The sequence below is a fragment of the Ranitomeya variabilis genome, chromosome 5 (assembly GCF_051348905.1).
Source record: "Ranitomeya variabilis isolate aRanVar5 chromosome 5, aRanVar5.hap1, whole genome shotgun sequence".
Taxonomy (NCBI): domain Eukaryota; kingdom Metazoa; phylum Chordata; class Amphibia; order Anura; family Dendrobatidae; genus Ranitomeya; species Ranitomeya variabilis.
The window spans coordinates 600,511,729-600,655,907 of record NC_135236.1 but is presented as its reverse complement, the minus strand read 5'-3'; the positions used below and the strand labels follow the sequence as shown (position 1 = coordinate 600,655,907).

Genomic DNA, 144,179 nt, shown 5'->3' with positions numbered 1-144,179 from the left:
CTCTAGTCCCGCTACAAGCCATGGCGGGGAGCCACAGAATCACGCCAAGTCCACTACAGCTATTTTCTGCTCATGCTCAGAAGTATGTAGGGAGAATCAAAGTGCTAAATGCTGTGCCAGGATATGCCTAATCAGAGTTTATCCAGAAGGGCAACCAGAGAAGGCAGTAAAAATGTATGCCATCATTGATGATCAGAGCAATCGATCCCTAGCTGGACCTAAGTTCTTCGAAGCCTTTAGAATAAAGGGACCAGCAACGCCCTACACTCTGAATACTTGATCGGGGCGCATAGAGACTAGCGGCAGAAGAGCACAAGGTTTCATTGCTTCTCCTGTCAATGGAGACATAGAAATACCCCTACCTATGCTAATTGAATGCGATCAAATACCAGACCAAGGGGATGAGATCCCTACCCCGGACGCTGCTTTCCACCAACCACACTTAAGGCACCTAGCCAGCGTTATCCCACCTTTGGACACAGATGCTGAAATCTTACTTCTGCTCGGCAGAGATAATTTAAGGATACTTAAGGTCCGCCAACAGTGTAATGGTCCTGACTACGCCCCCTACGCCCAGAGACTTGAATTGGGGTGGGTAGTCATAGGAAATGTATGCTTGGACCGAACAGGAGTCCATTCCTTTAAGACCTACGTACGCCGAGATGGGCGCACTACTTTCTGCAAGCCATGTCCTCATCACTATGAGGTGAAGGAAAAGCTTCCAGATCCTGTACAGCTGCCTGATGTTATCCCTTCTCCCCATGCAGACGACTTGGGAAGATCGGTGTTTTGTACCACTAAGGATGACAACAAAGTAGCCCCGTCTATGGAAGACAAGGAATTCGTCAGGATAATGGACAATGAGTTCCTTAAGGACGAGACCAATCACTGGGTTTTTCCCTTACCCTTCCAAGCTACCAGGGTAAGGCTCCCGAACAATCGTGAACAAGCCTTGTCCAGATTCAGCTCTCTCCAGCGCACACTAAGCAATAAACCGGAGATGAATGAACACATCATCACCTTTATGGGCAACATATTGCATAACAACCATGTGGAGCCAGCGCCTCCCTTAAAGGAAAACGAGGAGTGCTGGTAGCTACCCTCATTTAGAGTATATCACCCGCGGAAACCTAAGCAAATTAGAGTTGTCTTTGATTCAAGCGCCAAACACCAAGGCATATCTCTCAATGATGTCCTCCTCACAGGTCCTAATCTGACAAACAACCTAGTAGGAGTGTTGATGAGGTTCAGGAAAGAGCCCATTGCCATCACCGCCGACATTGAACAGATGTTCCACTGTTTCATAGTCAGAGAGGACCACAGGAATTTCCTCAGGTTCCTGTGGTACAAGGACAATGACCCTACCAAAGAGATGGTGGGTATCGCATGCGGGTGCACGTATTCGGGAACAGCCCTTCACCCGCAGTGGCAACATATGGCCTGCGGAGAACCGCACTAGAAGGAGAGTCAGAGTATGGAACAGACGCCAGAGACTTTGTAGAGAAAGACTTCTACGTAGATGATGGACTAAAATCTCTACCCACAGAAGAAGCGGCAATTGACCTACTTAAAAGGACCCAACGTATGCTGTACCAAGCTAAGCTTAGACTGCACAAAATTGCTTCAAACAGCCTGGCTGTCATGAGAGCCTTTGAGTCAAGTGACCATGCACCTGGATTCAAGGACATAGACCTGGGACCAGACCATCCGCCTGTGCAGAGAAGCTTAGGCCTGAGGTGGAACCTGTCAGCTGACACCTTCGGTTTCCAAATCAACTGCGCAGACAAACCATTCACTAAACGTGGTGTCCTGTCAGTGGTAAATAGCCTATATGACCCACTGGGATTCGTAGCACCAATTACCATACAAGGTAAATCCCTTCTGAGACAGCTTTCCGAAACCGTCAAGGACTGGGATGCCCCACTAGCTCCTGATAAGGAATCGAAATGGGAAACCTGAAAGCAGTCTTTGTGTGCTTTGGATGAAATCCACATACCGAGATGCTACGCCGGAATCTTACTTGCTGCTAGCACTAGAACGGAACTCCATGTGTTCTCGGATGCATCCACGGAGGCCATTGCAGCTGTTGCCTACCTGAAGGTGATGGGATCCGACAATCATGATCATGTTGGTTTCGTTTTCGGCAAGGCTAAGTTGGCTCCCAAGCCTGACCACACTATTCCCAGGCTCGAACTCTGTGGGGCTGTGCTTGCAGTAGAACTTGCAGACTTTATTCCAGCATGAGCTGGACACTCACATAGATGACATACAATACTACAGTGACAGCAAAGTTGTCTTAGGTTACATCTACAACCAAACAAGACGCTTCTTCGTGTATGTCAGTAACCGCATTGAGAGAATAAGGTCTTCCAAACCTGAACAGTGGCACTATATCCCATCTGAACTTAATCCAGCTGACCATGCCACTAGACCTATATCTATAAATTCTTTCACTAACTCTTCTTGGCTTTCAGGTCCAAAGTTTCTGCTGGAACAGAAGGGAAGTGAATTTTTCCAGGAAGTCTTCAGCATCCAGGATCCGGAAGATGATCCAGAAGTCCGCTCCGAGGTCAGTGCTCTGGCCACGAACGCTAAACCAACCTCCACCCTTGGTTGCCAGCGCTTTGAACGCTTCTACAGTTGGATGAAACTCGTTAAGACTATGGCAAGGTGAGTCCACATTGTGAGATCTCATCACAATTCACATGGAGACAAAGACTGTCATGGTTGGCACGTTTGCCAAAATCCACTCTCTACTGAGGACATTCCGGTAGCATAAACTATGAACAGAACTCTGCTAGTACTTTGCCCATTGGATTACAGTAGGGTCAGAGATAGTTTAGCCTAGTGCGGCTTCTCTGATCCGAATATGGGTTTTCCTTTGGATTATCTCAGGAACTGACTTAAATTAATGTCTTATCTTGTTAAAAGTTGTTATTATTGCATTACATGCATGTTTGGTTTCATTTTCTAGGTTGTTGGACTTTATTTCAAGGACATTAATATAGTAAAATCCCTTACGGAATTTCAGACGGGGAGTGTGCTGTTCCATGAATATTGTTATATTTTACTCTGCTGCCACCCAATGGCCTTTTTCCGTATGGCAGCTTGTTATTCATTAATTCTTGTGGGAATGTCTTTCACTTCCGGTGTAACAGGCCAGATTAACCCCCCCGCCCAGAATGTACCCGGGGTTAAAGTAGCCTAGGCCAGATTATATCCCGGGTATATTCTGGCCTAGCCCAAACTATACCCCGGGGTATAAATTGGGCTAGTCCAGTTCATACCCCTCTGGGCCAGATTATACCCCGGGTATATTCTGGCCTAGCCCAAACTATACCCCGGGGTACAAATTGGACTTGTCCAGATTATACCCTTCCAGGTCAGAATATACCCCAGCTGCTGTAGATCAGATTTTTCAGCCTTTTGAGAACCACTGAGTGATATAATAAAAAACGGAGGCCGGGGCAGCAAACAGGGCCCCAGGCAGCGCACAGGGCCCAAGGCAGTGCACAAGGTCCCAGGCAGCACACAGGACCCCAGGCAGCGCACAGGGCAACACGCAGCACAGAGGGGCCCCAGGAAGAGCACAGGGGCCACAGAAAGTGCACGGGGCCCCAAACAGCGTACGGGGCCCCAGGCAGCGCACAGGACCCCAGGCAGCACAGAGGGACCCCAGGCAGCAGAGGGGCCCCAGGCAGCACAGAGGGGCCCCAGGAAGAGCACAGGGGCAACAGGAAGTGCATGGGCCCCAAACAGCGTACGGGGCCCCAGGCAGCGCACAGGGCCCCAGGCAGCACACAGGGGCCAAAGGCAGCGCACGGAGCCCCAAACAGCACGGTGCCCCAGGCAGTGCACAGGACCCCAGGCAGCTCACAGGGGCCCCAGGCAGCTCACAGGGCCCCAGGCAGCACAAAGGGGCCCCAGGCAGCACAAAGGGGCCCCAGGAAGAGCACAGGGCCCACAGGTAGTGCACGGGGCCCCAAACAGCGTACGGGGCCCCAGGCAGTGCACAGGGCCTCAGGCAGCACACGAGGTCTCAAGCAGCGCACGAGCACCCAGGCAGCACACGGAGCTACAGGCAGCACATGGGGCCCCAGGAAGAGCACAGGGGTCCCAGGCAGCGCACAGGGCAACAGGCAGCACAGAGGGGCCCCAGGCAGCGCACAAGGGCCACAGGCAGCACACGGGGCCCCTGGCAGAACACAGGGCCCCAGGCAGCCCAACGGACACCAGGCAGCCCACAGGGGGTCCCAGATAGCGCACAGGGGGGCAGAGACAGTGAGCAAGGGGGTAAGAGATAGAGCGCAAGGGGGGGAAATAGACAGAGCATGTCCCCTGTGCGCTGTCTGGGACCCCCTGTGCGCTATCTGGGACCCACTGTATGCTGTCAGGGACCCCCTTTGCGATGTCTGGGGCCCTGCTCTTGAGTATATCACTTAATCCTGTAAGGCTAGTTTCACATTTGTGTACAGCCGTGCGCATGCGTACGCTCTCAGTGAAGCCTTGACCACTGCTGCGCCCCGCCGGTTAAGCTCCGCCCACGTTCTTTTGACGGTGCTGCAACCAACGGCGAAGGCAACAAGTTGGATTTTCTTGCGTTCACCGAATCGTCTAAACAACGCATGCGGACGCAAACGCAGACATCCGCAGGGCCTACGTACCCAATGATAAAGATAGGGTACGCAGGCCGCAGGCGTACCTGGGCAGAGCTTAACTGGGGCCCCTGTGCGATGTCTGGGGCCTCGTTCTTGAGTACATCACTCAATGGTTCTCATAAACGTGAAAAATCTGATCTGTAATATGCTTTAATCTTTAATATACTCAAGAACGGGGCCAAAGACATCACACAGGTGATCCGAAAAAGCGCACATGGGATCCTAGACAACACACAGGGGGCAGAGACAGCGCAATGTCTCTTCCCCCTCCCTTGTGCACTGTCTCTGCCCCCCTGTGCGCTGCCTGGGTCCCCGTTCATTGTCTATTCCCCCCTTGCATGCTGTCTCTTCCCCCAACCTTGTGCACTGTCTCTGCCACTCCGTGTGCTGCCTGGGGCCTCGTGTGCTGCCAGGGACCCCTGTGTGCTGCCTGGTGCCCTGTGTGCTGCCTGGGGCCCCATTTGCTGTCTCTGCCCCATGTGCTGCCTGGGGCCCCTGTGCGCTCCCTGGAGCCCATGTGCAGCCTGGGGCCCTGTGCTCTGCCTTGCTGCCTGGGGCCCCGTGTGTTGCCTGGGGCCCCGTGTGCTGCCTGGGGCCCTGTGCGCTGCCTGGGACCTCGTGTGCTGCATGGGTCCCTGTGTGCTGCCGGGGCCTGTGTGCTGCCTGTGCCCTGCATGGGGCCCTGTGTTCTGTCTGGGGCCCTGTGCGCTGCCTGGGGCCTCTGTGCACTGTCTGGGCCCTCGTGCTGTCTGGGCCCCTGTGCTCTGCCTGGAGCCCCGTGCGCTGCCTGGGACCTTGTGTGTTGCCCGGGGCCCCGTGTGCTACCTGGGGCCCCGTGTGCTGCCTGGGGCCCCTGTGCGCTACCTGGGGCCCCTGTGCGCTGCCTGGGGCCCCGTCCTCTGTCTGGGCCCCCGTGCTCTGCCTGGGGCCCCGTGTGCTGCCTTGGGCCCCGTGCGCTGCCTGGGGCCCCTGTGCGCTGCCTGGGCCCCCGTGCTCTGCCTGGGGCCCCGTGTGCTGCCTGGGACCTCGTGTGCTGCATGGGTTCCTGTGCGCTGCCTGGGTCCCTGTGTGCTGCCTGGGTCCCTGTGCGCTGCCTGGGTCCCTGTGTTCTGTCTGGGGCCCTGTACATTGCCTGGGGCCCTTGTGTGCTGCCTTGGGCCCCTTTGCACTGGCTGGAGCCCTGTGCGCTGCCTGGGGTGTCATGATCTCCATGGCTAGAGAACATAGCATAAGCCTATATAGGAACAAGCTCTTGGAAGATGGGAACTGTACTGACCATGAACTAAACCTACCGCACAACTAGAAGTAGCCAGGTAGCATGTCCTACTTTTTATCCCTATATGCCCAGCGCCGGCCGGAGAACTAAATAATGCTAGCAGAGGGAAATATAAGACCTGGCTCACCTCTAGAGAAATGCCCAAAAAGGAGACAGAGGCCCCCCACATATATTGGCGGTGATTTTAGATGAAATAACAAACACAGCAGGAAAATAGTTTTAGCAAATTTGAGGTCCGCTTTCTAGATAGCAGAAGACAGAAAGAACACTTTCATGGTCAGCAGAAAACCCTAACAAAACACCATCCAGAAATTACTTTAGGACTCTGGCATTAACTCATAATACCAGAGTGGCAATTCCTGATCAACAAGAGCTTTCCAGACACAGTAACGAAACTGCAGCTGTGAACTGGAACCAAAAAGCAAAAACAAACATGGACGAAAGTCCAACTTATCTAGTAGATGTCTGGGAGCAGGAACAAGCACAGAGAGGCTTCTGATAACATTGTTGACCGGCAAGCAACTAACAGAGAAGCCAGGTTATATAGCGACACCCAGATCTGATGAGAACAGGTGAACAGGAAAGATGATGACACAAGTTCAATTCCACCAGTGGCCACCGGGGGAGCCCAAAATCCAAATTCACAACAGTACCCCCCCCTCAAGGAGGGGGCACCGAACCCTCACCAGAACCACCAGGGCGATCAGGATGGGCCCTATGAAAGGCACGAACCAGATCGGAGGCATGAACATCAGATGCAGTGACCCAAGAATTATCCTCCTGGCCGTATCCCTTCCACTTGACCAGATACTGGAGTCTCCGTCTGGAAACACGGGAGTCTAGGATTTTCTCCACAACGTACTCCAACTCACCCTCAACCAACACCGGAGCAGGAGGCTCAACGGAAGGCACAACAGGTACCTCATACCTGCGCAATAACGACCGATGAAAAACGTTATGAATGGAAAAGGATGCAGGGAGGTCTAAACGGAAGGAAACAGGGTTAAGAATCTCCAATATTTTATACGGACCGATGAACCGAGGCTTAAACTTAGGAGAAGAGACCCTCATAGGGACAAAACGAGAAGACAACCACACCAAATCTCCAACACAAAGCCGAGGACCAACACGACGGTAACGGTTGGCAAAAAGCTGAGTCTTCTCCTGGGACAACTTCAAATTGTCCATCACCTGCCCCCAAATATGATGCAATCTCTCCACCACCGCATCCACTCCAGGACAATCCGAGGACTCCACCTGACCGGAGGAAAATCGAGGATGGAACCCCGAATTACAGAAAAACGGGGACACCAAGGTGGCAGAGCTGGCCCGATTATTGAGGGCGAACTCCGCCAATGGCAAAAAAGCAACCCAATCATCCTGGTCAGCAGACACAAAACACCTCAGATATGTCTCCAGGGTCTGATTAGTCCGCTCGGTCTGGCCATTAGTCTGAGGGTGAAAAGCAGACGAAAAAGACAAATCTATGCCCATCCTAGCACAGAATGCCCGCCAAAATCTAGACACAAATTGGGTTCCTCTGTCAGAAATGATATTCTCAGGAATACCATGCAAACGAACAACATTTTGAAAAAACAGGGGAACCAACTCGGAAGAAGAAGGCAATTTGGGCAGGGGAACCAAATGGACCATCTTAGAAAAACGGTCACACACCACCCAGATGACAGACATTTTCTGGGAAACAGGCAGATCTGAAATAAAATCCATCGAGATGTGCGTCCAAGGCCTCTTAGGAATAGGCAAGGGCAACAATAATCCACTAGCCCGAGAACAACAAGGCTTGGCCCGAGCACAAACGTCACAAGACTGCACAAAGCCTCGCACATCTCGTGACAGGGAAGGCCACCAGAAGGATCTTGCCACCAAATCCCTGGTACCGAAAATTCCAGGATGACCTGCCAATGCAGAAGAATGCACCTCAGAGATGACTCTACTGGTCCAATCATCAGGAACAAACAGCCTATCAGGCGGACAACGATCCGGTCTATCCGCCTGAAACTCCTGCAAGGCCCGCTGCAGGTCTGGAGAAACGGCTGACAAAATAACTCCATCCTTAAGGATACCTGTGGGCTCAGAGTTGCCGGGTGAATCAGGCTCAAAACTCCTAGAAAGGGCATCCGCCTTAACATTCTTAGAACCCGGTAGGTATGACACCACAAAATTAAACCGAGAAAAAAATAATGACCAGCGCGCCTGTCTAGGATTCAGGCGCCTGGCGGTCTCAAGATAAATCAAATTTTTGTGGTCAGTCAATACCACCACCTGATGTCTGGACCCCTCAAGCCAATGGCGCCACTCCTCAAACGCCCACTTCATGGCCAAAAGCTCCCGATTCCCAACATCATAATTCCGCTCAGCGGGCGAAAACTTACGGGAAAAGAAGGCACAAGGCCTCATCATGGAGCAGTCAGAACTTTTCTGCGACAACACTGCCCCAGCTCCGATCTCAGAAGCGTCGACCTCAACCTGAAAAGGAAGAGCAACATCAGGCTGACGCAACACAGGGGCAGAGGAAAAACGGCGCTTAAGCTCCTGAAAAGCCTCCACAGCATCAGGGGACCAATTAGCAACATCAGCACCCTGTCTAGTCAAATCGGTCAATGGCTTAACGACATCCGAAAAACCAGCAATAAATCGACGATAAAAGTTGGCAAAGCCCAAAAATTTCTGAAGACTTTTAAGAGAAGAGGGCTGCGTCCAATCACAAATCGCTTGAACCTTGACAGGATCCATCTCAATGGAAGAAGGAGAAAAAATATATCCCAAAAAGGAAATTCTCTGAACCCCAAAAACGCACTTAGAACCCTTGACACACAGAGAATTAGACCGCAAAACCTGAAAAACCCTCTTGACTTGCTGGACATGAGAGTCCCAGTCATCCGAAAAAATCAGAATATCATCCAGATACACTATCATAAATTTATCCAAAAAATCTCGGAAAATATCATGCATAAAGGACTGGAAGACTGAAGGGGCATTAGAAAGACCAAAAGGCATCACCAAATACTCAAAGTGGCCCTCGGGCGTATTAAATGCGGTTTTCCACTCATCCCCCTGCCTGATCCGCACCAAATTATACGCCCCACGGAGATCAATCTTAGAGAACCACTTGGCCCCCTTTATGCGAGCAAACAAATCAGTCAGCAACGGCAATGGGTATTGATATTTAACCGTGATTTTATTCAAAAGCCGATAATCAATACATGGTCTCAAAGAGCCGTCTTTCTTTGACACAAAGAAAAAGCCGGCTCCTAAGGGAGATGACGATGGACGAATATGTCCCTTTTCCAAGGACTCCTTTATATATTCTCGCATAGCAGCATGTTCAGGCACAGACAGATTAAATAAACGACCCTTTGGGTATTTACTACCCGGAATTAAATCTATAGCACAATCGCACTCACGGTGCGGAGGTAGTGAACCCAGCTTGGGTTCTTCAAAGACGTCACGATAATCAGACAGGAACTCAGGGATTTCAGAGGGAATAGATGATGAAATGGAAACCAAAGGTACGTCCCCTTACATCCCCAGCTCAACACAGACATAGCTCTCCAGTCAAGGACTGGGTTGTGAGACTGCAGCCATGGCAATCCTAGCACCAAATCATCATGTAGATTATACAGCACCAGAAAACGAATAATCTCCTGGTGATCCGGATTAATACGCATAGTTACTTGTGTCCAGTATTGTGGTTTATTATTAGCCAATGGGGTGGAGTCAATCCCCTTCAGAGGAATAAGAGTCTCCAAAGGCTCTAAATCATACCCACAACGATTGGCAAAGGACCAATCCATAAGACTCAAAGCGGCGCCAGAGTCGATATAGGCGTCCGTGGTAATAGATGACAAAGAGCAAATCAGGGTCACAGACAAAATAAACTTAGACTGTAAAGTGCCAATGGAAACAGACTTATCAAGCTTTTTAGTACGCTTAGAGCATGCTGATATAACATGAGTAGAATCCCCACAATAGAAACACAACCCATTTTTCCGTCTAAAATTCTGCCGCTCGCTTCTGGACAGAATTCTATCACACTGCATACTTTCTGGCGTCTTCTCAGTGGACACCGCCAGATGGTGCACTGGTTTGCGCTCCCGCAGACGCCTATCGATCTGAATAGCCATTGTCATGGACTCATTCAGACCCGCAGGCACAGGGAACCCCACCATAACATCCTTAATGGCATCAGAGAGACCCTCTCTGAAAGTAGCCGCCAAGGCACACTCATTCCACTGAGTAAGCACAGACCATTTACGGAATCTCTGGCAGTAAATTTCAGCTTCATCTTGCCCCTGAGATAGGGACATCAAAGTTTTTTCTGCCTGAAGTTCCAAATGAGGTTCGTCATAAAGCAACCCCAAGGCCAGAAAAAACGCATCTACATTGCGCAACGCAGGATCCCCTGGTGCCAATGAAAAAGCCCAGTCTTGAGGGTCGCCACGGAGCAGAGAAATCACAATCCGAACCTGCTGTGCAGGGTCCCCGGCAGAACGAGATTTCAGGGACAAAAATAACTTGCAATTATTTCTAAAATTCTGAAAACCAGATCTATTCCCCGAGAAAAATTCCGGCAGAGGAATTCTCGGTTCAGATACCGGAGCATGAACAACAAAATCTTGCAAATTTTGTACTTTCGTGGTGAGATTATTCAAACCTGCAGTTACACTCTGAAGATCCATAATAAACAGGTGAACACAGAGCCATTCAAAGATTAGAAGGAGAGAGAAAAAAAAGAAAGACTGCAGCATAGACAGACTAGCAAATGATCCAATTAAGAGCACAAAAAAAAAAAAAAAAAAAAAAAAACTCTCAGCAGACTTCTTATTTCACTCCTTTCTCAGCCAAGGAATTAACCCTTTAGTAGGCCGGTCAAACTGTCATGATCTCCATGGCTAGAGAACATAGCATAAGCCTATATAGGAACAAGCTCTTGGAAGATGGGAACTGTACTGACCATGAACTAAACCTACCGCACAACTAGAAGTAGCCAGGTAGCATGTCCTACTTTTTATCCCTATATGCCCAGCGCCGGCCGGAGAACTAAATAATGCTAGCAGAGGGAAATATAAGACCTGGCTCACCTCTAGAGAAATGCCCAAAAAGGAGACAGAGGCCCCCCACATATATTGGCGGTGATTTTAGATGAAATAACAAACACAGCAGGAAAATAGTTTTAGCAAATTTGAGGTCCGCTTTCTAGATAGCAGAAGACAGAAAGAACACTTTCATGGTCAGCAGAAAACCCTAACAAAACACCATCCAGAAATTACTTTAGGACTCTGGCATTAACTCATAATACCAGAGTGGCAATTCCTGATCAACAAGAGCTTTCCAGACACAGTAACGAAACTGCAGCTGTGAACTGGAACCAAAAAGCAAAAACAAACATGGACGAAAGTCCAACTTATCTAGTAGATGTCTGGGAGCAGGAACAAGCACAGAGAGGCTTCTGATAACATTGTTGACCGGCAAGCAACTAACAGAGAAGCCAGGTTATATAGCGACACCCAGATCTGATGAGAACAGGTGAACAGGAAAGATGATGACACAAGTTCAATTCCACCAGTGGCCACCGGGGGAGCCCAAAATCCAAATTCACAACACTGGGGCCCCTGTTTGCTGCCTGGGGCCCCGTGCGCTGTCTGGAGCCTTGTGGGCTTCCTGGGGCCCCTGTGTGCTGCCTGGGGCCCCTGTGTGCTGCCTGGGGCCCTGGGTGCTGCCTGGGGCCCCGTTATTAAGAATGTCACTCAATGGTTCTCAAAAGCCTGAAAAATCTGATCTACAGTAGCTGGGGTATATTCTGACCTGGAGGGGTATAAACTGGACTAGTCCAATTTGTACCCCGGGGTATAGTTTGGGCTAGGCCAGAATATACCCGGGGTATAATCTGGCTCAGAGGGGTATAAACTGGACTAGTCCAATTTATACCCCGGGGTATAGTTTGGGCTAGGCTAGAGTATACCCGGGGTATAATCTGGCCTAGGCTACTTTAACCCAGGGTATATTCTGGGGGGGGGGGGTTAATCTGGCCTGTTACACCAGTTCAGGGGTCAAGTCTTCTCTTCCTCTGGCAGCCATTTCAGTTTCATGCTGTTGTGAGAGGACACGCTTTAACCAGGCTTAGGAAAGCATCAGTCTTTCGACCTCTTGCTGCTCACAGTTGCAGTCATACTTGTTGCTACATCTTACTGTACCTGGTCTACACCTGCATTTCTGGAGAAAGTACTGTATTACCAGTTATCGGCTGTATGTCCAGATTTCCAAATAAACAAGTCTGGATTGCACAATCCCAGGTGTGCATCATCTCTTCGGACGCTGAGCAGCATCGGTCCTGTCTGCCCTATAGCGAGGAAATACGGAAGGTACGATTCTCTCTCTCACAACGCTTATTAATCAACCACACCTCCATTCGCCTCATGTGGGGACAGAACAGTTGGGGTAGCTGTATATATTTTTAGATTTGTATGTCTAATTTTAAAATATCATAATGGGGGGGGGGGTGTGGCCTGGCTCTGGACATGTGAGGGTGCAGGAGCTGTGAGCTCTCCTAGAAATCCCCATTCAAAAGCGGCAAAAAGCATTTTATTGAGGCAATTCCGAACTCTCTACAAATGCTAGCAACAGCCTTTATCATAGGCTTTATTTTGACACCACAATCAGGCTTCTAACAGAAGCATAGCCTGAGTTCTCAGAGAGAGCCTTCCTGACACAGGAGAAGAAGCGCCGGATCCGCCATCTTGGATCCATCTCCCCCCCCCCCTGCACCGGGAGGATTTAATGCGAGGCCACCTGCGGCCCTCTCCCATCGACACAGGACCCAAGGGGACCGGAGCTGAGAGAAGAGGTGCCGCACCATCCCAGGCCCCAAGCGGAGACGAGGAGCTGGCACGGGGTTCCCCTCCACAGCACAGCGATATCCACCAGAGTGCGGTGCTGGGACTTCCGGCCGGAGAGGCTTCCCCGCGGCGGCACCGCTGAAGATAGGGAGAGCTACGGAGCCGACGGAGGGGCTGCTCATATTACGCAGGGCTGAGAGGATACTGAGTCACAAGCAGAGGACGGGGTGAGTCGGACGGCTCCAGGACCGCCGCTCGGAATGGAGCGGCACCCCCGGCGCCTCCTCCACTGGCGGGAGCCGCCATCTTGCTTGCGCAACGACAGCTTCCGGGACACACAAGCGGCTGCTGAGGACGCGACTGCACTGCTGACACCGCCGACTACCCGGTCTACAGCAACTGCTCCGGAGCTCCCACAAGCAGCGGAGAATCCAGCACAGCCTGGGAGCGCACGGAGGTCAGGCACAAAGAGGTGCAAGCACCTGAAGATTGCGGTCTGAAGAAGAGGATCTGATCGGAGGGGGAGCCGAGTTGCCTGCAGCGGCAGCGCAGGTACCGCCGAACAGGAGGGAAGGAGCAGCTCCGGGGCCTTCTGGACTGCGGCTGAGAAACCGCTCCTGACCGCCGCCGGAACAAAGAAAACAGCCGCTGAGGTGACACTGCGGAGGTAAAGACACAGCGGCGCCAGTGCCTTCCCTGCACGCAGATTCCGGAGGTAAGCCCTGCACAGAGAGAATACCCTCTGACAATAACGAGCGGTGGTTGGAGCTGCGGGCACTGGGGAAACGATCCCCTCTATAAAGCTGACATTGCAGACCCGATTAAAGGGGCATAAAGCAGAGGCCGCCATTCGGTGAAAGTAGTGTATCCCCTGGGAGCGTTCTCCTTCATACCTCTGTCCCCCTGCTGGATTAAGCCGGAGCCGCTGTGGACATTGGAAGGAGTCACTTAAAGCACTGTGGGATCGACTCCTTTTACCTGTGGTTTATCCTCCGGCATGATCAGGGAATCCCCATAAGAAAACGAGCAATTAGTGACAACATTAAGAGGTTTTGACATATCTTGGGGGGAAACAACTGAGGAGAGTCAACACCCTTCATACATAAACTTATAGCCCCCTAATGCTCAAAAACATACAAAAGAGGTACAATATTTAAAGTGACAGCACCTACTTTGCCAATGGGTTCTACTTAAAGTTACAGCAGCTGGCTAATCTCTGAGTCTTACTTAAAGTGACAGCATCTACTTTGTCACTGGGTCCTATTTAAGTGACAGTACTCTACTTAAAGGGACGGTACCATCTACTCCACCAGTCTCTAATTAAAGCAACACGACTATCATACATAACTAACACCTGGGATTAATCTAAAGTGTTAATTCCTATTTAATCGCTAGGCTCTTTTTAAAAGTGAAAGTATTCAATCAACATTTGGATTAAATACTCCACTTAAAGGGATAGTACTTATTCCTCATCAAGTTATTCCAATGAGTTCATTCAGGAAATCATCCTTATGCAGACATCCCTAATCTACTAAGTCCTGGCAAGTTCACGTCTCCTCAAAAAGGGAACGTACCTAAAACAAACAAAACAACAATACCCAGCAGAATAATCCAGCACAACGTACTGGTGGTAAAACGAATCCAGACAACAAAAGTAAAGACACCTCCCCTTTTTCCAAAAAAGAATTATCGGAGGATTTAACAATGTATTCCTCGGTTTCCGGTAAAAGGAGTGCTCCAGAGGAAAAATCAGTCACAGAATTTGACCCCAAATACAAAAGGGAGCGCTCTGACCTAGAACAGATAATTATAAAAAAGAGCCCTGAAGAGGTGGTTTTTCAAAAAGTCATCTCTTTGATTGATAGCAAACTAGAAGAGGGGTTTGCAAAACAAAACACATACAAAACACATACTTTGAGGAGTTGTGCACAGGAATAGTTCAAAAAATGGAATTAAATGAAAAAAAAGGTTGCAGAATTAACACAAAAAACTGACGCTTTGGCTTCCCAGAACATTTCCCTTAAACAGGAAATAAATGATCTCAAGTCTAAAGTAGCAGATCTGGAGGATAGAAGCCGTCGCAACAACCTAAAAATTAGAGGCATCCCAGAGGAGGTCAAACAGGAGGACTTATCCGAATTCGTCAAAACCATTTTCAAAAAAACATTACCAAACTCCACCAACCTGGAGTTGTGCATTGATAGGATACACAGACTCCCTAAACCTAAAGGAATCCACGCTGACAAGCCAAGGGACACGATTCTGCGTCTTCACTTCTTCAATACCAAAGAGAAGATCCAGAACTATATTAAAGATAAAGGCTCAAAACGGACCCTTATCATCACCTTAAAATATATACGGATCTATCCAAACATACTCTAGAATCGCGTAGATCTTTTAAGCCCATCACGGATATCCTGAAGGATAAACACATTCGGTACAAGTGGGGCTTTCCGACTAAACTAATGTTCTACTACAAGGACAAATTTATCGTGCTCAACTCAGTGGAGGAGGGAAGGTCATTCTTTGAATCTGATGTTTGAAATTTGCGGTCATTTTATGCATGTTGTTTTCACATTTCTGATTTTTCTTTCTCCTAATGGGTGACGGCTGTTGAATAAACTTTAGTTGCCTTACAACATCTGGGGATGATGGGAGAGCTGAAACTTACACGAACTTTCCCCAAAGGTCAAAAATCCTACTCGGATCAAGACCCGAAACTGAACATTTGCAATATTATATTGCAGTTTATTGTATTAATCTTGTTCATTTTTTTGTTCACTAATTTCTTTATTTGTTTCTTGGTGTTCCAATAGATTTAACAACTTCATAGTAATGCTGATCAAATTTTTATCCTACAACGTCAGAGGGCTTAATAGCCATTGGAAGAGATATACCCTGATGAAAGAACTAAAACAACTACAAGTGGATGTCGCCTGCATACAGGAGACGAAATTCCAGAATGGTAATTATCCAAATTTTTCACACAGGGATTTCCCACATTTATACAGTTCATCAACAACAAAGAAAAAGGCAGGGGTAATTACCTTAATAAAAAACACGGTCCCTTTTAAATTCGTTGAGGAATTCACTGACCCGGGGGGTAGATACCACATACTAATTTGCGAAATAAACTCAACCCTGAGTACGATTGTGAACATACACTGTGTTCCAAATGATTATGCAAATTGGATTTAAGTGTCATAAAGATATAATTGTTTTGTTTTTCAAATAAACTCTTGGATGGCATTGTGTCTCAGGGCTCAATGAATCACTGAAATCAATCTTAAACACATGTGATAATTCGTTTTCCAGGTGATTCTAATTAAAGGAAAACTACTTAAAAATCAGAACCTCCCACTCCCGTCTCCAAGACTTTACACGTGCTGCGCCGATTCTTTGGAATGCACTACCTAGGTTAATACGATTAATCCCCAATCCCCACAGTTTTAAGCGTGCCCTAAAAACGCAGTTGTTCAGACTGGCCTACCGCCTCAACGCATTAACCTAACCATCCCTGTGTGGCCTATTAAAAATAGAAAAAAAACAAAACACATAATCAGGTTCCTTGCATCGTGTTCTCATACACTTTATGCAGTTAATAGCACTCTGTGTCTGTACTGCTACATACTTAGGCAGTTAACTGGTTCATGCAGCTTTACATGAACACCCGAGCCTTACACTATGGCTGGTCCAAATAACTAAAGCAATTGTTACCATCCACCTCTCGTGTCTCCCCTTTTCCTCATAGTTTGTAAGCTTGCGAGCAGGGCCCTCATTCCTCCTGGTATCTGTTTTGAACTGTGATTTCTGTTATGCTGTATTGTCTGTACAAGTCCCCTCTATAAGTTGTAAAGCGCTGCGGAATATGTTGGCGCTATATAAATAAAAATTATTATTATTATTATTATTATTATTATTATTAAAAATGATGTTCCACATTATTAAGCAGGTCACAAGTTTCAAGCAATATGAGAAATAAAAAGGATCTCTCTGCTGCTGAAAAGCGTTAAATAGTGCAATGCCTTGGACAAGGTATGAAAAAATTTGATATTTCACGAAAACTTAAGAGTGATCATCATACTCTGTTGAGATTTGTGACTGAAACAGAGCACAGACAGAGTTCATGCAAATAAACGCATAATGAGGAAGGTTTCTGCCAGACAAATTCATTGGATTAAGAGAGCAGCTGCCAAAATACCATTACAAACCAGCAAACAGATATTTGAAGCTGCTGGTGAGTCTGGAGTCCCTCGAACCTCAAGGTGTAGGATCATTCAAAGGCTTGCTGTGGTGCATAAACCTACTATTTGGCCACTCCTAAACAGTGTTCACAAGCAGAAACAGTTGCAGTGGGCCCAAACATACATGAAGACTAATTTCCAAACAGTCTTGTTTACTGATGAGTGTCGAGCAACCCTGGGTGGTCCAGATGGATGGAGTAGTGGATGGTTGGTGGATGGCCACCATGTCCCAACAAGGCTGCGACGTCAGCAAGGAGGTGGAGGAGTCATGTTTTGGGCTGGAATCATGGGGAACCAGCTGGTAGGGCCCTTTAAGGTTCCTGAAGGTGTGAAATGACCTCAGCAAAGTAAATAGAGTTTCTGACTGACAACTTTCTTCCATGGTCTAAAAAGCAGAAACGTGCCTTCAGGAGCAAAATCATCTTCATGCATGACAATGAATACCTCTGAGTAATTGGCTGCTATGGGCATAAAAGGAGATAAACTCATGGTGTGGCCACCATCTTCCCCTGACCTCAACCCTATAGACAACCATTGGAGTATCATCAAGCAAAAGATCTATGAGGGTGGGAGGCAGTTCACATCAAAACAGCAGCTCTGAGAGGCTATTCTGACTTCATGCAAAGAAATACAAGCAGAAACTCTCCATAAACTCACAAGTTCAATGGATGCAAGAATTGTGAAGGTGATATCAAAGAAGGGTCCTATGTTAACATGTAACTTGGCATGTTAGGAGGTTTTGGAGTTAAATAGCTTTTTAGTTCAGTGAATGTGACCTCCTAATGCTGCAAATTCCACAAATGAGCATTTTCAGTTCTTTAAAACATATCAAATGTTTAGAAATTCTACTGTGCGTAATAATTTGGAACAGTGCATTTTGAGTTTTTATTCATTTTGGAGATTATACTGTTATCATTGGGAGGTTTCTTCAATAAAATACGATGTATACTCTAACGGGTGATGACTTTTATTAGACTGACTGTCATTTGCACTGACCATTTAGCAAAATCAGAGAAAAATGTAATTTGCATAATAATTTGGAACATAGTGTATATTGCCCCAATATTAAGCACATAAGCTTCCTTGATAAAATTTCCCAAAAAATTCAAACAAAAAAACCCTGAAATCTATACATCTTAGGAGACTTCAACATGGTACCCGATGGGATGCTAGACTCCTCATCTCTAACTAGACACCTCACAAAGGACCTTAGTAAATGGTTACTAAACAATGAGCTCTATGATAGTTTCAGATGTTTGGACTCATCATCTAGGGAATATACACACTTCTCCTCAGTTCATAAAACTTCATCAAGAATTGATTTATTCCCAACAGACATTTTTTCCCTTACCAAAATTAAAAATTCCTCCATTTTAGACAAATCGTTCTCGGATCACTCTCCTCTCTTAACTGAAGTGTTGACTGGACCTACACTCAAAAATAATGCTCTATGGAGATGCAACGGTTATTTGTTGAACACCTCAGAGTACAGGGAGGAGATCGAAACTTCCCTAAAACTATATTTCGAAGAAAATGAGACTGAGGGAATGAGCCCTTTTACAATATGGTGCGCTCACAACGCGGTGGTGAGAGGAAAGCTGATCCAACTGGCAGCAAAAAATAATTTAAAGAAAAGAGAAAAAATTAAAACCATTCAGACGCAGATTAGGGCAAAAGAAACTGTTATCAACAACAGAGACCCCAACTACCAACAAATACACATTGAAACCCTCAGACTAAGACAAGAACTAAATAGGGTTATTTTGGAGGATTTTGAAAAAATTACAAACAATTCAAAATTTAAAGCATATGCCGAAACAAACAAACCCACAAAATTTATGATGGCCAAAATGAAAGAAGAGAGAATAAAAAGTAGAGTGTCTAAAATTAGATCCCACACTGGAGATACAAAACATCACCCACAGGAAATTGTTGAGAAGTTTGTAAAATATTATAAGGACTTATATAATATAAGCTCAGAATCTCAAACAAGAGTACAAAAAATAACAGAATTCTTGAACAGATTAAAGCTACCACAGATTGACGCTGCTGATCGATCCACCCTAAACCTACCCATTAATGATCTAGAAATTTAAGAAACAATAAAATTACTAAAATCACAAAAATCTCCCGGTCCGGACGGTCTGATTAACGAATATTTTAAGAAATTCACAGAAATTCTCGTACCTTGTATGACAAGAGTTTTCTATCAAGCATCACAAGGGAAATGTTGGAGGCCACTCTCATAATGATCCCTAAATCTCAAAATGACAAGGAGGAGGTTAAAAACTTCAGACCTATTTCACTTATCAATACAGATATTAAGATCTTTTCAAAGATTCTGGCCACAAGATTGAGAGATTTCCTCCCTAAATTAATTAATAATGACCAAACGGGCTTTATTAAAGATAGAAAAACTTCCGACGGGTCAAGGAGACTTCTTAATATTGTCAACAGAATCAACTCCACACGCACCCCGTCGATTCTTATCGCGTTAGACGCTGAGAAGGCGTTTGACCGAATAAACTGGTCTTATTTAAAAAGTGTACTCTTAAAATTCGGATTCGACAGATCATGGATAAACTCAGTTTTCTCCCTTTACTCATGCCCAAGCATCAGAATCTACATTAATAACAATCTTTCCAAACCTTTTGGGATAAGAAATGGGACGAGACAAGGATGCCCTTTATCGCCCTTACTTTTTGCTTTGGCAATTGAACCTTTGGCTGAAGCGATATGAAAGAATGTAAATATCACAGGATTTGACGCCCCAAACAAACAAATCAAAGTTAGTCTGTTCACGGATGATATGCTGTTGACCCTTACGGATCCACTCAATTCCACTGTAGCACTTTTGGAGACATTGAAAGAATTTTCCCAAGTCTCAGATTTTAAAATAAATAATCATAAATCTAAGATACTGCAGTTCTACCTGCCAAAAGATACATTTAAATCTATACAGGAGATATCTGATTTCTATTGGGAAGAGGAAGACATTTTTTATCTGGGGGTCACATTCAGGAAGACTATATCAAATACAGTCAGAGCGAATTGTGATTCACTTCTGTCTAACATAACAAAAGATTTGCAGGCATGGGAGAATGTGGGTTTGTCATGGTTGGGAAGGGTCTTGGCAATCAAAACCATTATATTGCCAAAAATATTATATATCTTCAGGGCGCTCCCCGTAACTTTCCCGGCAGTCTTCTTTAAAGACTGCAATAAAAAGTTCTTTGAATACATTTGGAAGGGTAAAAGGGCCAGGGTTTCCAGAAACATTCTATACAAAAATAAGCTTAATGGGGGAATGGGAATCCCAAACATACGAGCTTACTATATGGCAAATTTGATTAAACAGAGCCAACATTTGCTAACGGAAGGCATAAAACCTGCATGGTGGGATCTTGAGACCCAGATTCAGGTTACTAAACCCCTGAAGGTGACTCTTCTTGAACACATACTCAATCTAAATAAAAATAAAGTAAAACACCCAATTCTTTCAACAATTGCATACGCTTGGGGATCACTAGCCACCCAAAGGGATAACGATACACAAAATCCAAGAGACAAACTTCCATTAACACTGATAGCTACAGCTTTTGGGACTACTTTTCCCGAAAATTGGTTAAAGAGTGGAATTGACAAGCTGGGCGATCTGGTCAGTAACAAAAAGATAAAATCCTTCTCAGAAATTAAAGAAAAATATAATATCCCGTCTGAGGAAAATATGCAATACTTCATCATAAAAGAATTAGTTAAAAAATTTATTGATAGAACACTAAAATCAGAAACCACGCTTCTCCTCCTAAAAAACACAAGTCATAAGATATTCTGGAGTACAGGGTTCATTTACAAGTCTTTCAACAAAGACAATGAGTTTAAGAAAAACCAATACATTCTCAAATGGGAGAGGGACATCCAATTTAGGGCCACTAAGAAAAATTGGGAAAAAGCCATAGGTTATTCATATTCAACAATTTCAATTCCTAAGCATGAATCATATTTCAAGCTCTTGACCAGATGGTATTTAACACCATCCAGAATTGCACATTTTAAAGTTGATGCGTCTCCGCTTTGTTGGAGAGGTTGCGGATGCAAAGGTGATATAGTGCATGTCTTTTGGACGTGCCCAAAACTTGGGAGCTTGTGGAACGAGATCTCTGAATATATTAGCAACCTTATCAGTAGAGACTTTGTTCTCTCACCGCAGAAGTTATTGTTCTCCTTGGATCTGGAAGATATCCACCCTTCCACTAGACATGTTATTATCCACCTCCTGCTGATAGTAAAGAATCTGATCGCTACATTCTGGAAAAAACTCGAACCCCCTAGGCTCTCTGATGTTTTGGACATGCTACAAACACATAATGCGCTTGATCTTAAATTTGCTATAATGAATGATTGTATGCATAAATACGACAGTAAGTGGAACACTTGGAACACCATTCATCAAAGTTCTAACTAGCAGACAACGTTGTCTGGAGTTATAGAATGCAGAGTACATTCTTTATGTATATAGTTTGCCTTTGAATATGGGAATATAGAGGTTAGTGACAATAGACAGAAATGGAGACAAAATTCTTCATAACTAATAACAGTGCTGTCTACATTATGGTTACTTATACCCCTTTCCTTCCCCTCCCTCCCTTGCTATCATTGTGAAAATAAATAAGTGGGGGCTAATATAGCATTTTTGAGGAAAAAATGTTGTTGTTTTTTTATTTTGATGGCTCAATATTATAAAATTCTGTGAAGCCCCTGGAGGTTCAAGGTGCTCACCAGACGTCTAGATAAATACCCCACATATAGGGTATCGGTGTGCTCAGGAGAAAATGCAGAACAAATTGTATGGAGCAATTTCCCCTTTACCCTTATGAACATGCAACATCCTAAAAAGATTTGGGAAAAATGTTATATTTTTTTTATTTCCACGGCTCCACGTTATAAACTTCTGGGAAGCACCTGTGGGTTCAAGGTGCTTAATACACAACTACATAAGTTCCCTAAGGGGTCTAGTTTCCAAAATGGTGTTACTTGTTGGGGGTTTCCACTGTTTAGGTACATCAGGGGCTCTCCAAATGCGACATGGCGGCCGCTAATTATTGCAGCATATCTTATATTCAAAAAGTCAAATGGCGCTCCTTCCCTTCCGAGCGCCCAACAGTAGTATTCACCCACATATGGGGTATCTGCGTGCTCAGGAGAAATTGCACAAGAAATTGTATGAAGCAATTTCGCCCATTACCCTTATGAAAATGCAAAATATGGAGCTAAAAGATTTATTTGGGAAGAATGTTATTATTTTTTTATTTCCACGGCTCTACGTTATAAACTTCTGTGAAGCACCTGTGGGTTCAAGGTGCTCAATACACAACTACATAAGTTCCGTAAGGGGTCTAGTTTCCAAAATGGTGTCACTTGTTGGGGGTTTCCACTGGCATGCTCAGGAGTAATTGAAAAACAAAATGTATAGTCCATTTTCTCCTGTTACTCTTGTGAAAGTAAAAAAAAATAGGTCAAAAGGAAAATTTATGTGAAAAAAAAGTAAATGTTTATTATTTCCTTCCACATTCTAGTCATCCCTGTGAAGCACCTGAAGGGTTAATAAACTTCTTAAATGTGTTTTTGCGCACCTTGAGGGGTGTAGTTTTTAGAATGGTGTCACTTTTAGGTATTTTCTTTCATATAGACCCCTCAAAGTGACTTCAAATGTGAGATGGTCCCTTAAAAAAATAGTTTGGTAAAATTTGTTGATAAAATGAAAAATCGTTGGTCAACTTTTAACCCTTATAACTTCCTAACAAAAAACCTTTCAGTTCCAAAATTGTGCTGATGCAAAGTAGACATGTAGGAAATGTTATTTATTAACTATTTTGTGCGATATGACTCTCTGATTTAAGGGCATAAAAACTAAAAGTATGAAAATTGCGAAATTTTAAAGATTTTTGACAGATCTTTTTTTTCTTCACAAATAAACGCAAGTCACATTGAAGAAATTTTACCACTATCCTAAAGTACAATATGTCATGCGAAAACCATCTCAGAATCACCAGGATCCATTGTAGCATTCCAGATTTATTACCTCATAAGGTGACAGTGGTCAGAATTGTAAAAATTGGCCCGGTCACGAAGGCAAAAACAGGCCCGAGCACGAAAGGGTTAAATAACGGTAATCTACAGCAATGTAAATAACTCATTTGTGCTGCCTAAAACATGGGCAGCAATCAGACATACATATGTTATTTTCCCACTTACAGAAGGGCAGCCTGATGACCAGTCATGAAGAGAAATTCTTCAAAGTGCAAATGACAATTTGTTTGGATTTTCATCTATCTTCTGAGAGTTACAGGAACTGTTGACGGAGAAAGAAAGATGTTTCAGTGAAATTCTCTCAGCTTTTCCAATCAAGTCTTTACAAGACTGGTAATTTCACACAGATATTATGTTTTATGAAGAGAATTAGGTTAGTCTAAAAAGATTTTCCCACCACACTGCTGAAAATGCTAATAACGCTTACAGGTTGCATGGACAGCTTGGTGAACAGCAAGAGACAGCTAAACTCAATGCAACATGGTAAGAAAGGATCCAGCACTTTTTATCATGTCTGATAAAGGAGAGGACTGGAGATTACATTTTTATAAAAAAAAGAATGAATTTGAAATGTAATTAATCAAACGATTTCAACCAGGACTTAAATGTAAAAATCAAGTTCTAAATCATTATTACGACAAGGACACAATGATTATTGATACTGAAAAAAATATTGTTTTTCCATTTTGCATATTACTATATTTAAAAAAAAGAATCAGAAATATTGCAATTTTCACACGTCGCTAAGCATAATACTGGATTTTCTGTTCTGTACAGATGACTTTCCAATGACACCCCCTTTATAAAAAGTCACCATTCACAACAGAGGATGATCACAGCTCACCTCCTCCCACTTCCTTCAAAGAGCTTTTCCCAGATCAGTGCATGCCCAACAATTACTTTTATAAAAAGTCAATGAATCAGTCAGTCTACTGCTGCCTATGTCCATGTGGCTCCTGAAAAATTCAGGAAGTGTAAGCCTGATATCAGTTCTAGTGCCAGCATGAAAATTGCCTAAGTTCTCCTTTTCTTATATAGTGATTTGGAAAATTTAAAAACAAAAACAAAAGAAAATCACATTATGAAATGTTTTTAAAAATGCATTTAATATAAAAACAATTAAAGGGGTTGTCCTATTAACAAAGTTCATTTTAATTAATAGATCTTGGAATATTAAAAATTTCCACACTTGGATGTTTAAAAAAATGTTCATGTGCTGAGAAACTCTTATAAATGTGTCCCTGCTATGTAACTGTGTAATGGCGTGTCTGACTGTACATGTTCTGATCATACCAAATCTTTTGGACAGGTGAGGAAGCAAAAAAATATACAGACATTACAGAAAGGGATCACAGCTGATTCTATTTTTGAGGCAAAACATTTTTTAAAAACAGGCAGTGAAATGTTGTAACTCATAAAAAGAATCAGCTGTGATTCCACACTGTCCTGTCAGTATACCGTATTTTTCGGACTATAAGTCGCACGGGACCATAAGACGCACCCCAAATTTGGGGTGAAAATTGCAGAAAAAAAAGATTTTTTTTATAAGATGGGGGTCCGTCTTATTGTCCGAATTTACAGTATCTTACCTGAGGGCTGGCGGTGGCAGAGCAGGGTCACAGGAGGCATGGTGTCGGCAGAGGTGGGGTGATGCGGTACGGCGTGCACCTGAGCAGGGTCCCTTCCTGCTTAGGTGGACGACGCCACGGCCTGGTGTCCATTGGAGGGTTGCAGCACTGGTTACCGGCAGAGGTGCGGCGGCAGAGGTGTGGGGATGAGGAGGCGCAGTGAGCGGGGTCCCTTTCACCGGTGAGATGATGCAGCAGCCCGGTAAGCAGCAGAGCCGGGTGAATCATGTTGTTATCGGTAGTGGCGGTCATCTTCCTGAGGCCGCGCGTGCGCAGATGGAGTGCTCTGCTTCCTGGGGCTTCAAGAAAATGTTCGCGGGAGGCCGCGCATGCGCAGATGGAGATCGCGGCGGCCATTTTCCTGAAGCAAAGATCTAAATCTGCGAACTCGGCTTCAGGTAAATGGCACCGCGATCTCCATCTGCGCACGCACGGACTCCCGCGGCCATTTTCCTGAAGCCCCGGGAAGCAGAGCACTCCATCTGCGCACGCGCGGCCTCAGGAAGATGGCCGACACCACCGATAACAACATGATTCACCCGGCTCTGCTGCTTACCTGGCTGCTGCATCTTCTCACCGGTGAAAGGGACCCCGCTCACTGCGCCTCCTCATCCCCGCACCTCTGCCGCCGCACCTCTGCCGCCGCCACCACACCACTGCGTGTAAGCCTGCATTATGACTATTAGACGCACCCCCTATTTTCCCTCCTTTTTTTGGGGGGAAAAAGTGCGTCTTGTAGTCCGAAAAATACGGTACTCTCTTCTCCTTCCTCCCCTGCGCAGGAGCTGTGGTGTGATCAGACAATGTTCCGGCATGGTCAGACACAGCCAATACACAGTACACAGCAGGGGCACGTTTATAAGATTATCTCAGCACAGGATTTTTTTTTAAATCACATCTATACTTATTATTTCAATCTATTGAAAAAAACAACTTTGAAATTAACATTGTTCATGGAAATACTCCTTTAAATAATATGACATTATTTCATGATGAATTTCCAATAATTCATAAATTGCTTGATCGTCTCATGCAAGTCTGCAAATAGTAACATTTCAAAGTGCTTGTTTGTTGATTTTTACTAATGGAGAATATTATTGAACAGTTTCATAACAGGTCGTTGGATAAAAACTGAAGCAGGTTCAGCAGCAGAGTGTGCTTCATATGTACCAGATTACAGCTGTATTACATTGCCACTATCTGCCTGTAAATACAGCTATAAGAGTTCACTTCAATCTAGTTTAACCTCTTAAATGCCATTGTCAAAGCAATTACATGATGCCGCACCAGCTCCCATCGGACCACAACGACAATGGCAATTGATTTGATGCCTTTGCACCAGGAGACCTGCTGAAGACATTTATTACTCCCATGTTTTTCTTCCTTTGGCACTGAGACAATTTTGTCATGTACTGAAATAACATACTGCTCGAAAAAAATAAAGGGAATACTAAAATACAAAATCCTTGATATCAATGAATGAAATATTCCAGTTGCAAATATTTATTCATTACATAATAGAATGCGTTGAGCACAGTAAAACATATAAATGATCAATCTAAATCAAAATTAGTATCCCATGGACGTTTGGATTTGGAATGATACTCAAATTGAAATGATGCTCAGTAGAGTATGTGGCCTCCACGTTCCTGTATGACATCCCTACAACATCTGGGCATGCTCTTGAAGTGGTGGTGGATGTTCTCCTGAGGGATCTCCTCCCAGACCTGGACTAAAGCATCCACCAACTCCTGGACAGTCTGTGGTACAAGGTGGCATTGGTGAATGGAAAGAAATATGATGTTCTAGATGTGCTCGATTGGATTCAGGTCTGGAGAACGGGCATGTCAATCCATAGCATCAATGCCTTCATAATTGCTGACACACTTCAGCCACATGAGGCCTAGCATTGTTATGCATCAGAAGGAACCCAGGGCCCACTGCACTTGCATATATTCTCACAATGGGTCTGATGTTCTCATCCCATTACCTAATGGCAGTCAGGATACCTCTGGCTATCACAAAGAGGGCTGTGGGGCCCTCCAAAGAAATGCCTCCCCACACCATTACTGACCCACTGCCAAACTGGTTATACCGGAGAATGTGAACATGCTCTCATCTGTGAAGAGCACAGGGCGCCTTTGTCTAATCTGCCAATCTTGGTGTTTTCAGTTTGAGCAGACACATGGATGTTATCAGCCTACTGAAGGTCATTTTACAAGGCTCTGGGACTGCTCCTCTTTGCACAAAGGAGGAGGTAGCAGTCGTGCAGCTGGGTTGTTGCCCTCCTATGTCCCCTTCACGTCTCCTGGCGTACTGGCCTTTCTCTTGCTATCTGTTCCATGCGCTGATCATTGCACTGACAGACACAGCTACCTTTCTTGCAACATCTCACATGGATGTGCCATCCTAAATGAGCTGCACTACCTGAGCAACTACTGTCAGTTTTAGACACAGTCTCGTGCTACTGTACAGTAACTCTAGGGGTGAGAGCAATGACAAAATGCAAAAGTGAGCAATGTTCTGTTACTCCCTGCAGAAGCACTTCTTTATAAGGGTTGTCTTGCTAATTGCCTGTCATTTCTACCAGTTGTCTGTACCATTTGCACAACAAAACGAGATATTAATTCACAACGAGTGTTGCTTCACAACCAGACAGGTTGATTTCACAAAAATGTGATTGACTTGGAGTTACTTTCTGTTGTTTAAGTGCTGCTTTTATTTTTTTGAGAAGTGTATGTTACTGCAGTATATAGCATAAGCGATCGAATGATTGAATGTTTAGGACTTTTAAAGGGAACTTGTCACCAGAAATAACTATATTAACTTACAGATGTATGTTTAATCTGCAGGTCAATAGTGTTATTATGCTGCCCAAAGCCTATGCGTAGCCGAATGCAGCGGGGAGAAAATTAACTTTATTCTTCCCACCAGCATTTAGCTTCAGTCATGGGCGTGGCGCTTGTTCAGTTATCCGCTCTGAGTATAGAGAGTGGTGGCTGCAACTGCACCCCCGGCATTGAATGACAGCCAGCCCCAATGCTGTCCCAGTGTCAGTCAGGGCTGGGGGAGAAGTGATAGCTACCGCTCTGTATATTCAGTGTGGGTGACTGAACCAGCGACAACCCACTCCCATGACTGAAACCGAATGCTGGCAGGGAGAATAAAGTTAATTTTCTCTCTGTTGCATTCAGCTATGTGCAAGAAGCGAGCAGTAAAATAACGCTATTGTAGCAGTATAATAACGCTATTGTCCTGCCGATTAACTGCATATATACAGGTTAATAGTATTATTTCTGGTGACAAGTTCTCTTAACTACAAAATTAAAGTAAAAATAAAATCTAAGTTTTGAAAACATAAAAAATAAAACTATACAAAAGTTTACTATCATGTTTTGGTAATGGTGGGAGACTAAGAAAGTCTTCTACTGATGTCCAGTCTGGGATTTGAAGTTGAGGAAGGTCTAGTTTATTAAGAACCTTTGTCTCGGCTGAAGATCAATAATAAACTCTTTTATAGTTTGGGATAAAAAATGGGACGAGACAGGGTTGCCCTCTCTCTCCCCTCTTGTTTGTTCTTGTTATGGAAACTTTCCTCTAAAAAATAAGACAAAATCCCATAATCCAAGGTATAAAATGTAGCAAAAAAGAACATAAAACAGCTGCATTTGCAGATGATGTCCTCTTCTACCTCACAGACCCATGGGATTCTATTAAACTGTTAATCAAAAAAAAATGTGCGCCTTTCGTCTTTTATCAAATTGTAAAATAAACTCCTCCAAGTCTGAGTTGCTAAATATTAATGAAAAGCCGGAAAACTTGACACTCTCATCCAAAATCTCTTCATTTAAAAAAAAAAAAAAATAGTTCTCATGTAGAGATAAATGAATATTTCAATGTCCGGTTCGTATTACGATCACTGAATTTGCAATATTCGGCGAATATTCACCGAGCATAACAGAACGCCAATCAAGTAAATGGGAGGCAAAAACAAACGCATGCACAACACCTTATAACTACCCCATAAGCTGCCAAAACACATCAAATGAGGGCGAGACACCAGAAAAGTGGCCTCAATTCACCCACAGTACAAATTGTAGCATGGCACTGCAGCAATCAGTCAGGCATGAGGTATCGGGGTCAGGGACAGCATTTACAGCTTTCAATTGAACGTCACAGTAAAACGAGGCGGGTGAAGGATCAGTGTAGGCCTTCAGTGCTGGGACCTCTGATACCACATGCAACAGCTCAGCCTGCTTTAAAGCTCAGCCACACTCAGGTGGCACACATATCTTATAAATTTCATAGACTACTATTGTCAGAAAAACCTAAGGATAGCAACACGGGTAGCTGACTCCAAGGAAGTGGAGAACTTACAGTCTCGGAGGCGTACTGCAAGCGGCAACACGCATGAAGGAAACCCAACCAGGGGTCTACACATTTACAAAAATTAGTGGCAGGCACCAAAGTGGCATCAATTGCAATATAGTAGAACTAGTAGAGCGGGGACGAACACCTCTTTCACTACAGCCAACACAGCAGATGGAGACTATAATGGGCAAGGAGGTGGAACCACTGACCCGTATCCTTCTGAAAGTCTGGAGGGGCGAAACTAGGTGGCCTACCAAATCCCAACTCGGATAAGTGGCAGCAGACAAAAACTGAGACCCAAGGAAGGACAAGGAAGCGGTGTAAGGAGGTGGTGGAGACCCTCAATGCTGCCCCTCTCCTTTATGCTTGTCTCGTGCACTTTATGCAGAATCCGGATGGTGTACCTATGTGATAATACCTTATTGTAAAATGTCTCTGTATTGTCATGTGTTTTATGCTGTTGTGTAAAGTTATGTACCACTTATACCTTAATGTTACCCCCTTGTGTTTTACACTGTTAAATGTGCTGTGTCTGTCATGAACAACTGTTGTGCTGTGTTTGTAATCCACATGCTAGAGGCAGGAAAAAAAATGGTAAACTGAGGGAGCTGGACTTGCAGCCTCAAGGGAGCAGGAGGCTCCTGCTTCCTGGTCAGAACCTGGCCAGGCTGAGGCTTGGCTGTGGCAGGATGTGCTCCCCTGTTGGGAGCATGCCATACCCCAGGAGGGGGACAGAAACTGCTGCCCCGGACCCATAGGCAGTGAAACGGGCACCAGGACTATGTAGGTGCCCCCCCAAAGGGACTTTAAGCGTTCAGATTCTGGCATGTGGACTTTGCTGCTGCAGCCATTGCTGTGATTAGGGACAGAACAAGAATTATACGTCTCTTGTTTATTTCTTCTTCCTCATCATTAAAATACAAGTTGCCAATGTTGGGCCCTATACAGTGTGAAGTGTGGTTCATCTGGAAGACGCTGTCCTGACATGACATGAAAAACTGTGACCAGGGGCTGGGAGTAGAACTGTCATTTCATGTGCAAGGGGCCAGGGTGCTCACTGACTGTGACCTAGTGGACTCGGCAATGACTACCACCCTGTGCCACCTTGTTACAGTGGTACCAGGTGCTACTCCATGGCTGACCTACAGAAGGTGACAACTGACCCCCCCTACAGTGGATAAGCTGCTACGGCCCGAAGGAGGGATGAAGAATGCAGGCAGGCACTGTAGGGACACTGGAATCACGGGTGCAGATTAAACCGGCTGAGGAACAGAAAAGCACTGTGAGGTGCGGGCTAGTCTGTTGAACTGGCAGGTGTGATCTGGACCAGCTGATGGACAGAAGAGCACAAACAGGTGAGAGCAGACAGGCACAGACAGGTAAGAGCAGACGGGTACAGGGTAGACAAGCAGACGGGCGGACCTGGGAAACCTGACAACTAGCAAGCATGCGAGGCAAACTAACAATGTAGCTCAGGCACCTTCATATTGGAGAAGCCTTAAATGGAAGGTGTCGCCCTGCTATAGGCTGGGAATACTTATGGTTGATGTGAGCGGTCAATTTAAAAGGGAGGGAGAGCATTAATGTCCTAAGCATAGTGACCGGTCCTATAATTGAACCTTGGTGAACAACAACACATAGGGGCGAGATGAGGTGGTATGTGAGAGGGAAACACTGAATGTCCTGTTAGGTACAAGGAGATCCAACAAAGGGCCAAGTCTGTAATGTCAACAGAAAGTCAATAGTAAGAAGGAATAGTCCACTGTGTCAAAGGCAGATGCCAGGTCCAGGAGAAGGACAAACTTGCATCGCTTTCATTTGGCGGTTAGTAGGTTGGTGACTTTAGTTAGGGCAGTTTCAGTGGAATGGTGTGGTCTGAAGCCAGATTGTAAGCGGTCAAAGAGGGAGCAAGAGGAAAGGACAGTTCAAAATGGATGTGTTATTCAAGTAGATTGGAGGCATAGGGGAGATATGATATGGGGCGATAGCTAGACACAGAGGATGGGTCAAGGGTGAGCTTTTTGAGGATGGGGTGATCGAGGTATGTTTCAATCAGGAGGGAAGACACCAGTTGTTAGTGACAGGTTGAAGAGATGGGTTAGGTTTGTGATGAAGACTGAGGTAAAGTTTGGAATGAAGTGGGACGTTATTGTGTCAAGTTCACAGGTAGTGAGGCAAAGTTTTCAGCTGAGATAAGAGGAGAGGGAGCTGGTGGACACAGAAGAGAATTAAAAGTACTGAATAGTGATTTAGGGTTGTGAGACAGGTATGATATGAGGGATGAGAAGTCGGCTTGTTTTGCTGCGGTGAGCAATTGTGCAGCATTTTTACAACTTCTGTTAGTGGACGGGCTACTCCACTCCCTTCCTCTGGCAGCTGTACAGCGGAACGCTTTGTAGATGAGGGCCAGAAAGAACATGTGCTCCAGTAGATGGCAAGCGCTGCATCAAGTGGCCACTGCTCCTCTTCCTCCACCTTAACATCACACACAGTACAGTCCTCAGTGGTGGCACCCCAATTACCCTTGTTATCACTCACATAACAACTCTCCAACCACCCAACTGACTGTTGGGAACCACAGATGGCTGAGTCTGCAGATCTCTTCACACATTGTATGCCATGGGCATCGGAAGTGTACTTTAAAGATTCAGAGTCAAGAGGAGGAAATCATCTGCACTGATGGCCAATTTTTTCTCAGTTTGATCTATGGCCGAAGTTGGGTCCGAGCATAATCCAATCCCTCATCAACAGACGTTAGCCTCATTGGGTGAAGGTGATCCATTTGTGCTGAGACTCATACTTGAAGCGCCTGCGGACTGTACTGTGCTGTCAAAGCAGGAAGAGGAGGAGGGTGGCTCTCAGGGTGAGGAGTGGGAGAACAGAGAGGATGACGATGAGCTAGTAGATCACACTTGGTGTAAACCCAGAGGCATGCAGCTGAATAGCTCAGCAGAGAACAAGGAAGATAGGCATGTTACGTAGACACAGAGTTATGCAACCACGACAACCATTGCATCCTGAGGCCCAACTCTAGCAGTGGACAGCAGTGTTCACGGTTCTGCAGTTGACTATATACCGGAGTCAATAAGCTTACCCAGTTTTCCATCGCTAAATTAGGTGCCTCGGCTTATACTCGGATCAGCTTATACGCGAGTCTATTAGGTACATTCCGCATAGCTTTACAAGTCAGCAGTTCATATAAAACAGTCAAAAGTTACCAAGTTTAAGATAATCAATTAAAGCAAAAATAATGACGACCCTGCTCTTCAGACCTTACAACCTACAATGGGATGGGGGTGACACAAATTACAGGTGCTTATTTACAATGATGGTACAACCATCTTGAGGAAATGGGTGTAGATAAAGGCTGGATTTGCCTTTCGGGTATGGTTGAGTTTGATGGCGAATTATGATCAGAGATGTAGAGACTAAGCAATATACACTGCTCAAAAAATAAATGGAACACTTAAACAACAGAATATAACTCCAAGTAAATCAAACTTACACAATTGCACATGCTGTTGTGCAAATAGAATAGACAACAGATGGAAATTATTTGCAATTATCAAGACACTCAATAAAGGAGTGGTTCTGCAGGTGGGGACCACAGACCACATCTCAGTACCAATGCTTTCTGGCTGATGTTTTGGTCACTTTTGAATGTTGGTTGTGCTTTCACACTCGTAGCAGCATGAGACGGACTCTACAACCCACACAAATGGCTCAGGTAGTGCAGCTCATCCAGGATGGCACATCAATGCGAGCTGTGGCAAGAAGGTTTGCTGTGTCTGTCAGCGTAGTGTCCAGAGGCTGGAGGAGCTACCAGGAGACAGGCCAGTACACCAGGAGACGTGGAGGTCGTAGGAGGGCAACAACCCAGCAGCAGGACCGCTACTTCAGCCTTTATGCAAGGAGGAACAGGAGGAGCACTGCCAGAGCCCTGCAAAATGACCTCCAGCAGGCCACAAATGTGCATGTATCTGCAAAAACGGTTAGAAACAAACTCCATGAGGATGGTCCGAGTGCCAAACGTCCACAGATGGGGTTATGCTCCCAGCCCAACACCGTGCAGGACGCTTGGCATTTGCCACAGAACACCAGGATTGGTAAATTCGCCACTGGCGCCTTGTGCTCTTCACAGATGAAAGCAGGTTCACACTGAGCACATGTGACAGACGTGACAGAGTGAGGAGACGCCGTGGAGAGCGATCTGCCTGCAACATCCTTCAGCGTGACTAGTTTGGCAGTGGGTCAGTAATGGTGTGGGGTAGCATTTCTTTGGAGGGCCGCACAGCCCTCTATGTGCTCGCCATAGGTAGCCTGGCATTAGGTACCGAGATGAGATCCTCAGACCCCTTGTGAGACCATATGCTGATGCGGTTGGCCCTGGTTCCTGCTAATGCAGCACAATGCCAGACCTCATGTAGCTGAAGTGTGTCAGCAGTTCCCGCAAGATGAAGGCATTGACTGGCCCACCCATTCCCCAGACCTGAATCGAACTGAACACATCTGGGACATCATGTCTTACTCCATCCACCGACGTCATGTTGCACCACAGACTGTCCAGAAGTTGGCGGATGCTTTAGTCCAGGTCTTGGAGGAGATCCCTCAGGAGACCATCCGCCGCCTCATTAGGAGCATGCCCAGGCGTTGTAGGGAGGCCATACAGGCATGTGGAGGCCACACACACCACTGAGCATCATTTACTTGTCTTGAGGCATTTCCACTGAAGTTGGATCAGCCAGCAATTTGATTTTCCACTTTGATTTTGAGCATCATTCCAACTCCAGACCTACATGGGATATTAGTTGTGATTTACATTGATCATTTTTAGGTTTTACTGTTCGCATTCCAATATATAATGAATAAAGATTTACAACTGGAATATTTCATTCAGTGATATCTAGGATGTGGGATTTTAGTGTTCCCTTCATTTTTTTTGAGCAGCGTATATATAAAAAGGACTTTGATTAGGGACCCTGATAGGTCACCCTAAACAGATGTGTTTATAGAGAGCACCTAAAAATGTCTAAGTTGTGGCTATACTCCTAATTTCATGGGGGACAAAGGTGAGTTTTTGATTGCGTTTTATTCCACTTTTTGTTCGGCTGCATGATGATAAAGCATTGCTTTTTGCCTTGTTTTTTTTTTAAATTTTTATGGTGTTCACTAAAGGGGTTAACTAGTGGCACAATTTTATAGGTCGGGTAGTTGTGGACATAGCGATACCAAATGTGTACTTTAATTGTTTTTTTTTTTTTCAGATAAGCCCATGGACGTATTATTACGACAAATGTCATGAAGGAGTTAAGAATAACAGTATGTGAAGAATAAATGTATCAGTGTGGTTGCTCAGATGTAGGCAAGGGCTTAGAAATATCTTGAGCACTGAGTATCCAAGGAGGGAATTAAATGAATAGACAATGACTGCCCCTAAGAATAAACCTACTGTGTGTCCATGGAAATAGCTGGAAAAATGATAACGGTGATAATAGGCCAATATAGACTGTAGCGCATGAAGTAAATATAGCAATTGGGAACCTAAAGAGTATTGGAAGGATTTAAAGTAAAATATGAAAGTGCAAAAAATAATTTGAATAAAAGATAAAAAAAAAAACAACATTAATACATACATGATAATGTGTAAATTATATTTGTATCTGTTTTCTTAATATTTATTCAGTATTATCTTTTATTTATTATTGTTGCATGCAATTGACAAGTGTCCTGCATAAAAATCATTGTTTTTTTCAACAATGCAGTCTTTTTCCTGCACCACACCTTATAAAATCTGGCAGTAGGTTTGGTAGTTAACCTTTAGCTCATCTTTAATAAAACCAGGCCATAGCACTACCCCACCTCCACTTCACTGGCATACGAGTCGAAGTTGAGGTCTCTGCTCACTACTGATCCAGTCACGGACCATCTGTCTGATCTGCCAAGAGCCACTCTCATCTCATCAGTCTATAAAACCTTTAAAAAAACAGTCTTCAGATAATTCTTGTCCCAGTCTTGACGTTTCACCAAAAGTGTCTGTTCAGTGGTGCTAAGGCTTCTGTCGCTCTTGCCTTAACCATGTCCCTGAGGACTGAGTACTTCTGGACAATCCAGGGGGGTTGCAGCTCTGGAATTTGACAGCACTAGGTGATAATGAGTTCCTAGTTGCTTCACGTTTGAGTCTTCTGAAATTCTTGGCAGTTAATGTACATCTTTTTTTTCTTAACATGTCTTTTGCGACCCTGTTGACTATTTGCAACAAAACTTTGGTTCTGTGGTCACATCACAATATCTTAGCAATTTCAAAATTAATGCATTCCTCTTTAAAACATTTAACAATTCTTGACTTTTCACAATCAGGCAACCCATTCACGACATTTGTCTTAAGTTTGTCTCGTTTTGCGGGAACCACTTCCCGACTATGACGTAAACTTAAGTGGCGATCATACAAGCACAGAAGTGCCCGCAAAAGTCAAGTTCCGGCTGTCATGGCCAGGAACGGTGCATGCAACGCCCTGGACCATTTAACCCGATCGCAGAATTTAGACGGCTGTGAAAGGGAGGCGTCTCCTTCTTACTTTCGATCAGAGCCCCCATGACATCATTTCGAGGGACCAAGCATTGTCATGGCAACCCGAGGTCGTCATGATGAGCTTTGGGTCAGTCAGCTATTGAGGCCTATTTAGACCATACCAGGAGTATAGTGTAATAAGCTTATGTCAGTGCAGTACTAACTGGTATTGTCATGCTGGGTGAGGGAGCTGCTAGATACACAACAAGGGGAAAAGGGTGAGGAAAGGGAGGAGTTGAGAACCCTAGACAGATCTGATAGCACCCTGTCTCCCCTAACATCTCTAAATAGGTTCTGCATCTATCGCTAGCAGGAGCCTAATCTCTGACTGCCCTTAGAAATAGGCCTTGGATAGGGAGGGGACGGGCAAGCACTAGTAAACCCCTACAACTAGAGAAAATAAGATAAACAAACGAGGGAATAGACTTAGCTTGAGAAGACACCAAACAAATCACGCCAGCTATCCACCAAGAGAACTCCAAGAAGGAACTATTTGCCTACTAGTACTTCCAACCAAACATAGGGAAATAGAACTACCAGCGGCACCTTGATGAAGCAACTAAAGGTATTTAAACACCAGCAAGGGTGTGTTAATCAGCAGCTGATGGTGGAGATCACCACTAGGCTAGGTCCTATAGGGAGAAGGATATCACTCCACAGAGATGCAAGATCCAGAAGGTGCCTGCAGAGCGAAGCGCAATGACCTTCTACAGCCGGATCCAGAATGACTGTCTGTCACACCTGACACACCCGTGACAGGTGTAATGCATTGCAATGATTATACCAGCGATCAGATTAATACAAATTAAAATCCCATAGCGGTACTGAGAAAAGTTGTTACTAAAAGTACATTTTTTAAACATTTAAAAAAAAAATCACAAACGTAACAACCTAATCTATAAGACTATCAAATTATTTAAATCCTGACAAAAATAGATGCTTTTTTATTATACCACCAAAAAAGGGGGAATATAACGCGATCGAAAAGGAGAATCTATATATATATAATTGTCTAAGGGGTACTTCCGTCTTTCTGTCTGCAACTTCCGTCACGGAAATCCCGCGTCGCTGATTGGTCTCGCCAGCTGCCTGTCATGGCTGCCGCGACCAATCAGCGACGGGCACAGTCCGATTAGTCCCTCCCTACTCCCCTGCAGTCAGTGCCCGGCGCCCGCTCCATACTCCCTGCAGTCAGTGCCCGGCGCCCACTCCATACTCCCCGCAGTCAGTGACCGATGCCCACTCCATACTCCCCTCATCGCTCACACAGGGTTAATCCCAGCGGTAACGTACCACGCTATGCCGCGGGTAACGTTACCGCTGCTATTAACCCTGTGTGTCCCCAACTTTTTACTATTGATGCTGCCTATGCAGCATCAATAGTAAAAAAATCTAATGTTAAAAATAATAATAAAAAAATCTGCTATACTCACCCTCCGTAGTCCGACGATGCGCTCGCGCCTTCCGCCAGCTTCCGGTCCCAGAGATGCATTGCGAAATTACCCAGAAGACTTAGCGGTCTCGCGAGACCGCTAAGTCTTCTGGGTAATTTTGCAATGCATCCTGGGAACGGAAGATGGCGGCAGCCGCGCGCACATCGCCAGAGCGCCGTTGGATCCCAGGGGGTGAGTATGTAACTATTTTTTTATTTTAATTCTTTTTTTTAACAGGGATATGGTGCCCACACTGCTAAATACTGCGTGGGCTGCGTTATATACTACATGGCTGCTATATACTACGTGGGCACTATTATATACTACATGGCTGCTATATACTACGTGGGCAGTACTATATACTACATGGCTGCTATATACTACGTGGGCAGTGCTATATACTACATGGCTGCTATATACTACGTGGGCAGTACTATATACTACATGGCTGCTATATACTACGTGGGCAGTATTATATACTACATAGCTGCTATATACTACGTGGGCAGTACTATATACTGCATAGCTGCTATATACTACGTGGGCAGTACTATATACTACATGGCTGCTATATACTACGTGGGCAGTACTATATACTACATGGCTGCTATATACTACGTGGGCAGTACTATATACTACATGGCTGCTACTGTATATACTACGTGGGCAGTGTTAGATACTGCGTGGGCTGCGTTATATACTACATGGCTGCTATATACTACGTGGCCAGTGTTACATACTATGTGGCCTGTGTTTTGTACTGCGTGGGCTGTGCTATATATTGCATGGCCTGTGTTATGTACTACGTTGCCTGTGTTATATACTACGTGGCTGCTATATACTGCGTGGCCTGTGTTACATAGTACGTGGGCTGTGTTATACACTGTTTGGGCTGTGTTATATATTGTGTGGCCTGTATTAACGCATAGAGTATTCTACAATATGTATGTATATAGCAGCCACATACTATATAGCACAATAGCACAGGCCACGTACTATTTGTCTGCTATATACTACATGGCTCCTATATACTACGTGGCCTGTGCTATATACTATGTGGCTGATATATACATACATATACTAGAATACCCGATGCGTTAGAATCGGGCCACCATCTAGTATAAATAAAACAAGCTGCCATAAAGAGCCATTAACGGAGAAATAAAAAAGTTACAGCTCACAGCATAAAGTGATGCAAAAACAATTATTTTTCTATAAAATAGTTTTTATTGTGTAAAAGAGCCAAAATGTAAAGAAATTATGTAAATGTGGTATTTGTCACACATAGTGTGGGAAGACTAAGTGCAACATGAAGAGAAGAGGGGAAGGGAGCCCAACACTAGGGAAGGGGGGAGTTGAGAGGCCTAAGCAGAACTAAAGTCACCCTGTCTGCCTTAAATATCCCTATATAGGTTCTGCACCTATCGCCGAGCAGGAATCTGGCTGATCCTGGCAATAATGTCCTGCTTAGGGAAGGATAGGTTTAGCAATAGTCGATCCCCACTGCAACTAAAGACAGCTGGGATAGAACAAACAAGGGAACAATAATCTTGAGTAGGCTCAGAGAGGTAATCACAGCGATCAAAATGCACCAATAGGATAAATTTCCTCTTAATGCCAGGAGGCAGATCTCAGCAAGCGCACTGCGCATGCGCAACCCATTTTTTTCCCCGGAAGAAGACACCGACAGCTGGAGGACAGGATTGGGGGATGCAGGAGGGTCGGGGGGGGGGGGGTTAGGGCTTAGGGGACCCTATTTCTCTCTCCTCTGATGTGCTAGATCATATCAGAGGAGAGAAAAATTAAATGGGAAATCTGTTTTTCTTTGTGGTCGCCGTTATTTCGTGAATAACAGTGATCGCAACACTGGGGTCAGTAAAAACTGACCCGAATCATGTTCTCTGAGATCTCAGTTACCCCCAGTAGCCGAGACCCCGGAGAATCTCCAACGCTGGGGGGCGCTATAAACTTATATCTCAACGCCATTAAAAAGCGACCCTGAGGAATAAGTACCCCTAACTAGAGATGAGTGAATATCTCAATATTCGGTTCGGGTCACGTTCCCCGAATGTGCACTTAATCACCGATTAATTTGCCGAATATTCGCTGAACATAACCGAACGCCTTTATAGTCAATGGGAGGCAAAAACAAACGCATGCTCAACACCTTAGAATGGCCCAAAATGCTGCCAAAATACATCAAATGAGTCACAGACACAAGGAAAGTGGCCTCAATTCACCCACAGTACAAATTGCAGCATGGAACAGCAGCAATCAGCCAGGCATGAGGTATCGGGTCTGGGACAGCATTTACAGCTTTCAATGAATGTCACAGTAAGATGAGGTGGGTGAGGGATCGGTGTAGGGCCCCTTTGCTGGGAGCCCTGATACCACATGCAATACCTGTACCTGCTTTCATGCTGAGCCACATTCAGGTGGCACAAATATCAGTTTTGTAGACTACCATTGAGAGAAAACTTTAATGATAGTAACACAGGTAGCTGAGTTCAAGGAAGTGGAGGCCTGACGTTCTTGGCACCCTACTGCTACAGGCAAGAAGACCTAACCATGACTGTTTCCAAAAATTATTGGCAGACACCACAAACGTGGCATCAATTTCAACACAGTAGAAATAGTATAATAGGGACTGATAGGTCTTTCACTATACCCAATCCAGCAGATGGACAACCTACAAGGAGTATTCACATTTAAAGAAATGAGAGCCTTACACCACAGAAGTGGCATCAATTTCACAACAGTAGAAATAGTCTAATAGGGACCAACAGGAATTTCTCTACAGCCAATCCTGCAGATGGACACCCAACCAGGATTGTTACCATTTCCAAAAGTTATTGGCAGGCAACACCAAAATGGCATCAATTTCACCACAGTAGAAATAGTCAAATAGGGACCAACAGGTCTTTCTCTACACCCAATCCAGGAGAAGGACAACCAACCAGGAGTGTTCACGTTTCCAAAAATTATTCGCAGACACCACCAAAGTGGCATCAATTTCACCACAGAAGAAATAGTAGAATAGGGATCAACAGGTCTTACACAACACCCAGACCAGCAGATGGACACCCAACTTGGAATTTTCACATTTTTAAAAATGAGGACCTGACACCACCGAAGTGGAATAACTTTCACAATATAATTGGGACCGACGCGTCTTCCACTATAGATAACACAGCAGATGTTGACCAACCATGACTGTTCGCATTACAAGAAATTTGTGTTAAAATCAGAAGCAGTAGCAACCACAGAAATGACACTATAGATATCATAGAGTGCAGTTATGTGACATTAATGCATCACACAAAAAATGCAACATCACCCAGTCTGCACAGTCTGCAATTGGGGTGCAAAAGTCCTTGGAGATCCATGACTTCTTCATCCTAATGAAAGTTAGACGGTCAACATTTTCAGTGGACATCCGTTTGCACTTATCCATCAGGACACCACCAGCAGCGCTGAAGACACGTTCTAAGATAACGCTGTCTGCCGGGCACGATAAAAGCTCCAAGGCGTGTGAGGTGAGCTCAGGCCACTCATCCATTTTGGAACACCAAAATGTGAAAGGGTCCAAACCTTCCCGGATGGTATTGATATTTAGTTCTACATACTCCTGCACCATCCTCTCCATTCTTTCACCTCGTGTAAGACTTGGATTCTGTTGTGCTGGTTGGTCTAATAAAAGTGTCAAAAGACTTATAGAAATTGCTTCTTCCACTTCCACCACTGCTGCTAATATTTTGGCGTTGACGAATTGACGAGATGGAGGTTGGAAGTCTAAAGCTGCGATGCAAATTGTGTGCTTCACTGCTGTCTTGGGGAAAAGCTCTCTTAAGGTTGTATACAAGTGTGTTTTGATACTACAGCATTCGCGGTTCTCTTTCTAGGGTGGGAATCATCTGGCTAAATTGGATTTATAATGTGGTTTTAACAAATTGGCAACCCAGTAGTCAGCATTATTCCTAATCATAACTATATGGAAAGACAGCATTTCTATGGACAACAAATTTGAGATGGTGGAGATCAACCTCTTAGCTTTGTCATGCGTAGGAGGAAACAATCTTTTCCATGACCACAACAGCGGAACCGTGGGCTGGCTGCTGTGATGTGAGAGGGCAGAGTACGGTGGAACCAGACAAACTGCTGGACCGTGAGAGGTGCAAGCGGAGATGTTACTGTGGATTGAGAAACTTCTGGTGTGATCGTTCTCTAAGATTGGTAAAAAAAACAGGTATATCCGCGTCCGTTTCAGCTGAAGGTGACCGCTCAGTCAGCATGACACGACCTTGTAAAGAACGTGAGGTTCTGCAGTCAAATACCTGCATCTCAATAGTAGGCACAGTAACAGTGAAAGAGGAAGAAGCAGCAGTGGCGATTGATTGGGCGACATGTCTGCTGGTCCGCATTTTCGCGCAGTGGGATTCCAACACTAAAGCATGTTGATTGCGCATGTGAAGGTTCATACTGCAGTAGTCAAATTATTGCAGTTTTTACCTCAACTCAGTTTTTTTTTTTTGCAAAGTTGGCAGATTACGTGAGTTGGCTCATCCTTTGCAGTGTCAAAAATGGCCCATTTCAGCAACAGTAAATTCAAAGTTGCAATATGGCGTGCTGTATAGTGTTAATAAAGAAAACACCGTGTGCACTGCTATAATATGGTGCAGAGACTAGGTGCCCAAATCCTTATAGTGAACAATAGAAGAAGTCTCGCACTCAACTTAAGTATAGAATTTTTTCTCAGGTTTTATTGGTATTGAAGTAGCACTGGAGAAACGTTTCAGCCTATATTAGGCTTTCGTCAGTCACTACAACGTTCAAAATGAAAACAAAAATATAGTATAATACAGTGTACAGATAACACCCAATACGTATAACAAAACAAAGTATTTACAATTCATAAAGCAGAGCCATATTTCTGAACTATTACAAGATCCATAAGAGTATAACCGAACACAATATTCTCGCTGAGCATAAAGATCTGCCAACCAAATGTGAGAAAGACATAACGGGAGAAACACATACCGTACTGTATCTTATCAAAGTGTGTGGACGGTTCCAATTGTCTAGACACAGATGTTGCGTGTTGCCTGAAAAAGGCGTGATAAAGGAAAATAGTCATTCACAGCTGTGAGACGTGAGTGTATAGCTGATAGTACATGGTGGTACTCACAAAAAGTAGTCGCTTGTGGAAGCATATGTTGCTATATGGATGGGGACCTGTGATAAACTGTGGAACAAAGATGGTAATATAAAAGGAATGTGGATATGTCTACATAGTATAAGGCCATATTCATACTGGGGACGTCCTCCCTATTTTATATTTACCTCAGGTAACGATGCCCAGATGCAAGGTAATGGCTTCCCAGGGAGACCTATTAGTGGTTTGTGCCAGCTGGTAAAAGGACATAAGAGGGCTGGATGTTACATAAAGTAGGTTACCCGTTATACGGTCGTGGTGGTCAGAGGTACCTCATACCTGGAGGGGAGCCGCTGTGGGGAGATGCGTTCCTGGCAGACACGGTATCCACCGCTTGTCTGTAACCATGTGGGAGCGGTGCTGTTTTTATCCCTGGGTATGAGTCATATACATGCGTTCTGACCGGAAGTGACGCTGTATAGGACCGGCCAGACCGGAAAAACATGGCCCTGCGTGTCAGCCAGTGTGGATGCGTTCCACATTGACAGCGGTAATGTATCTAGCAGAATCGCTAGACATTACGCTGTGAGCAGTATGTAAGCTGCAAGTTGTGACGGCCGATGTGTGGGCATATGAACAATGGTATTATTATATGTATAAAGCTGGCACCTTGTTATAATAAGAATGGGATGGGCGGACCTGAAAGGAGGTGGAGATAAAAGGGTGGGGGCGTGCACCAGTATGTGTGGTAACTGTGCTTGAACCACAGGGGGGCACAGTGTGTACCAGAGTGGGTGTGATTATATAAATAGCCATATAATTAGTAGGGCGTAACATGCAGGCCATAAGAAACGCATGGTGTTACATAGAAGTGAAGATGAACATACATAACACAGTGTCAACGAACAGGATGGATCTCTAGGTGGTCCGTGGTGCATAGTGGCACAGTGACAAGTGATTGATCCGGTGCAGATTCATGCTGTGTCAGACATCGTTAATATAGACGATTCTAAAAGATAAAAATAAATGTCAATCAAACATGTCATGTTACATATGTAATAGAAACATTATGAAAACATACTAAGACACCACGATCAATAACGTCCTCAGACGAAAGCGGACAACTCGTATTCCCTGTTGAGTCCTTTTGGGGATAGTGTGTCTAAACAGTGGATCCAGTATGCTTCTCGTTTTTTAAGCATAAGTATCCTATTACCCCCCCTGCGTTGTGTGGGGACATGTTCTAAAACTTGAAATTTTAGCTGTGAGATACTGTGTCCCGATGTGTGGAAGTGGTGGGGTAATGGTAGTAGGAGATTATTGCAGCGTATAGTGGATTTATGTTTGGACACACGATCTCTAATGGGTTGTGTCGTCTCTCCTACGTACAGTAAGCCGCAAGGGCATTTAATTACGTAAACTACGTACGCTGAACTGCACGTGAAAAATCCTCGAATTTTAAACTCCTTCCCGGAGTATGGATGTCTGACCACGTTCCCTTTCAATACGTTATTACATTGGACACAATTTAGGCAGGGAAAGGTACCTTCCCTCGGTGTGCTCAAGAAGCTCTGTCTCATGACTGATTTGGTGCCAATATCTGCCCTAACAAGGTTGTCCCTCAGACTCGGGGCTCTCTTGAAGCAAGGAAGGAAGGGTCCCATTATACCTGTATTTTATACACTCCCTAAGGTTCACAAAAATCTCGAAAACCCACCAGGGAGACCCATAGTGGCCTCCACAGAGTCTATATTGTCACCTTTGGCAAGATACGTCGAACGGATACTCACCCCCCTTATACAAGAGTCAAGATCCTTTTTACTTGACACAGGTTCCTTTCTACGACTGATAGGTGAAATTAACACCATTCCAGTGGACGCCCTCTTGGTGACCCTGGATGTGAGGGATTTATATACTTCAATTCCCCATGAGGAGGGTATCAACTCTGTCCGCCACTTACTTGAGAACACAAATAGAGACACAGACCAGACATCACTATGTATTGACCTCCTAAAAACCATACTTACCTCAAATTTTTTTCTGTTTGAAGATACATTCTATCTTCAAAAACGGGGGACCGCGATGGGCTCACACGCAGCACCTCCGTATGCAAATGCGTATATGGTCCACTTTGAGGAGAGTAGCATATATTTGAACCCCCTCTTTAGGGAGAATGTCATCGTATGGAAAAGGTATATAGATGATGTCTTCTGTATATGGCGGGGCTCGGAGGAGACCCTCCATACCTTTCTATCTTTTTTGAACACCTCTTGGCCAGGCATCTCATTCACCATGAACTACCATAGGTGGAACATGAATTTCTTGGACACTATGGTGATTAAGGACACTAGTGGTCTCCTTAGCACTGATTTATATTCTAAGAGCACAGACCGCAACAGTCTCCTACATTTTCAAAGTCTCCATCCCCCATCAACCAAGAAATCCATACCCAAAGCACAATATCAAAGGGTACAGCGCATAGTCTCCAATAGTGACACCAGGGAATTACGAATACAAGAGATGACAAAAAAGTTTAAAGCCAGGGGTTATCCCTCATCCGTTCTAGAAACATCTAGAACCGCCACCAGTAGACCAAGAATGGACACCACCTCACGCATCCCCTTTGTACATTCATTCCATCCCTACATGTACAAACTACACAGGGCGATACGTAACAATTGGTCAATTCTCTCCAATGCCTTTCCTAAGGTCAGGGAATTTCAACAACCCTTCCTTCCTTGCTTCAAGAGAGCCCCGAGTCTGAGGGACAACCTTGTTAGGGCAGATATTGGCACCAAATCAGTCATGAGACAGAGCTTCTTGAGCACACCGAGGGAAGGTACCTTTCCCTGCCTAAATTGTGTCCAATGTAATAACGTATTGAAAGGGAACGTGGTCAGACATCCATACTCCGGGAAGGAGTTTAAAATTCGAGGATTTTTCACGTGCAGTTCAGCGTACGTAGTTTACGTAATTAAATGCCCTTGCGGCTTACTGTACGTAGGAGAGACGACACAACCCATTAGAGATCGTGTGTCCAAACATAAATCCACTATACGCTGCAATAATCTCCTACTACCATTACCCCACCACTTCCACACATCGGGACACAGTATCTCACAGCTAAAATTTCAAGTTTTAGAACATGTCCCCACACAACGCAGGGGGGGTAATAGGATACTTATGCTTAAAAAACGAGAAGCATACTGGATCCACTGTTTAGACACACTATCCCCAAAAGGACTCAACAGGGAATACGAGTTGTCCGCTTTCGTCTGAGGACGTTATTGATCGTGGTGTCTTAGTATGTTTTCATAATGTTTCTATTACATATGTAACATGACATGTTTGATTGACATTTATTTTTATCTTTTAGAATCGTCTATATTAACGATGGCTGACACAGCATGAATCTGCACCGGATCAATCACTTGTCACTGTGCCACTATGCACCACGGACCACCTAGAGATCCATCCTGTTCGTTGACACTGTGTTATGTATGTTCATCTTCACTTCTATGTAACACCATGCGTTTCTTATGGCCTGCATGTTACGCCCTACTAATTATATGGCTATTTATATAATCACACCCACTCTGGTACACACTGTGCCCCCCTGTGGTTCAAGCACAGTTACCACACATACTGGTGCACGCCCCCATCCTTTTATCTCCACCTCCTTTCAGGTCCGCCCATCCCATTCTTATTATAACAAGGTGCCAGCTTTATACATATAATAATACCATTGTTCATATGCCCACACATCGGCCGTCACAACTTGCAGCTTACATACTGCTCACAGCGTAATGTCTAGCGATTCTGCTAGATACATTACCGCTGTCAATGTGGAACGCATCCACACTGGCTGACACGCAGGGCCATGTTTTTCCGGTCTGGCCGGTCCTATACAGCGTCACTTCCGGTCAGAACGCATGTATATGACTCATACCCAGGGATAAAAACAGCACCGCTCCCACATGGTTACAGACAAGCGGTGGATACCGTGTCTGCCAGGAACGCATCTCCCCACAGCGGCTCCCCTCCAGGTATGAGGTACCTCTGACCACCACGACCGTATAACGGGTAACCTACTTTATGTAACATCCAGCCCTCTTATGTCCTTTTACCAGCTGGCACAAACCACTAATAGGTCTCCCTGGGAAGCCATTACCTTGCATCTGGGCATCGTTACCTGAGGTAAATATAAAATAGGGAGGACGTCCCCAGTATGAATATGGCCTTATACTATGTAGACATATCCACATTCCTTTTATATTACCATCTTTGTTCCACAGTTTATCACAGGTCCCCATCCATATAGCAACATATGCTTCCACAAGCGACTACTTTTTGTGAGTACCACCATGTACTATCAGCTATACACTCACGTCTCACAGCTGTGAATGACTATTTTCCTTTATCACGCCTTTTTCAGGCAACACGCAACATCTGTGTCTAGACAATTGGAACCGTCCACACACTTTGATAAGATACAGTACGGTATGTGTTTCTCCCGTTATGTCTTTCTCACATTTGGTTGGCAGATCTTTATGCTCAGCGAGAATATTGTGTTCGGTTATACTCTTATGGATCTTGTAATAGTTCAGAAATATGGCTCTGCTTTATGAATTGTAAATACTTTGTTTTGTTATACGTATTGGGTGTTATCTGTACACTGTATTATACTATATTTTTGTTTTCATTTTGAACGTTGTAGTGACTGACGAAAGCCTAATATAGGCTGAAACGTTTCTCCAGTGCTACTTCAATACCAATAAAACCTGAGAAAAAATTCTATACTTAAGTTGAGTGCGAGACTTCTTCTATTGTGTGCTGTATAGTGTTAGTTGTAGAAAAAAACATTATTCTTTTTAACCTTGGATCAGGCCTCTATAACACACTAGATGCTACAAACTCTTTTTAACCCCTTTCCGACATCGGGCGTACATTTACGTAATGTCGGACTCCCTCTCTTTGATGTGGGCTCCGGTGGTGAGCCCACATCTTTCTTGGGACATGTCAGCTGAATTTGCAGAATGGGCAAAACAAAAATTGGAACAGGACCCTCAGTTTACAAAGAACATTATGTTCAGTGATGAGGCATACTTTTTTGGGTGGGAAATTTATATGGATACACCTAAATCAAATGGGAATGGTGACAGTTTTCTTGCGTAGGGTGTCTTGCATTGAAATCTGCTGCAGTGATCCGGGTACTGAGTTCACCAGACATCAACACAATTTCTACCGCTCCTCACGTGTTAACCTCTGAGCCATGTCAATGGCTGTAAACAAATAGAAACTTGTAAATAACTAATGAAAGAATAAAGTTATGTTAAAACCAAGCACACCATTGCTTTTCTTGTGAAATTCTCAATAAGTTTGATGTGTCACATGACCCTCTTTCCATTGGAAAAAATAAAGTTGCATCCAAAATGTTCGACTTCAAAATGGCCGCCATGGTCAAAACCCATCTTGAAAAGTTTTCCCCCTCCCACATGCCACAAACAGGAAGTTGATATCACCAACCGTTCTCATTTTATATTGGTGTATCGACATACATGGCCCACCCTGTATATTAAGTGAATACTTGTTTTTTCCAGAAAGAAAATATCTGTCTTTTGGCATTGTGCTTCACAGGAAATTGTGTCACACCCACCATTTGAACTTTACTAATTTAAAATGTCTGCACGTCAGACAGCAAACAAACCATGATTAAGACACTCCGCTGAAACGCATAGGTAGGGACCTCCTTTCTGTACTGTCAATAGCCTACTGGTTCTTAATGGAGCTTTTTATATTGCTTCAGTTAAAAGCTAAGATTTAAAAATGTTTACAAGTCTCCTCGCTGAATTCCTCCTTCCTTTTTGATGTTTGTTAACCCCTTCCCGACCCATGACGCCACGTAGGCGTCATGAAAGTCGGTGCCAATCCGACCCATGACGCCTATGTGGCATCATGGAATGATCGCGTCCCTGCAGAAAGGGTTAACTCCAATTTCACCCGATCTGCAGGGACAGTTGTACTTTAGCCCAGGGGGTTGGCTTTGCCCCCACGTGGCTACGATCGCTCTGATTGGCTATTGAAAGTGCAATTTGCAATATTTCACCTATGAAAATGGTGAAATATTGCAATCCAGCCATGGCCGATGCTGCAGTATCATCGGCCATGGCTGGAAATCCAGATCTGCCGCCCCCCCTGATCTCCTCCCCGGTCCTCCGTTCAGTCCCGTACTCCCCTCCGTCCGCCTGTCTGCTCCCCCGTCCTCCTGTCTGCTCCCCCCGTGCTCCGATCCACCCTCCCACCACCCCCTCATACTTACCGATCCTCCCGGAGTCCGTCTGTCTTCTCCCTGGGCGCCGCCATCTTCCAAAATGGCGCGCGCATGCGCAGTGCGCCCACCGAATCTGCCGGCCGGCAGATTCGTTCCATGTACATTTTGATCACTGTGATAAAACCTATCACAGTGCTCAAAATAAAAAAAATAGTAAATGAACCCCCCCTTTATCACCCCCATAGGTAGGGACAATAATAAAATAAAGAAAATATTTTTTTTTCCGCTAGGGTTAGAACTAGGGTTAGAACTAGGGGTAGGGTGAGGGTTAGGGGTAGAACTAGGGTTAGCGTTAGAATTAGGCTCACTTAGGAATAGGGTTGCACTTAGGGCTAGGGTTGCACTTAGGGCAAGGGTTGCACTTAGGGCAAGGGTTGCACTTAGGGCAAGGGTTGCACTTAGGGCAAGGGTTGCACTTAGGGTTAGGGTTGCACTTAGGGCTAGGGTTGCACTTAGGGCTAGGGTTGCACTTAGGGCTAGGGTTGCACTTAGGGCTAGGGCTAGAATTAGGGTTAGAATTAGGGTTAGGGTGTTGAACATTTAAATGAACATTTAACTTTTTAGTCACAAAAATGATCTTTAGCAACAATTTATTTATTTTCCCAAGGGTAAAAGGAGAAACTGGACCACGAAAGTTGTTGTCCAATTTGTCCTGAGTAAGCTGATACCTCATATGTGGGGGTAAACCACTGTTTGGGCGCACGGCAAGGCTCGGAAGGGAAGGCGCGCCATTTGACTTTTTGAATGGAAAATTAGCTCCAATCGTTAGCGGACACCATGTCGCTTTTGGAGATCCCCTGTGTGCCCAAACATTGGAGCTCCCCCCACAAGTGACCCCATTTTGGAAACTAGACCCCCCAAGGAACTTATCTAGATGCATAGTGAGCACTTTAAACCCCCAGGTGCTTCACAGAAATTTATAACGCAGAGCAGTGAAAATAAAAAATATTTTTTCTTTCCTCAAAAATGATTTTTTTAGCCCGGAATTTTTTATTTTCTCAAGGGTAACAGGAGAAATTGGACCCCAAATGTTGTTGTCCAGATTGTCCTGAGTACGCTGATACCCCATATGTGGGGTTAAAGAACTGTTTGGGCGCACGGCAGGGCTCGGAAGGGAAGGCGCGCCATTTGACTTTTTGAATGGAAAATTAGCTCCAATCGTTAGCGGACACCATGTCGCTTTTGGAGATCCCCTGTGTGCCCAAACATTGGAGCTCCCCCCACAAGTGACCCCATTTTGGAAACTAGACCCCCCAAGGAACTTATCTAGATGCATAGTGAGCACTTTAAACCCCCAGGTGCTTCACAGAAATTTATAACGCAGAGCAGTGAAAATAAAAAATATTTTTTCTTTCCTCAAAAATGATTTTTTTAGCCCGGAATTTTTTATTTTCTCAAGGGTAACAGGAGAAATTGGACCCCAAATGTTGTTGTCCAGATTGTCCTGAGTACGCTGATACCCCATATGTGGGGTTAAAGAACTGTTTGGGCGCACGGCAGGGCTCGGAAGGGAAGGCACGCCATTTGGCTTTTTGAATGGAAAATTAGCTCCAATCATTAGCGGACACCATGTCGCGTTTGGAGAGCCCCTGTGTGCCTAAACATTGGAGCTCCCCCACAAGTGACCCCATTTTGGAAATTACACCTCCCATGGAACTAATCTCGATGTGTGGTGAGCACTTTGAACCCCAAAATGCTTCACAGAAGTTTATAACGCAGAGCCGTGAAAATTAAAAAAAAAATTATTATTTTCTCAAAAATTATTTTTTAGCCCAGAATTTTTTATTTTCCCAAGGGTAACAGGAGAAATTAGACCCCAAAAGTTGTTGTCCAGTTTCTCCTGAGTACGCCGACACCCGATATTTGGGGGTAATCCACTGTTTGGGCACATGCCGGGGCTCGGAAGTGAAGTAGTGACGTTTTGAAATGCAGACTTTGATGGAATGCTCTGCGGGCGTCATGTTGCGTTTGCAGAGCCCCTGATGTGCCTAAACAGAAGAAACCCCCCACAAGTGACCCCATTTTGGAAACTAGACCCCCAAAGGAACTTATCTAGATGTGTGGTGAGCACTTTGAACCCCCAAGTACTTCACAGAAGTTTATAACGCAGAGCTATGAAAATAATACGTTTTCTTTCCTCAAAAATAATTTTTTAGCCCACAGTTTTTTTATTTTCCCAAGGGTAACAGGAGAAATTTGACCCCAAAAGTTGTTGTACAGTTTCCCCTGAGTGCGCTGATACCCCATATGTGTGGGTAATCCACTGTTTGGGCACATGCCGGGGCTCGGAAGTGAAGTAGTGACCTTTTGAAATGCAGACTTTGATGGAATGCTCTGCGGGCGTCACACTGCATTTGCAGAGCCCCTGATGTGCTTAAACAGTAGAAACCCCCCACAAGTGACCCCATTTTGGAAACTAGACCCCCAATGGAACTTATCTAGATGTGTGGTGTGCACTTTGATCCCCCAAGTGCTTCACAGAAGTTTATAACGCAGAGCCGTGAAAATAATAAATAAGTTTTCTTTCCTCAAAAATAATTTTTTAGCCCAGAATTTTTTTATTTTCCCAAGGGTAACAGGAGAAATTTGACCACAAAAGTTCTTGTCCAGTTTCTCCTGAGTATGCTGATACCCCATATGTGGGGGTAAACCACTGTTTGGGCACATGCCGGGGCTCGGAAGTGAAGTAGTGACGTTTTGAAATGCAGACTTTGATGGAATGCTCTGCGGGCATCACATTGCGTTTGCAGAGTCCCTGATGTGCCTAAACAGTAGAAACCCCCCACAAGTGACCCCATTTTGGAAACTAGACCCCCAAAGGAACTTATCTAGATGTTTGGTGAGCACTTTGAACCCCCAAGTGCTTCAGAGAAGTTTATAACGCAGAGCCATGAAAATAAAAAATCATTTTTCTTTCCTCAAAAATAATTTTTTAGCCCACAATTTTTTATTTTCCCAAGAGTTACAGGAGAAATTGGACCCCAAAATTTGTTGTCCAGTTTCTCCTGAGTACGCTGGTACCCCATATGTGGGGGTAAACCACTGTTTGGGCACACGTCGGGGCTCGGAGGGAAGAGAGCACCATTTGACTTTTTCAACGCAAGATTGGCTGGAATCAATGGTGGCGCCATGTCGCGTTTGGAGACCCCCTGATGTGCCTAAACAGTGGAAACCCCTCAATTCTAACTCCCAACACTAACCCCAACACACCCCTAACCCTAATCCCAACCCTAACCCCAACACACCCCTAACCCTAGTCTTAACCCTAATTCCAACCCTAACCCTAATTCCAACCGTTTTTGAAAAATCTGCAGGTAAAATGCACTGCGCTTTACCTGCGGATTTACGGTGGATTTCCAGCGTTTATTGTGTGGACTTCACCTGCGGATTCCTAATATGGAGCAGGTGTAAAACGCTGCGGAATCCGCACAAAGAATTGACATGCTGCGAAAAATACAAAGCAGTGTTTCCGTGCTGTATTTTCCGCACCATGGGCACAGCGGATTTGGTTTTCCATAGGTTTACGTGGTACTGTAAACGTGATGGAAAACTGCTACGAATCCGCAGCGACCAATCCGCTGCGGATTGGCAGCCAAATCCGCACCGTGTGCACATAGCCTTATTCTAACCCTAATTCCAACCCTAGCCCTAATTCTAACCCTAACCCTAATTGTAACCCTAATCCTAATTCTAACCCTAACCCTAATTCTAGCCCTAAGTGCAACCCTATCCCTAAGTGCAACCATATCCCTAAGTGCAACCCTATCCCTAAGTGCAACCCTAAGTGCAACCCTAACCCTAAGTGCAACCCTACCCCTACACCTAACCCTACCCCTAACCCTACCCGAAAAACAAAAATAAATATATTTTCTGTATTTTATTATTGTCCCTACCTATGGGGGTGATAAAGGGGGGGGGGGTTATTTACTATTTTTTTTATTTTGATCGCTGTGCTAGAACCTATCACAGCGATCAAAATGTACAGGGAACGAATCTGCCGGCCGGCAGATTCAGCGGGCGCACTGCGCATGCGCCCGCCATTTTCCAAGATGGCGACGCCCATGCGAGAAGACCGAGGACACTGGGAGGGACACCGGGACTAGGTAAGTATGGGGGGGTGCGATCGGACAGCGGAGGGGGGCGGAGGGGAGAGGAAGGCGCTTAGGGCAGGACGGAGGGGTAGGGAACACTGACGGCGGCTGCAGATCGCCGTCGCTAGTCGTGGGGGGGCCAGATCGGGGTCTCCAGCCATGGCAGATGCTATTGCAGCATCAGCCATGGCTGGATTGTAATATTTCACCAGTTTACATAGGTGAAATATTACAGATTGCTCTGATTGGCTGTTTCACTTTCAACAGCCAATCAGAGCGATCGTAGCCACGGGGGGGTTGGGGGGGGGGTGGGGTGAAGATGATACTGCCATAGTGTTCTCACACAATACCGCCACACAGATCACACATAATACTGTCCTATAGTTCTCACATAATACCATCATATAGATCGCAAATAACGACGCCATAGTGTTCTCACATAATAACGCCATATACTTCACACATAATACCGCCATTCACTTCTCACATAATACCGCTATATAGATCACACATAACAGGGGGGGAGAGGAGTGCATAGGAGAGGATTAGATACACGGCCCAGCAGTTAGTATCACACATAGGAGTATTAGACACACAGCTCAGCAGTCAGTTTCACACCGGATAGTATTAGATACACAGCTCAGTCAGTATCACACAGGATAGGACTAGATACACGGCTCAGCAGTCAGGATCACACAGGTGAGGATTAGATACTCGGTTCAGCAGTCAATATCACACGGGATAGGATTAGATATACAGCTCAGCAGACACTATAACACAGGAGAAAATTAGATACACGGGCCAGCAGTCAGTATCACATGGGATAGGATTAGATACACAGCTCAGCACGGGATAGAATTAGATACACAGCTCGCAGACAGTATCACACAGGAGATGATTAGATACACAGGCCGGCAGTCAGTATCACACAGGATAGGATTAGATGTATGGGTCAGCAGTCAGTATCACACGGGAGAGGATTAGATAAACGGGCCAGCAGTCAGTATCACACAGGAGAGGATTAGATACACAGGCCAGCAGTCAGTATCACACAGGAGAGGATTAGATACACAGGGCGGCAGTCAGTATCACACAGGATAGGATTAGATACACGGGCCAGCAGTCAGTATCACACAGGATATGATTAGATACACAGGGCGGCAGTCAGTATCACACAGGAGAATTAGATAGACAGGGCAGCAGTCAGTATCACACAGGATAGGATTAGATGCACAGCATAGCAGTCAGTATCACACAGGAGAATATTAGATGCATGGCTCAGCAGTCAGTATCACACAGGAGAGGTTTAGGTACACGGCTCAGCAGGCAGTTTCACACAGGAGAGGATTAGGTACATGGCTCAGCAGGCGGTATCACACAGGAGAGGATTAGATACACGGCTCAGCAGTCAGTATCACACAGCAGAGGATTAGGTACACGGCTCAGCAGTCAGTATCACACAGTATAGTAATAGATACACCACGGTCTGATGTCCTTGATCAGTGGCTGCTAGCAGCACAGAGAGACTCTTCCCCTCCCCCCTCTGTTACCTCTCTGCATGATAAGGACAATGGACTGCAGCACTTCATCCTCTCTAGGGATTCTAGAGATCACAGCCACACACCAGGCAGCAGAGAAGGGGATAGGGAACGGCCACTGACAGTGTGCAGGTGAGACAGATGGAGCTGCCCCTCCAACAGCCCGGCTCTCAAGTCACTGGGGAGCTCACAAGTACACTCCACTGTGGGCTGAAGAAAGATGGCGCCGACCTCATGCCTCTGCTGTGATGTGGAGACAGCCCAGGGGGCGTTGCCAGATCACAGCAGGGAGCAGCTCAATGATAGGTATGGGTTCGGACGCCGACCGCTGACTCCTATGCCCAGAGCTGCCGTACTTGCAGAGTGTAACTGTCGTGCAGCTACACTTACACTCCTGCAAAGGAAAATGGCGGCGCCCAGTGGCTGCAAAAATAATTAATAATAAAAAAGATATTAAAGTTAAAAATAATTTTGTATTAAAAGTAATTGTTTATATAAACAATCATTTTTAATACAAAAACAAAATTGCGGCACCTTCCCTTTAAGGATCCTATAACACTATTAACCTGTAGATATAGGGTTAAGTTGAAGGTTAATAGTGTTCTGGAGGTTCTTAGTCGCTGTACTGAAAGTGTGATCTTTGCTTCTCCTGAGAGTCACTGGCTTTCAGTCATGCAGGTTGTGCCCGGAGCTCTTACAGTCACCGCTCACAGGACTTAGGGCAGTGACTGTAAGCACACAACAGCAACGGCTGGCAGGCTACACATCAGGTAGGTCACACCAGAAGCCTGCCACCTTCTTTTTTTGTGATACTAAAGAAAATAGGGAATATGGTTACTGTATTTTTACACGTAATTTTCACCCCTAATTACCATGTATTTTGATGTCTGGACTGGTCAGTCTGTAGTTTAGCAGAACTGCCCTATCCTGCCGCAAGCTATCAAGCTGTTCCTCCCATGGCACTATGGTGATTACAAAACATATGAATCAATCCAACTTTCTACGTAAGAGAACACAATGCTAAGTTACAATTTAATATATTCTCTATCTAGTAGGCATTCTTCGCACCCATGTACAACAGGTACAACAAACACACACAAATATACATCTTACCGTCTCGCCGAAAGTAAAATGCAGGAAATAATTTGTTAAATTTATAGCAGGGTTGTGGTTTTGTTTTAAGACGCTCACTCCTTCTCAGAAATATCTCAACTCTGTCAGGATATAAAAATATGAAATATAGTTACTAACATTTACTACAAATCAAATTCAAGACAGCAACATTTCTGAAATCCCTTTTTTTAGCATGTTAAAACACTTAAACGTTCAGCAGCAATTTTTCAATAAACGTACTTTTTTCTTTTATAGTGAACCACTTTGGTTCTGAAGTGACTTGGAGGTGCCTATATTTCAGAGAACCCTCAAAGAAGACCACATTATGATAACGGCACCCTTCAAGGTACTCAAAACCACATTCAAAGTTTGTTAACCCTTGAAGTACTTCACAGGAATTAGAAAAAAATGTTTTCTTTTACCAAAATGTTACTTTAGCTACATATTTTCACAAGGGTAACAGCAGAATTTGTTGTGCAATTTTTCCTTCACATGCAAGTAACCGATATGTGGTTAGAAACTACTGTAGGGCTCTGCAAAAATGCAGGGCTACTAGGCTTTTGAAGTGCAATTTTGGCTAAAATGCTTTGCGGGTGCCATGTGACATTTGAGAAGCCTCGAGAGTGCCAAAACTGCAAATGAAGCCATTTTACAAATTACACCCCTCTCAGGTGTGGTTGCAACTATTATGACTGCACAGGTGTTTTCCAGAAATCAGCATGCAACTAGTGTTGCAGAGTGCACATTTGCCAGTTTAGTGCCCTATAGGTTGTGCCCAGCTTGAGCTTCTGGAGACTCGCACCATTCCTAATGTTATGTCAACTCTCCCTTCTATAGTAATGACAAACTTTGGGGAAGCTATGTACAATGAGGCACGCTCTGGCTCCACCTCGATTGGGCCTTTATGAGCACAGGTTTTCTTTGGGTGGAAGCCTTGTCGTTTTTCCAGAACCTTTGACCTATCTGCAATGTGGAAACTCCATATATTTCGACTGCAAGATGATGGACCTGAGTGAGGGCTTGTTTTCTGTGGGATGAGTGGAAGCTTCTCTTGGTACTATTTTGGAGTACATACCTAATGCTGAGTTGAGCAAATCGTAAGGCTCATGTGCTTGACCCAAGTAATGAGTATAATGGAAGTCAATGGTGAACGCAATCTATTTAAAGTAGCCCTGAAAAAAGCAATCAGTTTAATGTAGCAGCATCAAGGACTGTTATTTCATCAAACATACTGGGGACTATAGTGGAGCATTTCACATCTACTCAGCCTGATATGGAGGATACCAGGATCTTCTGTACTTACTGTACAAACTTTTTTTTGCAGTGTGAGAACTTCCTATGTGACAACCACCTGACAGCTCACAAGGCACTGGATCATATACTAATAGAACCCATCGGCTCCTTTGATTTCAAACATTTTTCCCTCAACTAGCAGGTGGATCCACAGAAAAACATTTTTTCCTATTACTAAGGAGTCGGTCTCCTTCATTGGTAAATTGTATGCACTAAGTGCAAGGGATGCCAAAAATTTGAAGGAGGCATTCTATTATCCCTTTGAAGAGGTGCAGCGGAGGGCCTCAGAAAACATTTTTCCCCATTATTAGGGAGTGTGTATCCTAGGCTGGCCCTTTTTGGGAAACATTTTTTTTAGGTTTTATATTATTTCTTTTATTTTTTCTACATGTTATTTTTTCTTGCAATTTTCCCCCTTTTTCATTCCTTTTCATGTATTTTTCAGTAACTTACAGGTGTTCTTGTTCTGTTTGTGATTCTTGAGAAGGCGGCAGCATCTGTTGACTGAGCGTCGTACCAAAAGTAAACATTTCAATCACGAGGTGGGAAGTGGGTGCGCGATGCGCCGATACAACTGCAGCACTCCGGTGAATGCAGTGGCACTCCCACTACGAACACGAACTAACCAGTATTAACCCCTTTACCCCCAAGGGTGGTTTGCACGTTATGGACCGGGCCAATTTTTACAATTCTGACCACTGTCCCTTTATGAGGTTATAACTCTGAAACGCTTCAACGGATCCCAGTGATTCTGACATTGTTTTCTAGTGACATATTGTACTTCATGATAGTGGAAACATTTCTTTGATATTACCTGCGTTTATTTGTGAAAAAAACGGAAATTTGGCGAAAATTTTGAAAATTTCGCAATTTTCCAACTTTGAATTTTTATGCAATTAAATCACAGAGATATGTCACACAAAATACTTAATAAGTAACATTTCCCACATGTCTACTTTACATCAGCACAATTTTGGAACCAACATTTTTTTTTGTTAGGGAGTTATAAGGGTTAAAAGTTGACCAGCAATTTCTCATTTTTACATCACCATTTTTTTTTAGGGACCACAGGAATTTTTGGAATGTTTAAATAAAAATGAACATAAAAAATTTACTTCAGCTCCAATTTGTTTTATTTTACCAAGGGTAACAGGAGAAAATGGACCCCAAACATTGTTGTACAATTTGTCCTGAGTACGCCGATACCCCATATGTGGGGGTAAACCACTGTTTGGGCGCATGGCAGAGCTCGGAAGGGAAGGAGCGCCGTTTGACTTTTCAATGCAAAATTGACAGGAATTGAGATGGGACGCCATGTTGCGTTTGGAGAGCCACTGATGTCCTAAACATTGAAGCCCCCCACAAGTGACACCATTTTGGAAAAGTAGACCCCCTAAGAAACTTATCTATAGGTGTGGTGAGCACTTTGACCCACCAAGTGCTTCACAGAAGTTTATAATGCAGAACCGTAAAAATAAAAAATCATTTTTTTTCACAAAAATTATCTTTTCGCCCCAATTTTTTATTTTCCCAAGGGTAAGAGAACAAATTGGACCCCAAAAGTTGTTGTACAATTTGTCCTGAGTACGCTGATACCCAAAATGTAGGGGTAAACCACCGTTTGGGCGCATGGGAGGGCTCGGAAGGGAAGGAGCGCCATTTGGAATGCAGACTTAGATGGAATGGTCTGCAGGCATCACATTGCGTTTGCAGAGCCCCTAATGTACCTAAACAGTAGAAACCCCCCACAAGTGACACCATTTTGGAAAGTAGACCCCCTAAGGAACTCATCTAGATGTGTTGTGAGAGCTTTGAACCCCCAAGTTTTCACTACAGTTTATAACGCAGAGACATGCAAATAAAAAAAAAATTTCCACAAAAATTATTTTTTAGCCCCCAGTTTTGTATTTTTCCAAGGGTAACAGGAGAAATTGGACCCTAAATATTGTTGTCCAATTTGTCCTGAGTACGCTGATACCTGATATGTGGGGGGGAACCACCGTTTGAGCGCATGGCAGAGCTCAGAAGGGAAGGAGCATCATTTGGAATGCAGACTTAGATGGATTGGTCTGCAGGCGTCACATTGCGTTTGCAGAGCCCCTAATGTACCTAAAAGGTAGAAATCCCCCACAAGTGACCCCATATTGGAAACTAGACCCCCCCAAGGAACTTATCTAGATGTGTTGTGAGAACTTTTAGCCCCCAAGTGTTTCACTACAGTTTATAACGCAGAGCCATGAAAATAAAAAATCTTTTTTTTTACCACAAAAATTATTTTTAGCCCCCAGTTTTGTATTTTCCCAAGGGTAACAGGAGAACTTGGACCCCAAAAGTTGTTGTCCAATTTGTCCTGAGTACGCTGATACCCCATTTGTTGGGGTAAACCCCTGTGTGGGCACACGGGAGAGCTCGGAAGGAGCACTGTTTTACTTTTTCAATGCAGAATTGGCTGGAATTGAGATCGGACGCCATGTCGTGTTTGGAGAGCCCCTGATGTGCCTAAACAGTGGAAACCCCCCAATTATAACTGAAACCCTAATGCAAACACACCTCTAACTCTAATCCCAACGGTAACCCTAACCACACCTCTAACCCAGACACAACCCTAACCCTAATCCCCAACCCTATTCCCAACCATAAATGTAATCCAAACCCTAACCCTAACTTTAGCCCCAACCCTAACTTTAGCCCCAACCCTAACTGTTCCCTTAACCCTAGCCCCAACCCTAACCCTAGCCCTAACCCTAATCCTAACCCTAGACCCAACCCTAACCCTAGCCCTAACCCTAACACTAACCCTAATGGGAAAAAGGAAATAAATACGTTTTAAAATTTTTCCCTAACTAAGGGGGTGATGAAGAGGGGTTTGATTTACTTTTATAGTGGGTTTTTTAGCGGATTTTTATGATTGGCAGCCGTCACACACTGAAAGACTCTTTTTATTGCAAAAAATATTTTTTGCGTTACCACATTTTGAGAGCTATAATTTTTCCATATTTGAGACCACAGAGTCATGTGAGGTCTTGTTTTTTGCGGGATGAGTTCACGTTTTTATTGGTAACATTTTCGGGCACGTGACATTTTTTTATCGCTTTTTATACCGATTTTTGTGAGGCAGAATGACCAAAAACCAGCTATTCATGAATTTCTTTTGGGGGAGGCGTTTATACCGTTCCACGTTTGGTAAAATGGATAAAGCAGTTTTATTCTTTGGGTCAGTACGATTACAGCGATATTTCATTGATATCATTTTTTTATGTTCTGGCGCTTTTATACGATAAAAACTATTTTATAGAAAAAATAATTATTTTGGCATCGCTTTATTCTGAGGACTATAACTTTTTTATTTTTTTGCTGATGATGCTGTATGGCGGCTCTTTTTTTGCGGGACAAAATGACGCTTTCAGCGGTACCATGGTTATTTATATCTGTCTTTTTGATCGCGTTTTATTCCACTTTTTATTCGGCAGTATGATAATAAAGCGTTGTTTTTTGCCTCGGTTTTTTTTTTTCCTTGAGGTGTTTACTGAAGGGTTTAATTAGTTGGACAGTTTTATAGGTTGGGTCGTTACGGACGCGGCGATACTAAATATGTGAACTTTTATTGTTTTTTTTTTATTTAGATAAAGAAATGTATTTATGGGAATAATATATATATTTTTTTCTTTATTTAGGAATTTTTTTTTATTTATTTTTTTTTTACACATGTGGACATTTTTTTAAAAACTTTTTTACTTTGTCCCAGGGGGGGACATCACAGATCAGTGATCTGACAGTTTGCACAGCACTCTGTCAGATCACCGATCTGACTTAGAGCACTGCAGGCTTACCAAGCGCCTGCTCTGAGCAGGCACTCGGTAAGCCACCTCCCTCCCAGCAGGACCCGGATGCCGCGGCCATCTTGGATCCGGGACCTGCAGCGAGGAAGGAGGTAGGAGACCCTCGGAGCAACGCGATCACATCGCGTTGCTGCGGGGGTCTCAGGGAAGCCCGCAGGGAGCCCCCTCCCTGCATGATGCTTCCCTATACCGCCGGCACGCCGCGATCATGTTTGATCGCGGTGTGCCGGGGGTTTATGTGCCGGGGGCGGTCCGTGACCGCTCCTGGCACATAGCGCCGGATGTCAGCTGCGATAGGCAGCTGACACCCGGCCACGATCGGCCGCGCTCCCCCCCGTGAGCGCGGCCGATCGCGCTGGACGTACTATTCCGTCCTTGGGAAGTAGGGCCCACCCCACATGGACGGAATGGTACGTCCAATGACAGAAAGGGGTTAAATACTTCCATCCTTTATGTCTTTTTATTGGTTAACCTCTTATATAAAATATACCCACTCCCAAAATGCAGACACCACCCCCGGAAAAAGCTATTGCGAAACAGCATTAGGGTTGGGTATGTGTGGCTGTCTTTGCCTCCTGATGTACCTTCTTTTTTATTCTCAGGTGATGTAGTCTTTACTTTATCTATTCCCTTTGCTTGACACTATGTCTTTATGTATGTTGGGGTTAATTTATTGGCCCATAAGGGTATGTCTCCACGTTCAGGATTGCATCAGGATTTGGTCAGGATTTTCCATCAGTATTTGTAAGCCAAAACCAGGAGTGGGTGATAAATACAGAAGTGGAGCATATGTTTCTATTATACTTTTCCTCTAATTGTTCCACTCCTGGTTTTGGCTTACAAATACTGATGAAAAATCCTGACCAAATCCTGATGCAATCCTGAACGTGGACACATACCCTTACAAAGACCTGCACTCTGCAGCAACCACATTGTGTTGTTTTAACAATTGTTTGGTCATATGTTAATAACCCCATGTCCTGATATTGATTATATGTTATTAATAAGGGTGAATGACTTATCTAAAGCTGTGTTGTTGTTAGACTACTGGAGAAAACAAGATGTATACTAATTATTTTGTCATATGTTAATAACCCTGGGTCTTGATACTGATAATACAGTGAGGGAAAAAAGTATTTAGTCAGCAACCAATTATGCAAGTTCTCCCACTTAAAAAGATGAGAGAGGCCTGTAATTGACATCATAGGTAGACCACAACTATTAGAGTCAAAATGAGAAAACAAATCCAGAAAATCACCTTGTCTGATTTGGCAAGATTTATTTTGCAAATTATGTTTGAAAATGCGTTTTTGGTCATTAACAAAAGTTCATCTCAATATTTTGTTATATATCCTTTGTTGGCAATTACAGAGGTCAAACATTTTCTATAAGTCTTCACAAGGTTGGCACACACTGTTTGCGGTATGTTGGCCCATTCCTCCATGCAGATCACCTCTAAAGCAGTGATATTTTGGGCCTTTCGCTGGGCAACACGGACTTTCATCTTGCTCCAAAGGTTTTCTATGGGGTTGCGCTCTGGAAACTGGCTTGGCCACTCCAGGACCTTCATATGCTTCTTACAAAGTCACTCCTTCCTTGCCCTGGGGGTGTGCTTGGGATCATTATCATGCTGAAGACCCATCCACGTTTCATCTTCAGTGTCCTTGCTGATGGAAGGAGGTTTGCACTCAAATTCTCACAATACATGGCCCCATTCATTCTTTCATGTACACGGATCAGTCGTCCTGGTCCTTTTGCCGAGAAACAGCTCCAAAGCACGCTGTTACCACCTCCATGCTTCACAGTAGGTATGGTGTTCTCTGGATGTAACTAAGCATTCGGTCTCCTCCAAACACGACGAGTTTTCTTTCTACCAAACAATTCTACTTTGGTTTCATCAGACCATATGACATTCTCCCAATACTCTTCTGGATAATCCAAATGCTCTCTAGCAAACTTCAGATGGGCCCAAACATTTACTGGCTTAAGCAGGGGACACATCTGGCACCACAGGATTTGAGTCGCTGGCGGCGCAGTGTGTTACTGATGGTAGCCTTTGTTACAGTGGTCCCAGCTCTATACAGGTCATTCTTCACTAGGTCCCCCCGTGTGGTTCTGAGATTTTTGATCACCGTTCTTGTGATCACTTAGACCCCACGGGGTGAGATCTTGCGTGGAGCCCCAGATCAAGGGAGATTATCAGTGGTCTTGTATGTCTTCCATTTTTTATTATTGCTCCCACAGTTGATTTCATCCCACCAAGCTGCTTGCCTATTGCAGATTTCGTCTTCCCAGCCTGGTGCAGGGCTACAATTTTGTTTCTGGTATCCTTTGACAGCTCTTTGGTCTTCACCATATTAGAATTTGGAGTGTGACTGTTTTAGGTTGTGGACAGGTATCTTTTATACTGATAACAAGTTCAAACAGGTGCCATTACTACAGGTAATGAGTGGAGGACAGAGGAGCCACTTAAAGAACAAGGTACAGGTCTGTGAGAGCCAGAAATCTTGCATGTTTTTAGGCAACCAAATACTTAAGTGGGAGAACTTGCACAATTGGTCGCTGACTAAATACTTTTTTCCCCACTGTATGCTATTCACAAGGGTGAAATATTGGCATCTAAAACTTAGTTGTTGTTGTCAGACTACTGGGGCAAAACAAGATGTATACTAAAGTAGCTAGGGGGCACAGCCTTATTTTTATGTAAACACATCCCCTGTTTGGAGGTTTATTCCCACCCTGATTTTTAGCTTCCCTTTTCTATTTTCTTTTAAGTATGTATTAATAAAATTTAAATTTTTATGAAATTCATGCTGGAATCTCTCTATGTCCTGAGGTGATACATTATCACTAATTGGGATTTGCATAAAATATATAAAAGAATGTTTGAGGTAGGTCTCTAAAAATTGTCAATTCAAGCATAATAAACACTCTTAAAAAATTTATAGCAAGGGTAGCATGATCACCAAGTTGATATGGTGGTAGTGGAAGAGGGTGACACAAAAAAACAAGAAATCCTGAAGCGTATACCCATGTTTGGATGGGAAGGGGTGCATGGAAATAGACCAGAAAAAAAAACACTGGATTTGAGTTTAAGTTCCGCTGCTGTCATCTGGTGGTGTACAGAGGTCTCTCCCAATCCAGTCCTTGTGCACTTTTAAACAAAAGTCATCCTGTCTGTAATTTTCAGTTGACAGGTGGGTGAGCCATAGCGGCAGGGCAGGCCAGGACCTCAAAAGGCATAGAGAGACAGTTCTTGCCAAGTGTCTAGCTTGGATTCCCAATAATCGTAAGCTACAGAGGACCCTAGTACGGTAAGGTACTCCTTCAGCATCTTCCAAAACTTTCCCTCTTGTCAGAGTACCCTGCTCATCAGAAAACTGTCCTAGACCTTTGAGAGTGTTCCTATGCCTCTGCTGCATCTGGTGTTTGTCTCCCTAGTTTTCATTACTTGGTTGTCCAAGGAACTGTGACCTCTACCGCCAGCGTATTTTTAATCATTCTTCAACTGGGGCCTTCTTGTACCGCAACATTTTACTAGACCTTTCCGCCACCTAAAGGAGAGATTTAACGTTTACCTTGTCTCGGGAAAGGCAGGGGAACAAAACCCAGCCATGTGTAGCAGACTGCCAACAGCCAAGACTTCCGTGTTCCCATGAAGAGGACAGCTGTCCATGTAGCCGCTCTCGTCATCAGGCCATCCACGCTGACCAGAAGGGATGAAGATGGTGTGGGTACTACTGTCTGTGGAGAACCAGCTTCTGTTTTTCCTCCTCATTATCACATAATCTGAGTTGAGAAGATGAGATGAGGCTAGACTGTGTAGCATCATCCAGTATAGTTTCTTGCTCCATCTCAACTTGCCCCGTCTGCAAAAACTTCTCTTTAACTTTGAGCAGTGACCATTTTAGTAGACAGAGAAGCGGGATGGGGATGCTGATTATAGCGTCAACGTTCACCATCTTGGTTGAGTCCTCAAAGTTTTGGAGAACGACACAGATGTCATACATCCATGCCTACTAATCAGTTCTTATGTGCAGAAGCTGACAGGAATACAGATATGTATGGAGTAGCTGGTAATCAACTACAGCCCTCTGCTGCTCACAAAGATTTTCCAACATATGTAACATGATGGAGTTACAATGTTTGGTGACATTGCACACCAGTCAGTGAGCTGCAAGTTGGAAACGCTGCTGCAGCACTGCCAGGGCAGCAGCAGCTGTAGCTAATTTGTGGAAAAGGGCCCACACACGGCGTACTTTAACAAGTAGCTCAGGCAAATCAAGATTTAGAAAACCTGCTGAACCACTAAGTTGATTACGTGGGCTGTTGTGAACTCTGTGTTCAAGCTCCCTCTTGTGGTCACTGGTAGTATGGTGTGACTTTTGCTTTGGGCTCCCCCTGGTGGCTTTGCCTGTTATCCTGCTGGTCTCTGGCTATCAGCTGGTTCGTTATCCTCTGGGAGGTTCCTATATAGCTCTGTTTTACTTCCACTTGTTGCCGGCTGTCGATGTAATCAGTGCTACTCAGATTCCTTCTGACTACCTTGCTCCCAGTCCATCCAGGATAAGCTAAGTTTTGTTTGTTCATTTTTTGATCAGCAGTGTTTATCATGTTTTCTGTTCCAGCTTGCTAAAATGTAATTCCCTCGCTTGCTGGTTGCTCTAGTGGGCTGAGTTTCTCCCCACACACCGTTAGTTGGTGTGTGGGTTCTTGAAATCTCAGGATGGATATTTTGTAAGGGTTTTTTATTGATCGCATAGACCCCTGCTCTATTTTCTGCTTTCTAGTACTAGTGGGCCTCTTTTGCTGAATCTGATTTCATCCCTATGTATGTGCCTTCTTCTTACTTCACCGTTAATATTTGTTGGGGGCTTCTATATCTTTGGGGATTATTTCTCTGGAGGCAAGCGAGGTCTTTCTTTCTCTTTAGGGGTAGCTAGTTCCTCAGGCTGGCTCGAGACGTCTAGGAATTTTTTAGGCACGTTCACCGGCTACCTCTAGTTGTTTTGGATAGGTTCAGATTTGCGATCAGTCCAGTTACCATCTCCCTAGAGCTCGTCCTTAGTTTAATCACTTGCTGATCTATTTGTGATCCTCAGCCACTAGGGATCATAACAGTGGGCCAGGCATGGTATGTGTGCGAGGTTGTCAATCTTCAGAGCTGCCACCAGGTTACAGCCATTGTTACATGACAATCCATAGTGTAGGTTCAGGGAAGAGAGCCAAAGATCAGTTTGGCTGCTAGCCTTTTTCAACAACCCAGCGGCAGTGTGCGGTTTGCCACCTAAGCAGATTAGCTTCAGCACAGCTTGTTGCCACTTGGCAGAGGAAGTGCTGCAGTGCTACCAGCTTGAGACTGATGTTGAAGTTTATGAGATGGAATATGGGGAGGAAGTGCAAGAACTGCTGTAGAAGGTGGGGGCAACCCTGATTGAACTATGACCCGCAATCCTCGGTGTCGGAAGCACATGTTCCGTCCCAGGGTCCGACTGGGTCCCAGCTTCTACAATGTTCACCCACTGTGCCATCAGGGAAATATAGCCTCCCTGGCCACAAGCACTTGTCCAGGTGTCGGTGGTTAAGTGGACCTGACGAGTCACAGCGTTGGTCAAGGCGCATCAATAGGAGCAAAATTCTCTCCATCTTTTGCCAATTTATTTGTGTCTTGGTGGGAAGACGCAAAAATTTTCTCTGAAAATAATCCAATCCAGTCTAGTATATTTAGCTAAGCTAGATATATGGATGACATAATCATTATTAGGTCTGCTGACGTTTCTGATATTCCCAAATTCATGAGTTATCTGAATAATAACTGTAACCTTTTTATTACCCACACCCATAAAACCAACATCAGTTTTTTGGACTTATTGATCTCTGTGGACAGGAATACGGTAAAAACTACTTCTTTCCGCAAGGAAACTATGGGCAACACAATTTTGAGAGCTGATTCCTGTCATCCGAGACATGTGAGGGTTAATATTCCAAGGGGAGAATTATAGAGATCTAAAAGTAACTGCAGTGTCCTGCGCGTGTCCTGCCTCCCGTGACGTCACGGCTTGTGATTGGTCGCGTCGCCCATGTGACCGCGACGCGACCAATCACAAAGCCGGAACGTAATTTTAAAATCCTGAAGGACCTAAAATTACGTCACGGCTTGCTGTGATTGGTCACGTCGCGGCCACATGGGCGACGCGACCAATCACAAGCCGGGACGTCACGGGAGGCAGGACACGCGCGCATTTTAAAATGTGCGCGTGTCCAGCCTCCCGTGACGTCACGGCTTGTGATTGGTCGCGTCGCCCATGTGACCGCGACGCGACCAATCACAAAGCCGGAGCGTAATTTTAAACTACTGAATGTCTAGAAGGACCTGAAAATTACGTCACGGCTTGCTGTGATTGGTCGCGTCGCGGCCACATGGGCGGCACGCGACCAATCAGAAGCCGTGACGTCACGGAAGGAAGGAAAAGCGCGCATTTTAAGTACAGAACACTGCCGGTTCCCTCGGTGAGGTCCAGGCTGCGTCGGACAGGTGAGTGTTGTGAATTCTGTTTGTGGGCTCCCCCGGTGGTCTGTTATGGTAGTGTCTCTTATGTGCCTTCCTCCATCTCTGATTACCTGTCGCCACCCTCTTGGGGAGTTTCCTATTTAAGGCTGCTTGGCTGTTAGTCACATGCCGGCCATCAATGTGCTAGTAGCATTCTGTTGCATTCACCTGCCTCAAGTTCCAGTTCAGCTAAGTTGAATTTTGTTTCTTGTTTTGCTATTTTTGTCCAGCTATCTGCAATGTGACTCTTCAGTGCTGGAAGCTCTTGTGGACAGAAAATTACTACTCCAGTGGCATGAGTTGTCACTGGAGTTTAAAGTAATTTCTGGATGGTGTTTTTGAATAGTGATTTTTAGGTCGACCGTGAAGTAACTCTTTCCTGTCCTTCTGCTATCTAGTAAGCGGACCTCACTGTGCTAAATCTGCTGTTCATCCTACGTATGTCATTTCCTCTGAACTCACCGTCAATATCTGTGGGGGCCTACTATCATCTTTTGGGGTTCCTCACTGGAGGTAAGGCAGGCCTGTATGTTCCTCTTATAGGGGTAGTTAGATCTCCGGCTGGCGCGTGGTGTCTAGGGCATCGTAGGTACATCCCCCGGCTACTGTAAGTGTTGGGTCAGGTTCAGGTCACGGTCGACCTTAGTTTCCATCACCCGAGAGCTAGTCCGTTTTGTATTTTTTTCCCATGGTCATTGGGGTAACCATAACAGTTTGGCCGGCCAATAAAAAATCTATGTGTTAAAATATGCACTAAAGTAGGAAGGAGAAGAAAAGGTTTTTTTTTTTTTTTTCTGTGTTTGAAAGTGCACCTTAGTTTGATCATTTGTATTCCTTGCTTAAACTGCAGTCTTCAGCCTTTTTTTTTTCTCCTCTCCTCTTAACCTCTGAATGCTTGGGTTACACCCATTTGAAACATGGATCCACAGAGTTTAGTTGCGGGTTTGAATAACCTTGCGACAAAAGTACAGAACCTACAAGATTTTGTTATACGTGCTCCAATGTCTGAACCTAAGATTCCTCTGCCTGAATACTTTACCGGAGACAGATCCCGGTTTTTGAGTTTCAGAGAAAATTGCAAATTGTTTTTGTCTCTGAGATCTCACTCTGCTGGTGATCAGACTCAACAAGTTAAAATTGTTATCTCTCTACTGCGCGGCGACCCACAAAGTTGGGCATTTGCATTATCGCCAGGGGATCCTGCGTTGTTAAATGTAGATGCGTTTTTTCAGGCTTTGGGGTTGCTTTATGAAGAACCTAATTTGGAGATTTTGGCTGAGAAAGCCTTGATAGCTCTTTCCCAAGGGCAAGATGAAGCTGAGATATACTGCCAGAAATTCCGTAAATGGTCGGTGCTTACTAAATGGAATGAGTGCGCTTTAGCAGCTAATTTCAGAGAAGGTCTCTCTGATGCCGTGAAGGATGTCATGGTGGAAAAGATCTTGGACTCCCGTGTTTCCAGACGGAAACTTCAGTATCTGGTTAAGTGGAAAGGTTATGGCCAGGAGGATAATTCTTGGGTGACAGCATCCGATGTTCATGCTCCCGATTTGGTTCGTGCATTTCATAGTGCTCATCCAGGTCGCCCTGGTGGTTCTGGTGAGGGTTCGGTGCCCCCTCCTTAAGGGGGGGGTACTGTTGTGAATTCTGTTTGTGGGCTCCCCCGGTGGTCTGTTATGGTAGTGTCTCTTATGTGCCTTCCTCCATCTCTGATTACCTGTCGCCACCCTCTTGGGGAGTTTCCTATTTAAGGCTGCTTGGCTGTTAGTCACATGCCGGCCATCAATGTGCTAGTAGCATTCTGTTGCATTCACCTGCCTCAAGTTCCAGTTCAGCTAAGTTGAATTTTGTTTCTTGTTTTGCTATTTTTGTCCAGCTATCTGCAATGTGACTCTTCAGTGCTGGAAGCTCTTGTGGACAGAAAATTACTACTCCAGTGGCATGAGTTGTCACTGGAGTTTAAAGTAATTTCTGGATGGTGTTTTTGAATAGTGATTTTTAGGTCGACCGTGAAGTAACTCTTTCCTGTCCTTCTGCTATCTAGTAAGCGGACCTCACTGTGCTAAATCTGCTGTTCATCCTACGTATGTCATTTCCTCTGAACTCACCGTCAATATCTGTGGGGGCCTACTATCATCTTTTGGGGTTCCTCACTGGAGGTAAGGCAGGCCTGTATGTTCCTCTTATAGGGGTAGTTAGATCTCCGGCTGGCGCGTGGTGTCTAGGGCATCGTAGGTACATCCCCCGGCTACTGTAAGTGTTGGGTCAGGTTCAGGTCACGGTCGACCTTAGTTTCCATCACCCGAGAGCTAGTCCGTTTTGTATTTTTTTCCCATGGTCATTGGGGTAACCATAACAGGTGAGTATAGCAATATTTTTTATTTTAATTCTTTATTTTACACATTAATGTTGTTTCGATACCGATACCCGATACCACAAAAGTATCGGATCTCGGTATCGGAATTCCGATACAGCAAATATCGGCCGATACCCGATACTTGTGGTATCGGAATGCTCAACACTAGTCGCTGCACATTTATGCTTGCGATCCAAGGACTGGGGTAGGGACAACTGAACACTGCACGTGTGCAAAGACACGTGCAGGGTGGGAGGCATCTTCGTCAGCATCATGGACAGGGGATTGGCGTGCACATATAACAGAGGAAGAGGCAGTGGTGTCACCTGCAGACACGGTTTCTGGACCTGGGCATTCGGCCCAAGTAGTCGGGTGCTTTGCTTGCATATACCTGAGCATGCTGGTGGTAGTCAAACTGGTAGTTGTGCTGTCCCTGCTGATGCTGCCATGGCAAATGTTGCAAATGGCCTTTTTTTTGGCTAACTGCACTGTCTTTAAAAAAGCGCCAGACTCATGAGCACCTAAACCTTGGCAACTTCACCCGTGTTGGTGCTCTGGGAAATAGTGGCCTGCCTTGTGTCTGTGGCCACCCCACTGCCTCTTCCTTCCTGTTGTGGTGCTGTGGATCCATCCCCTGAGTGCTGCTGTCCTCACTCTGCATGTCACCTTCCCATATTGGGTCAGTGACTTCATCGCTCATCACTTCGTCTTCAACTTCGGCACCCTGGTCCTCCTCCTGATTTGCTGACGTAACAACACCACTTGTTGGCAATTGTGTCTCATCATCATCCACCTCTTGCGCCGGTAATTGCATTTTCCCACCTTCGCCCTCTTGTGAGTGTGGCTGCTCAAATATTTGGGAATCGCTACATGCGATTTTTTCTTAATAAATTATTTTTTGTATGTGAAGGAGGGGTTTTGAGACTCAAATCTAGCACGATAAATGCCGTATAACATGTCACTGCTGAAAAAAATTGCAGTATTAGGCCACGTTCACACGTTCCTGATTTCCCTGCTGTTTTTCTGCACTAAAAACCGCAGCTCTTGGCAGAAAACGCAGGTGCGGTTTTTGGTGCGTTTTGGTGAGTTTTTGGTGCGTTTTTTGATGCGGTTTTTAGTGCGGTTTTTTATGCAGTTTTCTCTGCAGATTGTCTGTGTTTGACACAAATAAAGCTTTAACTGCAGTGGGAAAAAAAAAAAAAAAGAAATGATGTCATTTCCTTGTCCAACCCTTTTCTTCTTCCATCCTCCATTTTGGGACTAAACACCAAAATGAGTGGACGTGTTTTGAATGACAGCGCTCCGCAGAGTGCTGAGCGTAGGCCAGATCACAGCCCGCGGATCCAGCTCTATCCAGCTATTTAAGTGCCACGTATTTAAGGCTATGTTCACATTTGCATTGTGCGCCGCAGCGTCGGCGACGCAACGCACAACGCAAACAAAAACGCAGCAAAACGCATACACAACACTGCGTTTTGCGACGCATGCATCCTTTTTTTGGTTGATTTTGGACGCAGCAAAAATGCAACTTGCTGCGTCCTCTGCACCCGGATGCGTGCGCCGCAGTGACGCATGCGTCGCAAAACGCAAGTGCAACGCATGTCCATGCGCCCCCATGTTAAATATAGGGGAGCATGACGCATGCGGCGACGCTGCGGCGCAGACCGCAAATGTGAACGTAGACTTAGTGCCACGTATCACGTATTTCAGTGCCACGTATTTAAGTGCAACGTATTTAAGTGCCACGTATCACGTATTTCAGTGCCACGTATTTCAGTGCAACGCATTTCAGTGCCACGTATTTAAGTGCCACGTATCACGTATTTAAGTGCCACGTATCACGTATTTAAGTGCCACGTATCACGAATTTCAGTGCCATGTATTTAAGTGCAACGTATTTAAGTGCCACGTATCGCGTATTTCACTGCCACGTATTTAAGTGCCATGTATCACGTATTTCAGTGCCACGTATTTCGGTGCCACGTATTTCAGTGCCACGTATTTCAGTGCCACGTATTTCAGTGCCACGTATTTAAGTGCCACGTATTTAAGTGCCACGTATCACGTATTTCAGTGCCACGTATTTCAGTGCCACGTATCACGTATTTCAATGCCACGTATTTCAGTGCCACGTATTTAAGTGCCACGTATCACGTATTTCAGTGCCACGTATTTAAGTGCCACGTATCACGTATTTAAGTGCCACGTATCACGTATTTAAGTGCCACGTAATTCAGTTGCATGTATTTTTGCTATTGTAAGGTGGCATTAATCCCGGTTAATAATGGAGAGGCGTCAATAATCCATTATTACTGCTATTAAAATGATTTAAAAAATATATATATAGGGGGACCCCCCCAAAAAAAAACAAAAAAAAAAAATGACATAGGGTGCCCCTATATTTTTAGGCCAGAAAGGCTAGGCAGACTGCTGCGGGCCAATATTTGTGGCCTGGGAAGGGGTTAAAATATCCATGGCTGTTCCCAGGCCATGAATATGAAGCCCACAGCTGTCTGCGTAGCCTTTCTGGCTCAGAAATAAAGGGAGAGCCCCCCCCAAAAAAAGTGTTGGGGTCCCCCTATATTTTTAGGCCAGAAAGGCTACGCAGACAGCCGTGGGCTTATATTCATAGCCTAGGAAAGGGGCCATGGATATTTGCCCCCCCCCCCCCTGGCTACAGATATAAGTCCGCAGCCGCCCCAGAAAAGGCGCATCAAAATGATGCGCCAATTCCGGCACTTACCCCTCTCTTCCCACTCCTGTGTAGCGGTGGGATATGGGGTAATGAGGGGTTAATGCCACCTTGCTATTGTAAGGTGGCATTAAGCCCAGTTAATAATGGAGAGGCGTCAATAAGACGCCTATCCATTATTAATCCAATGAAAGGGTTAAAAAAAAACCCACAAACACTAGAAAAAAAATATTTTAATGAAATAAAGACACCCACTTTTTGACCATATTTTATTGTACGCTCAATCCGTCCTGAAGACCCTCGACCTGAAAAAGACGCAAAATAAAAAAACAAATTCATACTCCCTGGCCCTGTCCGCAGAAATCCATCGAGGGTCTCACGAAGATCTTCCATGGAGAACAGACACATCCAGAGATATGTCTGCTCTCCACGGCTGCAGCAACACACTGACAGGAGCCATAGTTCCTGTCGGTGTGTCACTGCGCATGCGCGAGCGAGTGAGTTTACCGGCGGTCATTGACCCCGGCACTCTCGCTTAACGGCAGTGCTGCGTGGGAAAGTTCAACACAGCTGTACTGCCGTTAACCGAGACGCCGGAGCCATTGAACTCCGGAACAGTACGCGATACACTGCTAGGAGCTTCGCTCTTGGCAGTGTATCGCCGGAGAGCAGCCGATCGGCGTGGGACACTCGTTTTATGGATTCTGCGGACAGGGAGTATGAATTTGATTTTTTATTTTGGGATTTTTTCTAGGGGATCGAGGGCTTCGCCTACCAGTGTGCTGTTGGTGAGTATATACTCTGTGTTATATGTTGTATGTACTGTGTGTCATGTATGTGTATTGTGTGTGTTTTGTGTAACTTTACAACTGTGCTTAGTCGCCGGACACAGGGACAACTCTCCCATCCTAATACCGGATGGGAGTAGTAGTCCCATACGGCGACTTAGCACAGTGGTGGCACTAGCGTCGCATGGGGACACACACACACACACACATACCAAATCTATCAAACGGCCGACATCGATCCCCATGCGACGGTATGCCTCCATGTCTCTTCGGAACACACTCCGCCCACGCACTTCCGCCCACGTACTTCCGCCCGCTTCCCCGCACTTCCTGCTGCAGCGGTTTCTCCACCCATAACCGCAATAAAACCCGCAGATATATTTTTGAACTGCGGGTTTTACTGCGGGTTTGACCTCACAATGGAGGTCTATGGGTGCAGAACCGCTGCAGTTCCGCACAAAGAAGTGACATGGTCCTTCTTTTTTACCGCAGCTATTCAGCGCGGCTTTTTTAGTGAATTTCAGGATCATGTGCACAGCGTTTCCTGTTTTCCATAGGGTTACATTGTACTGTACTGTTGTGAAATTGGATTCTGGGCTCCCCCGGTGGCCACTTGTGGAATTGAACTTGTGTGCATCATCCCCTCTGTTCACCTGCTCCTATCAGGATGTGGGAGTCGCTATATAACCTTGCTCCTCTGTCAGTTTCATGCCGGTCAACAATGTAATCAGAAGCCTTTCTGTGCATGTTCCTGCTACCAGACAACTCCCAGCTAAGTTGGACTTTTGTCCTTGTGTGTTTTTGCATTTTGTTCCTGTTCACAGCTGCTGTTTCGTTACTGTGTCTGGAAAGCTCTTGTGATCGGAAATTGCCACTCTGGTGTTATGAGTTAATGCTAGAGTCTTAAAGTAATTTCTGGATGGTGTTTTGATAGGGTTTTCTGCTGACCATGAAAGTGCCCTTTCTGTCTTCCTGCTATCTAGTAAGCGGACCTCGATTTTGCTAAACCTATTTTCATACTACGTTTGTCATTTCATCTAAAATCACCGCCAATATATGTGGGGGCCTCTGTCTGCCTTTTGGGGAAATTTCTCTAGAGGTGAGCCAGGACTGTCTTTTCCTCTGCTAGGATTAGGTAGTTCTCCGGCTGGCGCTGGGCATCTAGGGATAAAAAACGTAGGCATGCTACCCGGCCACTTCTAGTTGTGCGGCAGGTTTAGTTCATGGTCAGTATAGTTTCCATCTTCCAAGAGCTAGTTCTCATATATGCTGGGCTATGTTCTCTCGCCATTGAGAATCATGACAGTTTGACCGGCCCAAAAAAGGGTTAAATTACTGGCTGAGAAAGGAGAGAAAAAAGAAGTCTGCTACAATTTTTTTTTTTTTTTCCTCTAGTTCTGAGTGTGCTCTTAATTGAATCACTTGCTAGTCTGCCTATACTGCAGCCTTCCTCTCTTTCTCTCCTTCTAATCCTTGAATGGCTCTGTGTTCACCTGTTTCAAATGGATCTTCAGAGTGTAGCTACAGGTTTGAATAATCTCGCCACAAAGGTACAAAATTTGCAAGATTTTGTTGTTCATGCACCTATGTCTGAGCCTAGAATTCCTTTGCCTGAATTCTTCTCGGGGAATAGATCTCACTTTCAAAATTTTAAAAATAATTGCAAATTGTTTTTGTCCCTGAAGTCTCGCTCTGCCGGAGACCCTGCACAGCAGGTCAGGATTGTAATTTCCTTGCTCCGGGGCGACCCTCAAGACTGGGCTTTTGCATTGGCACCAGGGGATCCTGCGTTGCTCAATGTGGATGCGTTTTTTCTGGCCTTGGGGTTGCTTTATGAGGAACCTCATTTAGAGCTTCAGGCGGAAAAGGCCTTGATGTCCTTGTCTCAGGGGCAAGATGAAGCTGAAATATACTGCCAAAAATTCCGCAAATGGTCTGTGCTTACTCAGTGGAATGAGTGCGCCCTGGCGGCGATTTTCAGAGAAGGTCTCTCTGATGCCATTAAGGATGTTATGGTGGGGTTCCCTGTGCCTGCGGGTCTGAATGAGTCCATGACGATGGCTATTCAGATCGATAGGCGTCTGCGGGAGCGCAAACCTGTGCACCATTTGGCGGTGTCTACTGAGAAAACGCCAGAAAATATGCAATGTGATAGAATTCTGTCCAGAAGCGAGCGGCAGAATTTTAGACGAAAAAATGGGTTGTGCTTCTATTGTGGTGATTCTACTCATGTTATATCAGCATGCTTTAAGCGTACTAAGAAGCCTGACAAGTCTGTTTCAATTAGCACTTTACAGTCTAAGTTTATTCTATCTGTGACCCTGATTTGTTCTTTGTCATCTATTACCGCGGACGCCTATGTCGACTCTGGCGCTGCTTTGAGTCTTATGGATTGGTCCTTTGCCAAACGCTGTGGGTATGATTTGGAGCCATTGGAGGCTCCGATACCTCTGAAAGGGATTGACTCCACCCCATTGGCTAGTAATAAACCACAATACTGGACACAAGTGACTATGCGTGTTAATCCGGATCACCAGGAGGTTATTCGCTTTCTGGTGCTGTATAATCTACATGATGTTTTTGTGCTGGGATTGCCATGGCTGCAATCTCATAACCCAGTCCTCGACTGGAGAGCTATGTCTGTGTTAAGCTGGGGATGTAAAGGTACTCATGGGGACGTACCTTTGGTTTCCATTTCATCATCTATTCCCTCTGAGATTCCTGAATTCTTGTCTGACTTTCGTGACGTTTTTGAAGAACCCAAGGTTGGTTCACTACCTCCGCACCGGGAGTGCGATTGTGCCATAGACTTGATCCCGGGTAGTAAATACCCTAAGGGTCGTTTATTTAATCTGTCTGTGCCTGAACACGCTGCTATGCGAGCATATATAAAGGAGTCCTTGGAAAAGGGACATATTCGTCCTTCGTCATCTCCCTTAGGAGCCGGTTTTTTCTTTGTGTCTAAGAAAGACGGCTCTTTGAGGCCGTGTATTGATTATCGACTTTTGAATAAAATCACGGTTAAATATCAATATCCGTTACCACTGCTTACTGATTTGTTTGCTCGTATAAAGGGGGCCAAGTGGTTCTCTAAGATTGATCTCCGTGGGGCGTATAATTTGGTGCGAATCAAGCAGGGGGATGAGTGGAAAACCGCATTTAATACGCCCGAGGGCCATTTTGAGTATTTGGTGATGCCTTTTGGTCTTTCAAATGCCCCTTCAGTCTTCCAGTCCTTAATGCATGACATTTTCCGCGATTATTTGGATAAATTTATGATTGTGTATCTGGATGATATTCTGATTTTTTCGGATGACTGGGACTCTCATGTCCAGCAGGTCAGGAGGGTTTTTCAGGTTTTGCGGTCTAATTCCTTGTGTGTGAAGGGTTCTAAGTGTGTTTTTGGGGTTCAAAAGATTTCCTTCTTGGGATACATTTTTTCCCCCTCTTCCATCGAGATGGATCCTGTCAAGGTTCAGGCTATTTGTGATTGGACGCAACCCTCTTCTCTTAAGAGTCTTCAGAAATTTTTGGGCTTTGCTAACTTTTATCGTCGATTTATTGCTGGTTTTTCTGATGTTGTTAAACCATTGACTGATTTGACTAAGAAGGGTGCTGATGTTGCTGATTGGTCCCCTGATGCTGTGGAGGCCTTTCGGGAGCTCAAGCGCCGCTTTTCTTCCGCCCCAGTGTTGCGTCAGCCTGATGTTGCTCTTCCTTTTCAGGTTGAGGTCGACGCTTCTGAAATCGGAGCTGGGGCGGTGTTGTCGCAGAGAAGTTCCGACTGCTCCGTGATGAGACCTTGTGCTTTTTTTTCCCGTAAATTTTCGCCCGCCGAGCGGAATTATGATATTGGGAATCGGGAGCTTTTGGCCATGAAGTGGGCTTTTGAGGAGTGGCGTCACTGGCTTGAGGGGGCCAGACATCAGGTGGTGGTATTGACTGACCACAAAAATTTAACTTACCTTGAGTCTGCCAGGCGCCTGAATCCTAGACAGGCGCGCTGGTCGTTGTTTTTCTCTCGGTTTAATTTTGTGGTGTCGTACCTACCGGGTTCTAAGAATGTTAAGGCGGATGCCCTTTCTAGGAGTTTTGAGCCTGACTCCCCTGGTAATTCTGAGCCCACAGGTATCCTTAAAGATGGAGTGATATTGTCTGCCGTTTCTCCAGACCTGCGGCGGGCCTTGCAGGAGTTTCAGGCGGATAGACCTGATCGTTGCCCACCTGGTAGACTGTTTGTTCCTGATGATTGGACCAGTAGAGTCATCTCTGAGGTTCATTCTTCTGCGTTGGCAGGTCATCCTGGAATCTTTGGTACCAGGGATTTGGTGGCAAGGTCCTTCTGGTGGCCTTCCCTGTCACGAGATGTGCGAGGCTTTGTGCAGTCTTGTGACGTTTGTGCTCGGGCCAAGCCTTGTTGTTCTCGGGCTAGTGGATTGTTGTTACCCTTGCCTATCCCGAAGAGACCTTGGACGCACATCTCAATGGATTTTATTTCGGATCTGCCTGTTTCTCAGAAGATGTCTGTCATCTGGGTGGTGTGTGACCGTTTCTCTAAGATGGTCCATCTGGTTCCCTTGCCTAAGTTGCCTTCTTCTTCCGAGTTGGTTCCTCTGTTTTTTCAAAATGTTGTTCGTTTGCATGGTATTCCGGAGAATATCGTTTCTGACAGAGGGACCCAATTCGTGTCTAGATTTTGGCGGGCATTCTGTGCTAGGATGGGCATAGATTTGTCTTTTTCGTCTGCTTTCCATCCTCAGACTAATGGCCAGACCGAGCGGACTAATCAGACCTTGGAGACATATTTGAGGTGTTTTGTGTCTGCGGATCAGGATGATTGGGTTGCTTTTTTGCCTTTGGCGGAGTTCGCCCTCAATAATCGGGCCAGCTCTGCCACCTTGGTGTCCCCGTTTTTCTGTAATTCGGGGTTTCATCCTCGATTTTCCTCCGGTCAAGTGGAATCTTCGGATTGTCCTGGAGTGGATGCTGTGGTGGAGAGGTTGCATCAGATTTGGGGGCAGGTGGTGGACAATTTGAAGTTGTCCCAAGAGAAGACTCAGCTTTTTGCCAACCGCCGTCGTCGTGTTGGTCCTCGGCTTTGTGTTGGGGACTTGGTGTGGTTGTCTTCTCGTTTTGTCCCTATGAGGGTTTCTTCTCCTAAGTTTAAGCCTCGGTTCATCGGCCCGTACAAGATATTGGAGATTCTTAACCCTGTGTCCTTCCGTTTGGACCTCCCTGCATCCTTTTCGATTCATAATGTTTTTCATCGGTCATTGTTGCGCAGGTATGAGGTACCGGTTGTGCCTTCCGTTGAGCCTCCTGCTCCGGTGTTGGTTGAGGGTGAGTTGGAGTACGTTGTGGAAAAGATCTTAGACTCTCGTGTTTCCAGACGGAAACTCCAGTATCTGGTCAAATGGAAGGGATACGGTCAGGAGGATAATTCTTGGGTCACTGCCTCTGATGTTCATGCCTCCGATCTTGTCCGTGCCTTTCATAGGGCTCATCCTGATCGCCCTGGTGGTTCTGGTGAGGGTTCGGTGCCCCCTCCTTGAGGGGGGGGTACTGTTGTGAAATTGGATTCTGGGCTCCCCCGGTGGCCACTTGTGGAATTGAACTTGTGTGCATCATCCCCTCTGTTCACCTGCTCCTATCAGGATGTGGGAGTCGCTATATAACCTTGCTCCTCTGTCAGTTTCATGCCGGTCAACAATGTAATCAGAAGCCTTTCTGTGCATGTTCCTGCTACCAGACAACTCCCAGTTAAGTTGGACTTTTGTCCTTGTGTGTTTTTGCATTTTGTTCCTGTTCACAGCTGCTGTTTCGTTACTGTGTCTGGAAAGCTCTTGTGATCGGAAATTGCCACTCTGGTGTTATGAGTTAATGCTAGAGTCTTAAAGTAATTTCTGGATGGTGTTTTGATAGGGTTTTCTGCTGACCATGAAAGTGCCCTTTCTGTCTTCCTGCTATCTAGTAAGCGGACCTCGATATTGCTAAACCTATTTTCATACTACGTTTGTCATTTCATCTAAAATCACCGCCAATATATGTGGGGGCCTCTGTCTGCCTTTTGGGGAAATTTCTCTAGAGGTGAGCCAGGACTGTCTTTTCCTCTGCTAGGATTAGGTAGTTCTCCGGCTGGCGCTGGGCATCTAGGGATAAAAAACGTAGGCATGCTACCCGGCCACTTCTAGTTGTGCGGCAGGTTTAGTTCATGGTCAGTATAGTTTCCATCTTCCAAGAGCTAGTTCTCATATATGCTGGGCTATGTTCTCTCGCCATTGAGAATCATGACACTGTACCCTGCATGGAAAACAGCTGCGGACCCGCATCGGCAAAATCGCTGCGGTTCCGCGGTAAAAAACGCATTGTGTGAACATGGCCTTAGGGTATGTGCACACGTTGCAGATTTGCCTGCGGATTTTTCTGCAGTAAATCCGCAGATCTTGGCAGAAAACGCAGGTGCGTTTTTGATGCGTTTTTTTTTGCGTGGTTTTGTATGCGTTTTTGAAAGCTAAATAAAGATGTATTATTGAACAAAAAAAAAAAAAGATTTGTGATGTCATGTCTTGTCCAACCTCCTTTTACATTTCTCCAACCCACACTCCATTACACACCTAGATAGACAGATAGATAGATAGACAGATAGATACATAGATAGACAGAAGGAATGAGATAGATAGATGTAGATAGATATATGGATAGTTAGGCTACTTTCGCACATCAGGTTTTTGCCGTCAGGCACAATCCAGCGAGTTGAGAAAAAAAAATGGTTGTTTTTTGTTTTTTTTTCAGCCGGATCCATAATTTTTTTCTCAGAGTTGTATTAGCGACTAGATTGCACCAGATGGCCACATGTTTCATCCTTTTTTTGCCGGATCCGTAAAAAAAAACTTTCCGCCGGACGGAGATAACACAGTTCCGGCAAAAAATGTATGAAACAGATGTGAAATGATGAATCCGGCTTCCGAATCCATTTTTTTATGAATTTTTTCCATTGAAATCATGCACATTTTCCATTCGCTCTCTCTCTCTCTCAAAAAAAACGGATCCGTTGCATCAGTTATTCACTATTTGCAACAGATCCGTTTTTCCACAAATTCACCGGATCCTGCCTGACGGAAACAAACTGATGTGAAAGTAGCCTAACTATCCATATATATATCTACATCTATCCATCAGGCAGGATCCGGCGAATTTTTGAAAAAACGGATCCGTTGCAGATAGTGAAAAACTGATGAAACTGATCAATTTTTATTTTAGAGAGAGAATGAAAGATGTGCATAATTTCAATGGAAAAAATGCGTGAAAAACGGATCCTTTTTTTTTTTAAACTCGCCGGATTGTGCCTGATGGCGAAAACCTGATGCGTGAAAGCAGCCAGATATATGGATAGATAAATCTATGTATCTATAAATATATCTATAGATAGATATATCCATAGATATAAAACAGCAAGGCCGATGTTTCTTAATGAGCGTTTAATAAAAAAAAAAAAGGAAAAAAATGGCGTGGGCTCCCGCGTAATTTTCTGCGCCAGAGGGGGAAAGCCAACGGTCGGGGGCCAATATTTGTAGCCTGGGAAGGGGTTAATACCCATGGCCCCTCCCAGGCTATGAATATCAGCCCGCAGCTGTCTGCATAGCCTTTACTGACTACTAAAATAGGGGGACCCCCCCAAAAAAAATGACTTAGGGTCCCCCTATATTTTATAGCCAGAAAGGCTACGCAGACAGGCGGGCTGATATTCATAGCCTAGAGAGGGGCCATGGATTTTGCCCCCCCAACACACACACACACACAAATACCAGCCATCTATGAGATGCGCCAATTCCGACACTTAGCCCCTCTCTTCCCACTCCCGAGTAGCGGTGGGATATGGGGTAATGAGGGGTTAATGTCACCTTGCTATTGTAGGGTGACATGATGCCGAGTTAATAATGGAGAGGCGTCAATAAGACACCTATCCATTATTAATCCTAGAGTAGTGAAAGAGTTAAAAAAATTAAGACACAGCCAGAAAAAAGTATTTTATAATTCTTAATTTAACCATACCTACTATACTCGATCGCCTGCAAAAATCGTAAAATAATAAACCGTACACTCCCTGTCCGACGCAGTCCAATTAATAACGAGAGTTCCACGACGATCTCCCCTATAGAACAGTGACATCGGGTGATGTCACTGCTCTATAGGACCTCCAGTGACACACTGACAGGAGACAATGGCTCCTGCAGTGTATAACTGAGGTTACCTTAGTTCAGGGTCTCATTTTATGGCATTGCTGCGTGGGAACTTTCTCACACAGCAATGCCACAAGTGAGACTAGGGACTATTTTTTACAGTGGCGGAGGAATACAGTGTGGAAGGATATCTTCCGTCATTGTATTCCTGGAGCCCCTAGAGAGCAGTCGCACCAGCTGATGCTGCTGCTCTCCACGGGAGATAGTCGTGGGACACTCGTTTTTAATGGATTTCTGCGGATCAGGGAGTATAGTGTTTGTTTATTATTTTAATATTATTTACAGGTGACACTGGCTTCGGGGAACAAAGTGACAAATGATGGTGAGTATGTAATCTGTTATATGTACTGTATGTTATATGTATGTAATGTATGAATGTATTGTATGCAGTATGTGTGTGTGTATGTATGTAGTATGTTTGTTATATGTATGTAGTATGTTGTATGTATGTATGTATGCATGTTGTATGTAGGTTGTATGTATGTAGTATGTATGTAGCATGTTGTACAGTACAGACCAAAAGTTTGGACACACCTTCTCATTTAAAGATTTTTCTGTATTTTCATGACTATGAAAATTGTACATTCACACTGAAGGCATCAAAACTATGAATTAACACATGTGGAGTTATATACTTAACAAAAAAGTGTGAAACAACTGAAAATATGTCTTATATTTTACGTTCTTCAAAGCAGGCACATTTTGCTTGATGACTGCTTTGCACACTCTTGGCATTCTCTTGATGAGCTTCAAGAGGTAGTCACCGGGAATGGTCTTCCAACAATCTTGAAGGAGTTCCCAGAAATGCTTAGCACTTGTTGGCCCTTTTGCCTTCACTCTGCGGTCCAGCTCACCCCAAATCATCTCGAATGGGTTCAGGTCTGGTGACTGTGGAGGCCAGGTCATCTGGCGTAGCAACCCATCACTCTCCTTCTTGGTCAAATAGCCCTTACACAGCCTGGAGGTGTGTTTGGGGTCATTGTCCTGTTGAAAAATAAATGATGGTCCAAATAAACACAAACCAGATGGAATAGCATGCCGCTGCAAGATGCTGTGGTAGCCATGCTGGTTCAGTATGCCTTCAATTTTGAATAAATCCCCAACAGTGTCACCAGCAAAGCACCCCCACACCATCACACCTCCTCCTTCATGCTTCACGGTGGGAACCAGGCATGTAGAGTCCATCCGTTCACCTTTTCTGTGTCACACAAAGACACGGTGGTTGGAACCAAAGATCTCAAATTTGTACTCATCAGACCAAAGCACAGATTTCCACTGGTCTAATGCCCATTCCTTGTGTTCTTTAGCCCAAACAAGTCTCTTCTGCTTGTTGCCTGTCCCTAGCAGTGGTTTCCTAGTAGCTATTTTACCATGAAGGCCTGCTGCACAAAGTCTCCTCTTAACAGTTGTTATAGAGATGTATCTTTTGCTAGAACTCTGTGTCGCATTGACCCGGTCACTAATCTGAGCTGCTTTTAACCTGCGATTTCTGAGGCTGGTGACTCAGATAAACTTATCCTCAGAAGTAGAGGTGACTCTTGGTCTTCCTTTCCTGGGGCGGTCCTCATGTGAGACAGTTTCTTTGCAGCGCTTGATGGTTTTTGCCACTGCACTTGGGGACACTTTCAAAGTTTGCCCAATTTTTTGGACTGACTGACCTTCATTTCTTAAAGTAATGATGGCCACTCATTATTCTTAGCTGCTTTTTTCTTGCGCAGCTAACAGTTTATTCAGTAGGACTATCAGCTGTGTATCCACCAGACTTCTGCACAACACAACTGATGGTCCCAAACCCATTTATAAGGCAAGAAATCCCACTTATTAAACCTGACAGGGCACACCTGTGAAGTGAAAACCATTCCCGATGACTACCTCTTGCAACTCATCAAGAGAATGCCAAGAGTGTGCAAAGCAGTCATCAAAGCAAAAGGTCGCTACTTTGAAGAACCTAGAATATAAGACATATTTTCAGTTGTTTCACACTTTTTTATAAGTATATAATTCCACATGTGTTAATTCATAGTTTTGATGCCTTCAGTGTGAATGTACAATTTTCATAGTCATGAAAATACAGAAAAATCTTTAAATGAGGTGTGTCCAAACTTTTGGTCTGTACTGTATGTATGTATGTTCTATGTATGTAGTATGTTGTATGTATGAGGTATGTATGTTGTTAGTATGTATGTATGTATGTAGTATGTATGTTGGATGTATGTGTGTAGTATGTTGTATGTATGTTGTATGTATGTAGTATGTATGTTTGTGGGGTTTTTTTTACATTCAACACATTAGCCGGATGATGTGACTACTACTGTCCCATCATTGGCTAATGTGTCCATCACTGTCATTGTAGCAGGGCATAGCCCGATGAGACCTGTAGTCCCATCGGACGATGACTGATCACACACACTAAGACCCCCAAGAGGCCCGAACAGACCGCCGAGAGGCCCGCATAGACCTCCGAGACCCGCACAGACCCCGGACAGGCCCTCACAGACCCCCCGGCAGCCCGCACAGACCCCCGGCAGCCCGCATAGACCCCCGGCAGGCCCGCACAGACACCCGGCAGCCCGCAAAGACCCCCGGCAGCCCGCACAGACCCCCGAGAGGCCCGCACACACCCTCCGGCAACCCCCAGGCAGGCCCGCACAGACCCCCCGGCAACCCCCAGGCAGGCCCGCACAGACCCCCGACAGGCCCGCACAGAACCCCCCCCGGCAGCCCGCAGACCCCCTGCAGGCCCGCACAGACCCCCGGCAGCCCGCACAGACCCCCGGCAGGCCCGCACAGCCCTCCGGCAGGCCCGCACAGACCCCCGGCAGCCTGCACAGACCCCGGAGAGGCCCGCACAGACCTCACCCGCACACAAAGACACGCAATCTCCACCTACACTCTTCCCCCCTCCCGATCTACAGCGTTTCACCACGGCTAAACCGCAGATCTTTTTTATATCTGCGGTTTTGCTGCGGAAGTGCCCGACTCAATACAAGTCAATGGGTGGAGAAACGCTGCAGATCCGCTGTTACGGCTAGCGGAACGCACCGAATAAATAGAGATGTTTTTATTGATATTGGTGCGTTCGCAGCCCGGGGTCCACAGTGCAGGAGTACCTGCTGCTAGCAAAGGCGGCACGATATGGCGGTATGGACTAACTCAGTTACGTCACCGAGAAGTCGTGAAAGAAAAGCACTGTTCCCTGTTAGGCTTCACAGAGGCACAGGCTAACTGCCCACACAGAGAGCAGTCAGTGGTCACGCATTATTTCAGCCAGGTCCCTGAACACATTCAAACACAAACTCCTCGACGGAGGTGCCAGCATTCTAGGGGCTTATTTCAGCCGGGTCCCTGAACACATATTCTCGTGACCACACTGGCGCAAAGCACTTAACAAAGAACAATACTAGCGTATGGCCGTGCGGTCATGCGAAACTTAAATAGCTGCAGCACATACAGGACCTTCCTAGAAGGACCAATGAGAAGCTACACCAGAGCGTGAGCACCTACAGGACCTTCCTGAAGGAGCCAATGACCTTAGCTGCAGTATCAGATCATGTGACCCTTGAACTCCACTGAGAGATCTTACTCTGGGCATGCTCAGAACGATCAAAGCAGAACTTAGACCCAGAAGCGTCTGCTCGCCGCTGCCCAGCACCGACTTCAATGGCAGAAGCAGGAAAGGCAGCAGTAACTCTTAGCACAGAGTCAGACTGAGCGAGACGCAGGGACCGACGTCTCCGCTGAGCAGACTCCACTGCGGCAGGAGAAGAATGGGAGACCGCAGCGAAGATGGACCGAGATTCCCCCTGTACAGGGGAGGGAACTCGACCCCTAACATCCACACAAAGAATTGACATGCTGCGGATAAAACAATGCTGCGTTTCCGCGCGTTTTTATCCGCAGCATGTGCACAGCGGATTTGGTTTTCCATAGGTTTACATGGTACTGTACACCGCATGGAAAACTGCTGCGGATCCGCGGTAAAAACCGCAACGTGTGCACATGGCCTTACAATGTTTACAAAGTACAAAGTGTGCAGACTTCAGATGGACATATAAGACTGCAGTATCAATATACCAATGCGATTTATTTAACAAATAATCTTTTGTGTGTTTTGAGGCCCATGTCTAGCATGATAAATGCTGTATAAATGTCACAGCTCCAAAAATTTGCAGTATTACAATAGCAAGAAAATTTGCCCAATTCAGATGGATGTATGAGACTGCAGTATCAACAAAGAAATGCCATTGAGATCCAACCAAGTCTTGCTGTATGTTTTTGACGCACAACTGTAGCAGTAAAAATGGTATATAATAATTCCCTGCTCAGAACAATTTGCAGGATTAAGAGCAAAAAGAATATTATTAGCCATTAGAAGGGGTTTTGGAATGAGTGGCAAACTTCAGCATAAATGACATCCAATTCACCCTATCTTGTCCTACATGATCCCTTCAGCACAATCTCTCCCTAAGTGCTGCTAACAGTAGAACTAAAAATAGCAATTCACAATTATTTTTTTTAATACTTTTCACCATACAGTGCAAAGGGGAGACAACTTACGGTAATTCTTCAGGTCGGTACAATTTCAACCATAACAGATTTAAATTTTTAGTTAAAGTTTTGTACACTAACAAAATATTCTAGAAAAACACAGTTTATGTATCACTATATTCTGAGAGGTATAACTTTTTAATTTTACCACTGACAAAGCTGTGTAAGGACTCGTCTTTTTGCAGGACGACATCACATTTTCAGTGGTACCATTTTTCTTACCTAAATTTTGCAGTAAACCAAAATTTGAACCGATTTAACACACTATTATTTGTGAGCTAATGATAAACTTTTGTCTAAAGAAACCAAGTGGTTAAAATAAACTGGATATACTGTAGGGACCTAAATTTTAAGTGACATGTTTCGGAATTTATGCTGTATGATCTTGTACCAAAGTTAGTAGTTATACACTCGATGTGCCAGTGCTTGCTATTATGCCATGCACTACAGATGTTCTGCTTTTTTACTTTTATGAAGGTTCCAAGGCCTGATATTAAAAAATAACTTTGCCTCTCCCCATGTTTCACTGGAACAGATCCAGCTTCATCAGGGGAACTTAGAGGCAAATGAAGGTGTCCTCATTATCTATCAGGATTATAATAACTCAGTTTTAAGTGTCATCTGAGGAATGTTAGAAAAGAGGTGAAGATGTTGTGGAAGTAACCCATCCACACCATCCAATTATCGCAGGGATCATCAGTGACATGGGAATGAGCAGCCAATAGAAACTATAATCTCAGTACTCGCACTTTAGAAAATATTAAGAAATCAATGGAAAGTAGTCTAAAGTGTGGAATAAGTTTTGAATAAATTATCGAGTCGATTCGAGATAATAAAATTAGAGGATGAAATGCGCATGTGTTACACTTTAGAATATGGGGGAATTGCCGTAGCTGTGCTTGTAATTTTTGTGTAGGAACTCGCAATTTATGAGAATCCTTGACGTGGGTTGCGGTACTTGCATATTTTGGCCATAATATTGACCAATACCTCATATATACTGTATTTTTTTGCACATTATATTTTTTTCAAGGTGCAGCCAGGCCCATTAATGTTGTTCTTGTAAACTAGGGTGCCTGTCCTCATAGGGTGCACTTACACAGTAAGACTAATCTAATAGTATGGGAGTCATTAATAAGCTGTAAACAACACTGTGCAATACATGTGCGACCAGCGCCCTACACAAGCCTTAATTGTGTGCAATTTTAATACTAAGCAATCACTCCTCCATGAATTGGTAGGTTGTGACTGATTACCTCATCAGTATTTTACATGTATTCCCGCCATCTTTATTCTATTACAGCACATAGCGCAATATACACTGCTCAAAAAAATAAATGGAACACTTAAAGGGAATCTGTCACCCCATTTTAGGCCTATAAGCTAAGCCCACTGCCATCAGGGGCTTATCTACAGCATTCTACAATGCTGTAGATAAGCCCCCGATGTAGAGAAATCCAGAACTAACCTTTAAAGTTTTTTGATAGCCAAGATAAAATACTATATTTATTTATATTACTCTAAAAACCATGAGACAACCACAACCAATTATACACAAAAATAACACACAACCGTGCACTCTAGATAACCCCTGCATCTGATAATCCTGTATCAATTTCTACCTATCAGTGGAGGTTGGCACCCTACACAATAATACGAGACTGGCGCCCCCACTCACCGTCGGCTGGCCCTATATCTCCTCGAATGAGCCCTAATTATAGTGTCTCATATAGGCCAGCATCTATACATGACAGGAAAATATAGATAGAGTTAAAGGGAACCTGTCACCCCCAAAATGGCTGGTGAGGTAAGCTCACCGGCATCAGGGGCTTATCTACAGCTACAGCTTATCTACAGCGCCTCCCATCTTCATTCCATGACGTCCTCTTCGGGTCTTCGCGCTGCAGTGCACAGGCGCCGGGCCTCTCTGACCTTTCCGGCGCCTGCGCACTGCAGTACTTTGCTCTGCCCTCAATAGGGCAGACAAAGTACGCCTGCGCCGGAGCCGCGGCGCGAAGACCCGAAGAGGACGTCATGGAATGAAGATGGGAGGCGCCGGAGCGGACCGGAGACACCCATCCAACCGGACCAGCACCGAGACCACCCCTGGGTGAGTATAATCTAACATCTTTTTCTCCTCTTTCAGGTAACATCGGGGGCTTATCTACAGCATTACAGAATGCTGTAGATAAGCCCCTGATGCCGGTAAGCTTACCTCACCAGCCATTTTGGGGGTGACAGGTTCCCTTTAAACCTTTGATATTGGCTTAGTTTAAGCAGGGTGCAGTACACGGACAAAAACAATGGTGCAAAACAAAAAAGTGCATGTGAAAAACTATATGTACCATAACTCTCGCTATCCCTTGCTGATATTCATCTGCCTAACTGTGGGGGTTGGCACCCTACTTGTCAGCGGATATGGCGCCCCCACTCAGCGGCGGCTGACCCTAATTGACCCTATTGATATTTAGATGTCAACTTAGTAAATTAAATGGATAATGACCATATCAAGATACTTACCGGTATATAAGACAATATGAAGAACAGCAATATTCAGTTCTGGTCAACAAGCAAAAATTGTATGCATATGCAAGGCATGACAGCAGAGAGTAAGGAACATGATACTTATCAAATGATGTTGATTAATACGCCTCTACGCGTTTCACCTCAGCGGATCATCAGGAGGCCATGATATGTAGATGCTGCATGGAATTAAGATTCATCCACTTATATACATATACCAATATCCATGAGGGCGGTGCTTTAAGTAAACTTCAGAGGCAAAACCAGAGCCGCCATTTAGTTGTAGTTCAAATGCGTAGCCAAAAAGTCACTATAGATCATGAACAGAGACATATAAGCCTCCAATTGTCATGACACTCCTCACTCAAGCACCGCACTTTGGCAGGCATACAGGTGTACAAGCGCGAATATCCTACCTCATGTGCTTCACCACCGAGGAAATGCTATCGGCGTGCGTGTCAGCTGAACAGCATGTCATTGCGCATGTCAGCATGACACCGCTCACAAGTAATTCCAGCGATGTATATGTAAGCCAGATCCTACACTGCGCATGACCGAGTGCAGGGCGGGCTGGCATGACATCACGATGAAGATGTTCACGCCCCCCGCAAGTCACTGCGCATGTCAGTATGCCCCTGCTCTCAGATCGTACCAGCGGCATGCATGTCGGCCACAACGCTCAGCATTGCGCATGACATAGTGCAGCACCGGCCGGAGTAACTCCACAAAAACAACGTTCATGCCCCGTGTCACATGATTTGGCCAACTACGGATTAACAGCCCAACACCCCAAAAGCTACCGCTCCCTTAATGCAGAAATAGATATGCGTGTAAAAAACTTTCTATCTGATGATTACATGCTCAGTTTACTCAAATCTTTGTGGCAACAACAGCCAATCGATATACACATATCTTTCTGCATTAATGGCAAAATTGGCAACAACAACAACCGATCGTTAAAAACAGAGCTATTTGTATGAATAATATAGATGGCAGATATTTAATCACATTATATTATGCTTGATTAGGATCATGGTGGAATAGCTCCCTCGATTGATGAAATAATTAAAGCAAGCTTACGAAAGGTTATATATAATAATATGTATATAATGGAAAATACAATACCAGAACATTAGGATGCATAAATATATATATAAAGATATCACAATGTTTACAGTCAATACTGCATATCCCTGTAATATACAGAGAACCAGAATGAGGCATGGCTAGCCACTTTTATCCTTTAAAGACCGTACCCTCAATTCAAAACAGCCTGTTTTATAGAGAGAACTATACCAAACAATAATAGATAATAACAGTATACATATTTACAAGAAACAATCGTAAGAAACATTTTCATTTAGGCCCATTGGGGCAATGCAATTTATGCGATGAATCCACGCACATTCTTTCTGTAGCAAAAATCTGTCAAAATTCCCCCTTCTCGGGTTTGGTGTATACACCTCAGTGATACAGAAATAAATCTCATCAGTTCTACCCCCATGTAGCTCATTTATGTGTCTGGCTATCGGGGTGTCACGTTTGTGCTTTATGTCACCAACGTGCTCACCCACGCGTCTCCTAAACTCTCTTTTGGTCTTGCCAACGTAATCTTTAGGACAACTGCATGTAGCAATATAAATCAATCCACTAGTTTTGCAGATGGCAAAATTGCGGAGATAGAACTTTTTGCCAGTAGCGGAGCTAGTAATGTATTTTTCTGGTCTCATAAATCTACAATTTACACAGCCTCCACATCTGAAAAACCCGCATGTTTTGCGATCAAGCCACGTTCCTGCTGAAGTGCGTCTCTTAAAATGACTATGCACCAGATTATCTTTCAAAGACCGCCCTTTTCTGTATGTTATAAGGGGGCTGGGACCGATACAGTTACTTAAATCAGGGTCAGTTGCAAGAATGTCCCAATATTTCGATAAAACCTTGATGACTCTTTCATTTTGGCAATCAAACGTGCCAATAACTCTGGTGACAAGAGCCCTCTTATAAGGGGGGCAATTTGGTTATTATGACTGAAGCCAATTATTTGAAAATGTGTTAGGCTATTTTGCGAGACTATTTTACTGGAAACAGCTAGTACAAATGAGTTGATATCTAAAAATGAATATGAATTTCTCTTGCCTGCTTACCCCCTTGTAGCTACGTTTTATACTACTCCTAAGGTGCATAAGGGTCTGGAGCAGGGTGGATAAAAATCAATGTTTTTTTATTTTTTTTAAATTAAAAAAAACGGATTTTTTTGATTTAAATCGGATTTTTTTTTATTTAAATCGGATTTTTTTCAATAAACTGCTTTTTGAGGAAAATATTTTACCATCCAAAGGTTCTTCCATCATGAGATAAAGCTGAGTTGTTTAACTCCGTAGAATAAAGGCTGTATATGTGTAACATTCACAATGCCATGCTCTTCCAGAGGTTTCTGTAGGATTAGTGGGCAGTTTCTCTCCTATATTATCACAGACGCTCGCTTTACTTACGCAGTTCTCAAAACTGAATTTGACTTCGCAGAGGTCCCAGCCTCTTCTTCACGGCAAAAATGTTACAACATGAACAGAGTTGAGAAAAAGACCTTAATCCTATTGTTCTACAAACCTATGAATACAGAATCAACCCCTTCAGTGCCAAGTCCAAGAAGTTAGACAATATGTTTCTGATTGTTTGGAGTGGAATAGATCTGCACAACACAAGAAGAATGTGAATCTAAGTGTGAGGAGGAGTAAGGGCAAGCAGACAAGAAAATGAAAGTGAAACTTTGAGCACAATACTGCAGCATAGCCACAGACAGACAAGTCTGGGTCTGTTTGTGTGTACGATCTGAGGTTTATTACATTCTTTCCTTATAATGGCAGCAGGCCGTAAAAGAGACCCAGTTTGGGAATATTTTAATGAAGCTCCTTCGCCTATCGGTAAGGCAGGCATGCATGCAAAATGCAAACGATGCAACAAAGAGATGCAAGGCCTGGTGGCGCGAATGAGGCAACATCATGAGAAGTGCGGTGATGAAGATGACCAAAGAAACACTTCTGAACAGGCAGGATCTTCAGGTTGGTAAACATTTTTATTGAATCCTATTTCTAAAGACTGAACTGTCATGTGTGAGAAAAATTATATTTCTTATTATTACTGCATGTTACTGTCATTTGGTACAGTTATGAAGAAAAACAAATATTCCTTTTGGGGCAGGGGCAGTGATGTGTTGTGTACAATAAGCAGAAATTGTATAAACAATAAAATAACAGCATTGACTTTTTTTGTTTAGGGGAATTCATGGATTCTGGAAACTATCCACCTCCAAGATCACCATCATCCTGTTCTACAGTTTCAGAGTTATCCATCCAGGATAGTGCTTCATTAGCAGCAGCATCATCATCAGACACCCACAGCCACATATCACCATCACCCAAAAGGAAGAAAAAACCTTTACCTCCTGGAACCACCATAGAAAGGTTTGTGATAAGAACTAGCAGATTAGAAAAAGAGTTGATTGATGAAAAAATTGCCCAGTTTATTTATGCAACGAACTCTTCTTTCCGTCTGACTGAGAACCCACATTTCATTAATATGGTTCAGTCACTGAGACCAGGATACAGTCCACCCAGCAGAGCTGATGTTGCAGGGAAACTGCTGGATCAAGTGTATGACAGAGAAATGGAGCAATGTGCAACAGCTCTGGAGGGTAAAATTGTTAACCTAAGTATTGATGGGTGGAGTAATGTCCACAATGATCCTATTGTATGTGCTTGTATAACAACAGAAGAAGGTAAAGTCTTCCTTGCACAAACAACTGATACGTCAGGAAATGCACACACAGCAGAATACTTACAAGAAGTGGCAGTAAAAGCTATAACGACATGTGAACAAAAATTCAAATGTCTAGTACGCAGTTTGGTCACTGACAATGCTGCAAACGTATCCAAGATGAGAAGAGATTTAGAAGAGCAGGGAGGGAATACAAAGCTGCTAATAACATATGGTTGCTCATTTGCTGCACCTCTTAGCCAAAGACTTAAGTGTTCCAGAAATAAAGGCTAATGTTGTTGAAATTGCTAAATACTTCCGTAATAATCATTTTGCTGCAGCAGCTCTGAAAAGGATGGGTGGAACCAAGCTAACGCTCCCACAAGATGTTAGATGGGACTATGTGGTGGACTGTTTTGAGCAGTATATCAAAAACTGGCCTATTCTGATGACACTTTGTGAAGAAAATCGAGATAAAATAGATGGCACTGTCACGGCCAAAATCCTCAACATTGGGCTTAAGAGAAATGTTGAACATATGCTGAGCTTCCTGAAACCCATCTCTCAAGCTTTAAACAAAATACAGAAAAATAGCTGTTTTATTGTGAATGCTGTTGAAATTTGGAAGGAACTGAGTGAACACTTAAAAACAGAACTACACATGGACAGAATTAAATTACAAGCAGTAAACAAACGAATGGGACAAGCACTGACTCCAGCTCATTTTTTGGCAAATATTGTCAATATCCAATATCAGGGTCAAAACCTAAGTGCTGAGGAAGAGGAGTTAGCTATGACATGGGTATCCAGCAATCATCCATCTTTAATGCCAACTATAATAAACTTCAGAGCTAAGGGGGAACCATTCAAGAAATATATGTTTGCTGAAGATATTTTAAGGAAGGTCACACCAGTAAAGTGGTGGAAGTCACTTAAGCGCTTGGATTTAGAGACTGTTCAAGTAATGATTTCACTTTTAACAGCATTAGCTTTTTCTGCAGGCGTTGAAAGAATATTCTCTTCCTTTGGACTCATTCATTCTAAATTGAGAAATCGGTTGGGACCCAATAAAGCAGGAAAGCTTGTTTTTCTTTTCCAGATTATGAATAGGAACAAAGAAGAAGATGATGGTGAAGATGACGACAAGTGAGCTACAGAGGACAGCAGGGACAGTAGTATTTAAGTTTTTCATGTGTCGGCTGGGCTGACAGTCTAAGTTTCTTAAAATATATATATATTTTGTTTAGCCAAATTAGTTAACAAACATGGATTTTTGTTTAAGCAAATAACTTATGCTGTAATGTTGTTATTGTTTCAGTTGAATAAATCTATTTAAATTGTTATTAAGGTCAGGATTATTTTTCTCCTTCCTAAGTACAACAGAACAGTGGTGCCCAAATATGAGTGATTAACCCATTAAACTGGGGAGAAAAAAGTAATATAAAAAGTGATTCTAAAAATCTTCATCTACTTGCATGTTAAAGTAGCAAGAACTAGTTTAGGTAGAAACTTTGATTTAAATCACTGATTTAAATCAAGCCTTACTGACTAGTGATTTAAATCGTGATTTAAATCGTGATTTAAATCAGTTAGATTTAAATCAAATCCACCCTGGTCTGGAGCCATTAAAAGGCCGCCCAATTGTGTCAGGGTCAGACTCTCTAACTCAAAACTGTGGTATTTACATCGACGAAGTAAAAAAAATAGTAAATCAAACCCCGCTTTATCACTCCCTTAGTTAGGTAAAAAATTAAATAAAAAATGTATTTATTTCCATTTTTCCATTAGGGTTAGAGTTGGGCTAAAGTTAGAGTTGGGCTAAAGTTAGGGTTGGGTTAGGGTTAGAGTTGGGCTAAAGTTAGAGATGGGCTAAAGTTAGGGTTGGGTTAAAGATAGAGTTGGCCTAAAATTAGGGTTGGGCTAGGGTTGTAGTTATGGTTGGGATTACATTTAGGGTTGGGATTAGGGGTGTGTTAGGGTTAGGTTTGTGGTTAGGGTTGGGATTAGGGGTGTGTTGGAATTAGGGCTGTGGTTAGGATCATGGTTAGGGGTGTGTTGGAGTTAGAATTGGGGGATTCCACTGTTTAGGTTCATCAGAGGGTCTTCAAACGCGACATGGAGCCACCATTGATTCCAGCCAATTTTGCGTTCAAAAAGTCAAGCGGTGTTCCCTCCTTTCTGAGCCTTTCCATGCGCCCAGTGACTTTCCCCCACATACGGGTTATCGGCGTACTCAGGAGAAATTGTACAACAAATTTTGTGGTCCATTTTCTCCTGATACCCTTGTGAAAAGATAAAGAAAAATTGGTTCCAAAATAAATATTTTATGAAAAAAGTGAAGTGTTCATTTTTTTCTTCCTCCACATTGCGTTAGTTCTCGTGAAGCACCTGAAGGGTTAATAACATTTTTGAATGTGGTTTTGTGCACCATGAGAGGTGCAGTTTTTAGAATCGTGTCACTTTGGGGTATTTTCTGTTATATTGATCCACCAAACACTTGCCTCAATGCCCAGGCAGGTTGTGACTTAAATCCCTCCAAACCGCAATAGCTGCAATTGGCCAATCAAATGTGAACAATGGCCGCAGTTAAGTATTTTACACAACAAAAAAAGTTCTAACATTGGTGAACAGTGATGATTGTTGTTGTCAGCATCAATCACTATGAAGACCCCCAGTGACGCAGCAGTGGTCCCACTCACTGTGATCGTTGCCATAGGTCGAACTCGGCAGGAGGACCAAGCACAGCCACATGGCTAAATTTAAAACGTTGATACCGCTCTGCACGTGTCTAATCCAGGAACGAATGATGTGCTGAGCAGTTTCTGAAACCCTCCGTCCATCTGCATGCTAGGATTTTTAGTGCTACTGCTGGCATTGGAAGCATTGTATGTCATGTCACATCCATCTGCTACATCATCATAATTTCATAAGCTTAGAAAGATGTGCACTGACACGCAATGAATGATTCACTTGGACAATCTAATGATATCTGAATAATAGCAATATTTAGTGCTTACCGAGGTACAACATCTTCCTCCTCCTCTTGGTGAGAAATGCTTTTCTCGTTTAGTTCCTCTCCTAAAATATAAACCAAAAAAGATTATGATTTTCATTCACATACCAGATTTATACATCATCAGAGCAGTCTCCACCTCTCACAATGGGAGGATCAGAACCTATTACACACCATACGGACAATACTATTGGGACACATACACATTACTCCCGGAGGAGCTTTTAAGACATTCCTTTTTAAATCCACCATCATTAATATAGAGTTGATCTCCCTTTGCAGCTAATAAAGCTTCCACTGTTTTTGAACGGTTTCTAGAAAATTTGTGGATATTTCTGTGCAAATTTTTGTCCAATCTTCCAGAAGAGCATTTTTTCAGTTCAGGACCTGGCTTGCAATCTTTATTTCATCTAAAAGGTATCTGAGTTAAGGTTAGATCTCTTTAAGGGCTCTTTCATATGTCCCTGTCACTGATTGGTACCTGTGAAAACTGTCACCACACCTGAGACACTGACACAGGTAGACCCATTGAGTGAAAGGGTCTGTGCACATGTAAGTTTTGCCCACATGTCACCGTGTGTCCGTGGGCAAAACATGCTGACATGTCCATTTTTTTACCATCAGCAAGGGCTGCAAAACGTCCCTCACACATGCACTGGGAAACGCCAAACCGTCCCGCAAAAAACAAGCACCAATATAGCTCGCTCGGCAAAAAAATTTAAAAGTTACAGCTCTTAGAAAAGGACAATGCAAAAACAAATCCATTTTGCTAAAATACTGTTTAAGGGTACGTTCACACAGGACTTTTTTGCTGCGTATTTTTGCTGCGTTTTTTTATGCTAATTTTCAGCTGCTTTTTACAGTACCAGCAAAGCCTATGAGATTTCATAAATCTCATGCACACACATCGGGTTTTTGTTTGATCAGTATTTTCTGCTTTGCTGCGTTTTTTGGACATAGGGCATGTCACTTCTTTCAGCGTTTTTGCTGCGTTTTTGCAGCGTTTTTTCACCCATTGACTTGAATGGGTGATGGAAAAAACGCTGCAAAAACGCATGTAGCATTATTTGCTGCGTTTTTTGTGCAGAAAAATCATGGCCAGCAGGAAGTGATCTCACAGCCAAGAGCTTAGGGGTGTGGTTAGTGAGGTGTGAAGAGCCATTGTGAGTCATTGTGAGGTGTGAAGAGCCATTGTGAGGTGTCCTGATTGTGATCTATTGTGAGGGAGTTCCTGGTACTGAGGTGTGAAGAGCCATTGTGAGGTGTGAAGAGCCATTGTGAGGTGTCTTGATTGTGATCTATTGTGAGGGAGTTCCTGGTAGTGAGGTATGAAGAGCCATTGTGAGTCATTGTGAGGTGTGAAGAGCCATTGTGAGGTTTCCTGTCACAAAAAACGCATCTATTATAAGCAGCTGAAAATTGACATAAAAAACGCAGCAAAAATACGCAGCAAAAAAGTCGTGTGAACTTACCCAAAAAACACACCAAATACCCACCAAAAAAACGCACCTAAATAAGCATAAAAATACGCAGCAAAAATACGCAGCAAAAAAGTCCTGTGTGAACTTACCCTTAGTGTGTAAAAATAGTAAATCATTAAAAACAAAAAATAAATCAGGTATCGTTTCAATTGTATCGACCCAATGAACAAATCGGTCATATCACTTTTAGCGCACAGTTAACGGCGCAAAATCGATCAAAAAATAGCGAATCAAAAGCGATCAAAAAATATTATGTACCCTAAACTGGTACCAAAAAAAATTTGCAACTCGTCCCACAAAAATAAGCCCTCATATAGCTCTGTTTGCCAAAAAATAATAAATTACAGCTCTCAGAATATGGCGACAAAAAAACGCCATTTTTATCAAATAGCATTTTTATTGTGTGATAGCAGGAAAACCTAAAAAAAAAAAAAAATTAATCTGGTATCACTGTAATCGCACCTACTGGAAGAGTAAATTCGGCTTATCACTTATACCGCACTGTGAGTAGCGCAAAAATAAAAATAAGAACTATTATTGAACTGCTGTCTATTTGTTCATTCTACCTCCAAAAAATCGGAATAAGTCTCAGCTCACATTTATCCTGCGCTATCGGCTGAGTGCGTACGTCAGTGTTTCTGGGTAAACTCGCCAAAACTGCGATTCATACAAAACCCAGACGGATCCACTCACTGATAAGGCAGATGTAGTGACTTTGGACTGGTCTGTGCTCCAGCGGTGTCCCATCATTTTAGGCATCTTTTTAGTGCACAAGTGTGGGCGACCACAGATCTATTCACAGTCCAAGCAAAAGATGATATACTCGCACTGCTGTCCCATGCGATCACCTATTGCATCGGGAATGGTGAGTGCTGATCACTTTTTTCTCTTGTTTGTATACAGATCTATTCACGCCTAAAAAGATAGAGACCGCCGGAGCAGATGCCAAGTACGAAGTGTCTCCATCTGCCTCATGGTGGGTGGCTCCCTCAGGGTTTCATCTAAATCACATTTTTGTTGGTTTTGCACGGAACACAAAAATGTGATTCCAGCCTCATTCTGGAAGTGATCGAATAATGTTATGTACCCCCAAATGATACCAAATAAAAAAAAAAACCTGGGGGGGCATGGCTATGTAGTGCAGGAGAGAGGACGCACCTTGTGAGAGCTCCGGCCATCCTGACCTCATCCTGCTTACTAATTGTTATTAAAGGGACTATACCTGCTGGGGCTGAAGCCCTGGGACCCTGGGAGCCCTGTGATCTTCCTCGGACGGCAGCTGTGGAGGCCCGGGACGTCGGGAACAGGAGCGGTCTGGACGGGCAGTGGAGTCCACGTGCAGCGGCAGCCATCTTTGGAGTGCACGCTCAGGCAGACGGAGCGCAGCGCCAGCCCTATCAGTGTCGGGCTTTCTGCTTCAGGACGCGGTGGGTCCTCAAATTGTAACCGGGGGCGCTGTGGAACACCGGAGCACAGGTGCTGGGGATTGGAGCGGTCGGCGGTGACTGCGGGGGACAGTGGCCATTATAGTAGCGCGCACCCCAACAGTAAAGGGAGCGGCGCTTTATACCACATCCGCGTTGCTGCACAGGAGGTAAGCGATCAGCCTGAAAAAATAAAGGGGTGGTGCGGTGTGTGCCCTGGACGATTGGGCCCTGCTCCCCCTTATCAGACAGACATTTCTCCTGCCGGCGCCATAACCCTGGAGGGATTAACCCTGCTGTTCCACCTGTGGGGGCTGTGAGGCTGCTTTGGGCCACAGTGCCTGAGTGAACATTACTCTGTTGCTTTTATAACCCTGCTCTCTCTTCCTGCTGACCTGGTGATCCCCCTGACATATACCCCTGCATTTAACCCTGCCGTGTCCGTTACTGGAGAGTGGACGAGTCATAACTATAAGTATAGTCATCTTGGGAGGTCCTTTTGCTGTCCGAGATGCATCACTCCAAAGGAACAGGAGCTGCCGATAAACTAAAGAAGTATGCCAGGGAAGACGCCTCTGATAATGTGTGCACACTTCGGAATAATCCATCGCAGGTTCAACGCAAAAATCGCCTCTCTGACAGTAATAAGGAGGGAGAGCAAGATAAACTGACTCTTAAACAAGCATCTGAGCAATTAATGCAGGCTATATCCCTCACTAGATCTTCTCTTACGGAAAAGATAGAGGATGTACATACTGAAGTGGGCCGTCTGCGACATGACACGCAAGCTATGAGAGGGCGTATTTCGGAGGTTGAAACGAGAGTGTCCCATATAGAGGATACCATTACCCCTATGGAGGCTAAACTGACAAAAGCCGCTGGCTCTGTAAATGCCTGGAAACAAAAGGCAGACGACCTGGAGAACAGAATGCGCCGTAACAATATTCGAATTATCGGCCTGCCAGAACGTTCGGAGGGACAGCGACCTGAGCAGTTTCTAGAGGACTGGCTTAAAGCCTCCCTGGGGGATGGATTCTCCTCAACATTCTCGGTGGAAAGGGCCCATAGGGTCCCAACGAGACTTCTCCCTCCTGGAACTCTGCCCCGGCCTTTCCTGGCGCGTCTCCTCAACTGTAGGGACAGGCATGCTGTTCTTCGTTTGGCACGGCAGAAGGGCCCTATCAAGTTCAACAACGCTAATATATCAATTTTCCCGGACTTCTCCATGGAGCTCCAAAAACAACGGGCGCGGTTTATGGAAATTAAGAAGCAGCTTAGTGATAAAAACATTATCTATTCCATGCTTTATCCAGCCCGACTCCGCATTGTCCATGAGGGCTCCTCCTTATTTTTTACAGATCCGGCGGAGGTAGCCGAATGGCTACGGTCCTATAAGGTGTCTAATGTGGCAGACTCCTAGATCGTTGCAGTACAAACGGAGCTCTCCATATGGGTGCTAAGTTTATTATAATACCGGACGCTGGATTCAGTGAGGGTATCCCCTTTTCCATTTGACTGTAGGAGTATAGGATCATACTCCTCCACTGTTCAAGTTTTGTTTTGTTTTTTATGCTAGTTTTGACTGTTTGATGTATATGGTCGCTGCCATTAATATTTTTGTGCTCTGTGTGATGTGCCTGATTCCTGCTCAAGTGCTGATCTACGATATTCTTTCTATTGCGTGTGGATATGGGGTCTGAGATTGTATGTATGACCTGGAATATACGGGGTATTAAGGCTCCCCGTAAGAAAATTAAGGTACTTTCGCAGATCAAACGTTATCATCCTCATGTTGTTGCCCTGGTGGAGACACATCTGACAAGGGATACAGTTAGATGTACACAAAAGCCGTGGGTACAGTTGTCTCTCCACGCATTCCAAACCAGCTACTCAGGGGTCTCTCTTCTGGTTCACAGAGATGTTAGATGGGAAGCTAGAGAAGCACGGCGGGATCCTGAGGGTCGTTTTGTCTTTGTGCATGCCTTCATTAATTCACGTGAATACGTGATATTATGTGTCTATAATCCCCCCCCCCCCCCCCCCCCCCCGGCTAATACATCGGTCCTCCGCATGGCACTGGCTTTTTCCTTAAATTATCCTGATGCTAGCGTTGTTTGTATGGGAGATTGTAATCTGGTCATGGATAACTCCATGGATAGATTGAGACTGGATGACGAGATATCTGGAGGATCCCCTCCTCAGTCCCCCTCCCAATTGGCATTGTTTGTGGGTGGTAGCGGGTGGCTGGACCTATGGAGAATACGTCATCCTGAGACCAGGGGGTATACCTGTCACTCGTCTACCAGGCGATCTCTATGTCATATAGATTATATTTTTGGATCCAGTGGGCTGGCATTGTGGATAGATAGTGTTGAGCATGGTAATAGTCGGATATCGGACCATAGCCCAGTTATTCTTAAACTTAAATACGGTCAATCCAACAATAATATGCCTTGGAAACTGAATCCCTTCTGGTTGAAACTAATAGACTCTAGTGATAGAACGGTTGATCAGCTGAACTGTTTTATCTTAACTCACCCGGAACCTTCAAATCTTAGTTTGTTTTGGGATACTTTAAAAGCATACTTAAGGGGATGTTTGTCTTCCACAATTTCTTATATTAAAAGGAAAACGGCGAGGGAGGATGATGAGATAGAGCGGCGGTTGAAGGACTCGGAGGCCGCTTATGTAACTAATCAAACCAATGGTAACAGGGTTGAATGGCTTGCTTCCCAGAGGCTGTACACTCAGCACATAGATACTAAATCGAAACGCAAACTATTCTTTACCCGTCAATCCTACTTTGAATTGGGGAAGCAGGCCAGTACATTCCTAGCTTTTTTAGTGCGCCAACACAACACTTCCAATACAATACTACAGATTTGAGCACCTGATGGTTCATTAGTATCTTTTACTGATGAAATACTTTGGTGTTTCCATGATTATTATAAATTATTATATAGGTCTGGGAGTGGCCTGAATGTTTCGGAATGTTTAGATTATTTATCGGATGTGGCATTCCCCTCACTAAATCCAACCCAGCAAGTTTTTATGGATGCTGAGTTCACGTTGGGAGGAAGTTGAGCAGGCTATGATGGGTATGGCAACTGGAAAAGCCCCTGGGCCTGACGGGTTTCCCATTGAGTTTTATGAGAAATACCGGGACAAATTGGCACCACTCTTATTGAAGGTGCTCCAGGGAATATGGGAGGGAGGATCCATGCCTGAAACATTTTATGATGCAAATATTATTGTGCTTAAGAAGGAAGGGAAGGACCCCTTGGAATGTGGATCGTATCGCCCTATATCACTGGTAAACGTAGACTATAAAATTTTCACCAAAATTCTGGCTACTAGACTGAACACCATCATACTAGATCTTATACACCCAGACCAAACTGGTTTTATGCCTGGGAAGAGTACCTCCATTAATATTAGGCGGGTTCAATCAGTGATTCAATATAGTTCTTTAGAATCAGATAATAATTGGGCATTGGCATCACTAGATACGGCCAAGGCATTTGATTCTCTTGAATGGCCCTTCCTTTCTGCCTGTCTGCAGAAATACAGTTTTGGGGATAAATTTTTGAGAGGGATAGGTATACTCTATATGAATCCCAGGGTGCGTATAATTGTGAATAATTCCATCTCTGAACCTTTTGCCTTACACAGAGGAACCCGGTTCTCTTTGCCCTTGCTATAGAGGCTCTGGCAACACGTATAAGGTCCTCCTCGGATATTAAGGGTATAAATATTGCGGGTCGTGTGGATACCATTGGTCTTTATGCTGATGACATGATAATATTTATGGATAAAGTAGAGGAAACGTTACCACGAGCAATAGTGACCATAGATAAATTTAGTAAATTCTCCGGTCTTTATATAAATTGGGATAAATCTACTCTGTTGCCTCTTTCTCATACCCCAACGCCCTGTCTTGAAATTCTCTCGTCGTTACCCATCGACTCTAATTTAAAATATTTAGGTGTCTATATGTCCCAGCATGGTCGACTTGACCTACAACTTAGTATCTACCCGTTATTGGATTTGGTCAAATCTAAATTTGCAATTTGGAACAAACTCCCACTTTCGGTTGCTGGCTGTATTAATCTAGTTAAAATGATATTGCTCCCCAAACTTAGCTACTGCTTTCAACACAGCGCTATGCCAATACCGAAGTATTTCTTTGCGAATTTAAAGGGAACCTGTCACCCCCAAAATCGCTGGTGAGGTAAGCTCACCGGCATCAGGGGCTTATCTACAGCATTCTGTAATGCTGTAGATAAGCCCCCGATGTTACCTGAAAGAGGAGAAAAGGAGGTTAGATTATACTCACCCAGGGGCGGTCCCGCTGCTGGTCCGGTCGGATGGGTGTCTCCGTTCCACTCTGGCGCCTCCCATCTTCATTCCATGACATCCTCTTCGGGTCTTCGCGCCGCGGCTCCGGCGTACTTTGTCTGCCCTGTTGAGGGCAGAGCAAAGTACTGCAGTGCGCAGGCGCCGGGCCTCTCTGACCTTTCCGGCGCATGCGCACTGCAGTACTTTGCTCTGCCCTCAACAGGGCAGACAAAGTACGCCTGCGCTGGAGCCGCAGCACGAAGACCCGAAGAGGACGTCATGGAATGAAGATGGGAGGCGCCGGAGCGGACCGGAGACACCCATCCGACCGGACCAGCACCGGGACCGCCCCTGGGTGAGTATAATCTAACATCTTTTTCTTCTCTTTCAGGTAACATCGGGGGCTTATCTACAGCATTACAGAATGCTGTAGATAAGCCCCTGATGCCGGTGAGCTTACCTCACCAGCGATTTTGGGGGTGACAGGTTTCCTTTAAACTCCCTAATCACATCCTTCATATGGGGGAAGACCAGGCCCAAACTTAAGCTGTCTGCTATGCAAAGACCAAAACAGGCGGGTGGGGGCGGCTTTGCCAGATTTCTATTTGTACTAAATTGCAGGACAGGATAAGGCAATAAATACATGGATGCCCAATAATTCTCTACCTAACTCTGAGAATCGTCTGCTCCACTCTGCCAGGATTGAGTGTCCACTTGGGTTTTTGGAGTTGGAGAAAGTTAGTGCTCCTCGTTTGCTGCCTTTACTCCGGTTGGCAAGATTAATATGGAGGCAAATTAAAAAAGTCATTAGATTTGTAGATGTAGTAGCTGAAATGCCACTGTGGAATAATGGTTATTTTCCGGAGCTGCTGAACCATCCATCTAGCGACTTCTGGGTTTCGTGTGGTGTTCTCTCGATAAGCGACATATACGACCAAGGGGTCTTTATATCCTTTGAACAATTACAAAACACTTACAATATCCCGAGATCTCAATTCTTCCGTTATTTACAATTAAGGTCAGCTTTCCAATCACACATGCGGAATATGTGTAAAAGTCGGGCTATTTCATCTTTGCCTTTGATAGGCATCCTCAACTCACAGGGTCCTCAAGGACTCATATCCTCTTTGTATACATATTTATTGTCTCAGGGAGTTGGGTCTGCTATAGATTCTATCAAGGGGAAGTGGGAGGGTCTTCTTCCTGATGTATTGGGAGAGGAATGGGATGATATTCTGGAATCTCCAACTAAAGTCTCCCCTTCGATTAACAATAGGATGACCCAACTCGCCAGAGCCTTCACAATGATGAGGGAATTTGAAATAGAGGAAGAGAGGATTGCTGAATTAGAAAATCGCGATCCACTCGAAATAACAATGTCAATTATAAATGACTACAACGATGACCAGAGGCGTTACAATGCACCAAGGTGCAATGAAGTAGCTATAATTTATCAAAATGCAATGGGTGAACCCCCATTTAATAGGGACATCAGAGTTCACCTCAAAAGTGAAAACCAAACTGTTCAAATCACCTTAAAGGGCACCTGTCACCCCGTTTTTTCCGTATGAGATAAAAATACTGTTAAATAGGGCCTGAGCTGTGCATTACAACAGTGTATTTTGTGGACCCCGATTCCTCACCTATGCTGCCGAAATACGTTACCAAAGTAGCCATTTTCGCCTGTCAATCAGGCTTGTCTGGTCAAAAGGGTGTGGTGTCTTCCCCCAGATCTTTCTTAGTTTTTCGTTGGTGGCGTAGTGGTTTGCGCATGCCCAAGGTCCCAAATCCACTGCACAGGGGAGTTAAAAGAGCGCGATGTGCACTATTTCATTGGTGATCGGTGGGGGCGGCCATCTTCCTTTGGCCGCGCGTGCGCAAAAGCGGCGCTCTGCTGGCTGCGGCTTCAGGAAAATGGCCGCGGGATGCCGCGCGTGCGCAGATGGAGATCGCGGCGGCCATTTTCCTGAAGCCGAGATGCGAACTCTGCTTCAGGAAAATGGCCGCCGCGATCTCCATCTGCGCACGCGCGGCATCCCGTGGCCATTTTCCTGAAGCCGCGGCCAGCAGAGCGCCACTTCTGCGCACGCGCGGCCAAAGGAAGATGGCCGCCCCCACCGATCACCAATGAAATAGTGCACATCGCGCTCTTTTAACTCCCCTGTGCAGTGGATTCGGGACCTTGGACATGCGCAAACCACTACGCCACCAACGAAAAACTAAGCAAGATCTGGGGGAAGACACCACGCCCTTTTGACCAGACCAGCCTGATTGACAGGCGAAAACGGCTACTTTGGTAACGTATTTTGGCAGCATAGGTGGGGAATCGGGGTCCACAAAATACACTGTTGTAATGCACAGCTCAGGCCCTATTTAACGGTATTTTTATCTCATACTGAAAAAACGGGGTGACAGGTTCCCTTTAAGTGTGATACCATGACATATCCACTTCTATTCCCATATGGGAACAGTGGATGGACAATAAATTTGACAACTCCAATTGCCCTAAGTGTGCAACATCAAGGAATTGGTGACATTCATCTACCATCCATACCAGTGGATCAAGATCGACAAGAAAAAATCACTCTGTTGCAGTACTATAAATACAGGCTTGCCATTCGTGACGACTTCAATCCCCTTTTAAATGCTGGGAAGTTGGCGCAACAATTTATCGTTGACAGTTACGTCAAAATTGAATCCAACAGGATCGAATATATAAAACAAAATCAAAAGGCACTACAGTTATGCCGGCGTTCTGGATCACATCCATAATGCTGCATTACAGCATGGGCTAAAAGCTGGGACACCAGTAATTTTACCATCCACTTTCATTGGAAGCCCAAGAGCTATACAGCAAAATTGCCTTGAACGACAAAATTCTTAGTCAAGTTCAAGGTGAACACTCAACATATCGCTCCATCAACACAATTGCAGAAGAGGAGGGTGTGATTCTCACAGATTACCCTGTAGAGTTTCTTAACTCTTTGAATCCCACTGGAAAGCCTCCTCATGAACTAAAGCTGAAACCAGGAGCTGTAATTACGATCCTGAGTAATCTTAACAGAAGGCGTGGCATTTTGTAATGGCACAAGGCTTGATGTGAAAAGCTTAAAAGCAAAGGTTATTAATGCCGCTGCTTTAAATGGAAAAGCAAAGGGTCAGACAGTTCTTATTCCAAGAATTGACCTGATTTCCAAAGATAACAACTTGCCAGTCCAGATGCGACGGCGTCAGTTTCCTGTCATGTTGGCTTCTGCAATGACCATCAATAAATCTCAGGGACAGTACTTGGATATTGTGGGAATTTATTTGCCTCTCCCAGTGTTTTCACATCGGCAGTTATATGTGGCTTTCTCCAGGGGAAGGAAAAGCCAACAAATAAGGGTCAAAATATTTCAGACACAGAAGCAAGGTAAACTTATTACTAATGTTGACAAATGGTTTACTGTCAACTGTGTGTACAAAGAAGTCTTTTATTAAGCTTTTTAACAATTGTAAAAGCCAAAACATTTTGTACACAAAAGCCGGACAAACTCCTAGCCACGGTCTAAAGACCAAACATTGGGCAGCACCTTGTGGACAGATCCCAAGTGCACTCAACCATGTGAAATAGCTTGTGCTCAGGAACACTGAGGAATAGCGCTTTAGGAACAGGGCTAAAGGAAAGCTCTACCGAACAGTATTAACTACACAAAATGAAGACTGAGGGGTAAAGTGTGCACTGCCACCTTTACCACATGACTACTTTATGATGGCATTATTTGACAAACATCAGGACTGACAGGAGTCAGTTTGTGGAGCCGGAGCTCCTGTAAGGTAACTCCAGATAAAGGGGGTTACGGGCAGAGAAGTATCTGCCATTGGAACAGACTGATGGTGGTTAATGTATTCCGTTGATGTAAATAATGAACTGTTTGTGACACGGCTTGAGATGTTTAATAAACTGAATAGACTGTTTATGTGGAGAAACCGTGCCTGAGTGCTTTAATCCCGTGCCAAGTGAGTGTCCACCAACCCAATCAGGTAGCGCTATCTCACAGTATAAATATCAATTTTTTTGTGCTCAGCATAAAGTGGCTACAACCCCTTCAAAAAGTAGGAGTTTAATTAATACCTCACTAAAAACAAGAACAGTATCCAAAATGCTGACAAGACGGAAATTCACAGAACATTTTCTTGACCCATAGCATGAAAGTAAGGTTAATATTTAAACTTTCCTTACAAAATCTTAAGCTTTACCCAAATTAGTTAATGTAAAAATGAATGCACCTCACATCAAAGTTACTACATCTAGTATTTTGCATGACCTCTATCATTGCTAAGGACAGCACCAAGTCTTCTAGCTCAGAGATGATCCCAAAAATAAAAAACCTTTATGTAGATAAAGTATATCACACCAGAGTAAAGAGCAATAAGCCTATATATAATATATACCGTGAGAAATACTGCACCACAAAATGAAGACTGAGGGGTAAAGTGCGCACTGCCACCTTTACCACATGACTACTTTATGATGGCATTATTTGACAAACATCCTTAACATTTTAGCAGCAATTTTTTATATTTTCAAAGAAATGTTAAATAAACTGCAATAATTTTAGGGACCTGTTCACTGTTGCAGTGACTTTAAAGGGCCTCTTTATTGTAACCTCCTAAGTCACCCCAGTTTAGAGAATAGAACGTTCAGGCTATGTGCACACGTTCAGGAATTCTTGCAGAAAATTCCTGAGAAAAACCTGAAATTTTCTGCAAGAAATCTGCATGCGTTTTTTGCACGTTTTTGATGCGTTTTTTTCCGGACATTTCCCAATGCATTTTATAGTGGGAAATCCAAAAAAACACGCAAAATTAATGAACATGCTGCGTTTTTTACCGCGATGCGTTTTTTTCGCAGAAAAAAAAAACCGCATCATGTGCACAAAACATGCGGAATTCATTCTAAATGATGGGATGCATGTTGTATGCTGTTTTTTTGCGGTTTTATAGCGTTTTTATCGGGAAAACATGAGAAAAAAACGCGAAAAATCAGCAACGTGTGCACACAGCATTAAAGTATACAAAAAGTTTGCTAATACTCGAGGTACTTAACATTAAATAATGCAAAATGGAATAAAAAATTAAAATATCCATTAAGTCAAATTCCATTCAGCTAAATAGTTACTTCAGCCCCAAATTTTAGCCTGCACATTCTTAGGGACCTTTTCACTTCTGCAGTGACTTTGAAGTGCCTCTTTATTGTAACATCCTAAAAGTCACCCCAGTTTAACCCCTTCACCCCCAAGGGTGGTTTGCACGTTAATGACCGGGCCAATTTTTACAATTCTGACCACTGTCCCTTTATGAGGCTATAACTCTGGAACGCTTTGACGGATCTTGGCGATTCTGACATTGTTTTCTCGTGACATATTGTACTTCATGTTAGTGGTAAAATTTATTCGATATAACTTGCATTTATTTGTGAAAAAAACGAATATTTGGCGAAAATTTTGAAAATTTCGCAATTTTCCAACTTTGAATTTTTATGCCCTTAAATCACAGACATATGTCACGCAAAATACTTAATAAGTAACATTTCCCACATGTCTACTTTACATCAGTACAATTTTGGAACCAAAATTTTTTTTTGTGACGGAGTTATAAGGGTTAAAAGTTAACCAGCAATTTCTCATTTTTACAACACCATTTTTTTTTAGGGACCACATCTCATTTGAAGTCATTTTGAGGGGTCTATATGATAGAAAATACTCAAGTGTGACACCATTCTAAAAACTGCACCCCTCAAGGTGCTCAAAACCACATTCAAGAAGTTTATTAACCCTTCAGGTGTTTCACAGGAATTTTTTGAATGTTTAAATAAAAATGAGCATTTAACTTTTTTTCACACACAATTTATTTCAGCTCCAATTTGTTTTATTTTACCAAGGGTAACAGGAGAAAATGGACCCCCAAAGTTGTTGTACAATTTGTCCTGAGTACGCTGATACCCCATATGTGAGGGTAAACCACTGTTTGGGCGTATGGCAGAGCTCGGAAGGAAAGGAGCGCCATTTGACTTTTCAATGCAAAATTGACTGGAATTGAGATGGGACGCCATGTTGCGTTTGGAGAGCCCCTGATGTGCCTAAACACTGAAACCCCCTACAAGTGACACCATTTTGGAAAGTAGACCCCCTAAGGAACTTATCTTGATGTGTGGTGAGCACTTTGACCCACCAAGTGCTTCACAGAAGTTTATAATGCAGAGCCGTAAAAATAAAAAATCATATTTTTTCACAAAAATGATCTTTTTGCCCCCAATTTTTTATTTTCCCAAGGGTAAGAGAAGAAATTGGACCCCAAAAAATGTTGTGCAATTTGTCCTGAGTACGATGATACCCCATATGTGGGTGTAAACCATTGTTTGGGCGCATGGCAGAGCTTGGAAGGGAAGGAGCGCCATTTGACTTTTCAATGCAAAATTGACTGGAATTGAGATGGGACGCCATGTTGCGTTTGGAGAGCCCCTGATGTGCCTAAACATTGAAACTCCCTACAAGTGACACCATTTTGGAAAGTAGACCCCCTAAGGAACTTATCTAGATGTGTGGTGAGCACTTTGACCCACCAAGTGCTTCACAGAAGTTTATAATGCAGAGCCGTAAAAATAAAAAATCATATTTTTTCACAAAAATGATCTTTTTGCCCCCAATTTTTTATTTTCCCAAGGGTAAGAGAAGAAATTGGACCCCAAAAAATGTTGTGCAATTTGTCCTGAGTACGCTGATACCCCATATGTGGGTGTAAACCATTGTTTGGGCGCATGGCAGAGCTTGGAAGGGAAGGAGCGCCATTTGACTTTTCAATGCAAAATTGACTGGAATTGAGATGGGACGCCATGTTGCGTTTGGAGAGCCCCTGATGTGCCTAAACACTGAAACCCCCTACAAGTGACACCATTTTGGAAAGTAGACCCCCTAAGGAACTTATCTTGATGTGTGGTGAGCACTTTGACCCACCAAGTGCTTCACAGAAGTTTATAATGCAGAGCCGTAAAAATAAAAAATCATATTTTTTCACAAAAATGATCTTTTCGCCCCCAATTTTTTATTTTCCCAAGGGTAAGAGAAGAAATTGGACCCCAAAAAATGTTGTGCAATTTGTCCTGAGTACGCTGATACCCCATATGTGGGTGTAAACCATTGTTTGGGCGCATGGCAGAGCTTGGAAGGGAAGGAGCGCCATTTGACTTTTCAATGCAAAATTGACTGGAATTGAGATGGGACGCCATGTTGCGTTTGGAGAGCCCCTGATGTGCCTAAACATTGAAACTCCCTACAAGTGACACCATTTTGGAAAGTAGACCCCCTAAGGAACTTATCTAGATGTGTTTTGAGAGCTTTGAACCCCCAAGTGTTTCACTACAGATTATAACGCAGAGCCGTGAAAATAATTTTTATTTTTTTTCTCAAAAATGATTTTTTAGCACCCAGCTTTGTATTTTTACAAGGGTAACAGAATAAATTGGACCCCAAAATTTGTTTTCCAATTTGTCCTGAGTACGCTGATACCCCATATGTGGGGGGGAACCACTGTTTGGGCGCATGACAGAGCTCGGAAGGGAAGGAGCGCCATTTGGAATGCAGACTTAAATGGATTGGTCAGCAGCCGTCACGTTGCATTTGCAGAGCCCCTGATGTACCCAAACAGTACAAACCCCCCACAAGTGACCCCATATTGGAAACTAGACCTCCCAAAGAACTTATCTAGATGTGTTTTGAGAACTTTGAACCCCCAAGTGTTTCACTAAAGTTTATAGCGCAAAGCCGTGAAAATAAAAATTCTTTTTTTTTTTCACAAAAATGATTTTTTAGCCCCCAGTTTTGTATTTTCACAAGGGTAACAGGATAAATTAGACCCCAAAAGTTGTTGTCCAATTTGTCCTGAGTACGCTGATACCCCATATGTGGGGGGGAACCACTGTTTGGGTGCATGACAGAGCTCGGAAGGGAAGGAGCGCCATTTGGAATGCAGCCTTAAATGGATTGGTCTGCAGGCGTCACGTTGCATTTGCAGAGCCCCTGATGTACCCAAACAGTACAAACCCCCCACAAGTGACCCCATATTGGAAACTAGACCTCCCAAGGAACTTATCTAGATGTGTTGTGAGAACTTTGAACCCCCAAGTGTTTCACTACAGTTTATAACGCAGAGCCGTGAAAATAAAACATCTTTTTTTTCCCACAAAAATGATTTTTAGCCCCCCAAATTTTTATTTTCCTAAGGATAACAAGAGAACTTGGACCCCAGAAGTTGTTGTTCAATTTGTCCCGAGTACGCTGATAACACATATGTTGGGGTAAACCCCTTTTTGGGCGCACGGGAGAGCTCGGAAGGGAAGGAGCACTGTTTTACTTTTTCAACGCAGAATTGGCTGGAATTGAGATTGGACGCCATGTCGCGCTTGTAGAGCCCCTGATGTGCCTGGACAGTGGAAACTCCCCAATTCTACCTGAAACCCTAACCCAAACACACCCCTAACCCTAATCCCAACGGTAACCCTAACCACACCCCTAGCCCTGACACACCCATAATTCTAATCCCAACCCTAATCCAAACGTAAATGTAATCCAAACCCTAACCCTAACTTTAGCCCCAACCCTAACTTTAGCCCCAACCCTAACTTTACCTCCAACCCTAGCCCTAACCCTAACCCTACCCCTAACCCTAACCCTAAACGTGACTGAAATACGTGGCACTGAAATACGTGGCACTGAAATACGTGGCACTGAAATACGTGGCACTGAAATACGTGATACGTGGCACTTAAATACGTGGCACTGAAACACGTGGCACTGAAATACGTGATACGTGGCACTGAAATACGTGGCACTGAAATACGTGGCACTGAAATACGTGGCACTGAAATACGTGGCACTGAAATACGTGGCACTGAAATACGTGGCACTGAAATATGTGATACGTGGCACTGAAATACGTGGCACTGAAATACGTGGCACTGAAATACGTGGCACTGAAATACGTGGCACTGAAATACGTGGCACTGAAATACGTGGCACTGAAATACGTGATACGTGGCACTGAAATACGTGGCACTGAAATACGTGGCACTGAAATACGTGATACGTGGCACTTAAATACGTGGCACTGAAACACGTGGCACTGAAATACGTGATACGTGGCACTGAAATACGTGGCACTGAAATACGTGGCACTGAAATACGTGATACGTGGCACTGAAATACGTGGCACTGAAATACGTGATACGTGGCACTGAAATACGTGGCACTGAAATACGTGATACGTGGCACTGAAATACGTGGCACTGAAATACGTGGCACTGAAATACGTGGCACTGAAATACGTGGTACTAAAATATGTGGCACTGAAATACGTGATACGTGGCACTGAAATACGTGATACGTGGCACTGAAATATGTGATACGTGGCACTGAAATACGTGGCACTGAAACACGTGGCACTGAAATACGTGGCACTGAAATACGTGGCACTGAAATACGTGGCACTATGACTGTCAGAAAATGTTCATTAAACGGTTAGGGGTGAGGTTAGGGGTAGAGTTAGGGTTAGGGTTTGGATCCCTTTATCACCTTGATGGTGGTGGGTGGCTTTTCAGTGTGTTTAAATGCATGCGTTTTTAAAGCAAACAAACGCATGTGCTTAAAAACGCAAGAAAATACTGCAGGTTGTATTTCTGAAAATGAACGCATGCAGAAAAAAAACGCATGCGTTTGAAAACGCGACCAAACGCGTACAAAAAAACCGCATGCGTTTTCAATGTTAAATATAGGGAAAAAACGCATGCGTTTTTTTGTGCAAAAAACGCTGCAGACAAAAACGCAAGTGTGAAACCAGCGACGCTTTTTATAGCAAAAAAGTTTTTGCGTCTCCACATTTTGAGACCTATAATTTTTCCACATTTTGCTCCACAGAGTCATGTGAGGTCTTGTTTTTTGCGGGACGAGTTGACGTTTTTATTGGTAACATTTTCGGACACGTGACCGTTTTTGATCGCTTTTTATTCCGATTTTTGTGAGGCAGAATGACCAAAAACCAGCTATTCATGAATTTCTTTTGGGGGAGGCGTTTATACCGTTCCGCGTTTGGTTAAATTGATAAAGCAGTTTTATTCTTCGGGTCAGTACGATTACAGCGATATCTCATTTATATCATTTTTTTATGTTTTGGCGCTTTTATACGATAAAAACTAAAATATAGAAAAAATAATTATTTTCGTATCGCTTTATTCTCAGGACTATAACTTTTTTATTTTTTTGCTAATAATGTTGTATGGCGGCTTGTTTTTTGCGGGACAAGATGACGTTTTCAGCGGTACCATGGATATTTATATCAGTCTTTTTGATCGCGTGTTATTCCACTTTTTGTTCGGCGGTATGGTAATAAAGCGTTGTTTTTTGCCTCGTTTTTTTTTTTTTTTTCTTACGGTGTTTACTGAAGGGGTTAACTAGTGGGGCAGTTTTATAGGTTGGGTCGTTACGGACGCGGCGATACTAAATATGTGTACTTTTATAGTTTTGTTTTTTTTATTTAGATAAAGAAATGTATTTATGGGAATAATATATTTTTTTTTATTATTATTTATTTAGGATTTTTTTTTTTTTACACATGTGGAAAAAATTTTTTTTAACTTTTTTACTTTGTCCCAGGGGGGGACATCACAGATCATTGATCTGGCAGTGTGCACAGCACTCTGCCAGATCGACGATCTGCTGTGCAGGGCTGCAGGCTTACCAAGTGTCTGCTCTGAGCAGACACTCGGTAAGCCACCTCCTTCCCTGCAGGACCCGGATGCCGCGGCCATCTTGGATCCGGGACCTGCGGCGAGGAGGGAGGTAGGAGACCCTCAGAGCAACGCGATCACATCGCGTTGCTCCGGGGGTCTCAGGGAAGCCCGCAGGGAGCCCCCTCCCTGCGCGATGCTTCCCTATACCGCCGGTACACTGCGATCATGTTTGATCGCGGTGTGCCGGGGGTTAATGTGCCGGGGGCGGTCCGTGACCGCTCCTGGCACATAGTGCCGGATGTCAGCTGCGATATGCAGCTGACACCCGGCCGCGATCGGCCGCGCTCCCCCCGTGAGCGCCGCTGATCGGTGATGACGTACTATCCCGTCGGCGGTCATACGGGCCCACCCCACCTCGACGGGATAGTACGTCAAATGTCGGGAAGGGGTTAAAGAATGGAGGCTTCAAAGTAAGTTTGCTACTCCTTGAGGTGCTTTACATTTATGCAAAATGGAAAAACAAAAATGAAAATATCCACTAAGTCAAATTCCATTCAGCTAGTAACTTCAGCTCCAAATTTTAGCCTGCACAATTATGCAATTTCTCCTGAACGCAGCATTGACCCATATATAGCGGACACTAACGTCTTATAGCTACATAAACTATATGTAATTAAGAGTATACAATTAAAGGGATATTCCCATCTCCAAAATCCTATTCCAATATGTAGCAGGTGTAATAATAATAATATTAGCAAATACCTCCAACTAGAAATATACCATCGTTATTTGATTCACAATGTCTCTTTCCTCATGTTCAGGCATTGCAGGAGCTTAGCTATCCATGGTTAAGACCACTAGCAACTAGCAGATAAGTTATTACCACATAAGGTGACGTGCCAGACATGAAAAATAGAGCTGTCAGGAAGGTTAATACTGATTACCAAGAGACAGGGTTAAGAAACATGGAAAGGCAATGTGCAGTACATACCATTCACTGGCCCTGAAGAGTGCTCCCAGTTCTCATCTTGATCTGTATAGTAATTAAAGGAAATATTGATCAGTCCGGGTGATAAAATCATGTATGTAACATGTAGGTGTGTGATATATTTATTTATGGATTGTGATGCAGTGACCCATGTTACAGCCAAGGGGCGCTCTGTGTGTGCGCTTCAGGATGTGCTTGGAGGCATAATTATGATGATAATGAAACCGTGTCTGGCATGATTGTAAATGGCCGGTATGTGTCACAGAGGGAGTCTGCGTTGTAAGCCTGTATTAATGTTGTTCTGGGACCTGTAGTCCCACAAGTATTAGTATAGTTTGTAAAGGGAGGCTGGCAGGGCTAGTTGGAGAGCTAGGCGGGTCGAACTAGCCACACACACCTCCCACCTACGGGAGTGGTTACAACTATGTAATTTGACCAGGGTGTGTGTAACATGGTTCAGAGTGTGAGTTCCTGTATAGCCTGTGTGTTGGAATGTCCTGGAGTAGACTGGATTCCTGGAAGCACATTGTGAGACCATGAACTGAAGGCCTGTGTGTTGGAATGTCCTGGATCCCTGGAAGCTCATGGTGAGGCCATGGACTGAATGGTGAGTGTGTTGCAATGTCCTGGAAAAGACTGGATTCCTGGAAGCACACGGTGAGACCATGGACTGAAGGCCTGTGTTGGAACCGCATGGGACTGGACTTCCTGAATAGCGCACGGAGAGGCTGTATCTGCAGAGTCTGGGACGGCTACTGTGTTGGGAGAAGCTACAGTTCCTACTGCGGGTCTGGACTATCTGAGGGTGCCCTGGTCACAAGGATGGTGATCCCAGTGAGGCAGCTTTTCCCTGGGAATCAGGACTGACAGGAGTCAGTTTGTGGAGCCGGAGCTCCTGTAAGGTAACTCCAGATAAAGGGGGTTACGGGCAGAGAAGTATCTGCCATTGGAACAGACTGACGGTGGTTAATGTATTTCGTTGATGTAAATAATGAACTGTTTGTGACACGGTTTGAGATGTTTAATAAACTGAATAGACTGTTTATGTGGAGAAACCGTGCCTGAGTGCTTTAATCCCGTGCCCAGTGAGTGTCCCCCAACCCAATCAGGTAGCGCTATCTCACAGTGTAAATATCAATTTTTTTGTGCTCAGCATTAAGTGGCTACAACCCCTTCAAAAAGTAGGAGTTTAATTAATACCTCACTAAAAACAAGAACAGTATCCAAAATGCTGACAAGACGGAAATTCACAGAACATTTTCTTGACCCATAGCATGAAAGTAAGGTTAATATTTAAACTTTCCTTACAAAATCTTAAGCTTTACCCAAATTAGTTAATGTAAAAATGAATGCACCTCACATCAAAGCTACTACATCTAGTATTTTGCATGACCTCTATGATTGCTAAGGACAGCACCAAGTCTTCTAGTTCAGAGATGATCCCAAAAAAAAGAACCTTTATGTAGATAAAGTATATCACACCAGAGTAAAGAGCAATAGGCCTACATATACCGTATATACTCGAGTATAAGCCGAGATTTTCAGCCCACTTTTTTGGGCTGAAATTGCCCCTCTCGGCTTATACTCGAGTCATACCCGGGGGTCGGGGGGGGGGGGGAGCGGGGGCTGTCTAAAAATACTCACCTAGTCCAGGCGCGGTCCCTGCAGGTCCCTGTCTTCCCCGGCGCCGGCAGCAGCAGCTTCAGCTTCTTCCTGTACTGAGCGGTCACATGGTCCCGCTCATTACAGTAAATGAATATTCGGCTCCACCTCCCATAGGGGTGGAGCCGCATATTCAGTACTGTAATCAGCGGTACCATGTGACCGCTGAGTACAGGATGAAGCGCTGCGGCGTCGGGGAAGCAGGATCTACACAGCGGCAGGACCAGGTCAGTATACGGGGAGGGGAGCGCTGCGCTGCGCGATAGTCACCTGCTCCTCTTTCCGGGCGCCGATCTGTCTCCAGCACTGACGCTGAGGTCAGAGGGCGCGGTGACGTGGTCAGTGCGCTCCCTCTGCTGAACGTCAGTGCTGGAGACAGATCGGCGCCCGGAACGAGGAGCAGGTGACTATTGAAAGTGCGGGGGCCTGAGCGACGGAGAGGTGAGTATGTGATTATTTTTTTTTATCGCAGCAAATGGGGCAAGTGTCTGTATGGAGCATCTATGGGGCCATAACGTTCCTGCAGCACTATATGGGGCCATAAGGTTCCTGCAGCGCTATATGGGGCCATAACATTCCTGCGACACTATATGGGGCCATAACATTCCTGCAGCACTATATGGGGCCATAACATTCCTGAGGCACTATATGGGGCCATAACATTCCTGCAGCACTATATGGGGCCATAACATTCCTGCAGCACTATATGAGGCCATAACGTTTGTGCAGCACTATATGGGGGCCATAACGTTTGTGCAGCACTATACGGGGCCATAACGTTTGTGCAGCACTATATGGGGGCCATAAAGTTTGTGCAGCACTATATGGGGGCCATAACGTTTGTGCAGCACTATATGGGGCCATAACGTTTCTGCAGCACTATATGGGGCCATAACGTTCCTGCAGCGCTATATGGGGCCATAACATTCCTGCGACACTATATGGGGCCATAACATTCCTGCAGCACTATATGGGGCCAAAACATTCCTGAGGCACTATATGGGGCCATAACATTCCTGCAGCACTATATGGGGCCATAACATTCCTGCAGCACTATATGGGGCCATAACGTTTGTGCAGCACTATATGGGGGCCATAACGTTTGTGCAGCACTATACGGGGCCATAACGTTTGTGCAGCACTATATGGGGGCCATAACGTTTGTGCAGCACTATATGGGGGCCATAACGTTTGTGCAGCACTATATGGGGCCATAACGTTTCTGCAGCACTATATGGGGCCATAACGTTTCTGCAGCACTATATAGGGCCATAACGTTTCTGCAGCACTATATGGGGCCATAACGTTTCTGCAGCACTATATAGGGGCATAATGTTTGTGCAGCACTATATGGGGCAAGTGTCTGTATGGGGCCATAATTAACGTTTGTAGGGCACTACGGCATATGGGGCAAGTGTCTGTATGGAGCATCTTATAGGGCCATAACGTTTGTTAAGCACTACAAGGGGCAAATATCTTTATAGAGCATCTTATGGGGCCATAATCAGCATTTGTGCAGCATTATATTGGGCAAATGTGTCTATGGAGCATCTTATGGGGCCTTTATTAACTTTATGCAGGATTATATGGGGCATATTTTAATATGGAACATCTTATGGGGCCATAATGAACAGTATGGAGCATTATATGGGGCTCCTGATTCAATATGGATATTCAAAGACACTTAACCTACTGATGTCTCAATTAATTTTACTTTTATTGGTATCTATTATTACTTTTGACATTTACCGGTAGCTGCTGCATTTTCGCCCTAGAGGCTTATACTCGAGTCAATAAGTTTTCCCAGTTTTTTGTGGCAAAATTAGGGGGGTCGGCTTATACTCGGGTCGGCTTATACTCGAGTATATACGGTAATATGTACCGTGAGAAATACTGCACCACAAAATGAAGACTGAGGGGTAAAGTGCGCACTGCCACCTTTACCACATGACTACTTTATGATGGCATTATTTGACAAACATCCTTAACATTTTAGCAGCAATTTTTTATATTTTCAAAGAAATGTTAAATAAACTGCAATAATTTTAGGGACCTGTTCACTTTTGCAGTGACTTTGAAGGGCCTCTTTATTGTAACCTCCTAAAAGTCACCCCAGTTTAGAGAATAGAACTTTCAGGCTATGTGCACACGTTCAGGAATTCTTGCAGAAAATTCCTGAGAAAAACCTGAAATTTTCTGCAAGAAATCTGCATGCGTTTTTTGCACGTTTTTGATGCGTTTTTTTCCGGACATTTCCCAATGCATTTTATAGTGGGAAATCCGAAAAAAAAACCCCGCAAAATTAATGAACATGCTGCGTTTTTTACAGCGATGTGTTTCTTTCGCGGAAAAAAAAACGCATCATGTGCACAAAACATGCGGAATTCATTCTAAATGATGGAATGCATATTGTATGCTGATTTTTTGCGGTTTTATAGCGTTTTTATCGGGGAAAAACGAGAAAAAAAACGCGAAAAATCAGCAACGTGTGCACACAGCATTAAAGTATACAAAAAGTTTGCTAATACTCGAGGTACTTAACATTAAATAATGCAAAATGGAATAAAAAATTAAAATATCCATTAAGTCAAATTCCATTCAGCTAAATAGTTACTTCAGCCCCAAATTTTAGCCTGCACATTCTTAGGGACCTTTTCACTTCTGCAGTGACTTTGAAGTGCCTCTTTAGGGTATGTTTCCACGGTCAGGAAACGCTGCTTGTTTGACGCTGCGCAGAGCTGCAGCGTCAAACAAGCAGCGTCCAGATGTTCCAGCATAGTGGAGGGGATTTTATGAAATCCCGTCTCCACTATGCGTGGAAACCCGCACGCGGCGGCCCTGCGACTCCGGACATGCTGCGCGTCTTTTCAGATCGCAGCATGTCCGTACACCTTGCGGGGACGCAGCGTCCCCGCAAGGCATATCACAGGGCGCTATGGGAGAGAGCGATCATCCCGGATGTGAAGAGTTAACACATCCGGCATGATCGCGTCCCAGAAAGGGGGCGGGGCTTAGCGCCGAGCGGCTTCGCCGCTGCGGCGATACCGCCGGCCATCCTGACAGTGGAAACATACCCTTATTGTAACATCCTAAAAGTCACACCAGTTTAAAGAATGGAGACTTCAAAGTAAGTTTGCTACTCCTTGAGGTGCTTTACATTTATGCAAAATGGAATAACAAAAATGAAAATATCCACTAAAGGTACCTTCACACTAAGCGACTTAACAACGATAACGATAGCGATCCGTGACGTTGCAGCGTCCTGGATAGCGATATCGTTCGGTTTGACACGCAGCAGCGATCAGGATCCTGCTGTGATATCGCTGGTCATTGCTGAAAGTCCAGAACTTTATTTGGTCGTCAGATCGGCGTGTATCGTTGTGTTTGACAGCAAAAGCAACGATGCCAGCAATGTTTTACAATGGTAACCAGGGTAAATATCGGGTTACTAAGCGCAGGGCCACGCTTAGTAACCCGATATTTACCCTGGTTACCATTGTAAAAGTAAAAAAAAAACACTACATACTCACCCTCTGATGTCTGTCACGTCCCCCGGCGTCCGCGCTGCTGCTCAGAGCTTCCTGCACTGAATGTGTCACTGCCAGCCGTAAAGCAAAGCACAGCGGTGACGTCACCGCTGTGCTTTAGGGCCGGCGCTTACACAGTGCAGGGAAGAGGACGCCGGAGGACGCGATAGACACGGCAATGTAAGTATGTAGTGTTTTTTTTTTTTTATATATTTACACTGGTAACCAGGGTAAACATCGGGTTACTAAGCGCGGCCCTGCGCTTAGTAACCCGATGTTTACCCTGGTTACCCGGGGACTTCGGCATCGTTGGTCGCTGGAGAGCTGTCTGTGTGACAGCTCTCCAGCGACCACACAGCGACGCTGCAGCAATCGGCATCGTTGTCGATATCGCTGCAGCGTTGCTTAGTGTGAAGGTACCTTTAGTCAAATTCCATTCAGCTACTTACTTCAGCCCCAAATTTTAGCCTGCACAATTATGCAATTTCTCCTGAACGCAGCATTGACCCATATATAGCGGACACTAACGTTTTATAGCTATATAAACTATATGTAATTAAGAATATACAATTAAAGGGATATTCCCATCTCCAATATCCTATTCCAATATGTAGCAGGTGTAATAATAATAATAATAATAATAATAATATTAGCAAATACCTCCAACTAGAAATATACCATCGTTATTTGATTCACAATGTCTCTTTCCTTATGTTCAGGCATTGCAGGAGCTTAGCTATCCATGGTTAAGACCACTAGCAACTAGCAGATAAGTTATTATCACATAAAGTGACGTGCCAGACTTGAAAAATAGAGCTGTCAGGAAGGTTAATACTGATTACCAAGAGACAGGGTTAAGAAACATGGAAAGGCAATGTGCAGTACATACCATTCACTGGCCCTGAAGAGTGCTCCCAGTTCTCATCTTGATCTGTATAGTAATTAAAGGAAATATTGATCAGTCCGGGTGATAAAATCATGTATGTAACATGTAGGTGTGTGATATATTTATTTATGGATTGTGATGCAGTGACCCATGTTACAGCCAAGGGGCGCTCTGTGTGTGCGCTTCAGGATGCGCTTGGAGGCATAATTATGATGATAATGAAACCGTGTCTGGCATGATTGTAAATGGCCGGTATGTGTCACAGAGGGAGTCTGCGTTGTAAGCCTGTATTAATGTTGTTCTGGGACCTGTAGTCCCACAAGTATTAGTATAGTTTGTAAAGGGAGGCTGGCAGGGCTAGTTGGAGAGCTAGGCGGGTCGAACTAGCCACACACACCTCCCACCTACGGGAGTGGTTACAACTATGTAATGTGACCAGGGTGTGTGTAACATGGTTCAGAGTGTGAGTTCCTGTATAGCCTGTGTGTTGGAATGTCCTGGAGTAGACTGGATTCCTGGAAGCACATTGTGAGACCATGAACTGAAGGCCTGTGTGTTGGAATGTCCTGGATCCCTGGAAGCTCATGGTGAGGCCATGGACTGAATGGTGAGTGTGTTGCAATGTCCTGGAAAAGACTGGATTCCTGGAAGCACACGGTGAGACCATGGACTGAAGGCCTGTGTTGGAACCGCATGGGACTGGACTTCCTGAATAGCGCACGGAGAGGCTGTATCTGCAGAGTCTGGGACGGCTACTGTGTTGGGAGAAGCTACAGTTCCTACTGCGGGTCTGGACTATCTGAGGTCCCCTGGTCACAAGGATGGTGATCCCAGTGAGGCAGCTTTTCCCTGGGAATCAGGACTGACAGGAGTCAGTTTGTGGAGCCGGAGCTCCTGTAAGGTAACTCCAGATAAAGGGGGTTACGGGCAGAGAAGTATCTGCCATTGGAACAGACTGACGGTGGTTAATGTATTCCGTTGATGTAAATAATGAACTGTTTGTGACACGGTTTGAGATGTTTAATAAACTGAATAGACTGTTTATGTGGAGAAACCGTGCCTGAGTGCTTTAATCCCGTGCCCAGTGAGTGTCCCCCAACCCAATCAGGTAGCGCTATCTCACAGTGTAAATATCAATTTTTTTGTGCTCAGCATTAAGTGGCTACAACCCCTTCAAAAAGTAGGAGTTTAATTAATACCTCACTAAAAACAAGAACAGTATCCAAAATGCTGACAAGACGGAAATTCACAGAACATTTTCTTGACCCATAGCATGAAAGTAAGGTTAATATTTAAACTTTCCTTACAAAATCTTAAGCTTTACCCAAATTAGTTAATGTAAAAATGAATGCACCTCACATCAAAGCTACTACATCTAGTATTTTGCATGACCTCTATGATTGCTAAGGACAGCACCAAGTCCTCTAGTTCAGAGATGATCCCAAAAAAAAGAACCTTTATGTAGATAAAGTATATCACACCAGAGTAAAGAGCAATAGGCCTATATATACCGTATATACTCGAGTATAAGCCGAGATTTTCAGCCCACTTTTTTGGGCTGAAATTGCCCCTCTCGGCTTATACTCGAGTCATACCCGGGGGTCGGGGGGGGGGGGGGGGGGGGGGGGGGGAACGGGGGCTGTCTAAAAATACTCACCTAGTCCAGGCGCGGTCCCTGCAGGTCCCTGTCTTCCCCGGCGCCAGCAGCAGCAGCTTCAGCTTCTTCCTGTACTGAGCGGTCACATGGTCCCGCTCATTACAGTAAATGAATATTCGGCTCCACCTCCCATAGGGGTGGAGCCGCATATTCAGTACTGTAATCAGCGGTACCATGTGACCGCTGAGTACAGGATGAAGCGCTGCGGCGTCGGGGAAGCAGGATCTACACAGCGGCAGGACCAGGTCAGTATACGGGGAGGGGAGCGCTGCGCTGCGCGATAGTCACCTGCTCCTCTTTCCGGGCGCCGATCTGTCTCCAGCACTGACGCTGAGGTCAGAGGGCGCGGTGACGTGGTCAGTGCGCTCCCTCTGCTGAACGTCAGTGCTGGAGACAGATCGGCGCCCGGAACGAGGAGCAGGTGACTATTGAAAGTGCGGGGGCCTGAGCGACGGAGAGGTGAGTATGTGATTTTTTTTTTTATCGCAGCAAATGGGGCAAGTGTCTGTATGGAGCATCTATGGGGCCATAACGTTCCTGCAGCACTATATGGGGCCATAAGGTTCCTGCAGCGCTATATGGGGCCATAACATTCCTGCGACACTATATGGGGCCATAACATTCCTGCAGCACTATATGGGGCCATAACATTCCTGAGGCACTATATGGGGCCATAACATTCCTGCAGCACTATATGGGGCCATAACATTCCTGCAGCACTATATGGGGCCATAACGTTTGTGCAGCACTATATGGGGGCCATAACGTTTGTGCAGCACTATACGGGGCCATAACGTTTGTGCAGCACTATATGGGGGCCATAACGTTTGTGCAGCACTATATGGGGGCCATAACGTTTGTGCAGCACTATATGGGGCCATAACATTTCTGCAGCACTATATGGGGCCATAACGTTCCTGCAGCGCTATATGGGGCCATAACATTCCTGCGACACTATATGGGGCCATAACATTCCTGCAGCACTATATGGGGCCAAAACATTCCTGAGGCACTATATGGGGCCATAACATTCCTGCAGCACTATATGGGGCCATAACATTCCTGCAGCACTATATGGGGCCATAACGTTTGTGCAGCACTATATGGGGGCCATAACGTTTGTGCAGCACTATACGGGGCCATAACGTTTGTGCAGCACTATATGGGGGCCATAACGTTTGTGCAGCACTATATGGGGGCCATAACGTTTGTGCAGCACTATATGGGGCCATAACGTTTCTGCAGCAGTATATAGGGCCATAACGTTTCTGCAGCACTATATGGGGCCATAACGTTTCTGCAGCACTATATAGGGGCATAATGTTTGTGCAGCACTATATGGGGCAAGTGTCTGTATGGGGCCATAATTAACGTTTGTAGGGCACTACGGCATATGGGGCAAGTGTCTGTATGGAGCATCTTATAGGGCCATAACGTTTGTTAAGCACTACAAGGGGCAAATATCTTTATAGAGCATCTTATGGGGCCATAATCAGCATTTGTGCAGCATTATATTGGGCAAATGTGTCTATGGAGCATCTTATGGGGCCTTTATTAACTTTATGCAGGATTATATGGGGCATATTTTAATATGGAACATCTTATGGGGCCATAATGAACAGTATGGAGCATTATATGGGGCTCCTGATTCAATATGGATATTCAAAGACACTTAACCTACTGATGTCTCAATTAATTTTACTTTTATTGGTATCTATTATTACTTTTGACATTTACCGGTAGCTGCTGCATTTTCGCCCTAGAGGTTTATACTCGAGTCAATAAGTTTTCCCAGTTTTTTGTGGCAAAATTAGGGGGGTCGGCTTATACTCGGGTCGGCTTATACTCGAGTATATACGGTAATATATACCGTGAGAAATACTGCACCACAAAATGAAGACTGAGGGGTAAAGTGCGCACTGCCACCTTTACCACATGACTACTTTATGATGGCATTATTTGACAAACATCCTTAACATTTTAGCAGCAATTTTTTATATTTTCAAAGAAATGTTAAATAAACTGCAATAATTTTAGGGACCTGTTCACTTTTGCAGTGACTTTGAAGGGCCTCTTTATTGTAACCTCCTAAAAGTCACCCCAGTTTAGAGAATAGAACTTTCAGGCTATGTGCACACGTTCAGGAATTCTTGCAGAAAATTCCTGAGAAAAACCTGAAATTTTCTGCAAGAAATCTGCATGCGTTTTTTGCACGTTTTTGATGCGTTTTTTTCCGGACATTTCCCAATGCATTTTATAGTGGGAAATCCGAAAAAAAACCCCGCAAAATTAATGAACATGCTGCGTTTTTTACAGCGATGTGTTTCTTTCGCGGAAAAAAAAACGCATCATGTGCACAAAACATGCGGAATTCATTCTAAATGATGGGATGCATATTGTATGCTGATTTTTTGCGGTTTTATAGCGTTTTTATCGGGGAAAAACGAGAAAAAAACGCGAAAAATCAGCAACGTGTGCACACAGCATTAAAGTATACAAAAAGTTTGCTAATACTTGAGGTACTTAACATTAAATAATGCAAAATGGAATAAAAAATTAAAATATCCATTAAGTCAAATTCCATTCAGCTAAATAGTTACTTCAGCCCCAAATTTTAGCCTGCACATTCTTGTTTCAATATGTTTATTTAAAGTTTTCATAACAGTATAAAACAATATTGACCTTCCATGTAAAAAAAAGGAAGACATAGTTATTTACAGAACATCATGACAGAAATGTAAAAGTAACCATATCCATAAAGGTCAATCATATAAACCAGACTAGAAAGACAAGACAGGACAGACTAGGGATAGGAACAACAAGGGGAATAACATCACTTCGTTTTACTAATTATGGGGGGAAATTCAACATGTCGTGTCATCAGGTGATGATAAGTAGGTGAGAGCTGATTTGTTGCCATAAACCAAAAATGTTAAAGAGCATTCATAGATATATGATGTAAAAAATTATGGAGACAGTAGGAGGGTTCGAGTCAGTGGGGTGCTATGATCGAGATCAAGCCAAGGGCTCCAGATTCGAAGAAAGGCATCCATGTCATCGCTCCTAGTTGCCTGAATTCTCTCGCACATTAAAATTTCATTCATTCTGTCTTTCACCATTGAGATGGACAGTGTCTGAGTTCTCCATTTAGAAGCTATATGAATTTTAGCTGCCATGCACAACGTATTCACTAATCTCTGAAGACTCTTCGAGAAACCATATGGCATCTTACCCAATAGGAGTACTGTGGGGTCCATGATAATTGGTTTACCAAATAATTGGATAATAATTGAGTTAACTTCTTGCCAAAGTTTCTCAACAATCGGACATTTCCACCAAATGTGGAGCATATCTCCAGGGATATTACAACCCCTAAAACAGTCTTTAGAGATGTGCGGATAAATGGCATGCAATTTGGTTGGGACATAATATGTCCTATGTAACACCTTAAGTGATGTTTCAGTCAGAGATGTTTGGTGACAGCCTCTCGACAGGGTTTCACTACATCTATGCCACGTCTCCAGGGGCAGGACGAGCTCCAAGTCGTTCTCCCAATGCAGCATATAATTTAGTTTCTCTGATACATGAGCTGCATTCATCGTGGAATATATCAGTGAGATTACCCCATTACCCATAGGATTTCCAGAATACCTTTGTTCAAAACCAGTGAGCCGAAAAGGGGTCCCCCGCGACAGATGTTGACTGGCAAAGTGAAAAACTTGATTGATGCGCATAGCCTCTCCAGTTGGGGGACCATGACATTGTACAAATTCTTGCTTAGTGAGTAAAATATTGAAAGGGGAGCAAAGGTGTTTTAGCATGGTGATCCCCTTCCCGATCCACCAGGAGAACAATGCAGGCTCTAACCCCGGCTGAAACATAGGATTACAGAACAGTGTTGTAAGGGGTGAAGATTTAGATTGAAGATTGTGCTTGAATCTCTCCTTTCTCCAAATGATTAAAGAGAGGGCGGAGAAGGGAGCTGTGACCTGAATGCCTGGCGGGAGTCTCACCGTGGACCATAAGAGGCCACAAAGAGAATAAGGTTGCAGGAAGTAAGATTCTAACTGCACCCACCTGGGAGTATTACTGTTAGAAGATAATTTGGACAATTGAGCTATTTGGGCTGCTTTGAAATATGTCAAGAGACTAGGCATTGACATGCCGCCATACTTTCTGTGTAAACACATTATGTTTTGTTTGACACGGGGTCTTTTTCCATTCCAAATAAATTTGGAAATGATCGACTGTATCTCTCGGAGACATTTCAAAGGGACCGCAATGGGAAGCGATCTAAATAGGTACAGGAATCTCGGCAAAGTAACCATCTTTATAGTGTGTAACCGGCCAAGCCATGAAATTTTTAAACGAGACCATTTTGCTATGTCAGTCTTAAATTTTGCAATTAAGGGAGAATAGTTCCACTTAAAAAGGGAAGATCTATGGGTCGTAAGGTTAATTCCTAAGTATGATAGGGAATGTTCCTTTCTTGTAAAGCCGAATTGTGAAATCAAATTATCTTGATCAGTCTTTGAGGTGTTAACGAATAGGGCCTCTGACTTATCAACATTTATCTTGAGACCTGATATTTTTTCAAATGTACGTAGAAGCGAAAATAGGTTGGGTAGAGTAGAGTAGGGGTTAGATAATGTGAGTAGAAGGTCATCTGCAAAAAGGCTCAATTTGTATTTTTCACCCAGACCTGAGGGTCCTAATAAGTTTGGATTTTCTCTTATAGCCGCGGCCAACGGCTCCATTGCTAAAGCAAATAATGCTGGGGACAAGGGACATCCCTGACGAGTACCTCTTTGTATATTTATAGATAACGGTTTAGTGGAAGGGAGCTTGAGGTAGGCTGATGGATTGTCATATACTAGTTGAAGGCAAGAAATCAGCTTTTGAGGGAAATTAAATTTATCTAACACTGCAAAAAGATAAGGCCAAAGAACTGTATCAAAAGCCTTTTCTATATCTAGAGCCAGTACCATCAATGGCTTCTGTGTACGGTTCGCTGAGTGGATAATATTGAGATTCCTACGTATGTTGTCAGGTCCTTGTCTCAACGGGATAAAACCCACCTGATCCTTATGTATGAGCGAGGGCAGTATTTTGTTCAGTCTATCGGTGATAAGGGAAGTGAAAATTTTTAAATCGACGTTTAATAAAGAAATAGGACGGTAGTTTTTAACCAATAAGTGATCTCGTTTTGGTTTGGGAATGACAGTTACGTGAGCAATATAAAACTCAGGGGGCATTTGGGAGCCTGAAAGAAGGGCGTTGCAGAAATTTTTAATGTGGGGCACTAGGTGATCTCCGAATTTTTTGTAATAAAGGGCTGACAGGCCATCAGGACCCGGAGCCTTACCCGACTTTAATTTTTTGATTATCATAGAAATTTCCTCAGGAAGGATTTCCGACTGGAGTTGCTGTATAGCAGGTTCAGAGATTTTTGGAAGGGAAACACCTTCCAAAAAAGAGTTCAGGGAATTCAAAGGGGTGTTTTGAGGAGAGGAGTATAATTTTTGATAGTATTCATAAAAGGCTTTATAGATAACCTCTGGATGGGCTGATATACGTCCAGAGCCGTCTCTTATAGAGGGTATAGAGTTTAAATACTCTCTGGCGCGTAATTGGCGTGCTAGCATTCTGGAGGGTTTGTTTGCCTGCTTGTAAAAGGAGGCTCTGGTCCAGGCGAGGGCTTTCTCTGTTTTAACAGTGAGCAATGAGGTCAGCTGTTTTTTGACATCTGAGATTTGTTTTATTAGATAGCGAGATGTTGATAGCTGATTAGCCTGTTCAAGCTTGAACAGCTTGGTTTCCAGTCTATTTTGAAGAGCTGATCTATTTTTTTTTCTGGTGGAGGCTAACTTGATTATAGAGCCAGTTATAAACTTTTTATGGGCCATCCAGATGTTACCAGGTGAGGAGTCATTAGTTACATTAGTTTGAAAAAAAAGTTTAAGGTCATCTTTGAGTTGAGAAGATATAGTGGGGTCTGTAAGCAGGGATTCATTTAAGCGCCACTTAAAAAGACCAGACGTGGTAATGTCAAATTTAAAGACCGACAGAACAGAATCGTGATCCGACCAAGCTGATGGGACATGTCGTGAGTATAGGACCGATGGTAGAGTGTTTGCAGTCGTTAACTGTAAGTCAATGCGAGAGTACGATTTGTGTACTGGTGAGTAAAATGTGAAGCCCCTTGCCTGCCCATTAATCTCCCGCCAGACATCCACCAATCTATTCTCCCTCATCAAGCGCAAAACTCGTTTCCTATCTCTCTTGGAAACATCAGACCTCTGTACTGCACTACTGTCCTGAGTTGGGTCAAGGACCAAGTTGAAATCCCCGCACCAAATCAGGTGGTGGTATGAGATTTGGGAAAGCTTTGATAGAATTAATTTAAAAACCCGGATCTGGGTATTTGCAGGGAGATAACTATTGATAATACAGATTGTTTTACCCTGTAGGGTTCCCTGTAGTATCAAAAACCTCCCCTCAGGGTCCGAGTATGAGTCAGTCAAATGGAAGGGGAAGGAATTTTTTAGCAATACAGCAACCCCTCTGGTTTTTCTGTCCCAAGAGGCAAGGAAATAACGGGAATAGCTCGAGTCAAAAAATTTAGGTGAAGAAGAAGAGGAGAAATGGGTTTCTTGTAAACACAGGATATCTGGCCCGTGCTTACGGTAATCTATGAACGCTCTCCTCCGTTTAATGGGCGAATTAAAACCCTTTACGTTGTGAGAAATAACCCTACACATTAGTAAAAATACAAGTAATGCTTACAGACTCAGACACTCGACCAGGCCTGCCAAGTCTCCACCGTTGAAAGCTGCGAAGTGAGCAATGTATGGTAAATCTACTAGAAAACAAAAGGAGAGATACAAAACAAGGGAAAACAAACACATATAACATTAATGGAACAAGAATGTGAGTTCTAGCCTCACAAAAGATGGAGATCCGGAATACCATATTAAAAGTAAACCGAGAATCACCAAAATAGGGCAACATGTAGGGAGCCCGAGGCCGTACCCATTCTAATTACTAGCCCAATCAAGGGAGGGAGGGGGGGATAGGGAAGGAGAAAGGGGAGGAGAGAAGGAAGGAGGTAGGGAGGGGAGGGAAGGAAGGAGAGAATGGGAAAACTGGTAAAAAAATAATAAACAAAGGGAATAGGGAGAACAAATTGGTGCGGGCATATTCAGAGGAATTCGAAATCGGGAATGTATAGATCAGTCTAATGATCATTAACAGATAACTGAAGATAACTCAGCGAAGTCAACCGGCGTAGTCTATGTAAAGCCACGTCTTCAAAAATTAAATCCGGAGAATCCAGGGAACAGTCAAGTAATTCGCGAACGTTGGCTTCTAGTCGCAGGGACCTGCTGCCATTCTTTAGCTGGTCTGGGTCTTCTTTGCGGAAGTGGAGGCAAAACATCAGGAAGCGGAATTCCAGCTTGCTCTAGAACCTTTTTGCCTTCATCCAGTGTACGACAAATATACTGCTCATTCTTGTGTGTAAAAGATAGAGAGAATGGGAAGCCCCAGCGATATTTCGCTTGCACTGACTGTAGTGCCATGGTGATTGGTTTAAGAGCTCTCCTGCGAAACAACGTGGCCGGAGCTATGTCCGCGAACAATTTCACAGAATCTGGAAGTCCAGGAAGTGTAGATAGAGATCTTGCAGCATTAAGAATTAAATCTCTAGATTCTTCGTATTGCATCTTAAGGACCACGTCTCTGGGAATGTCTGAGGAACGTGTTCTGCCTAGAGCCCTGTGGATTCTTGTGACATGTAATGAAGATGGATCTGCCTGTGGCAGGAGTGCAATAAACAGAGCAGTGACTGTCTCTTTTAATGTCACATAGGATTCTGGCAAGCCGCGCACTCTAATATTACCTCTTCTAGATCTATTCTCTAGGTCCTCACTACGCAGCTCTAAGTCCATGATGCGATCAGCATGGAGTGTAAGAGTCTCTTGATCTTCACTAAGGGCCTCTGCTGTGGCCTCCATTTTCTCCTCTAAACATGCTGTGCGCTGGGAGATATCTTGTAACTGGGTAGAGACCGCAGTCATGGCTGCAGAAAGTTCTGTGCGAAAGGTCTCCTGGAGGGATTTGGTGAGTGCAGCTGTTGAAATAACAGCGTCCCCTCCATTATTCAGATCCTCGTCATCTGCCCCTTCACTGAGCTGCAGCGCCGGGATGTGAGAGGGAGTGAGGACAGGCGCGGCGGCCATTTTACTTGCACCGCTGCCCGCCAAGAGTTCCGATATCGGGCGGCTAGCCGGCTGTCCCGCGCCTGCTTTCCTGGGCATTGCGGACCTCAGCGCTCTCGGAGGTGAGGAGGAGCGGATCGCCGTGAAAAAGACCCGATTCCGGTATTTAAAAGGGGGGAAACTTAGCCTCGGGATGCGGAGCTCAGCCGAGCACTTCCTGCTCCATCAGAGTCCGCGCATGCGCCCATCAGCCTGCACATTCTTAGGGACCTTTTCACTTCTGCAGTGACTTTGAAGTGCCTCTTTAGGGTATGTTTCCACGGTCAGGAAACGCTGCTTGTTTGACGCTGCGCAGAGCTGCAGCGTCAAACAAGCAGCGTCCAGATGTTCCAGCATAGTGGAGGGGATTTTATGAAATCCCGTCTCCACTATGCGTGGAAACCCGCACGCGGCGGCCCTGCGACTCCGGACATGCTGCGCGTCTTTTCAGATCGCAGCATGTCCGTACACCTTGCGGGGACGCAGGGTCCCCGCAAGGCATATCACAGGGCGCTATGGGAGAGAGCGATCATCCCGGATGTGAAGAGTTAACACATCCGGCATGATCGCGTCCCAGAAAGGGGGCGGGGCTTAGCGCCGAGCGGCTTCGCCGCTGCGGCGATACCGCCGGCCATCCTGACAGTGGAAACATACCCTTATTGTAACATCCTAAAAGTCACACCAGTTTAAAGAATGGAGACTTCAAAGTAAGTTTGCTACTCCTTGAGGTGCTTTACATTTATGCAAAATGGAATAACAAAAATGAAAATATCCACTAAAGGTACCTTCACACTAAGCGACTTAACAACGATAACGATAGCGATCCGTGACGTTGCAGCGTCCTGGATAGCGATATCGTTCGGTTTGACACGCAGCAGCGATCAGGATCCTGCTGTGATATCGCTGGTCGTTGCTGAAAGTCCAGAACTTTATTTGGTCGTCAGATCGGCGTGTATCGTTGTGTTTGACAGCAAAAGCAACGATGCCAGCAATGTTTTACAATGGTAACCAGGGTAAATATCGGGTTACTAAGCGCAGGGCCACGCTTAGTAACCCGATATTTACCCTGGTTACCATTGTAAAAGTAAAAAAAAAACACTACATACTCACCCTCTGATGTCTGTCACGTCCCCCGGCGTCCGCGCTGCTGCTCAGAGCTTCCTGCACTGAATGTGTCACTGCCAGCCGTAAAGCAAAGCACAGCGGTGACGTCACCGCTGTGCTTTAGGGCCGGCGCTTACACAGTGCAGGGAAGAGGACGCCGGAGGACGCGATAGACACGGCAATGTAAGTATGTAGTGTTTTTTTTTTTTTTATATATTTACACTGGTAACCAGGGTAAACATCGGGTTACTAAGCGCGGCCCTGCGCTTAGTAACCCGATGTTTACCCTGGTTACCCGGGGACTTCGGCATCGTTGGTCGCTGGAGAGCTGTCTGTGTGACAGCTCTCCAGCGACCACACAGCGACGCTGCAGCAATCGGCATCGTTGTCGATATCGCTGCAGCGTTGCTTAGTGTGAAGGTACCTTTAGTCAAATTCCATTCAGCTACTTACTTCAGCCCCAAATTTTAGCCTGCACAATTATGCAATTTCTCCTGAACGCAGCATTGACCCATATATAGCGGACACTAACGTTTTATAGCTATATAAACTATATGTAATTAAGAGTATACAATTAAAGGGATATTCCCATCTCCAATATCCTATTCCAATATGTAGCAGGTGTAATAATAATAATAATAATAATAATATTAGCAAATACCTCCAACTAGAAATATACCATCGTTATTTGATTCACAATGTCTCTTTCCTTATGTTCAGGCATTGCAGGAGCTTAGCTATCCATGGTTAAGACCACTAGCAACTAGCAGATAAGTTATTATCACATAAAGTGACGTGCCAGACTTGAAAAATAGAGCTGTCAGGAAGGTTAATACTGATTACCAAGAGACAGGGTTAAGAAACATGGAAAGGCAATGTGCAGTACATACCATTCACTGGCCCTGAAGAGTGCTCCCAGTTCTCATCTTGATCTGTATAGTAATTAAAGGAAATATTGATCAGTCCGGGTGATAAAATCATGTATGTAACATGTAGGTGTGTGATATATTTATTTATGGATTGTGATGCAGTGACCCATGTTACAGCCAAGGGGCGCTCTGTGTGTGCGCTTCAGGATGCGCTTGGAGGCATAATTATGATGATAATGAAACCGTGTCTGGCATGATTGTAAATGGCCGGTATGTGTCACAGAGGGAGTCTGCGTTGTAAGCCTGTATTAATGTTGTTCTGGGACCTGTAGTCCCACAAGTATTAGTATAGTTTGTAAAGGGAGGCTGGCAGGGCTAGTTGGAGAGCTAGGCGGGTCGAACTAGCCACACACACCTCCCACCTACGGGAGTGGTTACAACTATGTAATGTGACCAGGGTGTGTGTAACATGGTTCAGAGTGTGAGTTCCTGTATAGCCTGTGTGTTGGAATGTCCTGGAGTAGACTGGATTCCTGGAAGCACATTGTGAGACCATGAACTGAAGGCCTGTGTGTTGGAATATCCTGGATCCCTGGAAGCTCACGGTGAGGCCATGGACTGAATGGTGAGTGTGTTGCAATGTCCTGGAAAAGACTGGATTCCTGGAAGCACACGGTGAGACCATGGACTGAAGGCCTGTGTTGGAACCGCATGGGACTGGACTTCCTGAATAGCGCACGGAGAGGCTGTATCTGCAGAGTCTGGGACGGCTACTGTGTTGGGAGAAGCTACAGTTCCTACTGCGGGTCTGGACTATCTGAGGTCCCCTGGTCACAAGGATGGTGATCCCAGTGAGGCAGCTTTTCCCTGGGAATCAGGACTGACAGGAGTCAGTTTGTGGAGCCGGAGCTCCTGTAAGGTAACTCCAGATAAAGGGGGTTACGGGCAGAGAAGTATCTGCCATTGGAACAGACTGACGGTGGTTAATGTATTCCGTTGATGTAAATAATGAACTGTTTGTGACACGGTTTGAGATGTTTAATAAACTGAATAGACTGTTTATGTGGAGAAACCGTGCCTGAGTGCTTTAATCCCGTGCCCAGTGAGTGTCCCCCAACCCAATCAGGTAGCGCTATCTCACAGTGTAAATATCAATTTTTTTGTGCTCAGCATTAAGTGGCTACAACCCCTTCAAAAAGTAGGAGTTTAATTAATACCTCACTAAAAACAAGAACAGTATCCAAAATGCTGACAAGACGGAAATTCACAGAACATTTTCTTGACCCATAGCATGAAAGTAAGGTTAATATTTAAACTTTCCTTACAAAATCTTAAGCTTTACCCAAATTAGTTAATGTAAAAATGAATGCACCTCACATCAAAGCTACTACATCTAGTATTTTGCATGACCTCTATGAGCTAAGGACAGCACCAAGTCTTCTAGTTCAGAGATGATCCCAAAAAAAAGAACCTTTATGTAGATAAAGTATATCACACCAGAGTAAAGAGCAATAGGCCTATATATACCGTATATACTCGAGTATGCCGAGATTTTCAGCCCACTTTTTTGGGCTGAAATTGCCCCTCTCGGCTTATACTCGAGTCATACCCGGGGGTCGGCAGGGGGGGGGGGGGGGGGGGGAGCGGGGGCTGTCTAAAAATACTCACCTAGTCCAGGCGCGGTCCCTGCAGGTCCCAGTCTTCCCCGGCGCCGGCAGCAGCAGCTTCAGCTTCTTCCTGTACTGAGCGGTCACATGGTCCCGCTCATTACAGTAAATGAATATTCGGCTCCACCTCCCATAGGGGTGGAGCCGCATATTCAGTACTGTAATCAGCGGTACCATGTGACCGCTGAGTACAGGATGAAGCGCTGCGGCGTCGGGGAAGCAGGATCTACACAGCGGCAGGACCAGGTCAGTATACGGGGAGGGGAGCGCTGCACTGCGCGATAGTCACCTGCTCCTCTTTCCGGGTGCCGATCTGTCTCCAGCACTGACGCTGAGGTCAGAGGGCGCGGTGACGTGGTCAGTGCGCTCCCTCTGCTGAACGTCAGTGCTGGAGACAGATCGGCGCCCGGAACGAGGAGCAGGTGACTATTGAAAGTGCAGGGGCCTGAGCGACGGAGAGGTGAGTATGTGATTTTTTTTTTTTATCGCAGCAAATGGGGCAAGTGTCTGTATGGAGCATCTATGGGGCCATAACGTTCCTGCAGCACTATATGGGGCCATAAGGTTCCTGCAGCGCTATATGGGGCTATAACATTCCTGCGACACTATATGGGGCCATAACATTCCTGCAGCACTATATGGGGCAATAACATTCCTGAGGCACTATATGGGGCCATAACATTCCTGCAGCACTATATGGGGCCATAACATTCCTGCAGCACTATATGGGGCCATAACGTTTGTGCAGCACTATATGGGGGCCATAACGTTTGTGCAGCACTATACGGGGCCATAACGTTTGTGCAGCACTATATGGGGGCCATAACGTTTGTGCAGCACTATATGGGGGCCATAACGTTTGTGCAGCACTATATGGGGCCATAACGTTTCTGCAGCACTATATGGGGCCATAACGTTCCTGCAGCGCTATATGGGGCCATAACATTCCTGAGACACTATATGGGGCCATAACATTCCTGCAGCACTATATGGGGCCAAAACATTCCTGAGGCACTATATGGGGCCATAACATTCCTGCAGCACTATATGGGGCCATAACATTCCTGCAGCACTATATGGGGCCAAAACGTTTGTGCAGCACTATATGGGGGCCATAACGTTTGTGCAGCACTATACGGGGCCATAACGTTTGTGCAGCACTATATGGGGGCCATAACGTTTGTGCAGCACTATATGGGGGCCATAACGTTTGTGCAGCACTATATGGGGCCATAACGTTTCTGCAGCACTATATGGGGCCATAACGTTTCTGCAGCACTATATAGGGCCATAACGTTTCTGCAGCACTATATGGGGCCATAACGTTTCTGCAGCACTATATAGGGGCATAATGTTTGTGCAGCACTATATGGGGCAAGTGTCTGTATGGGGCCATAATTAACGTTTGTAGGGCACTACGGCATATGGGGCAAGTGTCTGTATGGAGCATCTTATAGGGCCATAACGTTTGTTAAGCACTACAAGGGGCAAATATCTTTATAGAGCATCTTATGGGGCCATAATCAGCATTTGTGCAGCATTATATTGGGCAAATGTGTCTATGGAGCATCTTATGGGGCCTTTATTAACTTTATGCAGGATTATATGGGGCATATTTTAATATGGAACATCTTATGGGGCCATAATGAACAGTATGGAGCATTATATGGGGCTCCTGATTCAATATGGATATTCAAAGACACTTTAACCTACTGATGTCTCAATTAATTTTACTTTTATTGGTATCTATTATTACTTTTGACATTTACCGGTAGCTGCTGCATTTTCCCCCTAGAGGCTTATACTCGAGTCAATAAGTTTTCCCAGTTTTTTGTGGCAAAATTAGGGGGGTCGGCTTATACTCGGGTCGGCTTATACTCGAGTATATACGGTAATATATACCGTGAGAAATACTGCACCACAAAATGAAGACTGAGGGGTAAAGTGCGCACTGCCACCTTTACCACATGACTACTTTATGATGGCATTATTTGACAAACATCCTTAACATTTTAGCAGCAATTTTTTATATTTTCAAAGAAATGTTAAATAAACTGCAATAATTTTAGGGACCTGTTCACTTTTGCAGTGACTTTGAAGGGCCTCTTTATTGTAACCTCCTAAAAGTCACCCCAGTTTAGAGAATAGAACTTTCAGGCTATGTGCACACGTTCAGGAATTCTTGCAGAAAATTCCTGAGAAAAACCTGAAATTTTCTGCAAGAAATCTGCATGCGTTTTTTGCACGTTTTTGATGCGTTTTTTTCCGGACATTTCCCAATGCATTTTATAGTGGGAAATCCGAAAAAAAAACCCGCAAAATTAATGAACATGCTGCGTTTTTTACAGCGATGCGTTTCTTTCGCGGAAAAAAAAACGCATCATGTGCACAAAACATGCGGAATTCATTCTAAATGATGGGATGCATATTGTATGCTGATTTTTTGCGGTTTTATAGCGTTTTTATCGGGGAAAAACGAGAAAAAAACGAGAAAAATCAGCAACGTGTGCACACAGCATTAAAGTATACAAAAAGTTTGCTAATACTCGAGGTACTTAACATTAAATAATGCAAAATGGAATAAAAAATTAAAATATCCATTAAGTCAAATTCCATTCAGCTAAATAGTTACTTCAGCCCCAAATTTTAGCCTGCACATTCTTAGGGACCTTTTCACTTCTGCAGTGACTTTGAAGTGCCTCTTTAGGGTATGTTTCCACGGTCAGGAAACGCTGCTTGTTTGACGCTGCGCAGAGCTGCAGCGTCAAACAAGCAGCGTCCAGATGTTCCAGCATAGTGGAGGGGATTTTATGAAATCCTGTCTCCACTATGCGTGGAAACCCGCACGCGGCGGCCCTGCGACTCCGGACATGCTGCGCGTCTTTTCAGATCGCAGCATGTCCGTACACCTTGCAGGGACGCAGCGTCCCCACAAGGCATATCACAGGGCGCTATGGGAGAGAGCGATCATCCCGGATGTGAAGAGTTAACACATCCGGCATGATCGCGTCCCAGAAAGGGGGCGGGGCTTAGCGCCGAGCGGCTTCGCCGCTGCGGCGATACCGCCGGCCATCCTGACAGTGGAAACATACCCTTATTGTAACATCCTAAAAGTCACACCAGTTTAAAGAATGGAGACTTCAAAGTAAGTTTGCTACTCCTTAAGGTGCTTTACATTTATGCAAAATGGAATAACAAAAATGAAAATATCCACTAAAGGTACCTTCACACTAAGCGACTTAACAACGATAACGATAGCGATCCGTGACGTTGCAGCGTCCTGGATAGCGATATCGTTCGGTTTGACACGCAGCAGCGATCAGGATCCTGCTGTGATATCGCTGGTCGTTGCTGAAAGTCCAGAACTTTATTTGGTCGTCAGATCGGCGTGTATCGTTGTGTTTGACAGCAAAAGCAACGATGCCAGCAATGTTTTACAATGGTAACCAGGGTAAATATCGGGTTACTAAGCGCAGGGCCACGCTTAGTAACCCGATATTTACCCTGGTTACCATTGTAAAAGTAAAAAAAAAACACTACATACTCACCCTCTGATGTCTGTCACGTCCCCCGGCGTCCGCGCTGCTGCTCAGAGCTTCCTGCACTGAATGTGTCACTGCCAGCCGTAAAGCAAAGCACAGCGGTGACGTCACCGCTGTGCTTTAGGGCCGGCGCTTACACAGTGCAGGGAAGAGGACGCCGGAGGACGCGATAGACACGGCAATGTAAGTATGTAGTGTTTGGTTTTTTTTAATATATTTACACTGGTAACCAGGGTAAACATCGGGTTACTAAGCGCGGCCCTGCGCTTAGTAACCCGATGTTTACCCTGGTTACCCGGGGACTTCGGCATCGTTGGTCGCTGGAGAGCTGTCCGTGTGACAGCTCTCCAGCGACCACACAGCGACGCTGCAGCAATCGGCATCGTTGTCGATATCGCTGCAGCGTCGCTTAGTGTGAAGGTACCTTTAGTCAAATTCCATTCAGCTACTTACTTCAGCCCCAAATTTTAGCCTGCACAATTATGCAATTTCTCCTGAACGCAGCATTGACCCATATATAGCGGACACTAACGTTTTATAGCTATATAAACTACTAGCTATTGAACCCGTTCTACGCCCGGGTGGCGAGCATTTATATTGGAATATGGTCTCCATCCTGGTATGTGCTGCTCCTATCCTGTCATATGCTGCTCCATCCTGCGCCCCCATCCTGTCATGTGCTGCTCCACCGTGTCATGTGCTGCTCCATCCTGCGCCCCCATCCTGTCATGTGCTGCTCCACCGTGTCATGTGCTGCTCCATCCTGCATCCCCATCCTGTCATGTGCTGCTCCACCGTGTCATGTGCTGCTCCATCCTGCGCCCCCATCCTGTCATGTGCTGCTCCACCGTGTCATGTGCTGCTCCATCCTCATCCCCATCCTGTCATGTGCTCCCATCCTGCGCCCCAATCCTATCACGTGCTGCTCCATCCTGCGCCCCCATCAGTGCGGGCGGCTGTGCTGAGTGCGGGCGGCTGTATGTGGCTGTGCTGAGTGCGGGCGGCTGTATGTGACGTGGCTGTGCTGGGTGCGGGCGGCTGTGCTGGGTGCGGCAGCTGTGGACGGCTGTGCTGGGTGCGGTGGCTGTGCTGGGTGCGGTGGCTGTGCTGGGTGCGGCGGCTGTGCTGGGTGCAGCGGCTGTGCGTGGCTGTAGGCGGCTGTGCGTGGCTGTGGGAGGCTGTGCTGGGTGCGGCGGCTGTGCGTGGCTGTGGGCGGCTGTGCTGGGTGCGGCGGCTGTGCTGGGTGCGGTGGCTGTGCTGGGTGCGGCGGCTGTCCGTGGCTGTAGGCGGCTGTGCGTGGCTGTGCTGGGTGCGGAGGCTGTGCATGGCTGTGGCGGCTGTGCTGGGTGCGGCGGCTGTGCTGGGTGCGGCGGATGTGCTGGGTGCGGCGGATGTGCTGGGTGCGGCGGCTGTGGGTGGCTGTGCTGGGTGCAGCGGTTGTGCGTGGCTGTGGGCGGCTGTGCTGGGTGCGGCGGCTGTCCGTGGCTGTAGGCGGCTGTGCGTGGCTGTGCTGGGTGCGGAGGCTGTGCATGGCTGTGGCGGCTGTGCTGGGTGCGGCGGATGTGCTGGGTGCGGCGGATGTGCTGGGTGCGGCGGATGTGCTGGGTGCGGCGGCTGTGGGTGGCTGTGCTGGGTGCAGCGGTTGTGCGTGGCTGTGGGCGGCTGTGCTGGGTGCGGCGGCTGTGGGCGGCTGTGCGTGGCTGTGGGCGGCTGTGCGTGGCTGTGGGCGGCTGTCCGTGGCTGTGGGCGGCTGTGCGTGGCTGTGGGCGGCTGTGCGTGGCTGTGCATGGCTGTGCTGGGTGCGGCGGCTGTGCTGGGTGCGGCGGCTGTGGGTGGCTGTGCTGGGTGCGGCGGCTGTGCGTGGCTGTGGGCTGTGCGTGGCTGTGGGCGGCTGTGCTGGGTGCGGCGGCTGTGGTCGGCTGTGCTGGGTGCGGCGGCTGTGCGTGGCTATACGTGGCTGTGGGCGGCTGTGCTGGGTGCGGCGGCTGTGCGTGGCTGTGGTCGGCTGTGCTGGGTGCGGCTGTGCGTGGCTGTGGGCGGCTGTGCGTGGCTGTGCTGGGTGCGGCGGCTGTGGTCGGCTGTGCTGGGTGCGGCGGCTGTGCTGGGTGCGGCGGCTGTGCTGGGTGCGGCGGCTGTGCGTGGCTATGGGTGGCTGTGGGCAGCTGTGCTGGGTGCGGCGGCTGTGCGTGGCTGTGGGCGGCTATGGTCGGCTGTGCGTTGCTGTGCGTGGCTGTGCTGGGCGCGGCGGCTGTGCTGGGTGCGGCCATTTTCTTGGTCCTGCTCCCGGAGTCGGCGCCTGCGCAGTCCGCGCTTTCCGGCGCCATTTTCTTGAAGACACTGCAATGTGTCTTCAAGAAAATGGCGCCGGAAAGCGCGGACTGCGCAGGCGCCGATTCCGGGAGCAGGGGGACAGTCACGGCCCGGAAGCGCGTAGGTGGAACGGGTCAGGTAAGTATACTCACCCTCCGCCTCCTGGCTCGTCCCTGCTTGTCCGGTGGAGATCGCGGTGTGCGTTCAGCGCTTACGCATACCGCGATCTCCTGGGAGCGTCGCTCTGTGCGGTCCAGACTGCGCCGGCGCTTGCGCTTGCGCAGTCTATAGAGGCTTCGGACAGAGTGACGCTCCCAGCGTTATATTATAGATATGTAATTAAGAGTATACAATTAAAGGGATATTCCCATCTCCAATATCCTATTCCAATATGTAGCAGGTGTAATAATAATAATAACTAGATGGGTATTTCCTGAAGGAACTACAGATAGTGCTTTGGAATGGTGCCCGGGCTGCCCCTGCAAGACTTTCACACTTGGGTGCCCCTCAGGTGCTGGTTTGGTAGTTGTAGCCCCTCAGGGTTGAGGCCACTCTGGGTCCGATTTGGTGGCCCGGGTCACTCGGGGTCCGATTTGGGGGGCCGGGTCACTCGGGGTCCGATTTGGGGGGCCGCGCCACTCGGGGTCCGATTTGGGGGACCGCGCCACTCGGGGTCCGATTTGGCGGGCCGCGCCACTCGGGGTCCGATTTGGCGGGCCGCGCCACTCGGGGTCCGATTTGGCGGGCCGCGCCACTCCGGGTCCGATCTGGCGGGCCGCGCCACTCGGGGTCCGATTTGGGGGGCCGGGTCACTCCGGGTCCGATTTGGCGGGCCGCGCCACTCCGGGTCCGATTTGGCGGGCCGCGCCACTCCGGGTCCGATTTGGCGGGCCGCGCCACTTCGGGTCCGAATTGGCGGGCCGCGCCACTCCGGGTCCGATTTGGCGGGCCGCGCCACTCCGGGTCCGATTTGGCGGGCCGCGCCACTCCGGGTCCGATTTGGCGGGCCGCGCCACTCCGGGTCCGATTTGGCGGGCCGCGCCACTCCGGGTCCGATTTGGCGGGCCGCGCCACACCGGGTCCGATTTGGCGGGCCGCGCCACTCCGGGTCCGATTTGGCGGGCGGCGCCACTCCGGGTCCGATTTGGCGGGCGGCGCCACTCCGGGTCCGATTTGGCGGGCGGCGCCACTCCGGGTCCGATTTGGCGGGCGGCGCCACTCCGGGTCCGATTTGGCGGGCGGCGCCACTCCGGGTCCGATTTGGCGGGCGGCGCCACTCCGGGTCCGATTTGGCGGGCGGCGCCACTCCGGGTCCGACTTGGCGGGCGGCGCCACTCCGGGTCCGATTTGGCGGGCGTCGCCACTCCGGGTCCGATTTGGCGGGCGGCGCCACTCTGGGTCCGATTTGGCGGGCGGCGCCACTCTGGGTCCGATTTGGCGGGCGGCGCCACTCTGGGTCCGATTTGGCGGGCGGCGCCACTCTGGGTCCGATTTGGCGGGCGGCGCCACTCTGGGTCCGATTTGGCGGGCGGCGCCACTCTGGGTCCGATTTGGCGGGCGGCGCCACTCTGGGTCCGATTTGGCGGGCGGCGCCACCCTGGGTCCGATTTGGCGGGCGGCGCCACCCTGGGTCCGATTTGGCGGGCGGCGCCACCCTGGGTCCGAGTTGGCGGGCGGCGCCACCCTGGGTCCGATTTGGCGGGCGGCGCCACCCTGGGTCCGATTTGGCGGGCGGCGCCACCCTGGGTCCGAGTTGGCGGGCGGCGCCACCCTGGGTCCGATTTGGCGGGCGGCGCCACTCTGGGTCCGAGTTGGCGGGCGGCGCCACCCTGGGTCCGATTTGGCGGGCGGCGCCACTCTGGGTCCGATTTGGCGGGCGGCGCCACTCTGGGTCCGATTTGGCGGGCGGCGCCACTCCGGGTCCGATTTGGCGGGCGGCGCCACTCCGGGTCCGATTTGGCGGGCGGCGCCACTCCGGGTCCGATTTGGCGGGCGGCGCCACTCCGGGTCCGATTTGGCGGGCGGCGCCACTCCGGGTCCGATTTGGCGGGCGGCGCCACTCCGGGTCCGATTTGGCGGGCGGCGCCACTCCGGGTCCGATTTGGCGGGCGGCGCCACTCCGGGTCCGACTTGGCGGGCGGCGCCACTCCGGGTCCGATTTGGCGGGCGTCGCCACTCCGGGTCCGATTTGGCGGGCGGCGCCACTCTGGGTCCGATTTGGCGGGCGGCGCCACTCTGGGTCCGATTTGGCGGGCGGCGCCACTCTGGGTCCGATTTGGCGGGCGGCGCCACTCTGGGTCCGATTTGGCGGGCGGCGCCACTCTGGGTCCGATTTGGCGGGCGGCGCCACTCTGGGTCCGATTTGGCGGGTGGCGCCACTCTGGGTCCGATTTGGCGGGCGGCGCCACCCTGGGTCCGATTTGGCGGGCGGCGCCACCCTGGGTCCGATTTGGCGGGCGGCGCCACCCTGGGTCCGAGTTGGCGGGCGGCGCCACCCTGGGTCCGATTTGGCGGGCGGCGCCACCCTGGGTCCGAGTTGGCGGGCGGCGCCACCCTGGGTCCGATTTGGCGGGCGGCGCCACTCTGGGTCCGAGTTGGCGGGCGGCGCCACCCTGGGTCCGATTTGGCGGGCGGCGCCACTCTGGGTCCGATTTGGCGGGCGGCGCCACTCTGGGTTCGATTTGGCGGGCGGCGCCACTCTGGGTCCGATTTGGCGGGCTGGGTCCGATTTGGTGAGCGGGGCAATAATTATAATAAGACTATAGATAGTGCTTTGAAATTGTGCTGTGCTATCACTTTAAGAGCTGATATTATCTGCCAAAACTGTCCTGCTAGGGTCATGTACAGTTCGCAGGCGTTGGCATAGTAACTGGGCCTGACTGAGCATATCAATGAGCTAATCAGCCAGGTGGCAGGTACATTTCAAATTGCCTCAGAAACCCGGCCATTATAACCTATGGGAAAATTTCCCTATTGAAAAGCATTACAATGAGGGGAAAAAACATTTTCAAACGCAAATTGCGCCAAAACTACAAATCCGATCGACACGAAAAATACTTAGCACACCTCTTGGGGACGCTGGCTTCGAAATGACACCTCACTGGAGTCTGTGAGTGAAGCGGTTCGGGCCGCATTACGTGCGGACTGAATAACAATAAGAACTAGATGGGTATTTCCTGAAGGAACTACAGATAGTGCTTTGGAATGGTGCCCGGGCTGCCCCTGCAAGACTTTCACACTTGGGTGCCCCTCAGGCGCTGGTTTGGTAGTTGTAGCCCCTCAGGGTTGAGGCTTGGTGGGCCGGGTCACTCTGGGTCCGATTTGGTGGGCCGGGTCACTCTGGGTCCGATTTGGTGGGCCGGGTCACTCTGGGTCCGATTTGGTGGCCCGGGTCACTCTGGGCCCGATTTGGTGGCCCGGGTCACTCTGGGCCCGATTTGGTCAACCCGGGTCACTCTGGGCCCGATTTGGTGGCCCGGGTCACTCTGGGCCCGATTTGGTGGCCCGGGTCACTCTGGGCCCGATTTGGTGGCCCGGGTCACTCTGGGTCGGATTTGGTGGCCCGGGTCACTCTGGGTCCGATTTGGTGGCCCGGGTCACTCTGGGTCCGATTTGGTGGCCCGGGTCACTCTGGGTCCGATTTGGTGGGCCGGGTCACTCTGGGTCCGATTTGGTGGCCCGGGTCACTCTGGGTCCGATTTGGTGGCCCGGGTCACTCTGGGTTCGATTTGGTGGCCCGGGTCACTCTGGGTCCGGTTTGGCGGGCGGCGCCACTCTGGGTCCGATTTGGCGGGCGGCGCCACTCTGGGTCCGATTTGGCGGGCGGCGCCACTCTGGGTCCGATTTGGCGGCCCGGGTCACTCTGGGTCCGATTTGGTGGCCCGGGTCACCCTGGGTCCGATTTGGTGGCCCGGGTCACTCTGGGTCCGATTTGGTGGCCCGGGTCACTCTGGGTCCGATTTGGTGGCCCGGGTCACTCTGGGTCCGATTTGACGGGCGGCGCCACTCTGGGTCCGATTTGACGGGCGGCGCTACTCTGGGTCCGACTTGGCGGGCGGCGCCACTCTGGGTCCGACTTGGCGGGCGGCGCCACACTGGGTCCGACTTGGCGGGCGGCGCCACTCTGGGTCCGACTTGGCGGGCGGCGCCACTCTGGGTCCGATTTGGCGGGCCGGGTCACTCTGGGTCCGATTTGGCGGGCCGGGTCACTCTGGGTCCGATTTGGCGGGCCGGGTCACTCTGGGTCCGATTTGGCGGGCCGGGTCACTCTGGGTCCGATTTGGCGGGCGGCGCCACTCTGGGTCCGGTTTGGCGGGCGGCGCCACTCTGGGTCCGATTTGGCGGGTGGCGCCACTCTGGGTCCGATTTGGCGGGCGGCGCCACTCTGGGTCCGATTTGGCGGCCCGGGTCACTCTGGGTCCGATTTGGTGGCCCGGGTCACTCTGGGTCCGATTTGGCGGGCGGCGCCACTCTGGGTCCGATTTGGCGTCCCGGGTCACTCTGGGTCCGATTTGGTGGCCCGGGTCACTCTGGGTCCGATTTGGCGGGCGGCGCCACTCTGGGTCCGATTTGGCGGGCGGCGCCACTCTGGGTCCGATTTGGCGGGCGGCGCCTCTCTGGGTCCGATTTGGCGGGCGGCGCAACTCTGGGTCCGATTTGGCGGGCGGCGCAACTCTGGGTCCGATTTGGCGGGCGGCTGTTGTGAATTTGGATTCTGGGCTCCCCCGGTGGCCACTGGTGGAATTGAACTGGTGTT

The 144,179-nt window shown here is 45.6% G+C and overlaps 1 long non-coding RNA gene across 1 annotated transcript; it reads right to left on the bottom strand.

Moving 5' to 3' along the window:
• Window positions 1-23,305: 23,305 nt before the first annotated feature.
• Window positions 23,306-94,996, bottom strand: LOC143773876 (uncharacterized). Its single transcript, XR_013215420.1, has 3 exons — window positions 94,953-94,996; window positions 55,351-55,451; window positions 23,306-23,387 (listed from the first exon to the last, which is right to left on the bottom strand). It is a non-coding gene; the product is annotated as an uncharacterized LOC143773876 (long non-coding RNA).
• Between the last annotated feature and the right edge of the window lie 49,183 nt (window positions 94,997-144,179).